The 143,321-nt window shown below is 51.2% G+C and overlaps 1 protein-coding gene across 1 annotated transcript; it reads right to left on the bottom strand.

Annotated features, from left to right (window-relative positions):
• Positions 1 to 28,804: 28,804 nt before the first annotated feature.
• GLIS1 (GLIS family zinc finger 1) lies at positions 28,805 to 117,493 on the bottom strand. Its single transcript, XM_027108481.1, has 9 exons — positions 117,318 to 117,493; positions 112,170 to 113,052; positions 51,588 to 51,749; positions 46,613 to 46,723; positions 42,387 to 42,519; positions 37,414 to 37,570; positions 32,425 to 32,603; positions 31,763 to 31,930; positions 28,805 to 29,331 (listed from the first exon to the last, which is right to left on the bottom strand). Exons 2-9 carry the CDS (start codon positions 112,962 to 112,964, stop codon positions 29,174 to 29,176), a joined length of 1,863 nt encoding a protein of 620 aa, XP_026964282.1. The 5' UTR covers positions 112,965 to 113,052; positions 117,318 to 117,493; the 3' UTR covers positions 28,805 to 29,173.
• Positions 117,494 to 143,321: the final 25,828 nt, after the last annotated feature.

The raw sequence follows: 143,321 nt of genomic DNA, 5'->3' as shown, positions 1-143,321 counted from the left end.
GGTGGTGACACACATGCACCCCCATTTGTACATCAGGCTCCTAGTGGCTTCTCCTCTGCTAACGGGTCACAGGGAATTCCCCAGAGGAGCTGGCAGAGTCCAGCAGCAGGTTCCATGGGCGTGGAAGCCCCGTGTCCGCATGATTCCCTTATGCCTTTGGACCTGCTGCAGCCCCGTGTTGTGCACACGTTTGCTTCTCACACTCAGCCTTATGGTTTGGAGGAGCGGATAAAATCCAGTGTGTCTGCTTTCCATGACTGCATCACGAATCACTACAAACTTAGTGGCTTGAAACAACACCTATCGATTGTCTCGTAGTTCCCGTAAGTCAGAAGCTGGGTAACTGCATAACTGGGTTCTCTGCTCAGTCTCGTCAGGCTGAAATCAAGGTGTCGGCCGGGGTGGCGACGTCATCTGAGGCTCAGGGTCCTCTTCCAAGCCCATCCAGGCAGAATTCGCTTCCTTGCAGGTGTGGGACTGGGGTCTTCTTGCAGGCTGTTGGTGGTGAATCACTCTCAGTTCCTAAAGGCCACCTTCAGCCCCAGGCATGTGGGCCTCTCACAACATGGCAGCCTACTTCTTCCAAGCCAGCGGGAGAACCTTTCTCCAGTCTGCTGTGATAGGGTCTTATATAACGTAGTCACAGGAGTGAATATCCCATCATATTTAGACTCATGGGGAGGGGTTTCTACAGGACATGTACACCAGGGGGCAGACTCCTGGGCTCGTTTTAGAATTCTGCCTACACACCTATCATACGGGGTCCCCATAGGAAACAGCATGCTCAAATTAAGATAATTTAAGGGGGCCCAATAAAGGAATGAATAAAAAAGCTTGGTGAGGAGTAAGAAACCACAAGCGTACTGCAGTACCTAGAGAGGCCGGTTAGCATCCCTGGGGTGGCTGAGGGGCGAGGGGACAGAGCAGCTAGTGGGACATGGAAGGAGTCATGTAGAGAAGTCTGCTATGACAGAGCAAGGACCTCTCCCAGGGACACTCCACTCTGACCCCTCTCCCCTCCCCCCTCCAATCTCCTGCTGGGACTCCTCAATGCTGAGCTCAGCCAGAAGCCAGAGGACAGAGGAGCCCCTTGATACAGTCCACACAGGTCAGGCTCCGGGGCACAGAGCAGGGGAGAAGACAGGGGCAGCGGAGGGTAGGCAGCAGGAGGACATCCAGCCAACAGCTCGTCACCCAGCCCTTCAGTGTCCCGTGGCCACGGGGTCCAGTCTCTCCCAGAGCCTGAAGGGCTGTCAGTGGAGGAGAGCAAGCTGGGCTCCCAAACCTCAGCGGTCTGTGCTGCGATTCTGTGGGGGCCATGCCAGGGACACCACCCAACGCCATTCGGCCCCCGTCACCCCAAGTCCCGTTGGATCTCTTGGGTCATAAGGCCCGTGTGGCAGGACAGCTTGCACTATAGTCTGGACCAAATGCAGAGCCCGCTCTTACTTTGGACCCGTTCAAAACTGGCAGGCGTACCAGTTCCCCGTCAATAGGTCAGAGCTGCACCCCCAGGTGTGGCGTATGCAAGCTCCAAACCCAGAGGCCCCTTTAGCGCCACGCCTCTTATTTGGTGGTAGTTGGTCCCACACGGAGCCACGTACCTTTCATTGTAGAGGAGATATCCCAAGTTCGATCTCCTCCCATCCTCTGGTCTCCTACTGGAAGCCAGAGAGCAAAGGAGCCCAGGAGGTGCTGTCCACAGGGGTCGGCCCTTCTGGACACAGGGTGGAGAAGGGATCTGTGTGTGAGATGCAAAGGGAGAGTAGCCGGCTCCACATCTCAAACTGGACATGGCAAAACAGAGCTCTCAGCTTTACCAGCCACCACTGACCCCTGTCCCCAGCCTTACCTCCTGCCTGGTGGATGGCAGTGGCCTTCCAACTGGACACCCTGCCTCCCCTCCCCACTCCACTCTCCGTAAGCAACTGAGTGATCCTGATAAAATATGAATCATATCAGGTCACTCCCGGCCCCAGACCCTGCAGTGGCTCCCCTTGTTCTTCCAGGAAAACCCCAACTCCTTGGCCTGGTTTCTGAGGTTCTGAATCAAACGGTCACCACCCAGGCTGGTACATGAGATAAATTCATCATTGGTCCACGCACTGCCTACTTCCATCTGCTTGTTTGTTTTTAATCATGTGATTAGCACCCATCACTCCATTTCTCCAGACAAAAGCCAGGCCCTTGACAGTATCCATCCAGCCATCTGGTCCCCAATTCTACCCTCACCTCCCCCACTCACTGTAGCCAGCACCCTGAATCCTGGTGTCTCATTCACTAGCTTTCCTTTTTTTATTTCATCACATCCATATGTTTTCCTAAATGTTTTTTTAAAGTTATTTTAGGCTGTAGTCTTTGGGGCGAACTTTTTTCACCGAATATTACAATATATCGTTCACACTTATCCACACCATTGTGGGCTGATGTGGCCCTTTTGTTTTACCTGCTATGTGATGTTCTTGTGTGGTGTCCCAGGTTTCTCACATTGTCCCTCTTGCTGGCATTCGGTGTGCAGGTTTGGCTGTGGGGGGCAGTGCTGCTATGAACCTCACTGCCCAGGGCCCTGCTGGCCCACCTTCTAGCACTCTTCCCCTCACTCACCTCATGCCAGCCACTCTGGCCCCTTAGTACATACTCCCAGCTCATCCCTGCCCCAGGGCCTTTGCACCTGCTGTTTCCTCTCCTCAGAATGCTTTTGCTGGTCTGGCTCTTCTTCATCATTCTTTTGGTGCAATGTCACTGTCTCACATATCTGCCCTAGCCCACCTGGGTCTGCAGCTCTCCCCTCCCAGGATCTATCCCCATGAGACCAAAGTCTTCTTAGGTGGCTCAGGGAGGGGCTGCTGTGGGTGTGGCTGGAGCATGGAGTCAGTGGTGCCCTGAAAGAGGCCTAGTGCAGCCAGGGTGCTCCGCCAGGCCTCTGGGGAGGGTCAGCTACAGTACATGATGAAATATGAGGTATTCCCTCAAATCCATCCTCCGAAAAGAGAGGTTGCCTCATATTTGAATCTTTACACAGTGTCACATTTTATGGGGCACTTGTCCAATTACTTTATTTTGAAAAACCAAGTTCTGGTTGGAGAATGCTTGTGAGACTAAAACAAATCTCTGTTGTTTTGGACACTTCTGAGGGTTACCTGTAAATTTGATAGAAAAGAGATAGAGTCTTTTCACTGACAGGGTCAGCATTCAGAGGGGTGGCCCTGATGATTGTGAGGGCTGCCTGAGGCCACACGGCCAAGCTGTCTCCTTGGAAGTGTGGGGGTCTGCAGAGCTCCGTGGGCCCATCCCCCTTGTTCTTCAGAAGGAGAAACTGAGGCCTGAGGAGGTGAATGACTTCCCAAGGTGCAGAGTCAGGCCTAGAGTGCAGCGCCCCTGCTTCCTAGAGCCTCAGGCTTTTCCAGGACATCATGCGTGGAGTACAATGTGCCAGGTACAAGGGGCACAAAACCTTTCAGCTAACCAGCTGTGTGACCTTGGGTAAGGCACCTCCCCTCTCTGAACCTCGGTTTCCTTCCCTGCTGAGTGGAGATGATAGCAGTGTTGTGAGGCTCCGGCTGCTGCAGAGTGGGGTTGGGGGGCATTCCTTGGAGTGTGGGAGCCATGGATGTGAAGGAGATGCTGGCGGGGGGTGGAATCAGGAAGCTGCGGAGATGAAACTGTGGCCTCTCTCTCCAGTGGTCCAAGGGGCTGTAGGTGCTTGAGGGCGTCCACAGCTCTCGGAAGAGTAGGGACAGGAAGAGCAGGGCTAGGTGGCTGGGCTGTCTGTACTCATAGCCCTCTGCCCAGCAGGTCCAATGAGCCTCACCACGGGAACATGTGTTTGCTACCACAGGCCTTGAATGTCTTATAAAACTCACAATTTGTTCAAAAGAATAAACAGCATGAAAGGGGATGCAGAGCCTTCATCCAGGGCTGGTGGGAGGGTGGGGAGCTGCTCAGAGGCTGTTTTCCATTTAAACCAGATTTGGAGGCGTCGGTTCTCAGCTCTAGACCTGGGAAGCTCTGCCTGGTGCAGACTGTGTGCACGGCTCTGGCCTTAATGAAGGACACAGGGCCTTACTTTCTCCACTTGTGAAACAGGGATAGCAATAGGATTATTCTATACAGTATAGGATTAATAGATACAAAGTGCTTCGAACGGTGCCCGGGAATGATGAGCCATTAAGCTTATGGAGGAAGACATATGCATTCCGTGACACCCAGAGGGGTCAGTGCTGTGACAGAGGAAGCCTGGGACCTCAGGAACCCAGGGAGGCCTCTGAAGAGGCAGAGAGGGTTTCCTGGAAGAGGAGACACCAGTTTCCCAGATATAAATCGGGGACAGGGTGGGCAGATATGGGTCCTGGCAGAAAAGTAGCACATGTAAAGGTTCTGAGGTAGGAAAAAGGTTTTCATATTTGAGAAACTGAAAGAAATTCCCTGGGGCCAGGTCACATGAATCACAGGCGGCCTTCAGAGGATGTGCCAGACCAGCCTGGAGCATCAGAGAAGGCTTCCCAAAGGAAGTGACACTCAGGCTTGGCGCTGAAGAATAAGAAGGTATTAGTATTGTAAGGAAGGGAGGGAAGGGTGTTCCAGGCAGAGGGAACAGCATATGCAAAGGCCTGGAGACCTGAGAGGACAGACATAGTGGGTGGACCTGGGTCAGCTGGTTGAGCTGAATGGGCCAAGAGTGGACTAAAGAGTGTCAAATGGATCTCAGAACAATAGGGCTTTGGAGTGATTGTGAAGCAGGAAGGGAGAGATAATGAGTGTAACTGCTCTTTTGAAAACTGGGCTCTGAAGAAGTAGGAAGTAGCTGGTGAGGGAAGGGGGTCTGTGAGTGTGTGTGTTAAGATTAGCTGAGAACTTCTTTAAGTGCTGACGAGGAAAGAGCAAAGAGGCTACAGATGGAGGAGGCAGAGGATGGGGGTAGTTTGTGGGGTTTGGGGCCAGCTGTCACAAGAGGGCCCTCTGATGGTCAAAAAGGCCATCAGCACTCCCGCCTCTGGCGGAGCAGGAGGGGGGCCTGTGGCTGGGGGTCTGGGAGGGAGGAGGGAAGGGAGGTTTGCCTGTCCAGGAGAGTCTGCCGCTAGAACCTGGACAGGACGTGGCCCGTGGGGTCCTCAGTGTGAGCATTGCATGGGTGGAGGGGCATGGAGCCGGGAGGGGGCCCCAGGGGCAAGGCTGGGGCGGCACTGAGGCTGGACGTGAATTCCAGCTTGCCCCCAGCCTGCCCAGCAACCGTCCTGGCAGTGCTGAGGGGCTGGGGCTGGAGGAGCAGCCAGGGTTCAGGCTGTGGGGAGGGAGGACAGTGGAGACAGTGAAGGGGGAGGGGAGTGGCTGACCCGAAGACCCCGGGCCCTGGGCTGGGGGTGAGAGTGGGGAGGGAGCGTTCTCCTGGTTCTGGAAGCCCCCCTCTCCAGAGCCAGCCAGTACATGATGGTGCACCCTCCCCAGCACCCCCGTGTCCACTCCCGTATCACACCTGCCTGGCATCTCTAGGCCCGCTTGCTCCCCTGTAAGGTGAGTCGGGGGAGGTTAGTAGTCTCCGGGGTGCCTTCTGCTCTAATCTCCCCTGACAATTTGGTTGGCTGCGTTCAGGAGCTTGTCCAAGGTTGCACAGTGAATGCAAGAGGCATCCAGGCCTCTGACCCCTTCCTGCACCTGGGATAACCCCCTGCAGCTGGTGGGGACCCCCGGTCTCCTCCCATCAGCAATTCAGGCAGCTGGACTGCCAAGTGCATTTGGGGAAAGCTGAAGGAACGGCCACGAGAGGGCGCCAGGACCCAAGCCAACCGGCTGTTCCAGCAGAGAGGGCTCCACAGTCTCTACTTAACTATATTTCGAAGCGGCTATTAGCTGCAATGAGAATTTGAAAGTTTGTCATGGGGTCGGGCTTCTCCCGTCCTGGGGAGGAGGCAGGAGGCCCAGCTCGGTTCCCAGCTCTGCCAGAGACCTGGGGTAAAGTCCCCGCAAGCACTGTCAGGCCTGTTTCCTGTTGGTCAATGGTGGTGTCTGCTTCACTTGGGTGGGTGTGGGAAGTGCAGGGAGGTGGGCCCAGCAGCGCCTGTGCCTCCCTAGCCCCCCACCCTGCCGTGATTTGTGCCTGGACCCACCTACCCAGTGCCCACCCCGGCCTCCGCTAGCGTTCTCAGCCAGGAGGCTGCCTCCTGGCTCTGAAGGGCTTTGAAGTTTGCCGAGGATGCTTCCACACTGGCCCAATCCCCACACCCCTCTGGGAAGTCGGGGCCCTGACTCTGCTGGTGTGGAAACTGAGGCACAAGGAACTGAATGCTTTCGAGGCCACCTGCCCCCAAATGCCCCCACCAGGGGAGGCTGTGCCAGGGCCTTGGGCTCTGTGAGTAGCCAGGAGGCACAAATCCCTGGGACCAGGGTTGGAGGCTGCGAGTAGACTCCTCAGCCCAGTAGAAGGCTGCCACGGCTGGAGGAAGGGCGCCGAGCCCTGGGGCACGGGCTGCAAAGCTCAGAGGGCCTGAGAGGGAGCCGGGAATCTGCATTTGTACCAGTGGCCCCCAGTGGCTCTGAACCAGGGGACCCGCAGACAACCCTATGAGACACCACTTTGCAGGCGAAGGCAGCTTGTCCGGGGCGCCAGGCTGGATGCACCTCCGAGCCCGGCACTCACACGTTCATTCCTTTCCTCCCTCCGTCAACAGTAACCGGCTTCCAGTCCGGGCGGGGCTCCCTGTGCCCAGGGCGCTCACAGAGCCACCACACCCGGTCCAGCCCTGGCAACCCCAAACCCCACACCCTGTATTTGAGCTGCCCCCATTTGGAATGCAGGTTGAGAGGGGGCTGCATGGAGCTGAGGCTGCAAAAGTAGGCAGTGGGGTGGGGTAGAGGGGGTGGGCACCGGGGAGGGGTAGGCGGGAAACAGCTGATTTGTTTTAGAGCAAGAGGCTCTCGGTTGCTTTCTAAACTGCAGCTTCAAAGGCTGCTTGGAAGCGTGTACAGAATAAGGTGGAATATTATGGAAATTGTCTCCTCTGCTTTGTGGCCCGGGAATTCATGGTCACTGAGAAGAATTTCCCATGGTCCCATAGTTCCCCCTCTTTGAAAGTCAAGCTTTTGGATCAAATAAATACAAATTCTGGTCATACGTTTCTCCTGACCTCAACTGGCTTCACCAGCCATAACATACACGGATTGAACTTTTTTCAAATGGTCCTTCCGGCGTTGGAAGGTTGAGATTCAACAAGGTAACGTTCCCGTTTTCATCTTTCCTGTGACCATGGCTTACAGTCACTGGTACCCGAGAGCCACCTGGCAGTGGGGGACCCAGCTCCTGTCCTAACTGGGTCGCACTGGGGTCTTGGGCCCGCCCCTTACACTCAGTGGGCATCAGGATCTTCACCTACCAAGAGGATTAATTATACCTACTGCTCCTTCATTTAAATTTTTCTCAAAGTAATATAAACACATTGTTTTTTTTAAAAAAATCAAGTAGTGTACTATGGGCTGAGAAGAAAAATCAACAGTCCCCCAATTATCCCAGTCTCAAGAAGCCTCAATTCCAGTTCCACTTCCCAGGGGCAGCTACGGTCAAATCCTGAAGCTTTTTCCTCTATTCACTTTCACACTTCAATACAATACGTTAACTGCTATTTCTTGCCTCTTCACTTTGAGATATTTTCTGTTGGCTTCCTGGGGGACGGTGATGACCTGGTGTTCTTCTGTTGCTCCCACCACTTCCCTCTTCCCCAAACTCCCAGTAGTTATAGCACAAATTTTCATTAAATAGATATTCTGGAGTTTTGTTATCGTGACTCTGTAAATATTTACTAATCCAAGTACTGTACTCTGATTAGTTTCTTTTTCTCATACTTCTACTGTTTTCTGAAATTAATAATTGCCTTGTTTTCCCGTTTGTCTAGTTTTCTATGTTCCTATTGCTCATCCCTCCCAAACCCTCTGATAGCCACGTATGTCACCTCTTCATAGCACTGTCCACACTGCCAAATGCACCAGAGGCTCCAGTTCAGCCCTCTGCTCCTCTAGCTCTGCTGCGCAGCTGTCCACTTAGCCTTGGCTTTGACCTCTCCTGCGCTGGCTTCCTTGTTTGCAAGATCCAATTCCTTCCTCGTTCTTGCTTTATTTCCTTAGTTTAGTGGAACTTGTCCTCTGGTAGCTTTTTGAAAAGTGGTGCATAGAAAGTACTTCTTTCTGTAGTTCACGTCTGAAAATATCTTTATTCCACGCTCACCTTTGATTACTAGTTTAGCTGGGCATAGAATTTTAGGGTGAAAATTGTTTCCATTCAGAATTTTTAAGACTTGTCTCTACAGTTGTCTGTCTTCCAGTGTTACTCTGAGAAATTCGATGACGTTCTGACCCTGTATCTTTGTATGGGGTTTCCTTGCTCCTTTTAGCCTCCACTTCCTCCTCCTCTCTTTAGGACCCCTCCTTCATCCCTGGTCTTCAGACGTTTTCAAATGACGTGTCTCGGTGAGGCTCTTTTGTTCATCCATTGTCCTGGCCTCGCAAGTTGGAGGCTCATATCCTTCCATTATGAAAATTTTTCTTATACTGCTTCTTTCACAGCTTCCCTTCCTTCATTTTCTCTTTTCTCTCTGGAACTTTTATTAGTCAGATATTACTCCCAGGATTGATCTTCAAGCCTTCTTATTTATCTTTTCCTATTCTCTATTTCTATACTTTTTGCCTACTCTCTGAAGGATTTCCTTAATGTTACCTTTCAAACCTGTCCAGGGTTTCATTTCAGTTCTCCTTTGTTTGTTGTTTCAGTTTTGCTCTGCTGCCTCGAATTGTCTGTTTCCTCCGGGGTTTATTTTGTCCCTGTTTGTTCCTGGTGATTCTTACAGGCACTAAAAAAGAAAAAAGAAGCTGTGTACCTGATTTCAGGATGATGGGGAGCACAATTGTTGACTGTGGGCTCCATTGGGGTGATCTGGTAGCAAGTCAGCTTTTCGAGGAGAGGGTTCTAGAGACCAATTACTCCGGAGAGGACTCTCCATCCTCCTGTCCTTCAGGATGCTTCTGGGTCAGGATCCACCCTGGTTCTTTGTCTCTGGAGAATGAACCTTCATCTCCTGGTCTCCTGGGAGTGGGAGGTGAGTGGTAGGGAGAGGACTAGTTGCCTGGCTTTAGGGTTGGGAAAGGGGGTACCAGGAAGTCTAACTCTCCCACACTGACTTTCCACCGCCCCCCTTCTCTTTAATCCACCCCTAGCCCCCACCTTCTTCAATATCTGGTGCCTCTGAGTCCTGAGCGTTTCTGGGGCTCCATGGGAGACCCTGTTCATGTCCAGCAGTGCCCCCTCCTCAGACGTGGAGCTACTCCTGCCCGGCTAGTGCAGTCTCCACTCCCCGTCTTCCACTGGCTCCGCTCCTGTTCCCACGGTCTTTCTTATTTCTGTCCTGTCACCTTAATGGGGTTTTAGGAGGAGATGAGATCAACGCTTATCAAGGCTTCCTCTCTTATTTCACTTAGACTTTCCCTGTGTCAGGCAATCTGGGGAAGCCAGAGAAACATCATCATCCTTGTAACAGCTAATATTTACTCAGTGCTTGCTCCTTCCAAGAACCTTCTTAATCCTGTTACAATGTATTATCTCATGGGATTCTTACTACCACCCTCCGAGGACACTTACAGATGTGCAACTGGGCTCGGAGATGTCGGTGACTTGCCCAAGGTCACCCAGCTAGACCATCTAAACTCGTCAGCGGGCGTCAGAGCCCTGGGTGGTCCTGGTGCACTGCCCTCTCCAGCCTCCCACCCTCCCCACCCCGCCCACTGCATCGGCCTGAACGACCTCAGTGCTCGGCTCACCCCACTGTCTCTCTCCCACTTCTACACCTTTGCACAGGCTGTTCCCCTGGAGAAAGAACAAAAGAAGTTGTGGGAAAACTTGCTTGTAAGAACAAAGACTACCCAGGCTCCCGGCACAGCTGTAAGAGCACCCAACTCACCTCCTATCAGCCCTTGTGTATGTAAGGGCATGTTTTTCCATGGTGCTTCTTTGAGGTTTCTTTAGAAATCAACCCTTGACCTTAATTCTTTTAGTTCATATAAAAGGTTTGCTGCAGAGACTTCCCTGGTGGTCCAGTGGTTAAGAATCTGCCTTCTAATGCAGGGGACGTGGGTTCGATCCCTTCTCGGGAAACTAAGATCCCACATGCCTCAGGACAACTAAGCCCACAGGCTGCAACTACTGAGCCCGCAACGAAGAGTCTGTGTGCTGCAGTGAAAGCCCAGTGCAGCCAAAAATATAAAATAAAAATAAATAAATTAAATAAAATATAAAAATTTTTTAAAAAATAAAATAATTGTTTAAAAATTAAAAAAAAAATAAAGGTTTGCTGCAGTATGTACCTGGGATGCACATGTTTCCCTGTTGTTCCTTTCTTCTGCTCAAGGAGAGTTTTTTTAATAATTAGTACCTGACCTGTTAGTTTTCTGCCTCTGAGGTGAGACAGTTGACCAAGCAAGGGACAGGGCTGCATACAGATGAGAAGTGCAGTGCCAGTGGGAAAAATAACAGATTAGTCATTTGGTGCTGCTGCCAAGACGTCCCTTAATTAGACTGCATGGGTTCTGCCATCATTTCTCTAGGTTTAGAAGAACAAATTCCACACAGAGACTCTCTTTTTCAAAAATAATGGCTTTATTGAGATATAATTTACATACCATACAATTCACCCATTTAAAGTGTACAATTCAATGGTTTTTAGCATATTCACAGAGCTGTGCAACCATCATTATAATCAATTTTAGAACATTTTTACCACCCCCGCTAAGAAACCTTATAACCATTAACAGTTACTTCCCATTCCCCCCAAGCTCTCATTCCTGGATGGACGCTCATCTATTTTCTGTCTTTATGAATTTGCCTATTCTACACACTTCATATAAATGGAATCAGACAATATATGGTCTTTTGTGACTGGCTTTTTTCACTTAGCATGATGTTTTCAAGGTTCGCCCATGTTGTGGCAGTATTAATATTCTATTCCTTTTTAGGGCTGAATAATATTCCATTGTATGTATATACCACATTTTGTTTATCCATTCATCAGTCGGTGGACATTTGGATTGTTTCCATTTTTTTGGTATTATGAATAATGCTGCTGTAAACATTCATGTACAAGATTTTGTGTGAACATGTTTTTAATTTCTCTTGGGTTTTTATTCTATGTAAGAGTAGAGTGGCTAGGTCACATGGTAACACTATGTTTAACTGTTCAAGGACTTGCCAAACTGTTTTCCACAGCAGCTGCCCTATTACATTCCTACCAGCACTGTATGAGGGTTCTGATTTGGTCATATCCTCACCAACACATGTTATTATCTGACTTTTGATGACAGCCATCCTAGTGGGTGTGAAGTGGTATTCCACTGTGGTTTTGATTTGCATTTGTCTGGGGCAAGTGATGTTGAGCATCTTTTCATGTGCTTTTCGGCCATTTGTAAATCTTCTTTGGAGCAATGTTGATTCAGATCTTTAGCCCATTTTAAAATTAGGTTGTCTTGGGGCTTCCCTGGTGGTGCAGTGGTTGGAAGTCCGCCTGCTGATGCAGTGGACACGGGTTCGTGCCCCGGTCCGGGAAGATCCCACATGCCGCGGAGAGGCTGGGCCCGTGAGCCATGGCTGCTGAGCCTGTGCGTCCGGAGCCTGTGGTCTGCAACGGGAGAGGCCACAACAGTGAGAGGCCCGCGTACCACAAAAAAAAAAAAAAAAAAAAAATTAGGTTGTCTTTTTATTATTGAGTTGTAAAAGTTCTTTATGTATTCTAGATACAAGTCTCTTATCAGATATATGATTTGAAAATATTTTCTCCCATTCTGTAGATTGTCTTTTCCCCTTCTTTTTTTTTTTTTACATCTTTATTGGAGTATAAATGCTTTACAATGTTGTGTTAGTTTCCACTGTACAACAAAGTGAATCAGCTATATGTATACATATACCCCCATGTCCCCTCCCTCTTGAGCCTCCCTCCCAGCCTCCCTATCCCATCCCTCTAGGTCGTCACAAAGCATTGAGTTGATCTCCTTGTGCTATGCAGCAGCTTCCCACTAGCTATCCATTTTACATTTGGTAGTGTATATATGTCAGTGCTACTCTCTCACTTCAACCCAGCTTCCACTTCCCCACTGTGCCCTCAAGTCCATTCTCTACGTCTGTGTATTTTTTCCTGCCCTGACACTAGGTTCATCAGTACTGCTTTTTAAAATTCCATATGTATGTGTTAGCATATGGCATTTGTTTTTCTCTTTCTGACTTACTTCACTCTGTATGACAGATTCTAGGTCCATCCACCTCACTACAAATAACTCAATTTCATTCCTTTTTATGGCTGAGTAATATTCCATTGTATATATGTGCCACATCTTCTTTATCCATTCATCTGTTGTTGGACATTTAGGTTGGTTCCATGTCCTGACTATTGTAAATAATGCTGCAATGAACATTGTGGTACATGACTCTTTTTGAATTATGGTTTTCTCAGGGTATATGCCCAGTGGTGGGATTGCTGGGTCATATGGTAGTTCTATTTTTAGTTTTTTAAGGGACCTCCATACTGTTCTCCATAGTGGCTATATCAATTTACATTCCCACTAACAGTGCAGGAGGGTTCCCTTTTCTCCACACACTTTCCAGCATTTATTGTTTCTAGATTTTTTGATGATGGCCATTCTGACTGGTGTGAGGTGATACCTCATTGTGGTTTTGATTTGCACTTCTCTAATGATTAGTGATGTTGAGCATCTTTTCATGTATTTGTTGGCCATCTGTATGTCTTCTTCAGAGAAATGTCTGTTTAGGTCTTCTGCCCACTTTTTGGATTGGGTTGTTTGTTTTTGTGATATTGAGCTGCATGAGTTGCTTGTATATTTTGGAGATTAATCCTTTGTCAGTTGCTTCATTTGCAAATACTTTCTCCCATTCTGAGGGTTGTCTTTTCATCTTGTTTATGGTTTCCTTTGCTGTGCAAAAACTTTTAAGTTTCATTAGGTCCCATTTGTTTATTTTTGTTTTTATTCCCTTACTCTAGGAGGTGGGTCAAAAAAGATCTTGCTGTGATTTATGTAAAAGAGTGTTCTGCCCATGTTTTCCTCTAAGAATTTTATAGTGTCTGGCCTTACATTTAGGTCATTAATCCATTTGGAGTTTATTTTTGTGTATGGTGTTAGGGTGTGTTCTAATTTCATTCTTTTACATGTAGCTGTTCAGTTTTCCCAGCACCACATATTGAAGAGGCTACCTTTTCTCCATTGCATGTTCTTGCCTCCTTTGTCATAAATTAGGTGCCCATATGTGTGTGGGTTTATCTCTGAGCATTCTATCCTTAATCTATAACATTGATATATATTTCTGTTTTTGTGCCAGTACCATACTGTCTTGATTACTGTAGCTTTGTGGTATAGTTTGAAGTCAGGGAACCTGATTCCTCCAACTCCGTTTTTCTTTCTTAAGATTGCTTTGGCTGTTCCGGGTCTTTTAAGTTTCCATATGAATTGTAAAATTTTTTGTTCTAATTCTGTGAAGAATGCCATTGGTAGCTTGATAGGGATTGCATTGAATCTGCAGATTGCTTTGTGTAGTATAGTCATTTTCACATTCTAATCCATGAGCATGGTATATCTCCACATCTGTTTACATTATCTTTGATTTCTTTCTTCAGTGTTTTATAGTTTTCTGAGTACAGGTCTTTTGCCTCCTTAGGTTTATTCCTAGGTATTTTATTCTTTTTGTCGCAATGGTAAATGGGATTGTTTACTTAATTTCACTTTCTGACCTTTCATTGTTACTGTATAGAAATGCAAGAGATTTCTGTGCATTAATTTTGTATCCTGCAACTTTACCAAATTCATTGATCAGTTCTAGTAGTTTTCTGGTGACATCTTTAGGATTTTCTATGTATAGTACCATGTCATTGGCAAACAGTGACAGTTTTACTTCTTATCCAATTTGTATTCCTTTTATTTATTTTTTCTTCTCTGATTGCCATAGCTAGGACTTCCAATATTATGTTGAATAATAGTGATGAGAGTGGACATCCTTGTCTTGTTCCTGAACTTAGAGGAAATGCTTTCAGTTTTTCACCATTGAGAATGATGTTTGCTATGGGTTTGTTGTATATGGCTTTTATTATGTTGAGGTAGTTTCCCTCTATGCCCACTTTCTGGAGAGTTTTTATCATAAATCGGTGTTGAATTTTGTCAAAAGGTTTTTCTGCATCTATTGAGATTATCATATGGTTTTTATTCTTTAATTTGTTAATATGGTGTATCATATTGATTGTTTTGCTTATATTGAAGAATCCTTGCATCCCTAGGATAAATCCCTCTTGATCATGGTGTATGATCCTTTGAATGTGCTGTTGGATTCTGTTTGCTAGTATTTTGTTGAGGATTTTTCATCTATGTTCATCAGTGATACTGGTCTATAATTTTTTTTTTTTTGATATTTTTGTCTGGTTTTTGTATCAGGGTGATTATGGCCTTGTAGAACGAGTTTGGGAGTGTTCCTCCCTCTGCAATTTTTTGGAAGAGTTTGAGAAGGATAGGAATTAAGTCTTCTCTAAATGTCTGATAGAATTCACCTGTGAAGCCAGCTGGCCCTGGACTTTTGTTTGGTGGAAGATTTTAAATTCCTGTTTCAATTTAATTACCTGCGATTGGTTTGTTTATATTTTCTAATTCTTCCTGGATCAACCTTGGAAGGTTGTACTTTTCCAAGAATTTTTCCATTTCTTCCAGGTTGTCCATTTTATTGGCATATAGTTGCTTGTAGTAGTCTCTTATGATCTTTTGTATTTCTGCAGTGTTATTTGTAATCTCTCCTTTTTCATTTCTAATTTTATTGACTTGAGTCCTCTCCTGTTTTTTCTTGATGAGTCTGGCTAAGGGATTATCAATTTTGTTTATCTTCTCAAAGAACCAGCTTTTAGTTTTATTGATCTTTGCTATTGTTTCCTTCATTTCTTTTTCATTTATTTCTGCTCTGATCTTTATGATTTCTTTCCTTCTACTAACTTTGGGTTTTGTTTGTTCTTCTTTTTCTCGTTACTTTAGGTGTAAGGTTAGATTGTTTATTTGAGATGTTTCTTGTTTCCTGAGGTGAGATTGAATTGTTATGAATTTCCCTCTTAGAACAGCCTTTACTGCATCCCATAGGATTGTCATTTGTTTCTAGGTATTTTTAAAAATTTCTTCTTTGACTTCTTCAGTGATCTCTTGGTTATTTAGTAGTGCACTGTTTAGCCTCCATGTGTTTGTGTTTTTTACTGTTTTTTTTTTTCCTGTAATTGATTTCTAATCTCATAGCATTGTGGTTGGAAAACATGCTTGATATGATTTCAATTTTCTTAAATTTTCCAAAGCTTGATTTGTGACACAAGATGTGATTTATTCTGGAGGACGTTCTGTGTGCACTTGAGAAGAAAGTGTATTCTTCCACTTTGGGGTGGAATGTCCTAAAAATTTAAAAATAAATTAAGTCTATCTGGTCTATTGTTTCATTTAAAGCCTTATTTATCTGCTGTCTGTATGATCTGTCTATTGGTATGAGTGGGGTGTTAAAGTCCCGCACTATCATTGTGTTACTGTCAATTTCTCCTTTTATGGCTGTTAGCATTTGCCTTATGTATTAAGGTGCTCCTATGTTGGGTACATAAAAATTTATAATTGTTATGTTTTCTTCTTGGATTGATCCCTTGATCATTATGTAGTGCCCTTACTTATCTCTTGTAATTGTCTTTATTTTAAAGTCTATTTTATCTGATATGAGTATTGCTACTCCAGCTTTCTTGTGATTTCTGTTTTCATGGAATATCTTTTTCCATCCCCTCACTTTCAGTCTGTATGTGTCCCTACATCTGAAGTGGGTTTCTTGTAGACAGCATATATAAGTGCCTTGTTTTTGTATTCATTCAGCCAGTCTGTGTCTTTTGGTTGGAGCATTTAATCCATTTACATTCAAGGTGATTATTGATATTTATGTTCCTATTACCATTTTCTTAATTGAATTGGGTTTGTTTTGTGGGTCTTTTTCTTCTCTTGTGTTTCCTAGAGAAGTTCTTTTAGCATTTGTTGTAAAGCTGGTTTGGTGGTGCTGAATTCTCGTAGCTGTTGCTTGTCTGTAAAGCTATTGATTTCTCTGTCGAATCTGACTGAGATCCTTGCCAGGTAGAGTAATCTTGGTTGTAAGTTTTTCTCTTTCATCATTTTAAATATGTCCTGCCACTCCCTTACAGCATGCAGAGTTTCTGCTGAAAGATCAGCTGTTAACCTTATGGGGATTCCCTTGTATGTTATTTGTTTCTTTTCCCTTGCTGCTTTTAATATTTTTTCTTTGTATTTAATTTTTGATAGTTTGATTAATATGTGTCTCTGTGTGTTTCTCTTTGGGTTTATCCTGTATGGGACTCTCTGTGCTTCCTGGACTTGGGTGACAATTTCCTTTCCCATGTTAGGGAAGTCTTCAACTATAATCTCCTCAAATATTTTCTCAGACCCTTCCTTTTTCTCTTCTTCTGGGACCCTTATAATTCGAATGTTGGCACATTTAATGTTGTCCCAGAGGTCTCTGAGACTGTCCTCAATTCTTTTCATTCTTTTTTTTAATTCTGCTCTGCAGCAGTTATTTCCACCATTTTATCTTCCAGCTCACTTATCTGTTCTTCTGTCTCAGTTATTCTCTTATTGATTCCTTCTAGAGTATTTTTCATTTCAGTTATTGTGTTATTCATCACTGTTCATTTGCTCTTTAGTTCTTCTAGATCCTTGTTAAACGTTTCTTGTATTTTCTCCATTCTGTTTCCAAGATTTTGGAGTATCTTCACTATCAGTACTCTGAATTCTTTTTCAGTTATGTTGCCTATTTCATCTTCATTTATTTGATCTTGTAGGTTTTTACCTTGCTCCTTTGTCTACAACATATTATTTTGTCGTTTCACTTTTTTTTTGATGAGTGGGGCTGTATTCCTGTCTTACTAATTGTTTGGCCTGAGGCATCCAGCGCTGGAGTTTGCAGGCAGTTGGGTAGAGCCAGGTCTTGGTGCTGAGATGAGGCCCTCTCGGATGCCTCACTTCAATTAATATTCCCTGGGGTCTGAGGTTCTCCATTAGTACAGCGGTTTGGACTCAGTGCTCGCACAACAGGAGCTCGGGCCCGACCTCTGGTTTGGGAACCAAGATCCTGCAAGCTGCATGGCATGGCAAAAAACCCACAAAATAACCAAAACCAAAAACAAACAAACAGAAAGAAGAAAAGGCGCAGTACAACACCAAAGAATAAAAAATAAAATAAAATTTGAATGATAAAAAATATAATAGGAAAAACAAAAATATAATTGAATCAACTGCAACAAGGTAAAACAAAACCACAACAGAAAAAGAAAAAAAAAAGGGGAACAAGCCAAAATGAGCAGAACAATAACAAGTGTAAAGAATAAAATAAAATTAGAAAAATAAAAGATTTATTAGAAAAATAAAAATATAAATGAATCAACAACAACAAGGTAAAACAGAACTCCAACCTAAAAGAAGAAAGAAGAAAAAGAAAAAAAAAAAAGGCCTTGGCTATGGGGGTGGAGTTTAGGCAGGTGGTAGAACTAAACTACCTTTAGGCAGGTGTTGGGTTTAGGGTGGGGCGGGGCCTAGGCTCAGGACCCACGCAGCCGAAAAGGCCTTGGGGGCGGGGCCTAGGCAGGGCAACACTGAAGCGTGGAGCGGAGCCTCTGCTTAAGACCTGTATGGAAGGAGAGAGGCAGCACATCCGAAGCGGGGGGTCTCTGGAGTGTGGAGTTCTGGAGTTTGGAGGTAAGGCCCTGTGTGAGGGTGTGTGGGTGGGGTTTAGGCCAAGCCTGGTTGGAGAGGGTCTCAGAGGGTCTTTTCCCTTTCCTTTTTTTTTTTTTTTTTTGCGGTACGTGGGCCTCTCACTGTTGTGGCCTCTCCCGTTGCGGAGCACAGGCTCCGGACACGCAGGCTCAGCGGCCATGGCTCACGGGCCTAGCTGCTCCACGGCATGTGGGATCTTCCTGGACCGGGGCACGAACCCGCGTCCCCTGCATCGGCAGGCAGACTCTCAACCACTGCGCCACCAGGGAAGCCCTTCCCTTTCTTAATGGTATCCTTTGAAGCACAAAAAATGTTCATTTTAGTGGAGTTCAGTTTATCTTTGTTGTTTTTGCTGCTTGTGCTTTCAATGTCATATTGAAGGAAATATTGCCTAATTCAAGGTTGTGAAGATTTACTCCTATTTTTTTCTAGGTTTTATAGTTTTAACTCTTTCCTTTAGGTCTTTGATCCATTTTAAGTTAATTTTTGTATATGATGTGAGGTAGGGGTCTAACTTCATTCTTTTGCATGTTGTCCCAGCACCATTTGTTGAAGAGACTATTCTTTCCGCATTTAATAAATGATACCTATTGTAAATACTAGTTACAGAATGCTAGAACCCAAAAAAGGCTAAAGAAAACCTTAGCAACTATAAATCCCAATCCTCTCATTTTACAGGTAGGGAAACAGAGTCTTGGAACTGTTGCCTGGGGGAGAAGGGAAAAAGGAGAGTGACCAGTTGACAAAGCCTGAGACGTGGCTCCTGTTTTCCTTTCCTGGGTTCTCCACTCAGTGGCAAGTCCCTGCCCTTCCCTATCTGTAAAATGGGGGTTCAACTGATTTCCCTTCAAGCCCTTCTGAGAAGGCCTGGGTGAAACTCTGGGTCTTGTTGACAGACCTGGAGGCCTTGGGATTCGAGAGTTGGGGCCATCTCCCTGAGTGGAGCCTGACAGCCACATGGGGATCTCCAGCCAAACTGTGGGCATCCATGCTGTGTGACATACTGAGCATTCGTTGTGTGAAAGGAAGACTTGAATGACCTGGCCTCGAGGAACGCCCATCATTAGGAGATGAGATGCCCTGAGAAAAAGGTCATGGAAAGACTGACCAGCTTGGAGGGGCTGTGTGTATCCCAGAGCCCTGGCTGGGAGTTAGCAAGCCTGTGCATCCAGCCTCTGCCACTCTCCCACTTGCAGAGTGACCTGTGCAGGCCCCACTTCCCTTTGTCTCTCCTGGCTCTGAGCCCATGACCCCTTGAGCTCATCTAGAGCCTTTGCATGCTGTCATGTGGGCTGTTGAGCATTCACTCTGCTCTGGTGCTGGAAGCTGCATTGTGAACAAAACACAAAGGCCAACGTGAGGGGCTTCCCTCGTGGCCCAGTGGTTGAGAGTCCACCTGCCGATGCAGGGGACGTGGGTTCGTGCCCCGGTCCGGGAGGATCCCACATGCCACGGAGCGGCTGGGCCCGTGGGCCATGGCCGCTGGGCCTGTGCGTCTGGAGCCTGTGTTCCGCAACAGGATAGGACACAATAGTGAGAGGCCCGCGTACCGCAAAAAAAAAAAAAAAAAAAAAAGGCCAACTTGAAGGAAGTGGGACTCAGAGGAAGAGGAGCGATCTTAGGGTCCAACAACCCCGGTCTGGTGCTCTGAGCTTGGATTGTTTCTCTCTAGGTTGTTTGAAGAGTGAATGAGTTAACATATGTCATGTGGTTGACACACAGAGGGGGCTCAAAAAACTCCTGTTGTCATACGCAAGGTCTGGAAGTTGGGGAGACTAAGGCAGGCTCTTTTTTGGCCAGTGGGAGGGAGTAAGCAGTCTGGATTGTAGAAGATGTCTTGACCTTGGAGTGATGGCCTTGCCTTTGGACAGCCCAGGCCCATTGGCTGGCAGGGTTGCATTCTATCTCTGTTTCTGGCAACAGCAAGATTTTCCCTCCTTAATTATCAACCTATTCAGGGAGATGCTAAAAGCAGTGCCTGTTCCTGTGCATATGTCCAGTGGCCATCAAGAGGGCTCCATGGAGGAAAGTCTATTTCAAGAGCACATTAAGTGCACAGAGAGAAATTGAGAGGAGAGACTTATAAGCAATGGGAGGGTAGGTCACGTTGGGGGTGCTTCCGGGTGAGGGTCCCTGAACCACCTTTACAGAAGCCCACCTTGCTGGCTGAGTGTAGGAATATTTGGAGCGTCTTCACATTCTTTTTAGAAACAAGTCATGTATAGGGAATTACTCAGTTGCTGAATTGATAGATGGAGGCTGACTCCTTCTCATCCCTCACCACCACTGTGGCTTTCCACAGTCACCAAATACTGCCGTCTCTGATCTTATGTCTTCCTCAGCACAACCTTATGTGTAATCATGGTTTTCATTTCTCAGCTGAGGACACTAAGGCTCAGGAGAGCATGTGACTTGTCTAAGGCTGCCTCCCAGAATCTGAATAGAGGTCCCAAGCCCTGGGTAGAGAGACTGGCGTGTTCTGGCCAGCGAGGTTTCTGCCCAGGACAACATGGGGTGATGAGAGTGCTGCCCTGGAGTCCTGAAACCAGATCCACCACCAAGGTACCACGTGTCCCCAGCCAAGTCAGAGCAATTCCTGGGCCTCAGTTTCCCACTTGTATCATGACCCTGAGTTTAGAGTTATGAGGAGAATGCTCAGGGCACTTATCTAGATGGGCAGCCCTCAAATGGAAGAAAATAGTTACATTTCTTAAGATCCTACTATGTGACAATATCACCCCATTTAATCTGCCTAGTAGGGGAGGGCCATCGTCCCATTTTACAGAATAGAAGCCCAGACTCAGTGAGGAGACCTGCCCAGGGCCCCAGTCTGAGCAGATCTGAGGACACTAGAACCCCTGCTGTCAGTGCTCCGGGCCTCACCACCTTTTGGGAGCCACAGACTTCCTAAGCCTCAGTTTCTCCATCACTACAAGTAGAGCAGCGGTGCCAGTCGCATTCCAGGCCTCTCTGGGGCATGCAGGCACCTTGTAAAGCCAGGCTCCATGGAGACAGCTGCACAACACGCAGCGCCTGCTGGGGAGGGACCACGAGCCTGTGCTCCCAGCAGCCCGCCCCGCGCAGAGCTTATGACTTCAACTTGGGGCCGCCCCCCACCTCCCCCTTTGCTTTGTAGCAGGAGACACCCACCACCTCCCCACCCGTCCCCTGGGCCCTGTCTCAGGTGGAGGCACAACTGACCCGGAGGAAAGCTTGGGTGAGGGCAAAGTGCCAAACTTCTGTGAACGCGCCAGCTCGCCCCGGCACAGGCCTTCCCAGTTGGCCAGGCAAGTCTCCTGTTCCATTAGAGCTCTTGATTCTCCAGGAGCCAGGAGGGCTGTGAGTATCATTCCCATTCTACAGATGAGGAAACAGACGCCCCAAGGGTGAAACAAGTCAGCGGCAGAGGCAGGTGATACACTGGGGTTGACTCCCAACCTTGGGATTTCATCTCAACTTGGCATGTGCCATTCACCCCAGGAGTCTGGGGAGAGCAAAGTACTGGGGCTCGGAGGTTGACCAAGGGTGAGGGCTTTGCAGTCAGAAGGACATGAGTCCAAAATCTGGCTTGGCCGTGTGTGATCCTGGGCAACGGACTTCATCTCTCCAGCTTTTCGATTTCTTATCTATAAAATGGGGATGAGATTAGACCTTCGCTGCAGGGCTGTGTGGAGATTAAACAGAGTGCACACGTAAAGCACTGACGGTGCGGCCCCTGCTGAGGGACGGCCGTTAGTGTAATCTCAGGACCAGCATCCCAGCCCTCCCTCCCTGGGCATTGAGGCTGTTGGAGGCGCTCGGATGGTCTGGCCGTGCAGTCGGCGGAGGAGGCTGCGCGGCATCAGGTAGGTGGGTGAGCTGGTCTCCGAGCAGCGTGGTGACCCACAGGCCGTCTGGGCTCCTGTCCCTGCTGCTCCAGGACTCGGCTGCCCTCAGGTGGCTCGTTCCTGAGGGAGCTGCTGGGTGCCCAGGCGGGGGAGGCTCTGACCTCACTGCCAGGGACTTGCTGAGCTGCTTCAGGCACAGCCTTTCCTTCTCTGGGACTTGATTTTCCTCTTGTCAATAATACCTATCCCTCACCTCCCCACCTCAGGGCCAGTCTGACCCCTCGGAGCCTCGGTTTCCCCATCTGGGAAGTTAGGGCGTTGGGAGATGCTGCCCGACCGCGGTCTGGCTGCCCCCAAGGCTCCAAAGGCCAACAGACGCTCGTGTGCTCGGTGTGCAGCCCCTGGGTCAACACTGCTCTCCCCTGCAGCCTCCAGACCAGGTGTAGTCTCCTGATGCCTGGCTGCCTGTGGGGGAACGAGAGGCGGCTGAGAGCAGAGGCCCCATCCTGGTCTCCCCTTGCTGCTGTCCTGGGCTTGAGGCCTGACAGCCCTGAACCTCTGAGAAATATTGAGGCAGTAACCCAAGCCTCGGCCACCTGCTTTCCCTGCAGGTGTGCAGTTAATCACCTGGACACGCGCTTCCCTCTGTCCAGCCTCAGGGACAGCGATGCTGGGAGGCTGGCCCTGCTGCAGCCTGTGTGGGTGTGAGACAGCGGCTGCCTCCGAGTCCTGAGTGAGCCTGAGAGGCCTTTCGAGATTGTGCAGGCCAGTCTTTGACCGAGTGACAGGACTGCTTCATGGCTTCCTGCACACTCTTGCTTGTACACCCCCAGGGATGGGGAGTTCACTTCATCCCAAAGCAGTTCGTTCTGCTTTCAAGGGCTTTGCCTTTTAGAAATCTGAGGTCTGCCCCCAGCCCCACTCCCTGGCATCCCAGTCTTGCTTGCTTGAGGGTCTCCAGCTCCCTCTCTCCAGGGCTCCCCGCAGAGCTTTGGGGTTGGGGCTAAGCTCTCCTGAGCATGCCTGCAGCACGTGCAGCCACTGTCAGGTAGGTGAGCAGACCTCTCCCTGTCCTGGCCCAAGTTCTGCACACACATGTATGTCACTGGCATATTAACCCAAACAAAGAAGCGTTCATTAAATCCCAACCGTGGGCCAGGTCCTGCACTGGGCACTGGGGACACAGGGCCCCAACACGGTCCCTGCAGTGACAAGACAGTCATACAGGGAAGGTGAACTGAGGCTCCAGCCCCTCCCCCAGCAGGGCCCTAGCCTGGACTTGCCTCCTGGACCCATCCAGGCTGCCAGGCCAGCGAGAAAAATCCCAGCCTGGCCACACCAGGACCACATCAGTTCTCTTCTGGAAAATTTCAAGCATGCCCAAAAGTACAGAGAAATAAAACGAACCCCCAGAGAAGAGTGGAGTGGACCCTCCTCCAGCTTCAGTGCTTTCAACTCAAGGTGAAGCCTGTTTCTATCCCCTCTGTACCTCCCCGCTCCCCACATTATGTTGAAACCTGGCTGCTCCAGTTCTTCCTAGGCCCTAAAATCACCCACCAGACCCCAGTCCAAGCCCTGGCCCCGTGGGAGCTCAGGCAGACCCCAGGCTCCTGCACAGATAGGACGCATGTCCTTGGAGGAAGCCTGGCACGGGGGCTGTTTCGTTGGCCTCTTGGTGGCCCTTCTGCAGGGTCCGGCTGCACCACAGCCCCCAGGACCCCTGGGAATAAATCAAAGAAGAGCTCTGGCTCCACAGCCCTGGGGCAGATGAGGGCTGGCAACTCCTGCCCTGTTCACTTTCCATTTGCATTTTCCCCCAGAGACGCGATCACTTAGAAACTTATAAATCCCTGGCAGGGCTGACGACCCAGCAAAGTATACAAACTGGCACTTGTAAAAGCATAATGGTCCCCTGTGGATGGCGCAGAGGGGCACGTGCCAGAGCTCCTCTTGTTGCCCCCCAGGACCCGCACTGGGATCCCAGCTCTGTCTGCCCTCTCTTGGCAGCCTCAGGCAAGCCACCTCTCTGAGCCTCAGTTCTTCCCTCTGTAAAATGGGGCCATCGCACTCACCTTGCAGCATGTCGCAGCAACATCATGCAAGTGCCGTAGGAGCCGTAAAACATGGGCTGCAGCAGCCTTTTTGGTGGGCCGGCAGGGTATGTGGACAGAGCACAGGCTGGGTCCAGGAGGCCAGGGTTCTCCCCTGATGGTCACTGACCTGCTCTGTCACTTTGGACACATCACATCCCCTCTGGGCCTGTCTCCTCATTTTGAAAATGAGGGGTTGGTCAGGCAGTTGAATTAACAAGTATTGGTCGTGGCCATACTGTGCACGAGGTTCTGTGTAGACGGGCCCTTGTTTTCTTGCTCCCATCTCTCTGCTCCATCGATGTATGTAACAAATAGGTGTTGAGCACCTCTGTGTGCCCAGCGCTGTCCTAGAAGCTGGGCAGTCAGCAGTGAGGAGGACAGGTCAGGACCTACCCTCACAGGGCAAACGTTCTAGTGGGAGCTTCCCCAATCCGTTCCTCCATGGGCACGGGCGGGAGGTGGCATCTCGGGTATAAACCTGGCGCATCCCTCCTGACTGCTCCCTTGCCTGGAGCCCCATTCTCCACGCCCTTTAGGCTGGATTAGGGAGTGTGGGTGGAGGCTGGAAGCGGTTGCAGAAATGGAGTCTCTCTGGGTCTTTCCCCATCTGTGAAGTGAGGAGGGTGGAGCAGGTGGCCTCAGCAGGCGCTCTCAGCCCTGATGGTCTGGGTCACGGGGGACCACAAAGACCACCAGGAACAGAGGATGGGGAGGCAGGCGAGTCCCTGGAGGGCAGATCCAGGTATGTGTCCAGCATCAATATGAACCCTGGGCCTGGCTATGAAGGCAAAAGGGGAGGTCCTAAAACCCATTCACCCCAGAGACCCCTGGCAGGTGGAATTCAGGCTGAGGAGGGCATCAATGTCATGGGCTCCGGTCCCGGCGGCAGAAATAGGGCAGCTGGGGGCAGCAGTGGCACAGCAGGGGTCAGCGGTGGCTCAGGGAGCCAGAGGTGAAACAGCCTAGAAGCGCCGGGGGCCCGGGGACAGCCAGAGGGTCCAGCCAAGGGATGCGGGCCGGGTTGCCGCCACCACCGGGGGGGGTGGTCCTTCCTGTCCACCCGAGTCCTGCTGCCTCCTACTCAACCAAACGGGCTGCAACTCACACTGCTCTGGGCCTGCTGCCAGCGGCGCCGGGATGGATGGACCAGGAATCATGGGCAGAGGCCTGAATGTGGGTGTGGGGGACTTGCAGGCAGAGGAATCCAGAAGCTTTTTTTTTTTTGCGGTACGTGGGCCTCTCACTGCTGTGGCCTCTCCCGTTGCGGAGCACAGGCTCCGGACGCGCAGGCTCAGCAGCCACGGCTCACGGGCCCAGCCGCTCCGCGGCATGTGGGATCTTCCCGGACCGGGGCACGAACCCGTGTCCCCTACATCGGCAGGCGGACTCTCAACCACTGCGCCACCAGGGAAGCCCCGGGGGGCTGTTTTTTAACCACAGAAGAAAACAAGTATCGAAGCACAGGGCTGGGAGATTCCACTTCCGACAGAGGATGATCTGAGTTGACACCACGCTCCTCTACCATCCCCACTCCAAACACATATAAATGCTGCATAAAATATTACTGGGGAAAAACCCAACTGGCCGCTGCCCCAAAAACCTCTCCCACCAACCTCCTCTAGGCTTGCCTCTCAGCCCTCCTCTGCCCCTTGGCCATCAAGGCTCGATGGGACCTTGGGCAAGACGCCCTCGGCCCCTGGACCACAGAGACTCAGACAGGAGTGAGGAAGAAGGAAGCACACACGGGAGGGTCGGGTCGGGAGAGAGAGAAGGAAGCCTCCTTATCTGGGATCAGACCTCGCAATTTAAAGAGAAAGGGCAAGAGAAACTGGAGGAAAAAGAGAAACAAAGGAATGGGCTGGGAGGAGCTGAGAAAGGGAGGAAGGAGAGAATTGGAGGAGGAGGGAGGGAAAAAGGGCGCTGCAAAGAAATGGTGAGACGGGGAGAGGGAAATGGGAGGGAGGAGAGCCAGAGAGAGCCAGAGAACAGAGGGCGGGGGAGACAGCAGACAGACAGGGAGACGGAGGACAGAGGGACAGGGAGATGGAAGACAGAGAGACAGGAGATGGAGGACAGACAGGGAGACGGAGGACAGAGGGACAGGGTGATGGAGGACAGATGGACAGGGAGACAGTGGACAGACAGGGAGACGGAGGACAGAGAGACAGGGAGATGGAGGACAGACAGGGAGACGGAGGACAGACAGGGAGATGGAGGACAGAGGGACAGGGAGACGGAGGACAGAGTGACAGGGAGACAGAAGACAGACAGGGAGATGGAGGACAGACAGGGAGATGGAGGACAGAGAGACAGGGAGATGGAGGACAGAGGGCCCCGATGGAGACAGAGACCAGGCATAAGGGAGGCAGGCAGTCTCAGCCTGGCCTGAACAAAGGCTAGGGACGTGGGGCTGTCTGGAGAGGCTGCGCTGGAAGGGGAGCGTGGTCACTGTCTCTGCAGGCCTGTGTGTCGGCACTCTAGGTCCTCCTTGAGGACCCCCGGGCTGATTCAGCTCCACTGTCCTACAGACACCACAGGGCCCCCAGCCTTGGCCACCCTGGACGGGCTCCCCAAGTGAGAAACACCACGCCCTCCACCTGACCCGGGTCCTCCCTTGGGAGGGTGGGCAGCAGGCACGCCTCCTCATTAGGGGCGGTAACCCCCATGCCCCCTGTGATGGCGTGACTCCTGAGGCGGAGTCCCTGGCACAGGGTCAGAGCTCAGGAGGGGCCACGGTTCTCCGTGTTTTCTAAATAAGGGATGCAAAGAGCACTGGCTGGGAAGGCGCTCAGGTCCAGTCTCCCAGAGGGCCCTGCCTGCTGCTGTGCTCCCCTAGACTTGGAGGGACCCTGCAGGCTTGGGGCATCAGGGCAGAGGAGCCCCTGAGGATGCCAGGAGGAGGCGCGGAGGCTCTGAGGAGATCCCAGCAGGGGAGGGGAGCCATCACATTTCTAGCTCATGGTCGCTCATGAAAGCTATGACCCACTGAGCCCTACTGCGTGCCGGCTCTCAGCACCCGCCCGGCCCCCAGCTCACTTGTCTTTTTCCTTTCTTTGTCCTGTGCTTCTCCTGCCTTTGTCTCCTTGTCTCCCTTTCTCTGGCTCTCTGAAATTAAATAGGATCCAACTGCTAGCTCCCTGTGTGTTCTCCTGCTCACGACTCAGCCCTTTTCATTATTAATAGAAGTATGTCCTCATTGTACAGCTTAATTCTGCTTATCTGGACTGGATTAAGCGCTCACAGTGACATGCAGTATTGATTCCTGAGCATCCCTGTTAAAGGAATTTCACCACGACCTAATTAGTTCCATAAAACCAGTGGGGGACGGGGCCAGGGGACGAGGGGAGCCTGGGTGGGAGTCAAGAGCCCTGGATCCCCATCCCATAATGCCAGCGTGCTGAGTGACATCGTGCCCGTTCCTCCCTATGTCACTGGGGAGGAACTGGCCTGCTCCGGGAGGCTGGGGCTGGGAGAGGATGTGGGAGCCAGGTCACCATGAGTCTTCAAGCAGTCAGAGGTGCACTGGGTGAGAGCATACGCTCTGGAGCCCGAGGCCTAGGTTTGGATCCCAGCTCACCATCTGCTGGCTGTGCTGTGAGGGCAAGTGACTTAACTTCACCGTCCCTCCGTTTCTGCGTCTGTAAAATGGGAGGAACTGTCAGTCCAGCTCTGGCAGGAAGCGGATGGCCCTCTCAGTCTTGGGCAGCTGAGGAAGGTTCAATGAAGGGACTACACGCAAGGCTGTGAGCCGGGTGTCAGGCAAGCAAGAGACAGCGCAGTGTGCTGACTTCCCTAAGAGTGGGAGCAATTCCAGTGCCAGCCCCTGCCTGAACACGTAGGCTGGGGGCCATGTGAGAGGGCCCCTGACCTTCAGTGGAAGATATAGCCTGCCGGGCACCCTCCCTCTTGCCCTCCCTGCCATTCTGGGCTCCTCACTGGCTGCCGGGAGCCAGCACGACGGGAGCCCCAAAGATAGGTTGGCCCTGGACGCAGGGCAGGCAGAGAGTCTACCTGGGGTGAACGGGCGTCGGCGAGCTGACCCAGGAAGCACACGCAGGCTAGCGCAGAGCGGCACTCCCAGACCCCCGGAGATCATGGCGGGGGGAAGCCAGGCACGCGTCATGGGTTCTGTCGCCACTTGAATCCTAGTTTCCCCTCTTTGTAAAGAAGGGGTTGCTGGATCTTTCCATCTTGCTTTGCCTAATGCAGCCATGCAGTACGAAGAGGTGTCCCTTTGACCCGGGTTTGAATCTTGGTTGCTCCCCTCACCTAAATGGGGAAAGACCCTCCACAGGGCTGTTTCCCAGAGCCGGGGCGGGGCGGGCGGGGTGGGAGGAGGGCCCTGCACAGCGCAGGTGCTCAGTAAACATGCCCTCCCTTGCTTTATTTCACCTCAGCAGTAACGAGGCAGGAACTTTCCCTGAGGATTTGTTTTTAACAAGCTGACCTTCAGGATGACACGGTGAGACACAGGACACTGTTCAGGGCACCTGCATAGGCCTGGGCTGTGGGGAGGGCAGCCGCCTTGTGGGAGCCTTGGTGTCCTCCGAACCGGCCTCCTCTTCCCTCCTTGCTGGGACACTCAGGGTGGGTGGGGCTCTATGTAAAAAGGATGTTCTCTCTGCCCCCGCCCGCCTGTAGGGGCCCTGCCTCTGCCCCTTGCCCTCTGGAGGCTGTTCGGGCTCTGTCCCTGGAAGGCCTGCTCTGCCCTCCCTTGGCTTCCCCTGTTTACCCAAAGCCAGTGCCAGAATTGAAGCACTTTTTTCCACCAGCTGAGGAGTCAGTGCAGAGAGCAAAGGTCTGGGTCACACAGGGATTCCAATTTCAGTCCCAGCCTTGGTCTGCCTGTTTGCCAACGGGGATAAGCCTGCCTTTCATTGATGTCCTGGGACCAGTGCTGGTGTCTGTAAGACTCACAGCACGTGGCGGCGGCCCTGATGCGGGCCCCCGTCCCTGCCGAGGGAACCCAGGGACCGAGCTGGGCTCCGCACCTCGGCTCTGTTGCACACTCCTCCACTGCTCTCCTGGTCTCGGCCTCTAGGCTGAATCACAAAGCAGAAACGGGCCCCCAAGTCTCGTTTCCAGTTTTTAATGTTTTTCTTGTAAAACCAAAAATATAAAACTGGCAGGGGAATGGACAACAAGTTCTGTACATTTTATATACACGAGGTCTGTGATTTCGAAACCATTGGGGAAACGAAAGGAAGACAGTCAAGGGATGCCACAGGTCACGGATCCTGAAGGGCACCTCTGAGCACCTGGCTCAGGCTCAGAGGCTCACTCCCGGCCAGCGCTGTGCAGCTGCCGCAGACCAGGCACCCTGCGTTCTGCGGAGCAGTGGCCTGGCTGCTCGGGCTGGATGCCCCTAAGGTGGGAACAGACGACGGGGGTGGGCAAGGGAGCGTCTGCGGTGGAGGTCAGGCAGGTGTGGGAGGCATTCCTTCAGGTGTCTGTGTAGATGGAGGGGATGTGACTCAGGCAGTGGTCAAAGGCCCCGTTGGGGAAGAAGCCGCAGTCCTCGGGGCCGCTGGACACGACGTCTTCCGACGGCTGTGGTGGCAGCACTGTGGGGCATGGGGCCTCGGCCAGGGCCTCGTAGCCTGTGGGTGTAGGGGAACAGGGTCCAGACTGGAGAACTCAAGGGCCATGCCTTGTCATCTTTTCCCAGCTCCCAGACCCCACCCTCCTGCCCAGGGTCCCTCGTCACGGTTTCCCCTCAGCAGGGTGCTCTGAGACCTCTGCTCTTCCAGATGGGGGAGCTGGTGGGCGGGGCGGGGGCTTGGGAGGAGGCTCCCTAGGCCTTGTACCCCCAAGGGGCCCAGGGCAGTTGGGGAGAGAGGCAAGGGCTGGCGTGGGGCAGTCCATCACCCAGTGCTGGACTGTGGTGCAGAATGTGGGGAGGAAGGGGAGGTCGAGGTGGGAACATCACAGCTCTAGCCCTCAAGGGCTGGTTTTCTCCTGGCAGAAGGACCCCAGCCCACCGTCACCCTTTCAGGTTCCTCTGCCCCAGCAGACACAAGAAACCCAAAGAAGGGGGCCAGCACTCATTGGGCGTTTACCAAAAGCTCATTTAAATCTTGTCTCACTTAAGCTTCACAACCACCCTATGAGGTGGGATTCATTATCCCATTTTACAGGTGAGAAGACAGGCTCAGAGAAGGCAAGCTCCTTGCCCCAGGTCATAGTAAGCAGGGGAGCTGGGATTTGAACCCAGGTCCACCTGGCCCCGAGACACCTGGCTCTTCCATTGGACACACTGTCTCTGGGGTGGGGGCCTGAAACCTAGAAGGGGCCTAGAGAGGTCATCTTATCCACTCCCTGCCCTAAGGACTCTGTCCCTGAGCTGCTGTCATGAATTTGTATAACCTGAGACAGATGGGTCTCAGTCTTCCTGTCTGTGCAATGGGATCAGATCAAACTAATCCTGAGGCCCCATGGCCCTACCTTGTTGGTCCAGATTCAATCCTGTGAGTCTGCTCTCGCCTGGCAGAGGAGGTGTGGGCAAAGGCACTGGAGGCTGGGCTGCCACCCAGACAGCAAGGGAGGCGGGAGGCCAAAAGAACCCCCTACCCAGATGTGGGGGCACGGAAGCTGCCTCTCGCCCCCCCTCAGAGCTATTTATTTCAGGTCTTGCTGCTGAACCAAGAAAATCCCGCCTAGAGTTGGATGGGGCCGGGGCAGGCTGGGGTGGCGAGAGCTGGCGGCGCTGGAGACGGCGGCGGCAGGCGCCTAATCACACACCAACCCGTATGCAAGCAAACACGGAACACGCCCCCCGCCCCCCACGGACCTGTGGTCAGGCTCACATCTGCCTCTCACGCATGCGTGTGACACATGTCCACTCACAGAGATATGTGCACTGTGCCCGAGCACACAGGCACACACCTGCACACAAGCACGCTCATATGAAATGGCCCAAACATGCTAATACACAATCACGCACACACACGTGTACACACAGGAGGAGGACACACGTGTGCACGGACACGGCATGAACATCAGCACAGGCACGATGTGGAGCACATGTTTGCAGATGCAACACACGTGCCACCGAACTCCTTACACACATGGGGGGCTCACACTACCGGGAACCCACCGTGCTGGCCCTGCATGCACACGCATGCACATGGCCACAAAGACGTGCCCCACAAACACGTGTAGAAGGAAGACATGCGCAGACCTGGAGCGTGTGTGTGAGCAGGAACACACGGGTCCACACGCAGGTGACCCACAGGTGTGTGTGTGCTTGGCTGTGGCCTTGGTGCTTGTCCCTGGTCCTTATCCCTCCCCCTGCAGCTGCACACACCCAGAGCTGCCCAACGGGCCTCCAGGAAGGGTCTCAGGCTCCCCTTTGTCCGGGGCCCCACCATCCTGCCCAGGCCTTGCAGCTTCCAGCTAGAGCTGAGCCCCGAGGCTGATCTGGGGTGGGCTTGGCTTGGGGACTTCCAGTACCACCCATCTGATGCCCCCACTCTGACCGGGCCTGGCCCTGGGGTCTGAGACCTCCACTCGGGCGGTGCGCAGCCCTCCCCTCTCACTGGGTTCTCCACCCCAGCTGGGGGCATTACTCGAGGAAGGCCCAGGGCCCTGAGGGGGACACAGATGCAGCATAAGGAACAAGCACAACCTCTAGGCTCTGTCTCTTCCTACAGTGTGGCCTCTGTGGACCTCGGTTCCCTCATCTGTTAAATAGGGATCAGTATTTGTCTCATTCCCTGCTGTATTCTCAGGGTTTACAACTGTGCCTGGCACACAGTAGGTGCTCAATAAATATTTAAAGGGAAGCATCAGCTAGACGGGGAGATCCTAGTCTGATTCTTCTCTGTGTGAGAGTGTGGAAGGAACACGGAGGCTGGGGTCAGGCAGTGTGCACATCCCCACTCTGTGGGGTCCTGGGACCTCCCTGCGCCTTTAGCTCCGCCTCTGTAAAGTGGGGATGACCCTAACTCACAGGGCCGTCCCAAGGCTGTGGGACGATACGCACGAAGCGCGCGGCACGGGAACGGAAAGGAGGCACGCAGGTGGGCTTACCTGTGGCAGGTAAAGGTGCACTGAGGCCATGGTAGCCGTTGGGCCGCAGGGGGTTGAAACCGTGGGCCTCCCCGGCCAGTCCGTCCCCACTGGTGGCCTGCTCGGCTGACCGGTAGCAGTCGCCATAAGGGAAGCAATTCTGGATGGAGTGGAAACTGCCTTGGTAGCCTGCAGGGGGAGGCAGCGGGGCTGCATTCAGAGGGAAGATGCCCAGGGAGGGAGGGGACGGTCCCCCACTGCAGTGCTCAGCCCCCCACACTCCTGTGGGCATGGGGGGTGTGAACGAGTGAAGAGAGCCCCAGGGTGGAGGAGGCGCGGGGGGTCCTGGCCCGCATGGGGTTGGGGAGGTGGTCTGCTTGGGGGGAAGGGACTGTGGGCCCTCCCCCGACTTCCGCTCCGAGATACCCCATCTCTCACGGTTCCTCCAAGCAGCAGGCCAGTCCCACCCCCAGCCATCAAAGGGAACGCTGTTCCATTTGATGCCTGGTCGATGGAACAAACTTCCTCAGCCCTGCCTCCCGGCTTTTCCCAGTGTGGCCCTCAGTGCCCGCCATCATTCCGAGTACCCACCTGCCACCCCCAGGCCAGTGTCTCCTGCCTCTCGGGCAGCCTGAGTGGAATCGGTGGGTACATATGGAGAGGACCCCCTGGCCAGAGCTTACCTTGCGGGCTGGGCAGAGGCTGGGGCGGAGGGCTCTGGAAGGGTGGGTAGGGTGGCTTGCTGGGGAGTGTGGGGAAGGACTGGCCCCCTGGAGAATGGCTCTGGGAGGACGGTGGCAGCGGCGGTGGCACAAGCCCCTTCAGTGGGCTGACCATGGGCGAGAGGAGGCCGGGTCCCAACCTGGAGAGAAGAGACAGCCCTTAGCAGGATGGGCTCTGGGGGATGTGGGGGCCACAGGTGTGCCTGCCACTTCTTGTTCCCCTCCAGCAACGGTGAGCTCACTCACTGACCTGTTCTAACTTACAACAGTGCAGTTAGAAGAGGAAGCTTTTATTTCTGATTATGTTCAAACCGGAATTAAAATTTAAAATCCTGTAAGCTTTAGAGTCCAAAGGAACCAGTAAAGAAAAGCTTCTATTTGGTATTTAGGACTGATAGTCAAGACCATTGGTTATAACCACAACCTCTGGAGTCAACAAAACTGTTTAAAACTCCATCTGCTCTCAGTGCCCACGTGACTTTGGGCAAAATGCTTAATGTCTCTGAGCCTTGGTTTCCTCACAGGGTTGCTGTGTTCTCCACCTTGCAACTCCACTGAAACTCTTTACCCAGGGCTAAATCCCAGCCACCCCTGCTGGATCCCCATACCCTAACTCTGTGCAAGCCGCTCTGGCCACCAGCAGGATGAGTCCAGGAACAGCCCCACTGAAAGCCGGGGCAGTTTCTCAGCAGGAGAACATTCCAAGGCACTAACAGTCACCATTCACTCATTGAACCTCTGCCTCGCTCCAGACCTTGTGAGAGATGTTCACAGATCAGAAAACCAAGGCTCAGAGAGGTTGCCCAGGTTAGTCCCAGCCACACAGCACTGACCCCATAGGTTCTGGTGAGGATAAAATTAAGTAAAGCAATGTGGACAAAGCACCCAGTGTGACGTCAGATACATTCTTAGCCACACTGTGACAGCAGCATTACCATCAAGGGGAAAGGAAGGAACACTAGCACTGAGATCTGGTGTCCAAATTGGCCTTTCGTCCTCTGCATGGTGTACTTTTAGGGACCTTCTGTCTCCATCTCTGGCCATCTCTCCTCCACTTGCACACGTCCTGTGATGGGGGACTCACCACCTCCCTTCGTACACAGCCTGAAGGGGTGTAGGCCTCAGCCTGTTCTCTCTGGAAGCTCACGTTCTGAAACGAGCCTGCAGCGGCTGAGAGCTGCGCAGCCGTCCTGAACCCAGCTGAGCCCCAGTGGGCTGTCTAACTAGGCTTCCTGTCACTGTACGCCAGGTTCCTTCCTCTTGCCGCCCTCTTAAGCCTCTGAGGTCTGCTCACAGGAACCCAAATGACCCTGGGGTCAGGGGGACTGGGCTGAAGGCTCAGAGCCTGTGAAGCATTTATGTGCACTGCAGAAAGAGGACGAGCGTGAGGGCTCAGAGTCTTTACTTTCTTGTTTGCATTAATGGTTATGTGGGACCATTCACGTTAGAATAGCCTATGAACTCAATGTCACAGCTCCAGGTGAAGCTCCAGATGACCTTTTCGGGCTAGGCATGTTACGCCCGCCCACCCTCCAACATGAAGAGGTGTGAACAGACAGATCAGTGCCTCTCTCTGAGGGGAGCAGGACTGTCTCAAAACAAGGAGAGATTTGGGGAGAGGCTGGTGGGCTTCATGTCTGTAGCTCTGCACGGTCCCCACATGCTCTAACTTGGGCATCCTGCTGTCACTGCCCCTGTGATGACACGGCACTGTCATCATTCCCATGTCCGGGACCCCCACCACTGTGTGAGTATGCTGAAGACAGCAGAAAGGGGCTTCCACGCCGGGTCCCTGGTCCCCAGGCCCAGCATCTAAGGCCCCGGAGGTACGCGTCAGCCTCCGTAAGTTGATGAACTGACGCTCATCAAGACTCCACGAATTAATTGTCATTATCATCAACGTGTGTATTTTTAGACCTGTCTCACAGGGCCACCAAGTGGGTCTACAGTTGTGCTCTATAGACTGTGTAGGGCTGTGCACAGGCCATGGGTCCTCGTGACCAGTTCTCTCCGCTGAGGCTGGGTCCAGGTGTGGCCAGGAGGGTGGGCCTTCCTCCTTCCAGCCTGCTGGGTGGTACCCTCCTGTCTTATGCCCACCCCATCCTGGCACCCACAGCCCAGTTCTTCCCCGACTTCCTGTCAGTCCCCTCCCCTGGGAGCCCCTGCGGGGAGGGCCAGGCCTGGTCCTCTCCGTTACTCCCTGCTCAGCACCGGGCCTGGCACATAGCAAACAGCTGATAAATACTAACAAACGGGCTTCTGAATCACTCAGCTACAAAATCCAGAGATTAACAGCACTGCAGACTTAAGGAGAACCAGATCCGAAGGGGAAAAAACATGCATTTTCAAAGTTTGTTTCTCCTGTCTCAAACCTGCCGTAAATTCCCATGTGCCACCTTCACAGCCAGTGAAATTAAACAGAACACGACTCTCCCCTCAGCAGACGTGAAGGTTGAGGTTCTACTGCTCTACCTGAACCCTTTAAAAGGAAGAAAGATCATCTGGAGCTCCTCTTCTGAGCCATGCAAATGATCCCTAAATCAAATATTTTTGCTTCAATTGGAACCTATAAAAATTAATATAAAACCTCACTGGCCTGGCAGACGAGGGCTTCATACCTCGTACAGGGCCGGGGAGAAAAAACCACCCTATTGAGCGTCTTCTCTGAGCCAGGGTAAACAAATCTGGTCATGAAGTCAGGCCCTCTTAGCATATTTTTGAGTGAATCAGATAATTCTGTCAAGCTATTTAACGTCCCAGCAAACCACCAGGGAGCTGCGAGTGGCCTCCCATGTTGACTTTGGCAGGAAGGGGAGGCTGAAGGCCTTCCCCCCTTCCTCGCCTCTTCTCAGGGGCTGAAAAAAGAAACCCATTCAAGCTGGGCCTGGGCCTGGTGTCAGGCGTGAGGGCCTTTCTCTCGGGCAGCCCAGGGGAGCCTGGGCACCTGGCTGGTGGGGATGGCTTGCCCGTTGCTCCTGCAGGTACGGGTGACCGAGCGGGCCTGGGGTCCTGTCTCCGTCCTGTCATCACTCTGCCTCTCACTGCAGGAATTCTTGATGGGCACTTATGCAGGCGGCAGGGAGGTGACGAATGAGGTGGAGCAGAGTGCACAGGCCTGAGAGGGGAAAGGACTCTGGTTTATTTTTCTTTGGTTGGCGATGTTTTGGGGCTGGCTGTGGGTGAACAGGTGGACTGAGCCAGTGGGTGGGGGACAGGGGGGTAGTGTCCAAGGAACCTGTACCGGGTGACACATACAATGTCAGGCATGTGTAGCTGATCCTCACCACCTTCCTAGAGGAGAGTATTTTAATGCCCATTTTACAGAAGAAGAAACTGAGGCTCGGGGAGGGCTTGGTTTTCTGGGTCCCCCTTTGCACTCCATCATGCTGCCTCTTTGTGGCTCTTCCCCTACTCATAGCCAGTCTTCCCTGCTCACCCAGGGGTTCATCTCTGACCAGCCCTCCTCTCCGCACCCAGCCAGAGTGTCCTCAAGTCCTGCTCATTCCATGGCACTCATGTCTTCCGAGCGTTCCTCCTCTCTCCCACAGGTGCTGGCTCAGGTTGCCATCCACCCACCTTGGACGATGCAGTCCAGCCCCACATTGCAGGCTGTGTCTTCTCATCCCCAAACCTGACCTGCTCACTGCTCAACACCCTTCAGACAGAGTCCTGTCACAGGCCCCGTGATCTGGCCTGGTGACCGCTCTCCTGAACCTATCACCCCACACGAAGGTTCAGGCTTCTCAGAACACACCGAGCTCTCACCACACCTGCCCACGCTCTGGCTGCTCCTTCCTCCCAATCTGTCCACTCGGCCAGCTCCTACTTAACCTTGGAGGCCCGGCTTAACACCACCTCCAGGAAGCCTTCCCTGACATCCTCCCCCACCACACTGGGTTCTTCTCTGGGCTTCCACAGCCCATTCTGCTTTCTTCCCTGAAGGCACTTGCCCCACGTCCTCAATCCCTGTAGGTCTATCACAGGGAGCTTCACCAGGGCTGGCTGGGGGCATCAGTGGCCCCAGCACCAGGCCCAGGGCCCTGCCCTCATCAGGGGCTCAATAACTGGACACTGAATGAACGGATGAGGGAGTAGCAAGAGGAGCCCTGGACAGCGAATTTGGTAATGAACTCAGGCTGGTGGCCCCATGCACAGGCAGGCCACGGCTGCAGCCTTGAGAAGGAAGGGCAGGGGAGGAGGAAGGTGATGGGAACAGGCCTTGGGGGACGAGTTTGATCAAGTCAAACTTGGGGGACAAGTTTTGATCAAGCAAAAGTGGCAGGGAGGGTAGGCGGTAGGGCTGTGAGGCTTCCCTCTGCCCACTTGCAAGGAAAACAGATTTCTGAAGCATTAGGGGCCAGCAATTAGCACATTCCTCGTTTCCAGCCAATTAAATGGCCACAGTGGGAACCACCCTGAATGCAGAAAGAGGCCCCCTCCCTGCAGTGATCCTGCAGAAAGGGCTTCTGAACAGCCCTGGCGGGCCGGCCAACGGTCACAGTTGCATCGGCCAGGAGTGGGGACGAGACCAGGCGGGCCTCTCTGGAGTGGGCAGTGGGCAGTCTGCTCACCAAATACATGGTGCAAGCCAAAGAGAAGTCAGGGTGAGGCTCCCAAGGAGGCCTGGCTGTGGAAGCCCAGAATGCAGGGTCGGGTGGGGATGCAGCATCTTCCCAGGGCCGCCCCCCCAGGGAGTGGAAGGGGCACGAGGTGAGGCACCGAGAAGCCCCGTACCGATATCATCCACCTGGTAGGGTTACTGTGAGGCACTGATGAAATCATGCACGGCGAGTATTTGGTACAGAGCGCAGTACCTGTAGGTGCTGCATAAATGCTGGCTATTTTCATTATTAGTAACGACCACTGAGTGTGCAGGACGCCTGCCCTCACCTGCTGCCCGTGCAGGTGCCCACCTGCTGTCCCGGAGGAGGACTGGCTTGCTGTACATACCCATCCCTGGTGCTCTCAGCCGTGGGCAGAGGGGACAGATGGTGGTGGGAACTGGTGGTGGCGTCCAGTGGGTGGTGCCTGGAAGGGACATCGTGCATAGGGGGCAGGATGCTTGATGCGAGCCCGTTATGGGGGGTGATGGAGCCAGGATACACGCCTGCAGGGAAGCAAACAAATATCACTGGGCTTCGGCCACTCCCTAGAGATGGCTGTGGATGCCCCAGAAGCTGTGTGCCTGCGGAGAGAGAAAGACAAGAAGGGAAACCAGCGAGGTTGTATTCATAGAAGGTTAGGGGCCCAAATGGGGGAGATGCTCTGTTCACGCTGTAGCTGAAGGGCTGTGTGCGGGGCTGAGGTCCGTGCTGAGAGCAGAGGTGGACTGACAGGGGCTGTCAGAGGCAGGGGGTGGTCGGGCTGTGTGTGTGCACATGTGTGTTTACTGGGGCAGAGGGGTGTTGAATGGAGCAGGCTGCCTCAAACCTCTGGGGCTGTTCTGGGAAAGAAGGGGCTTGCTCTGTGTAGCCCCAGTAGACAGAGACCCTGGAATGAAGAGACGTTTGAGAGAAGCAGACTCTAGCTCCACGCCTGGCCGTTCCTTCTAATAGGCAGAGCTGCTGTAGGGTCACAGGCTGCCTTTGGAGAGAATTAACTACCCAACCCCAGAGATGTGCAAGCAGTGCCGGGATGTCTGCTGTGAGGGGTTCTAGAGAGAGGATGACTGTGCTAGCTGGGTGGCAGGCTGGCCTGGGAGACTTGGGAGAAGGGATGCCACAGATGGCTGTGTAGGCTGTACACTGCACGAGGGTCCTGACCGAGGAGAGGTGTCAGCCACGCTCTAGGCTCAGATTCTAAACCTCTAGAGACACCTGCAGGGTGGTACCACCTTTTATCACCTTTTACTCTCAAGGGTCTCACCCTTATTAAGAAGACAGGTGGGCTAGTGAATCAAATGGGGGACACCAGTCAGTCCAGGGTCCCAACTGAGGGTCTGAGAGTAGTTCCCAAATGCCTTCAGCAAGGAACCCCAACTCTGGGACTAGAGCCTGAGAAGGTCACAGCAAAGGCTGCAAGTTTTGACATTCCCTATTTCATCTGAAAAAAAAAATGAGGCCAATTTTGCAGCCCTTCTTTAATCTGGCCATGTTTATTCGAATATTAATAGAAATTGACATCGTTTTCCCAGAAATCAGTTCATCAAGTTGATGCCCTGGGAGGACTCTGTGGACCTGGGGGCTGTGCCCCAAGCTGCACTGATGCAGCGTCCACTCTGACTGTCAGCTGCTACATGTCGAATATCACTCTGGTCATCGTGGATCCAGACCCAATGTTCTTAGCACCGCATGAGGACCATCTGAGAACACACCACACACTTTTCATGGATGCAGTAAAGGAGGAAATTTAACCTTCTTAGGTGGTTCTAAGGCTAGCCCATCCCAGGCCTGCAAGTCAGGGAACTACTACCAGGAACTGAGCAGGGCTGCGGCAGGGATTGCAAGCTCAGTGCCTTAGGTGGCACGGCAGGGAGCAGAGTAAGTGAACCGGCAGGGTTGACGGTAGGGGACTGTGGCACCGCACAGGTCGTGGACCAAACGGTTTGCAACCCCCGGCCAGGAGTTAGAGCAACAGACGTCCTGTGGAAGGGTCACATTAGGTGAAATTCTAATCTATTATTAACAACAGTTAATTAAGAATATACTATACGTCAAGCTCTTTTTCCACAGTATCAAGTTCAAGCATCTCAGCAACTGTCAATCGGGCAGATAATATGATCTCATTTTAAGATGAAGAAACTCAGTCTTAAGAACTTCAGTGATTTGTCCCAAGTCATGCAATGGGCAGCTAATCAGGCCTCCCAAGTGATACCAAGAGAAAGTCCATTTAGAGCCAGGCCCAGGAAATAGCCTGGGGCTCCAGCTCAGGCTGCAGCCTGGATGTCTGGCTAGGGGGCTCTGGTCCAGGCTTCACTGTGGGCCGGCTGTGAGACCCAGGCTCTGAATGGGCTCTCGGGAGCCTCTGCCTCTCAGCCCCAGTCCCTCCCGCTCCGTCTCGGGGACCTCTGTTCCCACGGGCAACATCCATCAGCCGTCTCCTTCAGCCACACACCCCTCCCAGCTCGGTCAGGAAGGCACAGGAGCGGGGTTCTGCGGCTGGGGCCTGGCTCAGCGCTGCTCACGGCCTGCTCCGCTCACCGCTCTCTACGGCACCTCTGCACCTGTCTTCTTGAACCCATTTGGGAGTCTGACAGCTGGGAAGGCCTAGGATCCTGATAAATCCTGTTCCCTCTCCCTCAGCCGTGCTGACCTCATGCTTCTCATGTCCTACTGCCCATCACGTTACCAGGGTCAGCTGAGGGAGGCCTGCCAGGGGTTCCCTGTAAAGAGAGCTGGTCCTCCCTGGTGAGAGACAAGCTAGAGGGAGCTTCCTATAGTCAGACAAATGAAGATTTGAGGCTGCCCTCACCAGCCCCTCCCTCATCTCACCCCTCTGTTCTGGACTCTTCTGTCTATACTCATCGAATCTGTGCCATTCCCCCTGCCTTTGCCCCGCCTGGGCCAGGTCCCTCTCTGTACAGCCCCCCGAGGATGAACACACGGTAGGCGGCTGAGTATGTGGACATGGGGCCCGCCCGTTCTCTCCCCAGAACATACCACTTCAGCCTGTAAAGCATTGTCATCAATCACCAGCCGTGAGCACTTAACCTCTGGCCCCAACATCTGTTCCCAACTGTGCCTCAGGCATCTATCTGCTGTAGGGTCTGCAGAAGAACCTGACGGCCGAATCCCAGGGGGACCCAGGACTCCTGGGTTTGCCTGGCTGGTCCTTTTCTCCCCACTGTGCCGGAAGCAGCTCAAGGACAGGGACTAGAACAGAGCCTGGCACACAGTAGGTGCTCAGTATGGCGAGGTGTAGCACTGGCAGCAGGGAGGCAGCAGACGGTTTGGTTAAGGGCACAGGCTGCAGCCAGATGGCCTGGGTTGAAATTGGCCTCTGCCATTTACTGGTTGTGGAACCTCAGCAGAAAGTTACTTAAGCTCTCAAGGCCTCAGTTTCCTCACCTGGAAAAGAAAGAGCACACGAGCGTGTACTTTCTGAGGCTGACGTGAGGATTATGTTAGTTCACACACATATGTATAGGCTCTAGAACGGCTCCTGGCAGCACATATTCAATAAATGTTGGCTGTTGCATTATTAGGAGATGGATGAGTAAATAGTTACTCTTCTCCTTCACCATGAGACACAAAAATAAGGATAAAATTCTCAGTCACATGGGTTCATATAAGGGATCACATCCACAGTCCCATCTGTTGCCACAGCAGGTGTGGGACGGGGCAGGGAGACACCCCTCACGCATTGTCGGAGCAGCCCTGGGCAGGCTTGGTATTACCCCAGTGCCTTCCCGTCCACGATGCTGCCTCAGTGACCTCACTTCTCATCTGCAGCATGGGCTCACTGGTGACTGGATGAGATGATGTTTGTAAAGTGACCGGCCCAAGCAGGTGCTCAAGGGATGGTTGTTGCTGGTTCCGACTGTTGTCCCTGGGACAAGCCCTGGGATAGCCTCTGGGAGAACAGGCTTCCAGATTGGATCTGCTGACTTTTCTGGAGGACCTTGGGTCAGTCCTTTTCCTGCCCAGACCTGAGTCTTCCCAGGGTAAAAATGATGCAGCTGCAGGACCTCGACCCCAGAGTAGCCATTATTAATCAGTCCCAGCCCTCTTTCCTGCTGAGCCTCAGAATCCTTCTCAACACACAGCTCCAGCCACAGGCAGCTGGCACTTGAGATACAAACCTTTATCCCTAGACTAGGTCATCCCTAGGGTCTCTTCTCTACTAGGGTCCCTATTTTAGCAACTCTGAGCCTATGAGAAGCAGCCATGGCAGATGGGCCCCCTAGCTGGAGGGAGATGGGTGTGGTCCCTCCTCCATGGACCCATCCTCCTGGGGTGTCCTCACCTTTGTGGACCTGTATGAGCACAGACCCTGTGAAGGGCTACCTAGAGAAAGGGGAAACACCTTCTCTTCCCAAGGTTGTTTGGTAAAGTGCTTTGACACAGTTTTAAATTTGCTGCAACTCTAAGGCTGTGGGGGGAGAATTTTAAAAAACTAGAAAATAAAAAATGTTTAAAATGGTTGGGGTAATTCAAGAAATCCCGAAGGGTGGGAAAAGCTTTCTGCTCTGATACTGTGGTTTCTTTGGGGGTTGGGGAGCGGGTAGAGCACAAGTATTATCAGCTGGAATCCACAGGCCACACTGCCCTTTTCTGGGCTGGATTCCCAAGCATCTAGGAATCCCTGCCAGGGCCTGAGACCTGCTCCATGGCCCGCGGCAGCTGGGAGGGACACACAGGCTGCCTCGGCTGGACCAGAGAGGCTCTGGGTGTCCGGATGGATAGGCTGCAGGGTTCCAGGGGTTTGGCGGGCCCTATCTTATGATGAGCTGGAACTGATTATGGCCAAGCTGCCCACCCTCTCAGAGCCTCGGTTTTCTCCTCTGAAGCAAGGAGTCGTGGTGGGGAGTACATGGGACTTTAAGTTGGGGTCCAGGCCTGAGCCCTGAGGCAGGTCCTGAAGGAAGTGCAGGAGCTGCCTTCGTGAAGGGGAGGGGAGTGGAGGCTGGCACGGTGTGTACAGTGGTTCAGAGGCAGAGGTGTTCGGGAACTGCGTCCAACGTGCCAAGGTTGGGGCAGGAGGCCGCCAGGAGTGCCTAGGCCCCGTGAGGCCTGGGAGGCCCAGCTGGGAGGAGCCTGGGCTTCATCCCAAGGGCAATGGGGAGCCACAGAGGAGTGTGAAGGAACATACACCTGGTCAGATAAGCTGCAGAGTCAGTAAGCCCCAAGGAGTGGGTGCCCTCCAGCAGGTCATGCCCACATGGCCCCCGCTGCCCAGAGAGCCTGGCCATCCTCCTGGAGGGCTGGGTACAGGAAGGGGCCCCTCCAGGCTGTGCGCCTAGCCCCGCCTCCCTGTTTGCGTACCTGGGAGCAGCTCCTGGCTCAGGGTGCGGCCACCCTTCCCATTGCTGGCAGCCAGCTGTGTGGATGCGTGGAGCTGCTGTAGGGCCAGACACTCGGTCAGGACATCGGCCTCAGCATCAGGGCACATGTGCAGCTGGGGAGTGAGCAGAGAGAGAGAGTGTTAGCGCGAGACCACCTGCCCACCGGCAACCCTTGCTTTAGGGGACAGGGCAGGAAGGACAGTGGTCCCAGGGCACGACCCCTCCCTCACTGTACCTCAGTTTCCTCAACTGTCAAATGGAGCTAATTATGTACACAGCTAAGGTTGTGTTAGTTCAGGGCTGAGAAGCAGATGCTAAGGGAAGATTGAACATGCAAGGGTTTTAATAGGGAGAGTGCCTGTGTGAGAGAAAACAGGGAGAGCTGGGCAGGCTGGGAGAGCCGTCAGGCCAAGGGAAGGAGGGAGGGAGAGGAAGCTTCCTCGACTGGGAGCCTAGGTACCAGGGAGTCCTGAGGGAACCAAAGTCTGCTGGGAGTCAGGGGGGTCCAAGTCTCCCAGGAAGGGGTCTGGTCTCACATCCCCGCAGGGCCTGCCGGGCTCGGTCTCTGGCTGGGAGCGCCCGCAGGAGGGGTGGCCTCGGCACAGACGCCGAGAAGGCATCAAATTGCAGCAGCTGGGGCCTTCCAGGTAGCTGGAGCTCTGTGAGGCCCATCTTCGGGGCTGCTGCCGGGGTGACTGATGCCATGGAGTAAGATACAGGGGGCACGTGCAGTTAAGTGTCTCCTCTCTGGCTCTCCCCTCCCCGCCCGTAATAAGCAACAATACCCCTCAGGCCAGGCTGCTGTGAGAAGTGATGAGAGGATGGGCATGAACGCTTGTTGAAGGTGCTGTGTCAAGGGCTGGCTGGCTCCACTGGCGGAGTCCCCCAGGCTCACATGACAGTGGGCTCGCTGGGTCGATACCTGGTCTTGAGGGTGTTGGCTAAGAGTATGCTTGGGTGGGCAAGTCTTTGGCTAACCGCCCTCAGCTGTCCCTAAAGACAGACTTGAGCTCGACACCTCAGACCATCTTCACGTCTCCAGATGGGGCCAGATGGGCACAGGGAGGGGCTGGTTGGGGCCCTCGGGCAATGGGGGAGGGTGGCATGCACCAGGATGGGAGGGTCCCTTCTCCCAGGGAAATCCCAAAGCTGACCACCATCAGAGTCCAGAAGATTGACTTGTCCAAACCCTCATTTTATCTGGGACAAAACCGACTCAGAGAAGGCAAGAGCCTTGTCGCATGTCACACAGCAGCTGGGAGTCAGCCCTGAGGGTTTTTCTACCCGCCCAGGCCAGCTAGGCCAGCACCCAGGCTTGGGGAAGGCATGCCCAGCCTCCCGATGGGCTCTCGGCTCCCTGACCCAGCAGCTGTTTTCCATGTAAGTTAAGTTTCTGGCAAAAGAGGGCCAAGGCATGTTCTTACAGACCGCAATGTCGATCGGATTAGGAGCAGCGGGAGAGGAGAATTAAGGAAGAAAAGCATTTCTAATTCTCTCTGAAACGCAGCAGGGCTGCCAAAGAGCTGTCATAATACAAGGGTCGCTTTACCCAGAAAGATACATCATCCCCGATGGCTTTTAATGGATGCTTATTGTTGGGAAGTTTGCAGATCTGCGGCCCCAGGTCCCTGGGGCTCAATGCAAGCCAAGCACAGGGCCTGGGAAAACCAGGGCAGGATTCTGGCCCTTGGGCACCAGTCCGCTTGGGACAGAAGCCCCCCCTGGCGTGGAGCCTGGGCCATTCCCTGTCCCTGACCAAGCCCCTCAAGCTGAGAGCGCTGGAGAGAGCTTGGCCCTGGAAGCAGATGGGTCTGGCACTGTCACTCCCACACTGAACAACTCTGGGGAGATCTGTTACCTCTCTGAGCCTCAGTTTCCACATCTCTAAAATGGGGGGAAAATTGCCCACTTCCTAGTTATACTGAGGGTTATAGTGAGGACTAGATGAGATACGGTCTGTGAAGCACCAGGCTCGTCTCTCCTTTCTCAGGGTGAGCGTGTGTTCATGGTGAGCTCGTGGCCCATGCTGCGAACATGTCCCTTCTCTGCTCTACTGCTTCCAGGGGCTCCCAAGCCTGTCTGTCCCCTCCTCATTGTCTTTGCCACTGAGGCCTGCTTGCTTCCAGCACCTCATCTCTGTATGCACCCATCCCACAGGCTACAACAGTCTATCTCTCCAGCCTCTAGGCCTTTCTCTGCTTTATTCACGCCGTATCCACAGTTCTGAGAACAGTGCCTGGAGGACAGGAGCTGCTCCGTAAATCCTGCCGAACAAATCAATGGGCTCTTCCCCCCTCTGTCCTCCTCTGTCATGCTCATGTCCCCAGATTGGCCCCTGGTGTTTCTCTTCCCCCCACACCCTCCCTGGCACTCAAGCGCCCGTGGCCCCGGTGGTCCTCAGGAGATGTGGGTTAAACCCAGCGGCTCACACACCGCCTGTCCAAAACAGAACCTGCTGCTTTCTTCTGCAAACCTGCTTCTCTCTTAGATTCTCTCTCCGGGTGAAGGGGACCACCATCCGTCTGTCCATCTTGCCCCCAAACGTCTGACACTGATGCTCCTTCTGCCAGTCCCCCCACTGCCCAGCCAAGCAGTCGCCAAAGCCAATCCCCTCCCACCTTGCCCCAGGTCAGCCCCCACTGTCTCCCCTGCTCCCCAGCAGTGGCCTCCCTGCCTTGAATGTCCCTCCAACCATCTCGACCCATTCATTCTCCACTAGGCCCCAGAGCCATCTTTCAGGGTGACGTGTCCCTTTTCTGCTTATAACCCCTCGATGGTACCCCCTGTCCTCAGGACAGCCCAGACTCCTCTGCAGGGCTTTGGGCTGTCCTGCCCCCCCCCCCACCGCCACCCGCCTCCCCTTCGTGTGGCTTGCTGCTCAGCTCCGAGACAGGTAGGGGGCCCACTGGTCCCCGCACAGTGATTTAAGCTTCAGTTCCTCTCTAGCGCACCGTCTTCACCGGCCCAACGCTTACTCCTTCTTCAAGACTCAATGACAACACCCCCCGACTTCTGCTCTGAACTTTTACTTTGGCCAAGTACTGTTCAAAACCCTTCACATAGATTTACTCATTTAATCCTTTAAAGGACATGACATGACATGACAACCCTTTAAACCAAGTCCTCTTTGCCCCATCTGACAGCTGAGGATATGAGGAACAAAGGCACTAAGACACGTTCCCAAGGCCACGGGGCTAGTTAGCGGTGAGCCTGCAGGCTGGCCAGAGCACACACCACTGCCCCCACCCCCGGCCCCATGTCACTTCTTCCACGACCCTCCCATTCCCACCCTGACGGGCTAGAGCCCCTTCTCTGTGCCCTGACTGTTCTCTGCACACGTCTACTGCAGTCTTTGTCATATCTCTTTATGCCTGTCTCTCACTGCCAGGTCCCCACTGAAGGTGGGGACCATGGTTTTGTATTTTTGCATCCTTGACGCTTAACATCAAATATTTATAAACAAGCCATGGCCAGTGGGCAGATGGATGAGAGAGGAGCTGGTGGACAGTCTGTGGGTGGATAAATGTCCGCTGGCTGAGGGTGAGGAAGTACAGATCTTCCTCAGCTTATAATGGGACCACGTCCCCAATAACCCATTGTAAGTTGAAAATATCACAAGTCAAAAATGCATTTAATACACCTAACCTACCAAACACCATAGCTTAGCCTCACCTACCTTAAGTGTGCTCAGAACAATTACACGAACACAAAGCCTATCTTATAATAAAGTGTTGAATAGCTCATGTAACATATTGGATACTGTCCTGAAAGTGAAAAACAGAACGGAGGTCTGGGAACAGAATGGCTGTTAGCATATCAGCTGTTCACCCTCGTGATTGTGCAGCTGACTGGGAGCTGTGGCCACTGCCGCTGCCCAGCATCACGAGAGAGGATCTACTGCACGTCGCAGGCCTGGAAAACGATCAAAATTCAAAGTATGCTTTTACTGAATTTGTAAAAATACCATCGTAAAGTTGAACAACTGTAAGTTGAACCATCATAAGTCAAACCATCGTAAGTCAGGGACTGTCCGGACACTTGGGCTGGTGGGAGGCAGATGGAGGGCAAGGGACAGTGGCACCCTTGGATGTGGAAGACTGAATGCACGCAAGCAGTGTGGCTTGTACCTGCCTTGATGCTGGACGGGCGGCCGGGAGGCCGGGTGGGGGCATCTGCAGAGACGGGCCTGGAACGGAGCCCTCTTACCTTCTTACGCACCTGCTGCTCTTTGGCTGAATGGGCCTTCACGTGCTTGCGGAGGGAGCTGGGGTCTGTGTAGCGCTTGGAGCAGCCAGGGATCTGGCAGGCGTATGGCTTCTGTAACATCAGAGGGCAGAGGTGGGGTGAGTGAGGGTCCACCTGCCAGGCCCGAGGTACCGCTGCATGGCCTGCAGTGGGGGGGGGGACAACTGGGCAAGGGGCGGCTGCAGGCTCACACCCTGTCCCTCCCTCCGTGTCCTGGGCCAGGAGGGGTCTGACTCAGCCAGGCCTGCCGATGGGTGCGGGGAAGGTGCCTGGCCTGGCAGTGAAGGAGGGGGTTTGTGTCTCCATTCTACCCTCATGCTGGGACCTCGGGTAAGTCGCCTCCCCTCTCTGAGTCTCACTTTTCTCCTCTGCATAAATGGGGCCAACTGAGTCCTAAGGATTCTTTCTTTCAGCTCTAATACTAGTTTGGAGAAAATATACCCTTTGGGGCTCATGGCTGCAGAGAAGCGGCAAGTGGAGAATGAGTAAAGTGAGGTTGTTGCCTTGGAGGAGGGGGAGGGGCGCAGGGAGAGGGGGAGAGGGGGAGAGGGGGAAAGGGCGACAGCGCAGGGCAAGGCGGGCGCAAACATGGAGCCAACCTGCACAGTGGCAGGGCCCGGGCTGGGAGCAACTGACCAAAACTTGCCATGGGTCCAGAATCACAGGTCCTTGACCCAACAGTCACAGGAGACCAGAGGGAACTGGATCTCAGACACAGCCCTGGGAGGCTGTGCCTTCATCTGTGCCCTTTGCGTCCCTTCCCCTCAGAGCCCCATCCCTCCTCTAGAACGAATGCATGCCCACCGCCTCCCCTGGTTCCTGTCCAGACCCCACCCTGCTCTCTGTGCCTCCAACCTCCCCTCACACTCACAGCCAGAGGGCCTTTCTCACAGGCCTGGCCACGCTCTCACCTTCTAACCCCCTTGGCTCCCTGGTGCCCTTGGATACAGCCCACGTCCGGGCACGGAAGGCCCTTTGTGACTTGGGCCCTGCTCGAGTCCTCACCCCTCCCCCTGCCCCTGCACACCCACCGCCCAGCCCGCGTCACCTCCTCTCCAGCCTTTCCTCGAGTCTTCTTCCCACTGCCACCTCCCGAGCTTCCACGGGCAGTGCTGTCCACCTGCACTGCTGGGTCTGTTCAGTGGTGAGATTTCCTCAGGGGAGGCTCCCTTCTGATTCATCTCAGGCCTCAGGGTCTGACCCAGGGCAGGGACCCTGTGGCTCTAACAGAATTCTGAGCTCTCTGTAGCGGCCTCCACAAGACCTTGCTTGTGGACTCCAGCTGCTACTTGAAGTCCCTAAGACGCCCTTTTTGAACACATCTAGTGGTTCCGATTTCTCGGGGCCTTCTGGCCTCCAGCGACTGCAGGGGATGTCATGGGGAGGGGACGTTTGGAGGTGATGCCTATGTCCCCGTCAGACACGCCCACTGGAACTGCCCCCCGAACCTCAAGGCGAGTCAGCCCTGCTGGACCTCGTGGGGAGGGGGAAGCAGAAAGAGACGGCCATACCTTGGTGCTGCCACGGAGAGTTGCCAGGTTAAAGAAACGGAGGAGAGCAAAAAGAGAGAGACAGAGCAGTGAGAGGCTTGCCTTGCTGAAAGGAAGGTATGGGCGGGAGGGTGGAAGGCAGGCCTCAGACCTGTCCCCACACAACCACACAGAGACACAGACACAGACCCACACGCTACAGGGTCCCTCTCACACAGGCCTGCTCCCTGCCCCAACATATGCACGCGTGTGTGCATGTGCACACACACACACACACACACACACACACACATACACACACACTTTCTCTCATGGGCCCTACCCTGCCCTACCCCAGGCCCGGTGCCCTGGGGACGCTGATACAAATCCACACGCTTTTGTCAAAAAGCAAACAAACAGAGCTCCGTGTGTGCAGGCACCCTCGCCTGGAAAGAGGGCACAAGGCCCATCTCTGTGTTTGTTTTTCCAGGGCCTGACGTGTGTAGAACATTCCTCTGGCCCAGCTCCCTCATGAGCCCTCAGGAAACCCTGTGGCTGTCCCAAGCAGAAGCCAAGCCCCGGGCCTGGAGTCACCACACCGGCTCCAAAGCCTCGTTAACAGCAGGACGTTCACGGCCGTGCTGTGAGCGTGGAGCACCTCACAGAGCCCTCCTGATCTGTGCTCAAGACAGCTCCTCACCTACTGAGCCCCCACAGTGCGGCCTGTGCTCGGGGCTGGCCACCCACGGTCTCCCTTCAGTCTCACACCCGCCCCGTGAGAAGCATCCGCACTTTGCCGATGAGGATATCGAGGCTGATGCTTTGCCCAAGATCTCACAGTGAGTGGAGTGCCCATGACACTCTGCTAGGGTGCCCCCTCTCTTCTGCAGCCCTGAAGGGTCCAGGGAAGTGGGCAAAGGAGAGATTATCACCCCCTTCTTCCCTATAAGGAAATGGAGGCCAGGGCAGGATGGTCTGTGGCAGTCGGGACATGAACCCCACATGGAGTGCCTGGGACATGGCAGGATGTAGTCAGCATTCAGTCAGTGAGTCATAGGTCAAGAAAGGAGGGACTCAAGTTTGCTGTGCAGATCCTGTGTCTGGGCTCCACATTTGTCACCTCAGTTGATCCCCTATCCCTCTCATGTGAGGTAGATGTTTGAGGAAACTGAGGCCAGAGAGGATGGGTGGCGGTCCTGGGACCTCTGGGACCAGGTGGAGGGCCAGGGTTAGAACCCAGGCTGGTTCTCTCCAGTCTGTCCCACTGCTTTCCTGCCCACGGAGAGAATCCCATGTTCTCTGGTGCCAGAGGGGAGCTGGGGACACGACTGGGTCCTCTCTGGAAAACAAGGCCCAGCCTACATGGGGCTGACCCAATGGGCCTGAGCCTCGGGCACTGGGAAAGCAAACTAGCCGCGGGGGGGTCCGCCTACATGTCTCCATGGGGCTGGAGTACGCGGGGGCTGCACCTCCCGGGCTTGACCAGGACCTTCTGAGGAGATGCAGGCCTGAGACAACCCTGTGGGCTCATTCTGGGCCTGACCCGACCCAGCCCTTGGAGCTCTGTTCACACACCAAGCTGGGGCCAGAGGCATGTTGCTTTGGGGCTGGGTCCAGGAAGTGCAGTAAGGGGAAGGGAGGAAGGGGGTGAGTCAGGGTAGGTGACCCCGAGATGCTGGAGGGACGTCGCCCGGGGGGAGCGGGGTACAGAGAGGCCTGGTGCTGTTGAGGCTGCCTTGTGGCCTCTGGGAGATGTAACCAGGGTGCTGGGGCACAAGCCATGCCTCTCAGGGTTGGGACAGGTGCCAAGGGCCCCAAGGGCTGGGCATGTGAGAAGGTAACAGAGACAGAGGGATTTGGGAAGAAGATACCTCTTCACTTCATGTCCCCAACACCCGTGACAGTGAGCCTGAGAGGGGCGGGGTGGGGACAGCGGTCGGGCTCAGGTTGGCGGGAGGGCTCTCCCTTCCCACCCTCTCCCCTCGGCTCTTCTCCCCTTTTCCAGCAAGGGGCAGCAGACTTGGGGGCAGGCAGACTGGGTGGCATCCCAGCTCCGCCACTTACCAGCTGTGTCACAGTCAATGACTTCATCTCTGACTTTCAGTTTCTTTGTTTGCAAGATGGGGATAGGCCCCTACACCTTGTGGTCTGTCACTAGGATTAAACTGAGGGACAATGTGTGTGATATTAGGGGACAGGGGAGATGTGTAGAACATTCTGCCCGGGGCCTGGGCCTGGCCCCAAAACCTAACTTCCTGCTATTTTCTGCTACCTACTTCCCCCATCTTTTCTGGGTCTTGGTTTTCCCAGCTATAAAACCCCAGAGGGCCTCTAGCTCTGACCTCTATTGTTATGTGGCTTCCAACTTACCCTGGAGGGGTCAGTCGCCCTCCTGGGCCTCTGTTTCTTCATCTGTATGTCTGTATACTGGATGGGCTGGGCTGGACGGCCACTCAGGTCTCCCAGTCCCCGACCAGCAGAGTTCCCCAAACATTTGCACAAAATGCAGAGACACAGGCCAGTGGCCCAGACGTGGAATCTGGCTACGGACCCGTCTCCTGCTGCACATGCGGGCTGGGGGCCTCCCAGGCTGGGTGCATCCCATCACATAGGCCCTATGAGACTGGGGTGAGGCCCAGTTCTGAGTCAGCTCTGCCACCTTCCAGCTGAGTAGTGAAGTGGCCAGAGCCCCGCTTCCCTCATCTGTCAAATGGGCCAGTGACCCCCCGACTGGCAGGGTCATTGTGAGATCGTGGGAGACGATGTTCTAGGAAGTGCTCTGCTAACCGCTGAGGTCTGTATGCACAGGAAAGAATGCTTGGACCGATGCCATGATGGAGCTGCCGGTTATCACACTGGCACAAACAAGGGAAAGGAGGTGGACACACGGGCATCTGGGGCCCAGGCCACTATTCCAGGGGCCTGGAGTCTTAGGCCCTGCTCACCTCAACTCCTCACCCACCGTGCCCGGGAGATACAGAATGGCCCTGGAGAGCCTCTGGCCTGTCTCCATGGAGGGAGTGGGTGGGAAGAGCAGGGAGGACCTGCTCTGGGGGTGACTGACAGGCCTGGGGATAGGATGCAGGATGGGAGCCCACCCTCTCAGTGGGGCCCACACTAGTGCCTGGGCCGGTACCCTTGGGCTAAAGCAGTGGTTCTCAACTAGGGGTGAGTTTAATTCCTCCTCCCCAGGGTTTTTGGCAACGTTGAAGGACATTTTTGGTTGTCATAACTGGGAAGTAGGAAATCGCTCCTGTCTAATGGATAGAGGCCAGGGATACTGCTAAACATCCTATACTGACAGTACTTCCCTCTCCCCACAAAGAATCGTCCCGCTCAAAATGTCAACAGGGCTCAAGGATGCAGGCAGGGTTTCTGCCTGGAGCCACCTGCTGCCCTGCGTTAGGCAAGTGGGGGCAGAGTGCGCGTCCTCCAACCCCACCCTCGGCCTCTGCCCTCGGGCCTACCGTGTCAAGGTGGGTGCGCTGGTGCTTGGCGCGGTCGCTGGAGTTGCTGAAGGCCTTCTGGCAGCCCGGGTGCTGGCACAGGTATGGCTTCTCGCCCGTGTGGCTCCGCAGGTGGATCTTGAGGTTCTCCAGCCTCGAGAAGGCCTTGCTGCAGCCCTCAAACTGCAGGAAAGGCTGGTGAGGGGTGCTCTGCAGCCCCCGGAAGGCCCACCGCCCAGCCTGGAAGTGGGCCCCAGCATCCTCTCCCCCCCAACCCCCTGACCCTGCCCGAGGCCTCCAGCTGCCCCAGTTCAGCTTCCCATGAAGTGCTCAGGACCCAAACTCTATCTGGGAAGCCCTGGTAGGTCCAGAAAAAAATACACCCCTGACTTACAAGTGGCCACGAGGGCTTGAGAAAAAAGTGGTCTTTCCAACTCTGGATCTCGACAGGTTTGCCCTCCATCGGCATCTGGAAGTGATGTGCTGCTCTAATGGCAACACTGCCCTGAATGGACAGGATGTAGGTATACATCTATTGCAGACAGCCCTGGATTTGGAACCCAAGGCCTGGCTATGAGTCGGGCTCTGTCCCAGTGAGGCTTTGGGTACTGCCCTTGACCTCCCCGTGCCTTATTTCCTTGCCTACAAACTTAAGACTGTGTGGCCACCACTCAGCGCTGATATGAAGGTCCCAAGGGGTAGGACGCTGACTGTCAAAGGGCTTTGCCCGCCTGGAACACAGCATCAATGCTGATCGCTGTCAGAACAATGACCACATTTGTAACCGCAGCGTCTCTGATTTATCATTTGGCTGTTTAACATCCATCAAGTATGCACTAGGCCCCATGCCAGGCAGTGGGCATTCAGTAGGTACAGCACAGACATGTGATGCCCCTGGTCAGGGTGGAGATGAGCAGAGAGCAACAAATACAGTGCTGATCCCAGCAGCCTCGGCCCAGCTCCCATCTCTTTCCCCAGAATCCTCTAACTTCCAACTCCTCCCTCCCTACTCTCTACACAGCTACCCCAGGAGCCTCTGGTGTAGGAAAGGGACCCTGTTGCTTCCGCCTGAAGTCCTGCGGGCCTGGCATTCAAACACTCAGCCCGCCACACGTTCCAGCCCCTCTTGACTTCCCACCAGAGGCTTGAAACAGCAGGGGTCCTCCAGGCAATCTCAAGCCTTTGTACTAGAAATGCACTCAGCAAAGAATGTCCTATCTCGTAACAGTGCATCCAACCCCCTTCAGCCTTCAAAATCCTTCAAACACTGCCCGCCGAGCACGCCCTAGTCCTGGTGTGACTGGCCGCCATTCCCGCGGCGCTCGCTGTGGGCAGGAGGAGGAGCTACATCGGCTCCATCCATCCAGCTGTGGCGCTGGCTGTTTAACCACATGACAACCAGGAAGTGTGCGGCCTCAGTGTCCCCACCTCAGAGACAGAGGCTTCCAGGGGCGATCACAGTGTTGGGACAAGATGCAGGCCACATCTGGGGCCAAAGCCCAGGTGGCTACTCTGTGCCTGCTGCCTTCCCACGGCAGTGGGGCAGGGGGAGGTGACCCTTGAGGAAGAAGAGATCAGAGGAGGCTGGGTTTCCTCTCATGAGCCATTGGTTCCAGCCCTCAGGCCAGGGCAGACGTCAGAACAAGGACTCAGAGACAACGGTCTGGGGCGGGCTCTCCTGGAGCCTCTCCCTTGAAGACCCGGCCACAACTGTGGGCCGTGCTCTGCTGGGGCTGGTCCAAGGCAAGCTGTCCGCAGCTGGGTTTTAGAAGCTGTTCCGCTTCCTATTTCCAGATGTTATGCCTCTTCCGTGCATCAAAACCAGAAGGAAATCCTGTCTGGGGAATAAACAGGCCACAAGCCACGCCCCCCCCCTTGCTCTCCTGCAAGGCCGGTGCCAGGTTCACCCACAGTGAGGTGGGGCAGCGGCTGAAGAGCAGGCTGCCTCTTGGCTCTCAACCGGTCCCTTCGTTCCTCTCTGGCCCGAGCCGGGAGGGTGGACATCTGAGGCGGAGGGGCAATAACCCCTCAGGTGCCGCGTGCCATTCCTGACTTTGGAGGGTCCATCCGACTCTGGAGATCCGTATATCATCTCCCCACCCGGTCTGTGCGCCTACCTGGCCAGCCGTCCGTCTCAGCACCGTTGCCCCCACCCCCATGCCTTTGTTCGGGCTGTGCCCCTCCTGGGACACCTTCCCTTCCAATTCGCTGACAATTCAATTCAGACAATTTTCACGATCTGCAGCTTGGTGTTCGCGGTCTTCCAGCACGGTTGGACGCCTCTCTCATCTGCATACACCCCACACGTTATGCTGTAGCCACACGGGAGTGATCAGACCCCGAATGTGTCGGGAACTTGAATGCCCCCAGGCCTGCTGGAGCTGTTCCCTTGGAATGGAACGCCTTTCCTTCCTTCACTCACTTGGCAGACATCTACTCATGGTGCCCAAGCACTACCTCCTTGGAGAAGCCTCTCCCAACCTCCTGCTCCTCCTTGGTCACACCCTGAGGTTTTCACTGCACATCCTTTGCCCTTTCTCCATGCCTCCAGGCTAAGGGTTTGGGAGTTCCTTGTGGGCAGAGCTAGCAGCTCACTTATGGGGCAAAGGGTGAGTTAGAAATGTGATCCAATGGTGGTTAAGAATAGGGGTTCTGGGGACTTCCCTGGTGGCACAGTGGTTAAGAATCCGCCTGCCAATGCAGTGGACACGGGTTCAATCCCTGGTCTGGGAAGATCCCACATGCCATGGAGCAACTAAGCCCATGCGCCACAACTACTGAGCCTGTGTGCCACAACTACTGAAGCCTGCGCGCCTAGAGCCTACGCTTCGCAACGAGAAGCCACCGCAATGAGAAGCCCGCGCACCGCAATGAAGAGTAGCCCCCGCTCGCCAAAACTAAAGAAAAGCCCGTGCGCAGCAACAAAGACCCAACACAGCCAAAAATAAATAAATTAATAATTTATAAAAAAAAAAAAGAATAGGGGTTCTGGAGCCTAGGGGTGCACACGCCTCCCTCGTGTTCATCAAGGCACCCCACACCTGCGCATGTGCGCTGTGCCCATGCCATGCCTGTGTATATCGGCCCAGCTCGTCCTGCCCACCCCTACCCCACTGGAACTTAACAGAGCTGAGTCCCAGGCTGGGGTACAACAAGCAGCTGGCCAGAGCACCATGATGGGGGACCCAACCCTCAAGGTAGAACCAGAGGTAGCAGCAGGTGGGGTAGCAACTGCCCCATCAGGACAGGTCTGGGACGAGGATGTTACAGGTACACCTGGCAGAGCAACACCCGCAGCAGAGCCAGCATCCCAGGCATGCCAGGGCCTTGAGGGGAGATGGGCTCTGCCTGCAGCCGCTTGCCAAGGTCCCCGCGATCCTCCCCCTTTAACAACCCCAGAGATGGGCTAACAGAGGCAGAGAGAAGAGGACGGGAATGCTCGTGGGTTCAGCACCTGTGCGCTCACTCTGCTAGGCCTGGTCATGTCTCTAGCATGATCGAGTATCCTCTCCACAGCCCTCGGGGCAAGTGTCTCTCCCACTGTCAGGAGCTGAGGCTCGGGGGAATCAGCACAACGGTTACAGACACGGACCCTGGTGTGGGACGACCAGGGCTTGTGTCTTGGCTGCTCCACTTGTGAGTGATCCGAAGTGAGTCCCTTCAATTCTTCGAGCTGGTTTCCTCATCTTCAAACTGGGTGAGTTCTACCAACCTCAGAGGGTGGCTGCACAGTAAGTGCTTCGCTTGGTACCAGGTGCTTGCTCAATACCGTCACCGTAGCTACTACTTAGGATCACAGAGCAGGTAAGTAGTGGAGTGGCATTCTGCCTGGGGTGGCAGCTCCCGGGCCTGCTGGCCCTCTGCGGAGTTGGAAGGGTGTGTGTGTATGCGTGTGTGTGTAATGTCGCGCTGGGCATGGTGGGCTCTCAAGTCCCCCAAAGGTCTTGTTCCTACTTCTCACTCCTTAACCCCTCACCTCACTCCCCATCTTCCTCCTCCAGCCTGACATCCAGACTAACCTTCTCAACACCCCCTGGGCTCAGGCCTATCAAAGGGGTGTCAGCCTGCTCCTGGGGCCTGGAGCAGGCTGGGGACTGGGGAACAGTCTGGAGGGGCAGGTGCCCCAGCACCTCCTCTGATGGGGAGTTATCTCAGTGCTGTCCTGGCTCCACCTCCAAGGAACAGGTGCCCTGGACAGGTGTGCTCCCCCACCAAGCCCCTCATCTGTACCCTGGGGAGCCAGGACCTGGCAGGGCTCACACAGTGGTGGAAGGGCCTGGTCTGGAATCCTAGAGCTGGGGCACCTGAGTTTCTCATGAGTCCTTCTCTGCTGCCTTACAGCGGTAGCTTCACCAGACAGCCCCCAAGACCTCTCGAGCTCTAATGCTTTATGAGTCCATTTTTAAATTGTAAATCTAACCAGGTCACCCCTGCTCAGGACCCTCCAGGGCTCGTTGTGCCTTCTGACATTCGGTCAACCCCCTTAGCCTGGCATTCAATGCCCTCCACGGTCTGGTGTGTCAGAGGCTGGGGTGAAGTGTTCAAACTTGGAAAGCAGATGGCTCTGTAACCTTGGCAAGTCAGTGCCCTCTCTGTGGCTCAGTTTCTTTCTCTGTAAAATGAAGATGCGAGGAAGCAGCTCACAGAGTTGTGGCAGTGGGGCAACGTGCATATCTGCATGTCACGCAAGACGTCAATGTTGTCACTGTTATCGTGGTGGTGGTGGTGTCTTGCCCTGAGGGAGGACACCCCTGTGGGGCAGGTTTTACTGACCCCAGAAGTAAAGAACAGGAGGCCCTGGTTGATGTGCTTGCCATTGATTGGTGTGGCCCTAAAACTCTTTCTACGCCAAGCCCGTGGAGTACCCTTTGGGCACCTCCAAAGAGAGTGAGGCTGCCTTTTGGGATGGGAACGGCTTGAAGGGGTCCCATGCACTGACTGTGTGGGGTCTGGGGGGACAGCAGGGAGAGGTGCCCCACAACTGCTGTGTCATGGGGTACAGATGCTGCCAGAATGGAAACATGGGTCTTATTGGAACAGAAATGGAGTCAACGGGCACATCCGGGCTTTGGGTCTCCGTTTGCTTGAGGCGGGTGGAGGATGGGCCTTAAGGCAATGCTATGGTGACCCAAGGGTGTAATGATGCTTCCGCAGGGTCTGCACCCCACCGGGTACATGCTAGGGTGGGGCCTTCCTGACATTCCTCCCCCAACACTCCAGTCTTCTGAGGTTCTAGGGCAGATTTTGCCCTGTTGTCCATGTCCAGGTGTATAACCTGCAGAGCACACCCCCTGGAACACCCCTGCTCCCACTGCAAGGGGGCAAGGAGGTGTAATTGCCCCCACTGTGCCAGAGGGCACCAAGCCCGGGCTCGGCTGCAGTCAGAACTGCCGTCTCTTCTAGAAAGAAGTGACCTCCCACTTCTCCTTCTAGATCTCCTTCTCTTCCTCCCCTTCATTCTGGCTCAGCAGATGCTTAGCTGTTTCCAGAATATACACCACCCCTCCAAGTCTGCCTATGATCTCCGCTCTGTTTGTCCACAGAAACTGCCCTGTGCAACCATTCACATGGCCCAGCCAACGGTGCAACACAGGGCTATTCACTTGGGGAACTCTGGTGCCACTTCTGCTGGTTGGACTCCCTGGCCACTGACCTCCCACCTTCCACCTGGATGCTTGAGCCAGAAACCTGTTCCCTCCTCCCTGGCCCCTGCATCCAACCATCTGCTAAGCCAGGGAAATGCCACCTCTTAAACATCTTTCACATCCGCCCACTACTCTGGTCCACACCCCAGCACTGCTCACCCAGGTGACTGTACCAGCCATCCTGCCTCCGCCCTCCCTTCCCAATTCATTCCCACATGATATCCAGTATCTAGAACAAAGACGGAAGCCTATAGGTGTGTCTGAGCTCCCTTTCCCCGCCACCCCAGCTCACACCCTGCATGGCTCCCCAGTGCCTGGGCAAGTACAAACCCTCACCCCAGCATTCTGGCTGGTGCGACCTGGCCCTGGTAAGAGCTTGGTGATGTCTGCCCCCTCCACCCCCACGCCCCCCACCACTGTGTTTCAGCATCAAATTGGCCTGGGTTCAAATCCACTCTTCCGAACTGGATGACCTGGGCAAGTTCATTTCACTTGTCAGAGCTCAGGTGCTTTATCTGTAAATGGGGGCATCCACTTGGGCACACCTGGGCACATGGTGGGTGGGTGCTCTCTGTGAACCACAGGGTATATGCAGCGTCCTGTGGCCAGAGCCCTGATGCCAACTGTGTGCACCCAGAGGATTACCAGGCACCTCTTATTCGGGATGAATTTGCAACACACCAGTTCACATAACCAAACACAACAGATCTATCTGGCCAGAAGCAAAGGCTCACATGCCATGGGCAACAGAGACGGCCGCTACTGTGGGTAAGGCGTACCCGGAGAGGGGAGAAGGAAGAGAAGAGCTATCTGACAGTCTAGAAAAATGTAAGAGTGAGTGCTGGGTTTTTCTTATTTACTTAGAAGGCATAAACATTAAAATATGTACTAAGATGAAACTGGGGTGAATTCAGAATGACCTTAGTGACTGGGTGACACCCTCTCAGTCACCTATCAGGAGCCGGGAGCCATTGTGTGTTTTGTGTGGTACTTCATTTAATTGTGACAACATGCTCTTCTGGTGAGGCTCCTTTCTAGTGCCACGCTGCAGATGAGGAAACTGAGGCTCAGAAAAGTGACATCACTGGCCCTAAGTGATGTCACATGGCCAGTAAGTGGCAGAGCTGGGGCTGGATCTCAGGTCTGGCTGATGTGCAAGTCTGTATATGTGTGTCCCTAAGTGCTCTGGCTACCGCCTCAGGGACCCCTACAGAAAGCACCCAAAACAGGCTGGTACTCGGGAACTATGACCATGATTTCCAACTGGGCTCACATCCTGGGTTCCTTTCCCAGGCAAAATCAGGCCCAGCCCTGGATGCAGAGCTGATGCTGGGCAAAGGGGACACCCTCCTTCCTCCCGGGGCCTCCGAGAGGAGATGCCACCACACAAAAAGGAAAGCCGCAGCAACACAGCAGAGAACAGCGAGCCCGGCTGAGGCACTGAGTCTTGAAAGGCCCAGTTCCCACATGTGGGGCATGTTACTAAAGAAGATTCAAATAACGGGGGAAAATACCCCTGGAACCATGAAGCCCTAGACCATCTGGAGTTTTATAGTAACAGGCAGGGGAAAATCAGAACCTAATTGAAAAAAGTCCACTGCAATCCATTACCGCTGCATGCAGCTCACAGAACCAAGGGCAGGAGATGAAAGCCTGAGAGGAGCCGTCCCGGGAGCTGGGGAGGGGGCACCCTCTTCCCTTCCAGACCAAGCCCAAGGACCCTTCAAACTCTGGCTGGGGGAAGGAGAGGGCACTGGGTCTGGCATCAGAATCTGCAGGGCTGGGCTCACCCCACTCAGCGAGCTGCCGTCTCTGAGCCTTTCTCGCACCTGTGAAAGGGCAGAGCGAGTTCATTCAGGGCAGCCCCGGCACAGAGCCAGCTGGTGCCGGGCACGCCTGTTCTCTCCCTCTGGGCCTTGGGGGATGATCAAGGGCCGTGTGTCACATGTGAGGTGTGGGACATTGTGCCACAGGCCGAAGGCCACGAGGTCTCGCAGACAGAAGTTTGTGCCGGGGACTCACCACCGACCGCCACGAGCTTGGGCAGGTCATGTCCCACCTCTGCCCTCATTTTTCTCCTCTCTAAAATGGGCCACCACAAACGGCTGCTAGAAGTAAATAAAAGGACATGCCCAGCACGGGACCTGGCACACAGCGGTCCCTGAGGAATGTCAAGTTTCCTCCCTGTGGCTGACATGGGCCAAGGAGGAGGGAGGCCCTTTTCTCATGCTCTGGCTAAGGATCTGGACACAAAGGGCAAGGAGGAGGTTTGGGGGAACGGGGCACATGGGTGGGGGCAGGAGAGGAAATGCCTCCAGTTTTGGCCTTTGCCAATGACTTGCTTCTAAACAAACACATTTCTGGTTTAAGGGTAAAATATATTGGGTTTCAACAGTCTGGCAGGCCATTCAGGGATCAACTTTTCATTTTCGTACAAACTTTTAACCTACTTTACAACAGTGATTTGGATGGGAGAGCTGCACGGTGCCAGAACCTTCTCCAAGATGTCAAATAATTCTGTTTGGCCAGCTTGAAAGGCCAGCCAGCCGGGAGCTGCGGTCCACGCCTCACCCTGCTCCCCGGGAGAGGGATGCTGCTCTGCAGTTACTGTCCTCTGAACCTCATGGGTTTTCCACGAGGCTCTTCTCAGGGCCTTGTGCTGCGAGGGTCCTCAGAGGTAGGTGGAGGCAATAAGGGGAGGGACAAAAGTGGAGAGTCCTGGGAGGTGAGGCTGGATGGCACTGGCCTGGACTGTGCCCTGTGAAGGCTGTGAGGGTCTGGTCCAGCCTTGGGTACCTAGTGCCGTCTGAGTGAATGAATGGACGGGCAGATGGGGGCAGGGGGGAGACCATGACTGTAACAGCAGCTATCACATTTACTAGGTGGGGGACTGGGCCAAACTCTCCCTAAACACGTCTCCTTAGTCCCATTAACCAGCACGACAGGTCCCCTTGTTACAGAGGTGGAAACTGAGGCCCAGGGAGTTTATGTGAGAGAGACCCCGAGCTCATGAGGGATGGAGCCAGGGTTTGCCTCCCGTGCCCTTCTGTGCCTGGGCCCACTCTTGTCCTAGGCAGCCAGGACCGAGGGGCGCCATGAGATCCAAGGCGAGCATCTCTCAGCTCTCTAGGCCTTCATGACCACCTAGAGAAGCTGGAGGCACACAAAAGGCAGAGAGAGACTGGGCTAGGGGGCCACAGGCCTCCTTTCCAGAGCCGGTCGGACTGGGCCTGCCCTTGGGAGGAGATTGCTCAAGCTAGCAAGGTGCGGGCTGGAGATTCCCCATCTCTTCCTCACCAGGACTGCGCTGGAGGCTCTGGGCTGGGCCCTTTTCCAGCAGAAAGTCCCTCTCTGGGCAAGAAACAGGTTCCTGTTCCCAGCCAGAGAGAGCCAAGAGGGCTAGGCCACCTTTCCAGGGTATGCAGAGCTCCCCAGAGTAGGAGGTGCACGGGGAGGTTGAGTCTGCTCACCCAGTAGACAGGTGGGATCCAGGGGCTCCCCGTGCTGACACATGGCTTGAGGTGTGGAGAGAGGCTCGGCTAGGGGCCAGGGCTCAGAGGCTGCACAGAATGGCTGACACACGCACACACACATAGCAAGCCACCAGCCGCAGACCCAGAAATGCAGACACGCACACACTGACACCTCTTCTGCCAACCAAGCCACACATCAAAGACACAGAACCCCAGGACACCAACACACAGTGCATGCGCACACACACACACACACACACATCATGACTCATGTCACACACACACACACACACACACACACACACACACACACACTCATACATATACCCAAGGACACCCAAGCCCAGACCCCACCACAGGCACAAACATACAAACTCCGCAGACTCTAGATGCACTGACACACAGCCCCACGTACGGCACAGCAGAAACTGGCTCACATATCAGAACACAGATGGCCTCATGGTGCTCTGTGTGTGCACAGGGAGAGACACCCAGAGACAAAGTCCAGCAAAGGCTTCCTCCAAGAGGCCAGTGGATAAAGACAAGTCCTCACACCAACATCTCCACACCCAGCACAGCCAGACCCATGGACAGTCACGCTCCCACACGCCTCTCCATGGCTCCAGGCTGCCCAGGAGAGGAGGCTGCAGGTGGGAAGAGCCAGCTGAGCCCACTCTACCTCCTGATTTTCCCACGGCAGCTGGACAGGCTTGGCTTTGGGGAGGGAACATGTGGCCATAGAGAACTCCAAGACAGGGCCGCAGGCCACCCTTTGGTCCCACTGACCTCTAGCCCAGTGCCCACTGCCCCTTCCTAAGCTCCAGCCGCAGGCCTTTGACCATGCAGTGTCCTCCACCTGTCCGGTCCTCCCTGCCCTTCTGGTCTTGGCTCAAGCCTCAGCCCTCCCCTCCTCCTGTGCCAGGCCTTCCCTAATCGCCCCTGTTCCCACCCTGCCCTGAGCGCCCGGACACCACCCTGATGCACTGAGGCCAGGACGGCCTGTCTCTCACTGCTCGTCCTCTCTGCGGATGCCGCATACCCCCTGGGCCTTGACAGATGCTGCCCGGCCTCTAGAGCTCACCCCCAAGAGGGGAGGCAGGCACAGGTGGGAAAGCGACATGGCAGCCCATTCCATCTCCACAGCCAACTGAGAAGCAGAAGCACCTGGCCCATTTGCTGAGGAGACACCTGTCCAGGTGCATCGACATCTGATCCTAAGAGCTGGGGGTAAGGCAGGTGAGCGCTGCTCCAGGAGGAGGAGGGGAGGGACTGTAATGAATGAAAGGGTTCTCTCCAGCCTGAACCCTCCCCGAAATAAGCCTACGCCCACAGCCTGGGTCTCAGGTCCAATTCCTCCTCTTCCTGGCCCCTGTGAACCTCAGTGTGCTCCCTGCAAAGGGGATGACACTCCTGGCCTCAGGGGCCTATTATGGACAGCAGGGTGTGGCCTTGGTACTGGGCACAGGGCAGGTGCTCAGTCCTCTTTTCGGCTCCTCTCCCGGATTCCAAGAAGAAACAACAGAGGATGGGTCCATGGTGTGAAAAACATTAGGGTCTGAAGACCTGATTCCAGCCCTGGCTCTGTCACAGGTTACTGTGTGAACTTAAACCAGTCACCTGCTTCCCTTGAGCTTAATTACCCACCGCCTGCCGAGTGCACAGGTGGCGGCTGCATGAATTAAGCCCTGTACAACACGCAGCACCCTGGGGCTGCCCGGGGAGAAGGGAGATCCAAGACATCCCACCCATCACCTGAAATAAAACCTCACGTCGGGTCAGTGCGAATCATGACAAATGTACACGTGCAAAGTTCCCTTCTGAGGTCATGGGTGGGAGCAACCTGCCCCATGTGCACCTGGGGCTCAGTTCCCACCAGGAATGTCCCGTGAGGCTCTGGGCCCCTTGGGAGGGGGGAGGGGCACGGCTGGGCCAGACTGCTGGTGTGTGTAGCTCTGGGGTAGCAGGGGCCTGTGGAGGCCGTAGTGAGGGTGTGGGGAGCCACAGAGGGCTGTGCTCAGTCTGGGGGAGCCCTACTGGAGAGGACACGAGTGACCCATTCCCAGGTGCTCAGGAACAGAGTCGGGTGACTGCATGTTCACCAGGGCTGCTTGGAGGGTGCAAGATGGTTCGTAAGTTACCTTCGGGGATATCCAATGGCTCTAAATTGGGTTGGATCCGACACCTGGGGCCCAGTGGGATAAACAGGCCAAGCTGACCTGCCTCAGCATTGCCACCACTCTCCCACCTGCCACAGATCCTCTGGGAGGCCCTGTGATGGCAACTTAGGGCCACACGCTGAAGAGGGTCACGTGGCTCCACAATGCTCGTTGCTGCCACTGACTGAACCCAGCGCCTGGACTCACTCACCAGTGCCTGGACTCACTCACCAGCGCCTGGACTCACTCACCAGTGCCTGGACTCACTTTGCTGCAAGCACTATTAATGGTGGATGGAAGGAACGACGACAGCCCAGCTTTCAATCGAGCTAATGAAGGAAGGTCAATTGCCATTAGGAACCAAGTACACCAACAACAACAACAACAACAAAACAAATGAAATCCAACCTACGGAAGGACGAGAAGACAGGAAGAGACAGGGCAGAACTCTCCAGTGACCAAGTGCCTCAGTCTGCAGGACACCTCTCTTCCCTGGTCTAACCAGTATCACAGCAACCCCGCCAGAGGCAGGACTGAGGCTCACAGGCTCACTCTGGGGCTTCTCGAGCCACTGCTCATGCCTCCCAACTGGCCCACTGTGCAAGAGACATCCAGCTGTGAGCTGTGCACTTGGCTGGCTCAGCCACAGAGGACTCCCCTGGGCCAGGTGTCCTGGGAACGTCCCTTTCCCTGCTAGGCCTCAGTTCTCATCTGTCAAATGGGTATGTAGTAATAGCGTTGTGCCTCCACCCAAGTGCTTCTGGAGGAGATAAGTTGGCAGAAAGCAGAGCAGACAGGAGTGAACTCCTGGCTTTTGGGTTTCAAAATCTCAGGTCTCGGGGCCAAATGGAAAGAACTCTGGAGACAGAGATGAGTCACACACAGTAAATATTTCAAATGATTTTCTGCCCCAAGCCATCTGAGAGTGCCCAGCACAGGCCTGGCACACAGTGGGCTTGTGTGAGAATATCTGTTAATGAATGAAAGAAGAAAGCAACAAACATACGAACCTTGAGGGAAGTATGGAGCAGGGCAGGGAGCCCCCAAAATTAGTGGAGCCCAGGAGAAGCCTAGGCGGGAGGAAGAGCAAAGATTCCTGTGTTCCCACCCCTGGAAAATGTCTGGCTGGGAAGGGGACGCTGGAGGGAAAGCAAGACACAGGGAGACGGCAGGGCTCCCTCAAAGTGGGGAGGCTCAGAGCTCTGCCCTTTCACCCTAGGGCCAGGCTCTGGTGTGCTGATAGCACCCCCAGTTAGGCTTGTGGGACCTGAAGCAGGGCTCCTCCCAGGCGGGCAGGACTCTGGATCTCTCAGGAGGTCCCACACCTGGATGTTGAGTCCAAGCTGGCCCCAGGGCAGCCTTTCAGATGGATGGGAGACTGCTGGGCTCTGGGCAAAGACGAGGTGGGGTGCAGGACGGCTCAGAAGATGCCAGTGTAAGAAATGACTCTGAGGACCCCTCGGTTCAGTGCAAGCCCCTCCCACCCACAGAACTGGCGCAGGGCTTTGTGAACTGCCTGAGATTTGCTCCTCAGCTCCGGAGACTCAGAACAGGATGGCAGTTCAAGGAAGACTTTCAAGTTACACTCTCTCACACTCAAGTCTGTGGACTTCAGGTTCAGATCTGACATGAATAAAATAGAGACCATTGTCTGCCCTGTTACGAGGTTGTGGAAAAGGCAGAAGGGAGGAAAACTGCTCCTGAGGTGTGCACCTCTGAGTCGGCCTGTGCAGCCCCCTTTCTGTGCACCGCCGTCTGTGCTCTTCAGGGCACCCTGGACAGAAGGTGCTCTATCACCCTGTTTCCCAGAGAGCCTGTGCTCAGGGCGCCCAGGGGCTAAGAGCAGCAGCCGGACTGAACCCAAGGCTGTCTGATGCCAAAGCCCTGTCCCTGTTCTCACATCTCATTCAACAAAAAGCAGACGGGTCTGAAGATTTAGGAAACATCAGGCCACGGGCAAGAAATGACTAGAAACAAAGAAGTAAATGTTTCACGTCACCAGAAAATAACAATACTAGCGATAATAGCCACCACACTGTTTTTCAGATCCCCTGAGAGTGTTTATTTCCCTTAACACACAAATTCTCCAGATGTTCAGTCCAACACAGGTTGGAAAGCGCTAGAAAGGGTCTGGGGGAGGCATCCCACCCCTCACCTGCGCCTGGTGCCTCAGGGGTCTGAAAGGGAAGCGTGCCTTCTGCTGGGCCAGGCAAGCTGTCCGACTCTCGTGGGAACCTTCCGTCCCTCGAGCAAGGGAGAATCACCCTGTGGTCACCACACAAAAGAACGACCAAGTAAACTGAAAAAAATTACAACCATATGATAAAGCAGGAAGGGGTCCTTAAGGAGGAACACACTGCGAGGCACTTCTCTGAGAACCGAGAGGGTGGCAGGAGGGGCGTCCTGGGGAGCAGGGCCCCGCCCAGATGGCTGGCTGCACAGCCTGACTCAGGGGGACACCTGGAACTCATTAGCATTATGTCAGGAATAATGTAAAATTAAAACATTTAGCTTTGGATTCTAAAATTAAGGAGGACAAAAAGAGAAGGATGCCATTGTGCTGAGCCACTCAGCTATGACTTGGGCACCAATAATTTACAGAAAAAAAAAATCACTGCCTTACACTGGGGCCCAGCCGGGGCGCCCTGCTAGCGGGGGCTGAGGACAGAGAGAGGAGTCTCCAGCTCCGTCCTGGGGGAATCAAGTTGGGAGCCTGAGTGGGGCCCAGGTGAGGTCTTCCAACCACTCACTCCCTCTGGCAGTGCCAGTTATATGCCAATCCTGCCACTCTCCTCACTGTCTCCACCCTGGTCACTGCCCCCAAATCCACCATCTGTCCTACAGCCAGAGACTCCTAAATGGCAACCTGCCCCCAACATTGCTCAGACCCTTCGATGGCTGCCTACTGCATTCAGGATACAACCCCAGGCCCTCAGCCTGGCATTTCCAGCTTCCCACCATCTGCATCTGCAGGCCTTCCAGCGGTGGTTGGCTCCCAAGCTCCCTCCTCCCTCTCTAGTCTCCACTTAGACTGACTACTTGGGCTCTTGGAACTTTACACCTCTGTGCTCTTGCCTACGCTGTTCCCTCAGCCTGGAATTCCCTCAGACACCAGGGCTCAGTGCCAATGGTGGCTCCTCTGCAGAGGCTCTGGGCTCTGGGGGCAGGTCCTGGGCCAGACTCCTCTCTGGGTCCTCCTAGGCTCAGGGGTAATAGCAAGGTGGCTGGGCTGGGCTGCGTGGGGACCTGAGACTCACACAATGTCAGGGCTGGCTGGCCCTCGGAGGCCTCTGTGTTATAGGTGGGGACACCACGACAGCCCAGAGAGGGCATGGCTGCCCCTGCCCCCAGCTTTGGACCCCTGGATTCTCAGGGCATGCTCATTCTGGGTTAAAGAGTGCTCTGAAGTCATCCAGGCTGAAGTTCAAATCCCAAATCCCTTCCACTCTATGAGCGGCACAAATCACCTAATCTCTCTGGAGTTCAACATCTTTGTTGGCATTGCAAGGATGGCAATGATGGTATAGTGTTACCCACTCCCAGGGCTGTGGAGAATCGGCACCAGGCTCTGCTCTATCACCACGGGTCACCACCAGTGACCCCCTGTGAAGACAGAGAAACCGAGGTCCAAGGCTACAGAGGACAGGGAATCAATGACAGGATGGAGACGAAGGCTCCCGGCTCTGGAAAGGTAGTCTGGGCAGAGTTCACAAAGCCTGACTTGTCCAGTGGCACAAGAGAGCAGACAAGTCATTCATTCATTTCCTCACTCATTCATTCACTCAGCTAAGTGCACACGGCTAGGTGTCCAAAATACACTGCAGTGAAGAAAGCAAATTACCAAACAACATATCTGGTATGATTCCCTTCCTGTAAAGAGTATAATTATCATATACACAGAGAAGTCTGATAAAATACTCCAAAATGTTAAACAGTGGTTATTTCTGAGTACTATAGTTAGAGGTAACTTTTCCTTTTTTCTTCATACTTTACTCTCTACTTTCTACCTCTTGATACATTATACTTTTGCTTTATACTTTATACTACTCTGTTTTGTTGAAGTTTAAAAAAAAATTCACAGTGGCCAGTGTGATACTTTCATAGATAGATCTAGGCTGCAGAAGAACTAGACTTCCTTCTTAATTCTGCACATGGCTTTGGGTGAGTTGTCCTGCATAACACGACCTGGGGATGTTCCCACCCTCGATGTGGAGCCTGAAAGGTCTGAGTCAGGTCTGGATCCGACACTTGCCCCTGTCCTATGTGATGTGGGCGAAGGACTTCCCTCTGATCTCAGTTTCCACACAAATACATGGCAACAACATGATGACCTCCAGAGGGGATCTGAGGATCAAGGAAGACATGGATGGTGACCCACTTTCATGGATGGTGACACAGCCCATGACGATGACAGCTGTGTGGCTGCCTCAGGGAACCCAGGCCCACCCCATGGGATGCACTGAGGGACGCCTCCTCACAGAGTGACATCGCCAAGCTGTTTCCCACGTGGTGACCAGTGATGACTGAGGAGTCTCAGGAGACAGAGTGGCCAACTTAAGTAAACAGTGGACACAAACAAGCTCACTCCTAGGGCAGAGGACACACAGGCAGGTCCGAGCCACAAGACTGCATGGGGGCGGGCAAGGCTGCATTTCACACCGCAGCAGCAGCCGTGAGCCACAGAGTGCCGTGGGGAGCAAATGCTCCTTCAACATCCTTCTCTGCAGCCTCAGCTGAATGTCTGGGGACACGTCTCTGAGCCAGCTGGATGGGCTGCGGGCTTTAGAGCAGGCAGAGCTGGGTTCAAGTCCCAGCCCCGCTGCTGACTGGCCCCTGCCCTCAGGCGTGGTACTTAGCCGCTCTGGTCCAGAGCTGTCTTCTGGAAAACAGTTAACACTCCTTCCTTGTAGGTTTATTGTAAGGGCCAAATGAGATAAGAGACTGCATGGGATCTACCATTTCTTACTCCTACAAGTGAATCAGTAATAATAAGTTTAATTTTTCAAATCATTAAATCAAATCATATAGAAAAAACCCCAAATACCCATCAAGTAATGAACAGATAAACAAAAATAGTATATCAATACAATTGAATATTATTTGGCCATAAAAAGAAGTAAAACACTGATACATTCTACAATATGGGTAAACTTTGAAAACATGATGGCGAGTGAAAGAAGCCAGATACAAAACACCACATACTGTATGATTCCATCTACGTGAAATGCCAGAATAGGCAAATCCACAGAGACAGAAAGCAGATTGGTGGTTGCCAGAGGCTGGGTGGAGGGGAGAATGGGAGTGACTGCTAACAGGTACAGGGTTTCTTTTGGGGATGATGAAAATGTTCTGGAATTAAGATAGTAATAATGGTTTCACAACTTTGTGAATATACTCAAAACACTGTATACTTTAGAAAGATGAATCTTGTGAGTTATATTTCAACAATACTTTAAAATATTAAAAAGAGAGAGGGAGACGGCAGGGCCTTCCACCTCTGGGCGTGGACAGGCCCCCACCCCAGCACTACTGCATGCCAGGCATGGGTGTCATTCTCCATGCAGCCTGCACTGATGTACCTCTGCTCCCATCACTTGCTACTCAGGGTGCCCTTCTCCTGCCACTTCACCTGGCAAAATCCTGCTCATCCTCCAAGTTTCAGATCATATGCCACCTCTTCCAGGGAGCCTTCCTTGATTCCCCTACTGTTAGGGCAAGACTCCCCTGGGGTCCCACAGCCCTGACCTTCCCTCATCACAGACCCTAGGACTCAGGATCCTAACTGTCTGCCTCTGGGTCCCTTGCTCCCACCACCAGGGCTGTGACTCAGACACGGAATAGTGCTGGTCCCACCAGCTGGCCTCTCACCCAGGGCCCAGCAGTAGACTGTACTCACAGCAGGGGCTCAAGGGCATGTTTGCTTACTGAAACAATCGGCTCAATTGGGGTTAGCCACCCATGTCCCATCCCACCCTGGGTAAGGAGAAAAAGACTCTTTTTAAAATCACAGGTCTGACTGGAACAGGTGTTAGAATAAGTCTGCCCGTTTTATACCGGGGAGACTGAGGCTGGGGAAGGAGAAGAGACCGGTTCAAGGCTGCCCAGCAAGTCAATGGTGACACCAAGACAGGGAGCCCAGACTCCAGGCTCCCAGCCCAGTGCTCCCTGACCTTTGGCCTCGGGGCACTCTCCTTCTCACACCCAGAAAAAAGGCAGCAGCTCCAGTTTCAACATGGGCTGAAGATGGTAACAACAGTGGGTCCTCATCTGTGGCCCCTCCCTCTCCTCCTGCATCTGCAGAGAACTAGCTCTTGACTCCTGGGTCCCGAGCTCTTCTCCACCTTTCACGCTCCTGCCTTTAATGGATGGAAGGTGTTGCTTATCTCTGTAAGGTCCCATTTCTCAGGCCCTAACCCAGGCAGTCCCGCCGACACAGGTAGCTCCCAGAACTTCACCACCAGCGAGCCCTCCAGTGGACCCCGCGGGCCCAGTCTAACGTATTTGCTAACTGCATGCAACACAATGGGTTTTCATTGACTTTTGAATGACTGTGCATTTTGGAACACAAACTCGGTGAACCGGGCTCAGACTGGGTCTGGCAAATCCTATTTGTGGCCTCTCCCTTTGTGCGAGCCAAGCCGGGCTGCCGGGGATCACCAGAGAAGAATGACGGTAATTTCTCATTCGAAATATGTTTCATAAAGTGCATTTCCATTTTCCTCAAGGAGCCAGGAACAGCCCAAAGAGGTCCAACTTGAGAGTCTCTTTGTGTGGGAGCCGCAGAGAGGACTTTTGTTTTCTTATAAATCTATGCTTATTGTGTTTTCCATGTTTCCTGCAACAAGCATATAAAAACTTTTACAAATATTTATTTTTAAAAACTCAAGGATAGAATCCTCCTGCTTCTCCGACTTCTCCCTGCTGGTCTGGTCTCTCATTGCTCCCTTATACGGGGTTGGTTTCTGCTGAACACGGGCTGAATCTCTCCCCTCCAGCTGCCAAGCTCTAACTGGACCTTGTGTCTGCTGGCTTTACCTTCTTAGCAACTCCACCTTTTAAAGATGACTCCTGTCCAGGGCCGCCACAGGAGTCCCTGGCTGACCGGGACCTGAATGCAAAAATGCACTTCCTCTTTCCCACTGTACCACCTCACTTCTCTGGGCCTCAGTTAACCATCTATAAAATAAAGGGGGACTTCCCCGGCACTTCCACTGCAAGGGGCACAGTTTGGGTCCTGGGTTGGGGAACTAAGATCCTGCATGATGCATGTTGTGGCCAAAAAATAAAATAAAATAAAGGGGAAGGGACTGAAGATGGTCTCACAGACCCCTTCTGGCTCTGGCATGCCACACCTCGTGTGCACCGCCAGGCACCTGAAGGCAGGGCTCAGGGGTGAGTTCTGAGGGCCTCCGTACTCACACCAACATTGGACTTTGCCCTTTCCAGCAAAAGGCCCAATTTGTGCACGTCTCTAATTGGAGAACTGGGGTCTCTGTGCAGCACTGAGTAGGTGTTTATCTGCCAGACCTGTAGCATGCAGCCATTGGCAGTGCCATGTCCACCATGGATGGGAGTGTGGGGGGGCACTCGCATGGCAGTAAGGGGCAGGGGAGGAGGGCCACACATGATATGTGGACCCTGCTCTGGGCCACATGCTTACGCCTATGACTTCTGCTAATCCTATGACAATGGTGTCACGCTAACGTAATCCCAGCTCAGGGTCCTACCACTTGACCACACTGTCTTTCACTGCGACCACAACTCTGGGCCTGGCTTTTGGGGACAAGCCTGCATGAGTTCAGAAGTTGCTGACCTGCTATGGCAAGATGAGGATTAGATGGCCTCTGCCCTATGAAAGCAGACCAGGAGGAATGCTGAGGGTGGGCCAGGTTTTTTGGGCGATGTCATTCTGTGTCTGCTCCCCTGTGGTCTTCCATGAGCCCTTCATAAAGTCTTTTTTTTTTTCCTTTTCTTTTTGTTTTACAGCTCTGTTAAGATGTAATTCACATAACCATAAAATTGATCCATTTGAAGTACACAGTTCAGTGTTTTGAAGTATATTCACAGAGTTGTGCAACTATTACCATAATCAATTTTAGAACATTTCCATCATCCCTAAAAGGAACCCCATACCCATTAGCAGTCATTCCTCCCTCTCTGTAACCCCTGACGACCACTAATCTACTCTCTATTTCTATAGATTCGCCTATTTGGGAAATTTCATGTAACTAGAATCATCCAATATGTGGTCTTTTGTGACTGGCTTCCTTTGTTTAGCATAATGTTTTCAAGGTTCATCCATGTTGTTGCGTGTATCAGTGCTTCATGTTTTTGTGGCTAAATAATATTCCATTCTATGGATGCACCACATTTTATTCATCAGTTGATGGATATTCAGGTTGCTTCCACTTTTTAGTTATCGTGAATAATGCTGCTGTGAACATTCATGTACAAAATTTTGTGAAGACCCATGTTTTCATTTATTTTGGGTATATATCCAGGAGCAGAATTGCTAGATCACATGGTAATTCTATGTTTAATTGTTTGAGGAACTGCCAGACTGTTTTCCAAAGCAGCTGCACTGTTCTACCTTCCCATCCTCACTGTATGAGGGTTCCAATTTGTCCATGTCCTTGTCAACACCTGTTACTGCCCATCTTTTTCATTACAGCCATTCTAGTGGGTGTGAAGTAGTATCTCATTATGGTTTGGATTTGCATTGCCCTGACATCTAATGATGTCGAGCATCTCTTCATATGGCCATCTGTACATCTTCTTTGGAGAAATGTCTCTTCAAGTCCTTTGCCCATTTTTTACTTAGGTTATTTATCTTTTTCATTATTGAATTGTAAGAGTTCTTAATATATGCTGGGTACAAGTCCCTTATCAGAAAAGTGACTGCAAAAGTAAAGTCATTTTTGAGCTAAAACAACAACAGCTAACATTTACTGAGTGCTTACCATGTGCTGGGCCCTGTTTCAAGTGCTTTACATGCAAAAGTGTTTTAATCCCTACAACAACTCCACAAGGTAGGTTTTATTGTTGTTATCATCCCCATATTACAGATGAGTAAAGAGAGTCACAGAGCAGCACCCTTTTCAAGTCACCCACCTAGGAAGGGGCAAAGCGGAAATTCTGGGGTACTAAGGGAAGGTCATGGCAAACCCTTGAGCCATGGGACAAACTGGGAAGTGACGCCTCCTTGGACTGATATGGGGCAGAGCAGCCAGGGACCCGTAAAAGGGGACTCAACTCTGGGACAGGAGACAGGGCCACAAGACTGAGCCCACCTCACAAGGTTTTCTTGTGGTCTCCTCTGCCAGCCTCAGGGACTCTGGGTTCAATTTTATTCAGGAAGGATTCAGTTTCCTTCAGCCATGCATGCTCACATTGGGTGGAGATTGCAGACTGACCCACTGCAAATCATGGGTGATGTTTTCAGCCATTAGCACCAGAGGGAGCCCAGCCCATTAACACATTAGCAAGCGAGCTTCCCTGGCCTTTCTCTGCAGTAGGCCTGGGCAGGAAGGAGGTGGTGCCGGTGGAACATAGGACGAAGAGGGGGAAAGCCTTGCCCCAGGGGTTGGAGGGTTAGATGTGACGGTGGACAGAACGAACACTGGCTCACACAGAGCCAGCTTCCATTGCTGTTTGACATCTGGGTTCTGGGCGCCCCCCCAGGCTTAAGATCAGACAAACTTTGTGCAAGAAGGTGGTTAATGAAACATCCTTGTTACCAAATATGAATAGTGGAAAATTAGGAACAACCTAATATCCAACAGTGGGAGAAAAGCTGAGTAGACTGCACCACAGTCCTCATGATGGACTACAAGACGGCTATGGAAAACGATTGCGATGACGCACCTGGAATCATGGGAAATTTCTTAGCCCCAGTGCTAAACTCATCAACGCTCATTATTGTTAATAATCTTCTCAACAACCCCATTGAGAACCTGAGGCACAGAGAAGTGAAGCACCTCATCTGAGATGAGGCCTGGACTGGTTCATAGCTTGGACCCTTCTCACTCTAAAATCCTGGCAATGAATCTGAAATCACCCCTGTTGAGCACTTACCACGCGCCAGACATTGTGCTAAGCACCACGTCATACGTGGATGGGCTCATGACCAAAGAAAACATTCCACTGTGGTGGTTTGAGTCATCTGTTCTTTTCGGTTTTGCAAAATTTCTAGCAAGTGATTATGTCACACTCAGAGAAATTCAGAACACCCGAAACACCCACCTCTTGGGGATGCAAGGAAGCCCTTGGGACGTCACGACGTAGCACTTTGGAAACTGTGGCAGCCCACCTACACTCAGCACCCAAACCCCAGGTCCCCGGGATGGAGGCCTCTCACAGCTAGTGGGAGATGCTCAGGTGGGGAGGGAGGAGCCTCAGGCCGCTTCCTCCTCCCCTCTGGTCCACCTGCCAAACGGGATAACAACCTCTGCGCTATTGCTTCCCTGCATGCTGGGAGGAGGCCAGGTCAAACAGTGATCTGCTGCAGGCAGCTCAGAGCCCTGGGGGACCAAGGTGAAGCCTCAGGAAGGGGCTGCTTTTCTCAGGGACCCCATGAGTACCCAAGAGAGTGCTGTTGGCACTACCGCCCCTACTAGGGCCTCTTCCATTTGTAAGCTCTGCAATCATGCCTGCTCCATCTTTTCCATCCTCTGCCCACAGGATCAAGTCTCCACTCCCGGGCTTGACATTCAGACTCACCATGCCATGGCCCAAGCCTCACTTCCTTCTGCCCCCCCTCCCCCTACACTCCACTCCTTTCCTGGATGCACTGGCTGACCTGCCTCCTGGTCCCTCTGCCTTGAAAGTCCTTGGACACCGTGCTCTTTTCACCACTCCAGGCCCTGCTCAATCTCATTCCCTCCAAGATTCTCCCAGATGCCCCCTCCAGCACCTCACATGGTCCTCAACTTGAGGAGGAAGTGGGGGCTACAGGCTCATGGGTTCAAATCACAGCCTGGGCTGGGCAGGAGACTCATCTCTCCCAGTCAGTGTAAGCCCTACTCCCTCACCCTACATCAGACACACACGCCCCCCCAACGCACATCCAACATCCTACCACACACCGAAATACACACACACGAACCCAAGGCCAACATACATGCCCATACCCAATATATACACACGTACAGCAAACAGATTTTCAAATACACTCCTCCAAACACACGTGTGCCTTGACCACGTGCACACCCAAAATAGTCAACGCCCAATACAACACCATACACCTCACACACACACACTGAATGTACAACACTCACCCAAACACTCAAACTACTCCCCGCACACAAGCACAGACCATGAACACCCACCCCCAAACTTAAACTCAAACTCATACCCCACACACACATATGCACACTCACACTCACTTCACCTAACCACACACACACACGCACATCTACCAGAGGAAGGCGTTGGAGAGTGTGCTCTGGGAGTGTGCTGGATGTGTGCATGGGTGTGGCATTGGGAGTGTCTGCGTATGCTGTGGGTGCTGACATACAGGGATACACGGGGTGTGCAGTGGGTATATGTCTATCTCTGCCACATGCTCCCCAACCATAACCCCAGTACGTATGTACTTAACTGCACGGACACCCCCATCCCACACCAAACCTCCCCCACACCCCATGCCCAATCCCCCCAGTGCTTAACACACACCCGGGTACAGGCAATCACGCGCAGACACACACACGCTCACAGACCCCCTGCCCACACCCAAAGATGGAACCCCCTGGACTCTCCCCTACCTGCTCTCCGGGCCTCAACATACACCCCAACCCTAAACTTCTATGGGTGGAGGGCAGACCCCATGGGAGTGGAAGCAGGCAGGGACCCCATGAGCCTGCACACAAGCCCCCTGCGTGGGCTGGCTCTGTGCAGAGGGACCCAGGTGGCAGGGGGATGGGCAGCCCCACGGGGGATGGGCAGCCCCACGGGGCCTGCCTCCTCAGGTCCCCTGGCCACATTCCTGCCTGCTCCAGGGGTTTACTCTTCCCTTGTTCATTGATGATTAAAATACTTTTAAACAGACCGCAAAGATTGCTGTCTTCGTCTTTTTTTTTTTTTTTTTTTTTTTATAAAAACCAAAACCAACAGATGCGTATGGGGACCCTCTGATTTTCCTCCAGGGTGATTTACATGACCACAACCAGTTCTTGGAGAAAAAAAGAAAACATTCCAAAAGCCTAATAGAAACATTCCCCCTCTGCTCACCATCCCCTCAGCCTGCTCAGCTCATTCGCAAGGACGGTTCCTCTGGTCCCCTCCCTGCCGCCTGGAGGCCAAGGGGCGGAGGGAGGACCTGACTGGACCCTGGGCCGCAGTCCTACGTGAGACTCTCTCTATGAGAGTTTTCTGTTTTTATTTTTATCATCAACCCTAGAGGAGGGAGTTGGGCAGGCAGAGACAAACTTCCTCAGCAACAGAACCGAAGACTCCTGTTGGCTTCATCGGTCCTCTTAAACAGTTAACAACCTGGGGGCCGGGAGGTACTAGTGTTATTTCCATTTTACATATGAACAAACTGAGCTTGGAGGTAATAAGTAACTTGTTCCAGTCCCCAACTGGTGTCAGGCCCCAACCAAGGCAGCACAAAGCTGGTATGCGAGCTGACTCCACAGCCCGAGCAAGGAGACCACCAACCTTCTCTGCCATTCTTTTTTTTTTTTTTTTAACATCTTTATTGGAGTATAATTGCTTTACAACGGTGTGTTACTTTCTGCTTTATAACAAAGTGAACCAGTTATACATATACACATGTTCCCATATCTCTTCCCTCCTGCGTCTCCCTCCCTCCCACCCTCCCTATCCCACCCCTCTAGGCGGTCACAAAGCACCGAGCTGATCTCTCTGTGCTACGCGGCTGCTTCCCACTAGCTATCTATTTTACGTTTGCTAGTGTATATATGTCCATGCCACTCTCTCACCTCGTCACAGCCTCCTCCTCCCCATATCCTCAAGTCCATGCTCTAGTAGGTCTGCCTTTCTTAAGACATTTCCCCCACTGGCTGGTCTGGCAGCTGCAGCCAACCCCACCCCTGGAAGTCTTGGTGAATACAGGTTGTCCTTCAGATCTGGGGTACACCAGGAAAGCACAGCCAAGGCTGGAGGCACTTGTGGGGTTACTTCATCCACTTTCCCCAAGAACAGGAATCCATTCCATGGCCCCCTGCCAGGGACCATTCCCCTTCTCTTACACACCTGCTGAGATGGTACCCTGGATCTGAGGCAGCCTTTCCCTATCCATCCACCACCTCTCCATCCAACCGTGATCCATCTATCCCCACACTCACCCATCTAATCTAATGTTAAGTGCCTACAAGGTGCTGGGCACCATTCCAGCTGATGGTGACACAGCGGTGAACAAGACACACATGACCTCTGCCCTTGTGCAGGTAACACGCTATTGGGGTGACACAGACGCTAGCCAAGTAAGTAAATAAGATAATGTCAGACCACGTGAGTGCTATGGGAAAAAGCACTTGGCCTTGTGATGGGACAGAAGTAGTGTGAAGAGGTGGCATTTGACTTGAGACCTCAAGAATGAGAAGGAGCGAGGCGCACTAAGCTTTAGGGACAGAGAATGCCAGGTAGGACGAAACACCAGTGCAAAGGCCCTGAGGTAGGAAAAGAGATAGAGCAAGGAGGCCAGTGTGAGTGGAGTAGGGAGGGCAAGGGGGAGGATGGCCAGAAGGGTCTAGAGAGGTGGAGGGGCCTGCCTTATTGGCCAGACGAGAGTTTGGCCAGTGTTCCAGCAGATGGAGCAGCAGCCCCTCCCTGGATGTCCCTAAAGAGAAACCAGTACACTGGGCCTCCCCCAAAGTCTGGCTCAAGGACTCCTGTCAGTGCAGAGAATGCCATCGGGCACCCACAAGGCCAGAAGACCCTACCTTGAGTTCCTGGACATAACATCTCACCTTGCATTACCTGCCCTTGTGGGACTTTCACATTTGCAGTCCCATCTGAGCACCCTCAAAACAAGGAAGGGAGGGACAGTCATGACAACTTCTTTTTGACAGATGAGGAAACTGAAGCACAAAGAAGGCAGAACTATCACCAGAGGTCAGACAGTGAGTGGGATTTGAATCCAAGCCCTTTTCTGGGGTATCCAGAGGATTCCACCAACCCAACCACAGCCCTCTGGGGTAACGTTTGGATAACTGAGGTAGGGGCAGGCAGTAGGCACCAGGCAAAGTGCCAGGTTATTTCTATGTATTAGCTTATAAAACTAGAGAACCAAAGCTCAGGGAGGGTAAATGACTGCCTAAGGTCACACAGCAAATCGGAGAAGGAGCCAGGACTTGACTCAGGTCTGGCACCACGGGACTAATCGAGCAGCTCATTAGTTCGGGCAAGTTTCCTCTTCTGCTGTCGATCTGGACTCAGGTGTGAGTCTATTGCAATAGGGACACTGGGGAAGGGTGTAGGTGGGGATGGGTCACATCAGGGAGGCAGTGACACAGGCCCCACCAGTCCTGACCTGTTACCAGGCCCTACTGGCCAGCTCTGAGAAGCTGGGGGACAATCCCAAGAGCCACTGTCTCACGGGGCTCAGGAGGGCTTCCCCACCCCTGACATCCCCTCTGACCCTGCTGAAGCCACCAGTGAAGGACACTCTGTTATCCTCCCAGGCTCCGTCAGGGCCTGTGAGGCTTGAAGGAGACATGCTCTGGGGTGCAGAATGGATAAGGCCTCACAAGGAGGGCAGGGGACCTGGGGATCTGAGAGGGACTGGCAGCTGTCTCTCTGGGCAGACTTGAGTGCCGTGCAGGGGTAGCTTCTCTAGGCTCAAATAGGAAAGGCTGGCATGTTCCAGAAAGTTCCACGGGGACTCTCAGGTCTAAAGATTGGCCACCCCTGCCCTTGCCTCAGGTCACTGTCTTCCCTGCAAAGCAGGGAAGGTCACTGTCTTCCCTGCAAAGCAGTGTGTCAGCGGCCTCTTGGGCCACCCTCATTCTGAAAATCCCCTGCCTCAGACCTCATTTGTGGCTTGGCCTTGGCACAGAGCAGGACTGAAGGGGACCTGAAGAGGGTGTGCGGGTGAGTGCGTGCTTGCGTGAGGGCACCGGGTTACCCTGCCCCAGTGGGCTTGGGGCTGTGCTGTCCTGCTTTGGGAGAGCCTGAGCAACAAAAGCCCCTCAACTCTGAAACAGGGCACCTTGGGAAGGTGCAATCAGTCAAAACAAGAAGCATTTACTCCTGGGTGTGGGAGGAGGGCACTACACTGCAGACCACGTTCATCCAGCACTCACAGCCAGCCTGGAGCTCAGCGTGGTTTGTGCCCAGACCCGCTCACCTCCCTAAACCCCAGGCTGGGACTGGAAACAAAATGTACCTGTTCCGTCATGCTTGTGCCACCCTGGACGCTGTACATTATATCATCAAGTCCCCAGAATGGCCCCAATGGTAGGTGGTATCATCATGGTCCCTACTTTACAGATGGAGGAACTGGAGCACACAGCATTACGGAACTTGCCGCTGTTCCCTCAGATGGAAAATACACTCTGCTTCTGCACCCACCAGTTCGCACCTGTGGATTCAACCAACTTCGTATCCATGGTACCCACGGATACAGAAGGTCGACTGTACTAGCTCATTTTACATAAGGAACTTAAGCATCCGCAGATTTTGGTATCTGTGTGGGTCGGCTGGGGAGTCCCTACTACAGGGATGACTATAGTAGCAGGTAGGATTTGACTCAGGCGGTCTGGCTGGACAGAGAGGTTTAGGAGTCCGAGTCATCAGCACTTGGTAACCAGCGAAACAGAGGGAGGTGAGAAAGCATCCAGAAAGCCTCTTGGGGTTGTGGAGGAAGGGGGTGGGGGCAGCAGCAGGTATCCAGATGCAGGGCAACCACATCCCACGGCTGAGGCCGGCTGGGGAGGAACCGACCCTCTGAGCCCATCAGGTCTGCCTTGAAACACACACGTGGCAGAGCACATGCTCTCACGGTGCTGTCCAGCAGCTTCCATGAAATATCTTGTCACTCCAATAACATTTCTGAATACCTCTCCTAATTCACTTCCTGTATAATCAGACAGACGAGGTAAATATATACCTTTTTTTAAGTGAAGCACATTATAGTACCTAAATGGTTTTTATCAAGTTCTTTCCAGTCTCCTGCAAATTTCTGATTTCTAAATAATCCCTTATCCATTCCATATGCCCTTCTGAAGTCATTGTTAACAGAACAGCAGAAAACACATAAATAACCTGCCCTTTTGCATGAGCTTATGGTTGACTCCAGTTACTGCCAATCAAATGTCCTTAGGAGAGCCCCAAATCAAAGCAGGATGGAGCCGCCGATTAGATGGGGAATGGGGCTCTGGATGATATGGGATGAGGCCAGCAGGGGCTGGCAGCACCAGGCCTGCAGTGGGCACTGCTTGTCAGGCTGTAAGGGCTCACTGTCAAACGCACAAGGTGTGTAAGCAATGTGATGGGAGCCTGGGCTTGGGAAGTGCGACAGCATGCAGGTGGGGCGGAAAGGCAGAGGGACACATTCAAAGGGTCCAGTTTAGCGGGGTAGCTTAGTGACCCCTGGAGGCGGGCCCAGGGTCATACTGAGCGCCATCCCCTGGGGTTCAGTCCCTCACCTGTCATTATCAAAGTGATCTTTCGAAAGCAGCCGCTGATGATAGCGGCCCTCAGCGGATCTCCAGGATAACGTCCCAGTTCCTCTGCATGCATGGCTCTATGTGATCCAGCCCCAGTCAACCTTCCCATCTGCTGCTCTCCACCCCAGGCCTTCTACTCCAGCCCCAGCAAACTCCCAGGCATTCCCACAACATGACTGTCCTCCACCTCTCCTCCTAATAAACTCCACCCTGCCTTGGGCCAACGCTTATGTCCACTCCCCTTGCTCCAGTGTTTGGCTCCCCCCAAGACTTGGGACAAGGGTTGAGAAGGGTGGCCCATTCGTGTCATGGTGCCCAGCACCAGCCCAGGGCCTGGTCCAGAGGAGCTCTTGGTAAAGGCTGAGTCAATGAGTGAAGGACCACCCACTTCCCCTTGGTGAGCCATTTACCTCGCTTGGTTCAGGACCCTGTATGTGCAGGACACCCTTAGTGTGTACTTCTTTGCTCTTCTGGGACACCTAGAACCTGTCATAGTGCCTTACGGCCTGAAGGTAAACGGAGCGTGGTCTTGGACTTGTCTGTGCCATCCTGGAAACTGAACAGCAGGAACAATGCAAAGCCCAAACTGATGAGGGTTTGCTGTAGCAGAGAGAAGAATCAGACCCAGAGGTAGAAGGGCCTGAAAACTTTTCTAGGTCTTAGAAACCTGGGGCTTCTTAGTAACAGTAACACACAATGCAGTGGGCTTTGCTGGCCTCGGCCATTTCGTACAAACCTTGTCTTTTCAGACTTTGGCTTCTCTGAAGGCAGGGACCGAGTCTTTCTTGGCTGTGCCCACTCCCCTCAGAGACTGAACTGGCACCGAGTGGACAGGCACTGGGGCCTGCTGACTGGAGAGAGGACCTCAAGACCCCAGAGCCCACCAGGACACAGCCCTACCTTGTCGTGTGTTCAATCTCAGAACCGGCCCAGGACTTTAGACTTCCCAAGGTAGAAGGGCTCTGTCCTCTCCCTTGACTGCCTGTCGACACCTCAGTCCTGGTAACTGCCCTTCTAAACATCCCTCCATCTGCTTGGCCCCTGTCCTGATCCTCCTGCCACTGAAGGTTGGGATGATGTCCAGCAGGCTTCTACTGGTATGCAGCTGCCAGGCCTACTCCTCCCAACCCATTCTCACCCCACGGCTCCCCTTGTCCTCAGCGTCAAGCCCGATCGCCTTCATGTGGCATAAGGGCCTGGTCCTCAGCCCTGTGTCAGTCCCTCCTTTTGCTAATCTTCCCCGTGACTGAATCCCCTCACAGCACTCAGCCTACCCAGGATGAGAGCTCACTCCCTGCTTGAAGGGCAGGGTTTCTACCTGTGGACAGTTTTTATCAGGAGAAACTTGTCCACATGCTGACCTGACATCAGCTTCCCTCCAACATCCATCAGACAGCCCTCCCCCTCCCCATGAGGGCAGAAGCTGCAGTGAGGAGGATGGGGTGGGGCGCAGGGGAGACTGGAGACAGCATATAGCTGGCCTAAGGGCACGTCAGCATACCTGGCTTTACCATGCCTTCGGCTGTGAGTCCAGCATAGGGCTAGGCACTGGAGCAGTAGTGCACGTAGCAAGTGCTTTAAGAAGGCCTCAGCCACAGCTGCTCAGTAGACTGCTCAAATGCAGCCTGTGATGCTGATGAGTCTTTGGACTCACTCCAGGGTGGACCACCCACCCTGCCCTCAGGACTCCAGGCCTCGCTGCCTGAAGGACCACAGGCAATAGATAACACTCTGCCACCTGTCCCCCACTCCTGCCCCCGCCCCTGCCAGGCAGCTAGGCAGAGTACCAGAGAAGAGGCCCGTCCCATCTTGGATTGTTGTCCCTTTTAGGATCTCTAACGTACACGCCATCACTGAGCACCTACTATGTGCCAGAAACTGTGATGGGTTCTCTACAGCTGTCACCCAGTTTGTTTGATCCCCACAAAGCAAAGTGTCTACTACTCTTCCCAAGTCCATCCTGCCACACTAGTCAAGTTATAGATGAAGAAATTCAGGATCAGAGAGACTAAACTACTTTCCAAGGTCACGCAGCAAGGAATAGAGAGCCAGGATTGAAACCAGGTCCCACTTTCCAATAATCTCCTAGGGTCACTTTCACAAGCAGCTAGGCCACGAGGGCCCAGACCTTGCAGGTAAGCTGAGCAGCAGGGCAGTTAAGAATATACTGCCTTTATAAATGGCGCATGAACTTACAAGCCTCCAGCTATAATTTCATCATAGGCCAGGCCCTGGAAAGTCTGCATAATCCTGAAAGGTGCTAGGTTTTGGCTAAAAGACAGCTATGACTGCTAATTGGAGCCTTGGTCTATGCTGTAAATCAGACTAAAGTGTGGGCACCTAAATGCAATCTTTTGCAGACAGACACTGTATATCTTTACATTACTGTTGGCCAACCAGGGCCTTAAATCGTTTCTGTGCGACCAACTTCATAAATCTGCCCTCGCTCCATGGCTGGCAAATGCTGCCACAGAGGACACCATGTTCCGAAGGTAAACAGTTGGCTGACAGCTGCCTCCCGGCCAGCCAAGAACTAGAGCAATGGGCCTGGGGTTGGGGCCCAGACAGCTCTCAGGAAGCCACAGAACATGCTGGGCTTGGCAGAGGCCGAAGGGAGCCAGTGGGCCCAGCAGTTCATGGAGTCGTCATCCTAAGGTGTGGAGTAAAAGGGGCTTTAGGCCCATGGGAGCCACAGTGCTCTGGTTGTGTGGAACACGCCAGCAAACAGAGCAGGTCCAGAGGCCGGCCAGGGAAACCGGAGGGAACTCACCCTTACCACGAGCCCACAGCACGCGAATGTCTCCCCACCCCTGGGAGGCTGGCTTCCCCCTCCCCATTTTAGAGGTAGGGAGACTGAAGCTCACGGGGTTACACTATTTGTCCACAGAGCCAGCAAGTGGAGAAGCCAGTTTGGATCCAGGGCTGCCGAGTTCCAAAGGCTTTTTCCATGTCACACACGAGGAGACGACTTGGAGCAGACAGGTAACAGAGATCATATTTGCCAAACCAAAAATCTGTCCCCCAGGAATGACAAATAACGAGTGTGGTTATGAGGGCAACGCAACAGAGCATGTTCATGTGGGATGATGCCAGAACGCAATACTGGGGAAAGGAGTGAGCGTCCCAGAGATGAATGAACAGAGGCTTACAAAGATTCTGCAGATGGGGTCTGTGCACAATGCGGTAGAGAAGAGCCATTGTGAATTCCTGTCATCATCGTTTGCTGAACACCTGCGACGTGCCAGGCCTCTGCCAGGTCACAAAGAGCCGAGTAGAATCAGTGCCTGCCTTCAAGGAGTTCAGCCACTCAAGGAACTAAGTGGTGAACAGAAAACAGGGCACCAAGGATTCTACGGCACACAGAGATGAAACACAGAAGAAACCTGGGGACATCAGAGAAGTATAATCCTACCTGGGAAACAACTGGGGTTGCACCTCCATGGTGACTCACAGTGTATGGAAACCCTCCTGCACCCACAACGCACCCTTCTGCTCCCAAGAGACGAGCAGGCTGGGATTCTGCAGCCAGCTCCCCAGACCATGAGCTGAGCTGGCTCAAGATCACCCAGCAAGAACCCACCCTTTCTCCTGAGTCCCAGCCCAGCACTCCCCATTGCACCACACGGCCCTTCAACCAATAGGCAGGCACCCCGCCCCACTCCCTTGGACCCGCTCTGCCCACAGGTATTCTCATTTCCCTCTCTTCCAACAACGTAACAATCATGATAATAGCAATGGTGAGGCACATGACCCTTCACCCCTTGAAACCAATGTCCTCACGGGGGTGATGACAGAACCAGATCTGTTGGAGGATTAAATAAAATAATGCATGTAAAGCACTCAGCACTGTAAAAGACCAACAACATATCAATAGCCGATTCTTAAAATTTATGGTGCATTTATGGTGCTTTGCCATATCTGAGTTCCTATGATTCTCGTAACAACTCACGGGGGAGTTGTTGTTACTATTATTGTTATTATGACTGGTGACCATTTTACAGATGAGGAAACTGAGGTTTTGTTTCTGGGCCTTTCTGCTGCAAAATAACCAGATTATATACAAAACATGGTTTTTGTTGGGTTGCTTGTACCCTAGAAGGTAAGGAAAATCTCAGCGTCTAGGGGAGACAAAAGGAGGAAATCATGAGCTAAAAATAGACTAGTGCAGCATGGGGTTGCCCTGAAGCAGGTGTTGACACCAGACTGCAGCCAAGTGGGGGGGCTAGACCTTCAGCTCCTACACCGAGCTTGGGGACCTGGCCGGGGTTTGGGGCAACCTGGTTCTGAGGGTTCCCGGCTTCTGGATTTCCTCTAGGGAGACAAGCATGTTCATCTCAGGCTTCCGGGGTACCCAGAGATAAAGATCACCCACACATCCTCACACTTAAAACTACCCGGCACACAAGGGGACAAGCAGAGGAAGAACCCGAAGAGACAAAGGATCACAAAAGTAGCCATCCACCGCCCCAAGGATTTCAAATTTAAAACTATCAGATCTAGAATATAAACTACTATGGGTGAAATGTTTAAAGAAATAAAGGATGGAATCAAAAAATATGAGCAAGTAGTGAGAGACTATCAGAAATAACCAGTGGGGCTTCCCTGGGGGTGCAGTGGTTGAGAGTCCTCCTGCCGATGCAGGGGACGCGGGTTCATGCCCCGGTCCGGGAGGATCCCACATGCCGCGGAGCGGCTGGGCCCGTAAGCTATGGCCACTGAGCCTGCGCATCCGGAGCCTGTGCTCTGCAACGGGAGAGGCCACAGCAGTGAGAGGCCCGCGTACCGCAAAAAAAAAAACAAAAAACAAACAAAAAAAAACCAGTGACCTTTGAAAAAGATAAAACAGAATTTCTAGAAATTAAAAATGTAATTGCTAAAATAAATTTTTAAAAACCAAAATGGATAAAACAGCAAGTTAGACACAGCTGAACTGGAAAAGCTGAAGAAATTTCACAGAATTCAGATCAGAGAGATAAGTAGCTGGAAAATAAGAGATTTGGAGGCCAGAGTAAAAAAGGCATAATATACCTTTAATCAAAGTTTCAAAAGCAAAGAAAAAAAATGGAAAAGAAGCAATATTTGAAGAGCTAATGGCTGAGAACTGTCAAGCGCTACAAGGAAGAAAAAGAAAAATTAAAGAAATCCCCTTCTACTTACCGGGTAGTGAAAATTCAGAACACCAAAGTAGAAGATCTTTATATAGAAAATAACAGAGAGAAAACCTGTGTTGTGAGAAAACTCACAAAAAAATGCCAATTATATCAACAGGTTTTCTACAACAAAATGGAAACAAGGGGCAATGAACTAGTATTTTCAAAGTGCTGACAGAAAATAACTGTCGTGAGACAGAGATGTAGAGAACAAACATATGGACACCAAGTGGGGGAAAGTGGCAGGGTTGGGGTGGTTGGTGGTGGGATGAACTGGGCAATTGGGATTGACATATATACACTAATATGTATAAAATGGATACCTAATAAGAACCTGCTGTATAAGAAAATAAATAAAATAAAGAAAAAAAATAATTTTTTTTCAACATAGAATGGGTACTCCAAAAACTATCTTTCAAAATGAAGGTGAAAGAAAAGATATTTTCAGATAAACAAACGAGACAGACAAACTTACTCCAGGAACTTCTAAAGGATAAATTTCAGAAGAAGGAAAATGATCCCAGAAGGAAGGTATAAAATGTGCAGGAATTGATGAAGGGCAAATAAATTTGTAAATATGTAAACATGGAGGTAGAGCTAAAAAAACATTGTTTTATAAAATAACAATGTTCTCTAATTTGTGGAGTTGAAACAAGGACAGAAATAGAATACTGTCCAACAATAGGAACAAGTTTGGATGGGGGAATTAGAGGTAGTGTTCTACCTCTGTCTTGTTCTACCTCTGTCTTGTACTGCTGGGGAAAGGCTTAAGGTATTAACATTAGACTTCTAGAGTGTATAACTTCCACACCAGCAGAGAGAGGGAAAAGTAATACGGAGAAAAAAAAAAACAAAAACAAAAAAACCCCACCTCTCGTAATCAATCAAAAAAGCAAAATAAAATGAACAACAAAAAAACTAAGGCAAAACAAACAAAAAAGCACAGAAAAAGCAGAAGTAGAAAGCAAAATGTAAGATATCAGAAACATGTCCAAATACGTTGGTAATCATAACTGAAAATGGACTAAACTTGAGAGCACATCAGAATGAACTAAAGAAACAAAACAAATCACACCTCCCACTATGTGCTAATTATTATTTTTTTTTGCGGTACGCGGGCCTCTCACTGCTGTGGCCTCTCCCGCTGCGGAGCACAGGCTCCGGACACGCAGGCCCAGTGGCCGTGGCTCACGAGCCCAGCCACTCCACAGCATGTAGGATCCTCCCTGACCAGGGCGCGAACCCGTGTCCCCTGCAGCGGCGGCAGGCGGATTCTCAACCCCTGCACCACCAGGGAAGCCCTATGGGCTAATTATAATAAACACACCTAAAGCATAAGGACATGAAAAAGTTGAAAGTTAAAGGATAGAAAAAGACATATCATGTAAATGCTATCCAAAAGAAAGATGCTATAGCCTATTAATATTAGATAAAGTAGAATTTAAACCAAAAAATTATTAGGTATGGAGTTATCTAATGATAAAAGTTTTAAACTTCTAGGAATCTAATGATGTTGCAAATAATGATAGAAATGCAAAGCCTACCATCTTGGTGGGAGATTTCAACACTTTTCTCTCAATTATTAATAGGTCAAACAGAGAAAAAATTAGTAAAGTTATAGAAATTTTGAATAATACAAGACTTTTGACCTATTGAACATAAAACAAACACATTCTCTTCAAGCACATGGAACATTTACAGAAAACTGTCATAATTACAGTCATAATGGGTGATATCATATAAATAAATGTTCTCCAATAACCGTAAAATTAAATTACAAGTTAATAACCAAAAGGGAAACATATTTTCCTATGTTTGGAAAATTAAAGACTTACTGAGTCAATCAAAGCATCATAATGGATATTTAAAATATTTACTTAGAACTGAACAATAATGCCAATACTACATATAAGAAATTCTGAGATGCAGTAAAAGTAGCATTAAAAAATTATTTTGCAAATGATTATACTAGAAAAAGAGAAAGTCTGAAAATTAATGTGCTAGGCAATCCATTTTAGAAATTATAAAAGGGACAGTGAAATAAAATAAAAAATATAAAAAGAAGATAATAAATATAAAAGCAGAAGTGAATAAAGTTGAAAACAAAGATACAATAGAGAGAACCAACAAAGCCAGGAATTAGTTCTTGGAACAACTAATAACAGAGACAAACCTCTGGTGAAATGAATTAAGAAAACAAGCGAAAAGGCATACAAGAAGAGTAATATTAGGATTAAAAAAAGGGAGACATAAAAAAAAAAAAAGGGAGACATAACTAGAGATCCACCAAAGATTTAAAAATTAAAGGGAACACTATAACCAATTTTAAGACAATAAATTTGAAAACATCAGATAAACCCAAAATGAGGCGCATCTTATAAAACAGCGGGCCTGTAATCTTCCAATGTATCAAGGCCATGACAGTCAAGGAAAGTCTGAGGGATGGGTGAAACAAAACAGATGAGACAAAAAAGAACAATGAATGATTCTGACCTGGATCCTTTTTTAATAAAGAACATTACTGGGACAGTTGGTGACATTTGAATGGGGCCTGAGGATTAGATGGTAGCAGTGTATCAGTATTAATTTCCTGATTTTGATGGTTAACTTTTATCCTTTTTTGTAAGAAACACATACTAAAATTCAAGACTGATAGGATATCATTTGGCAACTTATTATCAAATTATTCAGAAAAAAATTTTTATACTGTACTTTTCTGCAAGTTTTTATTGTTTTAAATTTTTTAAAAGAATGAGGGATAGGGGTAGGGGAACTGACTTCAGATGAAAAAAAAAGCCTTAATAGTTCTATGCCAATTAAGATAATTGAAAGAGTAGTTTTAAATCTTCCCACAAAGATAATACCAGACTCAATTTTACAGGCAAGTTTTACCAAATAGTCAAAGAACATATCATTCCAATCTTATACAAACTCGTCAAGGGATAGAAAAAAGAGAACTACTCCTCAACACATTCTATGAGGCCAATAAAACCCTGATACCAAAATCAAATGACAGAAGTATGTGAAAGGAGAACTACAGGCAAATATCACTCATTAACAAAGATGTAAAAATCCTGAGTTAAGTGATATAAAGAAAAGATAACACACCATAACCAAGTTGGTGAATTCTAAGAATGTAAGAACAATTTAACATCAGAAAAATCTATAAATTTAACTTACCATATTTACAAATTGAAGTAAACTATATATGGTAACCTCAACAGATTTTAAAAGACCATTTGATTAAAATTCAATGCTCATATATTCTAAAATTCTTAGCAAATTAGGAATAAAAAGGAATGTCTTAAAACAAAACAAGGATGTCCCCTATCACCACTCCTTTTCAACATCATACTGGAAATCCTAGCTAGTGCAATAAGAAAAGGAAATAAAAGGAATACAGATGAGGAAGGAAGAAATAAAACTGTCTTTTTTTGCAGACGACATGATTGTCTATGTAGAAAATACAAAAGAATCAATTAACTACCAAAATTAATAAGTGATTATAGCAGTATACAAGGTTAACATACAAAAGTCAACCACTTTCTTATATGTCAGCAATGAAAAATAGAATTGAAATTAAAAACACAATAGAATTTAGATTAGCACACCCCCGCAAAATAAAATACCTAGTATAAATCTAACAAAATATGTACAAGATCTATATGAGGAAAACTATAAAACTGTGATGAAAGAAATCAAAGAAAAGCTAAATTAATGGAGAGATATTCCATGTTTATGGATAAGAAGACTCAATATTGTCAAGAAGCCAGTTCTTCCCAATTTAGTTAATAGATTCAATACAATCTCAATCCAAATCCCAGCAAGTTATTTTGTGGATATTGATAAACTTATTTGAAAGTTTACATAAGAGAGGCAAAATACTCATAATAGCCAACACAATATTAAAGGAGAATAGCAAAGTTGGAGAACTGACGCTACCTGACTTCAAGACTTGCTCTAAGGATATGGTAATCAAGACAGTGTGGTATTGGTGAAAGAACAGACAAATGGAACAGTGGAACAGGACAGTCCAGAAAGAGACCCCCATAAATACAATCACCTGATCTTTGACAAAGGGGGAGATGGTAATACAATGGCAAAAAGACAGTCTTTTTAAGAAATGGTGTTGGAACAACTAGATATCCACATGCAAAAAAAAAAAAGTCTAGACACAGACCTTACACACTTCACAAAAATTCACTCTAAATGGGTCACAGATCTAAATAAAAAATGTAAAACCATAGAACTCCCAGAATATAACATAGGAGAAAATCTTGGTGAACTTGGGTTTGGCAATGACTTTTAAGATATAATACCAAAGGCATGATCCATGAAAGAAATAATTTATTCTAATTGGAATAAATTGGACTTCATTAAAATTAAAAACTCCTGCTCTGCAAAAGACATTGTCAAGAGAATGAGAAGACAAGCCACAGACTGGGAGAAAATATTTGCAAAAGACATATCTGAAAAAGGAATATTATCCTTATTAAAAAATGGGCAATGGTTGCAGTGGTTGGGAATCCGCCTGCCAATGCAGGAGACACAGGTTCGATCCCTGGTCCAGGAAGATCTCACATGCCACGGAGCAACTAAGCCCGTGCACCACAACTGCTGAGCCTGAACTCTAGAGCCCGTGAGCCACACTACTGAAGCCCCTGTGCCTAGAGCCCATGCTCTGCAACAAGAGAAGCCACTGCAATGAGAAGCCCTTGCACCGCAATGAAGATTAGCCCCCGCTTGCTGCAACTAGAGAAAGCCCACACACAGCGACAAAAACCCAACGCAGCCAAAAATAAATAAATAAAAAATAAAATTTTTAAAAATGGGTAAAATATCTGAACAGAAACCTCACCAAAGAAGATATACAGATGGCAAATAAGCATATGAAAAGATGCTCCACATCCTATGTCATTAGGGAATTGCAAATTAAAACAATAATGGATACCACTACGTATCTATTAGAATGGCTAAAATCCAAAACACTAACAACACCAAATGCTGGAGAGAATGTGGAGCAACAGGACCTCTCATTCATTGCTGATGGGAATGCAAAATGGTACAGTCAATTTGGAAGACAGTTTGACAGCTTCTTACAAAACTAATAAATATACTCTTACTGTGTGATCCAGAAATTGTACTCCTGGTATTTATCCAAATGAGTTGAAAAGTTATGTCCACACAAAAACTTGCACATGGATGTTTTTGGAAACCTTATTAATGATTCCCAAAACTTGGAAGCAACCAAGATGTCTTTCAGTAGATGAATGGATAGACTGTGGTACATCCAGACAATGGAATATTATTCAATTCCAAAAAGAAATGAGCTATCAAGCCATGAAAAGACATGGAAGAAACTTAAATGCATATTACTAAATGAAAGATACCAATCTGAGAAGGATACATATTGTATGATTTCCAACCGGAAAAAGGAAAATTATGAAGATCAGTGGTTGCCTGGGGTTAGGGGGAAGGGAGGGATGACTAGACACAGCAGAGAATTTTTAGGCCAGTGAAACTATTCTGTATGATACTACAATGGCGGATACATGTCATTATGCATTTGTCAAACTCATAAATGTACAACACCAAGCGTAAACCCTAATATAAACTATGGACTTTGAGTGATAATGATGTGTCAGTGTAGGTTCACTGATTGTAAGAAATGTACCACTCTAGTCCAGGATGTTGACAGTAGGGGAAACTGGGGCGGGGGGAGGGTGGTGCAGAAGATAGATGGAAACTCTCTGTACTTTCCACTTAATGTTTTTGTGAACCTAAAACTTCCCTCAAAAATAAAATCTATTTTTTAAAAAAGTAATGCCTTTTATCTGATACAAGATAGGAAGTTTTATACTTAATGGTAAAATGTTAGAAGTATTTTAAGTAAGAGCAAGATAACAATATCCACTATCATTGTTTCTTTTCAAAGAGATGAAAGTATAAAGATCAAAAAGGAAGAAGTAAAATCATCATTATTCACATATATGAGAGTCTGTATAGAAATCCCCAAAGAATCTATTACATAAAAATTAATAGAAATAATAAGAGAATTTGTCAAGGTAGCTGGGTATAAGATACATATAGTGAAAGCAATTGTATTTTTATACACCAGGAACAAACAATAAAGATAATTTAAAAGAGATATAATTCACACTAGCAGCAAAAATCAAAAGAAGCCTATGAATAAATACTTAAAAGAAATACATGCAATACATGTATGGAGAAACATAAAATCTTGCAGAAAATCATTAACAAAGACCATGTTTATAGACAGAGAGAATAAATATCATAAAGAGGTCCATTTCCCCCAGTTGATCTGTAAGCAGAATTGCAATAAAGAATGTTAAGTTTTTGAAATTTTAAAGTTGATTCTAAAATATATATGGAAGAGTAAAGTCCTAAGAATAGCCAAGGAATACCTAAAGAAGACTGGAGTGAGAGTAGGGGGATAGATTTTCCTAGTAGATGTTAGCAAAGACTTCTTACAAAACTATGGTAATTAAGATAGTGTAATACTGGTACAGGGTTAAAAAAAAATTGACTAATGGAACAGAAGCACCTAGAAACAGACTAATAAATACATAAAAACATATACGACAGGGCAGTATTGCAGATCTCTGGACAAAGGATGGGTAATTCAGTGAATGGCTACCCAGATGGAAAAAAATTAAATTGAGTTCCTACCTCACACCATACCCTCTAACTCCAATGGATTAAAACCTTAAATGAAAGTAAGACTTTAAAAACTTAAAAATAAATCCTCTCATTATGATACAAGAGAATTTACTTGTGACATCAAGGTAGAGAAGGATTTCTTTTAAGAAAGAGAAGATTTAAGCAATTAAAGGAAAGACTGATAGACTCACTCATTAAAACTAAGACCTTCTGGGCTTCCCTGGTGGCGCAGCGGTTGAGAGTTCTCCTGCCGATGCAGGGGACACGGGTTTGTGCCCCGGTCTGGGAAGATCCCACATGCCGCGGAGCGGCTGGGCCCGTGAGCCATGGCCGCTGAGCCTGTGTGTCCGGAGCCTGTGCTCCGCAACGGGAGAGGCCACAACAGTGAGAGGCCCACGTACCGCAAAAAAACAAACAAAACCAACAACAACAACAACAAAACTAAGACCTTCTGTTCAAGAAAAACACCATCAAGAAAGAAAATATGAGTCACCAACTGGTAGAAAATACCAAGAATTCCTATCAATCAATAAGAAAAAGACAAACCAATAGAAAAATGGGCAGAGGACATTAAAGGCATTTCACAGAAGAGGAAACATGAATGGCCTACAAATTATGACAAGGCACACAATCTCATTAGTACTCATCTATATGAGACTTAAAACCACCACCAGATACCATTTCACACCCGCCAGACTGACAGAGTTACGTAATGCTTTTGAGGCTGTGGAACAACAGAACTTCTACACACCATGTGGGTGGGAGTGTAAACTGGTAGAACCACTTTTGAAAACAATATGGCATCATCTTACATTCTCTGAGCCAGCAATTCCATTTCTAGGCTCACACTCTAGTGAAACTCTTCCACTCGTCCAAAAAGACACATGAAGAGGAGTGTTCACAGCAGCATTGTGAGTTAGCACAAAACAGAAACAACCCAAATGTCCATCAACAAGAAAATGATTAAAGTTTACTCACACGATGTAATATTGCACAGTCGTAGGAGTGAATGAATTATAGCTACACACAGTAATATGGATATAATCAATATAACATTAAGTGAAAATATGGCAAAGACCACATACAGTATACTATTTTTGTAAAGTTTTAAACCAAGCAAAACTAAACAATACGTTGTTTATAGATATATACGTGTGATCCTAAACAGAAAATAAACAGTGGTTCCAGAAATTCATGGATGTTCATTTTGCTATGCCTTATTATTTACACATATTTGCATGTATTATTTTCAATGTATCAAATAGGATATAATTTTTTAAAATGTAGTCTAAATCTTGGTTGTCTCTACTTCCTCATGTGTGACCCTGGCAAATAAATCCTTCCCTTTCCAAAGCTTCTGTTTCCTCGTCTGTAAAATGGCGTTAGCGACACCCCTCTCCTGGGGTGTTGAGAGCCAATCCTAATTTAGCACAGTATTTAGCACTAAGTAAGGGTTTGCTATTTTTATTATTACTATTAATAGGGATAAACATAGGCAGTGGCCGGGCAGGGACCCAGGCCACCCCCAACTCCCAATTTACTGCTTTTACTATGCTGTCCTTTCTGCCTGGTGCCCCCAGACCCCTGTGGGCTGCAGCAGGGTGACTCTTTCCTGCCTTGTCAGAGGGGCAACTGATTCAGGCAGCACCATGGCCAACAGCCCCATGCAATCAGGGGACGTTTACATTCCTGCTGGATTGAAATCCTTAGCCAGCACTGCGGTGGCCTCTGGGCCTTCTTGATTAATAACCTGGCCTAGCACTAAGAGCTCTCAGAGCATGGCTGGCAGGGAACAGGCAGGATGGCACAGGCACCTCCTGGATGCACATGAGCTCTGGGGGCAGAAACCAGCCTCTTCTAGGCCCTGGCCAGCACCATCGCCTAGAGCTGGGGCAAGGGAGGGGGGCCAGCAGCTCAAGTCCTCCTGACTCAGGGATGCAGGTTCCAATCCTAGCTGTGCCTCTGCTTGCTGCAGGGACCCCAGGCAAGCTGCCTCATCACTCGGGCTTCCGTCTCTCATTTGTAAAACAGCACCTGGCCCAAATGTGTTAGCGAGCTTAGAGCGGTGCCCAGCAGTGTAAGAGGTCCATCACTTTAACTGCTATTATGCCTTTTGGGACCCAGTCTCAAGGGTTAATATCATTAGCCTGTGGGTCCTGGAACTCAACCTGAATTCCGTCTGTCCCAGGGCCCAGAGCAAGGCCTGATAAAGAATAAGACGCTTCAGGGAATGTTTGCTGAATGAAATTGCCAAGTGGCAGGCCAGCCTCTGCTCCCACACTTCCCTCCACTGGGGAAAGTCCTGCGTGCTATAAAGTCCTTCCTGGTACTGGGCTCAACGTGCTTCCTGGCAGCTGCCTCCCTCCAAGTTTTGAGAACAGGGGAAGAACAGTGGGGAGGAGAAGCGCCTGCACACCCCATTTGTACACGCTCGCCAGGGTCCAAATCCAGTCTGCACTTCTCAGTGGTGCTTCCCCTGACCACCCTGACCAGGAGGAATGACACCTTCCTCAGGCTTGTAGGACCCACATTCACAGACATATGCTGCATGGACACACAGAGATGTGCAGACACACCCCCCAGATACACACTTACAAACCAACCCACTCAGAGGAACACACAAAACACCCTGGCCCTTGGGGACACATTCAACAACACAAACATGCATACAGACACTAACACACAGGCCTGTGAGGGTGCACGCACGCACGCGCGTGCACACACACACCCCACAAGCACATAGAGACCTGGTGACAGGCACCCAGAGACAGGCAAACACACATAAGCGTGGGCTCTCAGAACTCCAGAAGCTGGGGAGCCAGGGTCAGAGCCCCTTGTGGGGGAGGGCTCTGTGCTTTCCTAGAAATGGACTTGATTTACCCTGGACACGTCCCTGGGGGGCAGCTCAGGCTGATGCCGGAGACCACAGGTCGCCCATTGGTTGTTCAGCAAGCCTGGCATCTGAGGGGTATTTTCAGAGATGACATAAACAGACATTCAGGGCATAATCTCTGCTCCCTTCCATACCGTACAAATTGTCGCACAAATTGCAGTACAATGACAGTTAGAGCAGCAACTGCCGCAGGCTGGTTAGCTTGTGCAAACAGAGACCCCGCTGCTCCCCACACCGCCCCTGCAGTCCACTCCAGGCGCTCCAGACAGCAGGACGCTGCGACCCCAGCAGGGCCTCACCCAGCGAGCAAGACCGTCTGCACTTCTGACATCCACTTCTGTGGTCCTGGCTCTGAGCTGCTCCAAGGTCACGCTGGGTGAGGCCCTACTGGAGCGCAACTCTGAGCCTCAGTTTTCCCAGATGTCACCGGGCCTTTGGTCAGCTTCCCCTGCAGCTTCTCCACCCAGCCTGCCTTTCTCCCAGGTCCCATTCACCTCTGTCCCCAGCACTTCACTCAATGCCGGGCATATTTCAAAGACTAAATAAGAGTGTGGAATGAATGAATGACCCCCCTTCCCACCCTGGAAGACAGGCATCGTTACCCCACTTGTGGCAGACCCTCACCCCCGGCCTCCCCTGGGAGATCACTTGTACACAAATCTTCCTCTCAGGGTCTGCTTCTGGGACATCCACCTAAATGCCATTTTACAGATGAGGAAATGGAAGTTTCAGAAAGGTAAAGTAATTCTCCCAATGACACACAGCACAGCTGCCCTTGGGGGTTCGCTCTGGGAGGCAGCCCCCCACTCTCCTCTGGTTGGGAGGCTGGTGAGGTCCCAATGTCTGGTGGTCCCTAATACGGGTAAAGGAAGCAGACCTACTTTGCCCTTGTGTCCAAGCCGCATTCGTGCTTCCAGCCGTACCATTAACAAGGGGCGCTGTGATCCCCACCTAGCCATGGGGCCTAAATGTGAATATGTCTAAGAAGAGGAGGACCGAGCTCAGCCAGGGTTTGACCACAGGCCCACTGGAGGGGGTACGTTCAACCGGCCCAAACCCTGGGCTCCCTGAGAGGGAGCCTCTCCATAAACAGTGTGATCAGTCCAGGGGCAGAGTGGTGGCCCCCCTCGGGACCTGATATCTTGTCAGGGGCCCTCACTGGACACCCTGGCCCAGCACAGAGGATTCTTGGGCCAAGTTGGAAAACTACTTGCAAGTACAGTGCTCTCCAGCAGCCTATATAAATCTGGAGGAAAGGGGTCATTGAGACCTGGGAAACTGCAACCAAAGGCACTAACTCCGTTCTTAGAAAAGCCTCTAGAATTAAGTCATTACCTGTTAATTAACACGAGCTGGGCAGAGATTTTAGTTGATGGCATGACTGTGTGCATGCTGGCCTTTGAGGGGCAAAGGAAGCACACACACATTTATGTTCACATGCACCTCAGGCCCCTCCTGCTCTAACTCACCCTCGGGTCTCTGCAGCCCTGTGGATAGAGCCCGAGCTCCTCCATCGGACACACAAGGTCCTCTGTCACCACCCCTGTTCACCTCTCCATCACTCTCCCCATCACTCCATCACTGAGCCATTCGAAACTCTCACCTCCAGGCTTTTCTTATGCTGTTCCTCTCCTTGGGATACCCTTCCCCTCCTTTTGCACCTGGATAACTCTTACCTACCTTCTCCCTGGAGGCCTCCCCACCCGGTATTAAATCCTCTCCTCTAAGTTCCCATTTATTTTCCTCCAGGGGATTCATCATGGCATTTTGTAACTCGGGTTCAAAGACCGGCCCCCCTCTAGATGGCGAGCTTCTCCAGGGCAGGACGAGGCAGAGCACAGAGCAGGCGCGTGGTGGTAAATGAATGAACACACACAAGCACAGCTGCACGCGCTCAGAGGCTGCTCTGAGCTGGCCCTTGTGCCAGCCTGGGCCCCTGGAGATGGTGCAGGAGCCACCGCACAGGAGGACTTCGTCAGGGCCCTCTGTTATCCCAGCAGGAGGAGGCATCCCAGCCTGCTGGCCTGCTATCTCTTCTTGGAGACACGGGCAAGCGCAGTCAGGAGGGTGATGGCTCTCTCCAGTCCCCGCCCCCCACCCATCTCCCTGACCAGATCCTCCAGCCCCTTATGCTCTCAGGTCCACCTCTAGGCTGATGATCCCCATCTCCAGAGCCCCAGACTCCCACATCTCTAGCCCCCTGGGGCCCTCTGGCAGGCACCTCCCTACTCAGCACACCTGAAACCAACTCACGCCTTCCTCCCTCGTGCTGCCAGGGCTTGTACTCATGTCCACACAATGAACGCAGGCGGGAGAGTGGAGCACCAACCTGAGCTCCTCCTCTAACCCCACATGTAACAGGCTTCCCATCCCTTTCTGTCGACTGTCTCTCCTGAATACCTCTCAGATCCAATCATTTCTGTAGCTGCAGATGTGCCAGTTTGATTGGTTGCCCAGTTTCCCCATGTTAAAGAATCCTTCAGTGTGGGAAGTGAAGGTGTGAATAGGGAGGACATTTATGCCTCCCACAAAGGAGGGGGGGCAACCCCCGTCAACCTGGGTGGGGGGAACCCAAGACAGGCCTGGTCAGTGGGATGCCCTGCTACAGCTTTGGCCCTGGAGCGAGAGCACAGAGGCTGAGGACCCCAGTGTGGTGTCTGGATAGTCTGCTGTCTGGAGAAGCAGGTCTAGGTTCCCTGCTTCTAGGCCCCTGGGGTCCTGGGATCCTGCCTGTCCTCAAAGCCTGCTCCTCTTTCCTTAGACAAATGGTCTGTGGTCACAGGGCCTGCCAATAAATTCTAGGGGGTGGGGAGGGAGGGGATGCAGGGCTCATTATGGCCAGAGCTGGTTTCTGCTGCTTATAAGTTAGAAACTTAGCAGGCAGCTGCTTCTCTCCCTTCTGCCGCCACCCAGATCCAGGCTTCATTGCCCACGCTAGTGCCCTTTCTCACCTCCTCCATGAGGTCATTCTGGTCCCCTCCTCCACCCTAGGTCCTGGCTGACAGATGCTCCCTCTACTAGGCCCCATCACCCCTGAGCACCCCTCAAGGCACGTATCACGGTGTTGCCCTCTTCTTTTTAAGATCTGCAGAGTCCACTAGGCTATGAGCTCCTTGGGCAAGGGGCCGAGTCTGCCCCAAGTAACAGACTGACCCGTGAAGTCTGTAGAGAGAGGCCACTTGCTATAGAAGTCAGCTCCCACTGAGTGATCAGGGTCAAGTCACTTAACTTCTCTGAGCCTCAGTTTCCTCATCTTTAAAGTGAGAATAATGACAGCTACCTCAGAGGGCTGCTGTACGGACAGACTAAGAATATAACACAGACTATAAGACACAGGTGAGGTTCCTTCATTGCCAGTATTTACTTGGCCCTGGCTTTTCTCAAAGAACATTAGCAAAGTTATTTGTGAAAACAAGGTCTATGGCTTTGTTCAGTGACTCTGTATCATCATCAATCATTCGTACAGCCTTCCTCCAGCAATCAACTTGTGTGACTCTCATCAGGCCTCATAAAGATTTGCTATCCAGACACAACTGGCCCCAACACACAAGCTGGCTGCTCTTCTTCCTTTCCCAGACAATAAGAATTCTACAATTCAACAACTTGCCTTCTTTGCCTTGGCTTCCAGGAAGCTCCAGTAAATATAGGGTTCAATCGCAGTAACTAAGTGAGCTTAGGTTTTTCACATATTTATGTCCTTTTCTCTATGTCAGTTTAACTGCATATAGATCTTTTGTAGTAAATACCCGTGAATTCTTAATGAAAGACAAGAACTCAATGATCAGGAATAAAATGGACTAGAACAGAATGGGACATAGTAGAACATCACAGCAGGATTTTCCAGTGTTTCCTCCACTCATTCCTCTTCACAGAGGATGAAACTGAAGTCTAGAGAAGGGGAGGGGGAGGCAAGGCCTGGACTGCACCTCAAGTGCTCCCAGCCTCTGCAGGCCTTGCTTTTGGGCTGCCTTGTCCACCAGGCACAGCATACACAGTACATAGAGTCCACAATACTTTTAGGAGCCCTTGAAAATGTTTGAATTTAATTTATAATTAGAAGAAAAAAGGAAGTTTTAGGTCAAAGAAAATGTTTTAATACATAAAATTAATATGTTGTCTTTAAACCAATGCTGTCATAAAATGTAATTTTTAGTATTTTTTATGGAGGAAGAGGCTGAAGCCAAAAGCGCCGGGGTCAGCAAATGTCATGATGAGGCCCTGCTCGCTTTACCCATCTCACCAATGAGTCCCGGAAGCTTCTACTTTCCACCTGCTGGCTTCCAGGGAACCCAGGCCTCCTCCACACTTCCCTCTCTGACAGGATCCAAAGGGAGCGTTTTCATGAAGATTCTAGTGGGAAGTGGGGCCTTGCCAGGTGAATCTAATTTATACCCAGTAGTAAGCATCTCAGAGAGCTCCTGAAAGGCCGAAACCACCTCCTGGCTGTGGGGTGGAGGCGTTTCCCCTGGCTGAGTTTGCCAACCAGTTGTCAGGACAAACCTTCCTGGGTTCACAGCGTGGAGACAATGAAAGGGCTGGCACTTGGAAGGCACGAGCCACGAACTTCCTGACAGAGGTGTTGACTGCGGGCCGCAGACCCTCTGTTCTGCTTGGCTCAGGACCACACCTCGTCTTCCCCAGCTCACGAGCTGGGCTCACTGCGGGGGCCACAGCGGGAGCAGAGCTGGTCTGACAAATACCACCATCCCACCTGGGGTACAAGCAGCAATGGAACACAGAGGAGAGGGGCGGCAGGGGGATAGCCTGCCCTGGGCAACACCGCTGACACGCCATGTGACCCCGGGCATTACCGCGGATGCACCGCGTGGCCCTGGGCACCCTTCACTGGTCACCCTGCCTCACCAGGTCCCAGTGTCCTCACTGAGAAGATGGGGCAATGGTTGTGAGGATGACATGGGATGACGGGCAGAAAACAACCTCCAGCAGATGAAGCAGGATTATCATTCCCACTAAACAGAAGGAAATTGAGACCAGAACAAGGAAATAGTTTGCCTAGCCAGCATCATGGTGAATAAGGGATCAGAACTGGATTCCAGAAGCCTTGTAGGTAGGGTTCAGTTCTTCCTGAGGAGCGGTTATGCCTTCAGGCTTCCCTGGATTCGAATCCCAACTCCAACTCTTACTGGCTGTGGTACCTCCCCACATTCTCTCTCCTGCCCCGTGTACATAGGCATGGGCCGCAGAGGCCTCCATCCCGACCTGGTTCTCTCACCCGGTCTCAGGGATGGAGCCCCAGGTAGCTGCCCCCGAACCCCTCCCTTCCTCTGACCCCTGCACGCCTCCCCTAACCTGTGAGGTCACTGTCTCCCTGCACAAGAAGCCAGGGAAGTGGGGCAAAGGATGCCTTGGGCTCGTGGTGTTAATTCTGGATAAAGCAAACCCCACCCCCGAACAGTGTAGGTTAAGTGCAAGGATCCGTGCAAAGTCCAGATTACATGGGATTGTTTTCCAGGAGTCACAGGAACTAATTATGATGTCTTGACAGGCGTTCTCTGGGCTGAGCTCAATGAAAACAGGGAGTGATCAGCTCATGATCAATTACAGAAAAACATGCTGACACAGAGGACATCCTGGAACAGTGGGTGGCCGGGGATTGGAACCCCAGCACTTAACTTCTCTGAGCCTCAGTCTCCTCATCTATAAAATGGGACAGTAATGCCAACATCGAAAGATTCACTGAGAAAACAAAGGGCTTAATCTGCTATCTGGAGAAGAGCACATACCTAAAAAAATGCCACTTTCCCTCCTTCCTCACACTTTAAAGTAGCTGCTTTGGGGTAGTTTAATCATTTCCTCTGCTGCATTCTTGGCTATAATAGTCCTTTTGTTGTCAATTAATGCAAAATTGTACTCTTACTCTATCTCTGTGCCCATGGTCATAAAAACAGGATCTGTGGAGACTGAATTAATGATAAACAGCTGCAGCAGCAGCAGCAGCTAATTACAGAGCTTCTACTCTGTGGAGGGCTTGATTGTAAATTTCTCTCCAAGCGTGGGAATGTGGACAAGAACTCCTCCTCTCTAGGCCTCAGTTTCCAAATCCACAAACAGGATTGAGCCAGATGGTTTCCAAGCTGATAGTTCCTAAGCTCTTGTCTGGGTCTGACATTCCATGAGCTGGAGGACTTGGGGTGCAGACTCTCCTTTACCCTCATATTGCAGATTAAGGAGGGAGGGAAATCAAGGCGGGGATGGGGTAGGAGGAGTGAACTAACACTGTACACCGGGTGCTTGGCTGGGCCCCCTGGGCACACTACTCATCTAGCCTATCCCAGAAATGCCCCTCAGACAGCAACCCATGCAGTCCTTACCACGGCCCTGTGAGTTTGCTGCAAAAACCTTCATTTTACAAGACAAGACTCCTGATTCTCAGCCTGGGCCCTTCCCAGCACACTCCATCACTTCTGCCCATCACTGAGTCCGGCTCTCCCCCTTTTCACTCAATCACATTCATTCAGGAAACAGTTGTCAATCACATACTGTTCAAGACCCTGGAAATGTAACAGGGAACAAAACATAAAAGGATCTAGACTTTATGGAGCTTACGGTTGAGTGGAGGGAACAGATAAGAGACAAACACACAGTGTTGGGTAGTATGAGGGGCAGAGAGTGGATGAAGATATTACATTGGACAGGTGGTCAGGGAAGGCCTCCTGGAGGAGGTGACATGGACCTCCATGAAAGCTCTCCATGGGCCTGAGTGAAGGGAGGTGGGGCTGGAGCAAGAGAATTCTGGATGGAGGGAAGAGCTATGCAGAGCCTGAGGTGGGAATGAAGCTGGCATGTGTGAGGAACAGCCAGGAGCCAGTGTGGCTGGAGCAGAGCAAGAGAGGAGTATGGAAGGAACTGAGGTCAGAGAGCTCAGCAGAGGCCCACACCTGCCCCTTCCTTGTCTTTCACCTCTTTCCTCCTCCCCTAGGGCCCTGCCAGGAATGTGGAAAGGTAACTGTCTGAGTTCAAAGGATCTTAGGGATTCTGGAGTCCTTTCATTTTATGGATGAGAAAACGGAGGCCCCATAGGGTCTGGTGACTCTCCCAGAGCCATAAGGCAGTCTGATGCAGAGCTGGGGAGGGAACCGAGCGCTGAGCCCTGGCCCACGCTGTCTCTACCCAGACTGTGGGAGTCAGGGTCAGGAAACCTAAGGGCTTGGGACTGATCAAAGTCCTTGTCACACACATGAAGAAACTGAGGCCCAAGTCCAGGTGGCTGCGTGTGCATGAAGAAGGGGTGGGGGTGGGTAGAGGAGCTGCAGACTCTTCTTGGTGCACACCCGTGTGGGCCTTTGCACAAGCCAGGCTTCCTCTGGGCCTAACACCCACGGCAATCAATCATCGTGCTTTTCTAATGCACGTAAGGAGCTGTGATGTCTGAAACCCACCGCTGATTACAGCCTCCCTGGAGCCTGCTGGACAGTGCTGCCTGAACCCGATCCTGCTGGGAGGGAAGGTGATTCTGACACGTGTGGACTGCACAAGCTGCCAGCCATCTCCTCTGCGTGACCTCCAGGGGGGTTGCCTCCCTACCCTGGGCCTCGAGTCCCCATTTGTCAAAAGGTGCTGCAGGGCTTAGGAGCAGCATCAGATGAGATTCCCTGGAAGTTTCTTCCCCAGTGTGAACACAACACAAGCCAGCATTCTCCAGAATTTGGGAGGCAGTGATGGTACAGGTGGAGGCAATGCAAGTCAGCTCTCAACACGGGGCCTGGCACATAGTAGGTACTCAGCAGACTTTGCGGCTCTGCACAGCAGGACGAGCACTGCACTGGAAGGCAAGGGACCTGAGCTTTGGTTCTTTTGCTCCGTGATCTCAATAAGCCAAACCCTCTCTACGTGCCTCAGTTCCCACAGCAGCAAACAGCAAAAGTGCAAACACAGGCATTCGGACTTGTGGCCTCCACGAGGCCACCTCCTCTGGTCCTGGATGCCTGGGGAGAAGCAATGGGAGCAGTCAGTGGGGGGTGGGATCTTGGGGAAGTATTGGAGGCACAGCAGACTCATTTTTCTTCCTGGGGCCAAACTCTCTTGACTTCCTATTGCTATCATGTTCCTTGGCAACTAAACCTGGTCAGAAATGACCCCATAGGCCAAACTGACTCCCCAAATGAGGGATTCATCAGCAGATTCTGGGGAGCACAGACTTGTTAAATAGAGGAGCAGAAGGCAGCTGTGGGCAGTGGGAAGATGACTGAGCATGGAGCCAGGGACAGGAGGTGGAGTTCCAGATGTGACACCCAGCCAGGTAGCTTCCCCTCCGTGGATTTCAGCGAGCCCATTATAAAACAGGGATCCTGCCACTGCCCTGTGCATTCCCTGAGCGAAGGAACTACACCCATCAAAACTGCACCCCAGGGCCTGGTCATGCCCTGGGAAGCTACAAATGTTACTTTCAGCTCGAAAACCCTACACTTTCTGGCTCAGTACAACAAAGAGGCTGGCTCATGGAACATCAGCTGAACGCTCACAGGGCACTTGCCTTCCCCCATGCCCAGCAGAGACCGATATCCCCAAGAAACACACAGCCCAGGAGTACCACTCTCTCTGCTCTCCAAGGCTCATGCTCCCAACGTGGCAGACTTATCAAGGGAGGCTTGGGGGGTACGTGCAGGAGGCAAGAGCAGGCTGCCCTCCATCAGGCGGCCACCTCCCAGCTGTTTGGAAATGGCCACTTGCAAGGCCATGAGTCTCAGTGATGGACTCTCATTTTATCATTACCCACGTCAGAAGAATGCATCTTGAGGGGGCAGCACTGCACAAGTCAGCGCTGTAATCACTTACAGACCACGGAGGCCCCAGTCCTGGCAGTGGAGGAAGATTTATTGTGGGGATGGACGGAAAACAAAGAACAGTTGTGCAAACTTTACGGAGCCACATTATGGGAAATGCCTTTCCCATTTCCCACTGGTAAATGTGCTGGATGCTGTTTCCAAAGGGGGACTGAGCCCCGGTACCCAATCAGGTACAGACACTGCGCTCAGCATGGCTTGCTGGGCTGAGCTGGCCTGGCCCGTGGTGCCCAGGCCTTGGCTGGCAGCCAGGTGCTGCTGTCTGCTCTGGTGGACCCGGGAAGAAGGCTCCTTCCTGGGCCTCTGCGTCCTCATCTGCCTACTGCTGCTCCCCCTTGCACGCACCCACCACAGGACCAACATTCTAAATGTTAATGCTGATCGTGTCACTCTCCTGCTCAGAACGCTTCCACCATTCTCTCCCTTGCCCTCAGAACAGAGTCCAAGCTCTTCATACTGGACTTCAAGGCCCTATAAGGTTCAATTCCAACTGCCATTTCTACTCCCAGCCCCCATGCACGGAACACACTCCAAGCACAAGAGGCTTCCTATGCTCCCCTCAAGGGCCAAGACTGTCTCATCTTTTATATGCTGTTCCCTTTCCTTGAAATGCCTTTCCTCATGGTCTGCACCTGGAAAGCTCCTACCCTCCCTTCAAAGCCCAGCTCTCATGACATCCTGGGGGAAGCCTTCTCCCTCCTCTGTGCCTCTGCAGCATTTGGTTAATTCCTTCGGCACCAGACCATTCCTCATTTGATGCTGCACCTCCTGCTTCTAGCATCAAACCTGGCACAGTATGGGTGTCGATAAAGCTGTGTTGAAAAGGTGGCAGAAGTGAGGGGGGAGACAGCACAGCTGAGCCCAAGGCACTCTCCCGAGGGAGGGGAGCAGGTAAGCTGAGTGTCCCGGGTCTTGGAGGTGACTGAGGCCATAGCGCTGGTGTGGCCCATCACCCCTTTAACGGATGAGGTCAGCCACTGCAGCAGGCCAAGTGAGGTGCATGAAGTTGGCTCAGATAACCCATCTGCCATCCTGTGGAGACAGAGCCTATTAACGCTCAATCATGAAGTTTACCATTTCCAGGATGTTCCTCTTAGAAAACATGTTCTGGACACTTTCTTCAAGTCACTGTTGATTTTATCTGACTTTCTCAGTCCAATAAGAGAATCATTTCAATTCCATTTACATTAAATTCAAAAGCTTTCTCTCCTTTTATTATTTTAAATTCAATTCAGAGGGCTGTGTTTTTTTTATCCTTAATTTTTTTCATATTCCATAAAGCAGTGTGGAGTTCACAAAACTTGGCCAGTGTTCCTGTACCCTCAAGTTTGGTGCTCCCAGGAATTCTCATCTCTATGAGAGCTCGGGTTTGATGACTCAAAAAAAAAAAAAAGGAACAAGGGCTCCTGTTTTCAAACATGGAGTATTTTGCCAGGTGTGAGGTAAGTGCTCCACATACATGATCTCATTTAATTCTCACAACACTCTCCCTTCTACACAGACAGGAAACTGAGGCTCAAAGAGACCATGTGACTTGTTTGAGGTCTCACGGCTGGTTAAGGGTCAGAGCAGAGATTTGAACCCCAACAGTTATCCTATACCTTTAGCCATTGGCCCACCCTGGCTCACCAAACTCTGGCTCAGAATTCAAATAAGATGGAGGGCGGGGAGCCAGGGATGGAGATGAGGTAGGGATGGGGAAGTGAATGGGAGTAGGAGGGATGGGGGATAGAGGTGGAAGGGCGAGGGGGGACGTATGGGGGCACTGTGAAGCAGAGAAGGAGGAAGCTAGAAGAGCTGCAGACAGAGGCCTAAAGGCCAAGCACTGCATTTGGGGAGCATGTGGCTAAAAGGTTCTGTGCCCGATGGGAAACCCATCTGGGAGGGACACGCCTATGAGGGTGATTGTGTACTCTGGGGCCGGGTTACAGGCTGGAGCACTGGACTGGGAGATGGGGACTCAACTTGATCCCCTCTGCAGAGCTCTCTGCAGTTTGTGGACCACAGGTATCCACCCCTCACAGAGACTCTTCTGGGGTGAGCATCAGAAGCCCTATTTTATAGATACATTAACGGAGGCTCAGGAGTGAAATGACTTGTCCAAGGTGGCACAGTCAGTGAGCAGCAGAGCTGGGATGAGTCTCCAGCTCCACCTGTCTCCTTCCTCTCCTCTTTCCCAGGCAAGCCTTTTCCATCTGTGGCCTCAGTTTCCCCCTCTGTACAGTGGTGAGAGGGGGCCCTCAGGGCTCTGAGTTGAATGCAAAGCTGGAGTTCCCAGAAAGCCTCTCCTTATGAAGGTCCCTGAGTTTGATTTTTTAAAACTGGGGGAGATAGGAAGGCATCCAGTGTAAGCCAAGATCTGTAGAGCTGGAACCTCGGCTTCAAGAGGGGAAAGGGCATTAGCATCTGCTGAGCACCCAAGGAACACAGAGTGCTAGGCATTAATCCCATTTCACAGTTCAGGAAACTGAGGCTCAGCATAGCCAAGTGACCCATCCAAGGTCACATCCATGGCAGAGCTGGGACTTACAACAGCCTTTTCTGTTCCTTTGGGGATGCTCATGACTGCATGGCCCCTATGCTTTTTAGACCCTCCCTCTTCTCCTTTCCTAATGCAAACTGCCCAGAGCAGTCAGACCATTTGTTGTGCACTCACTGTGTGCCAGGCAGTACGCAACATCTCATGTATAGTACCTCATCGAAGCCTCACAACAGTTCTATTCCCTCCACTTTACAGGTAAGAAAACAGAGGCTTACAGAAATCAAGTTACTTGCACACCAATCATAGGCTGCTAGGTAGAAAAGCCAGGTTTCGAATTAAGGCTTTCTTGCAGGAAAACTTCAAGCACCAGATGAGGGATGGATGTGACCATCTTTAATGTCCCTCCATTCTTGTAACTTTATGGGAAATTGCTCTGGAGGGCAGTGTCTGGGCAACATCACACAGTGTTGGAGCAGAGAGAGTAGATGGCCACTAGGGCAGAGCCTCTGTACTAGGGAGCAGACTCAACTCCTCTGCCTCCAAGGCCAGGCCAGGTGCCAAAGAGTATGTGGTCCCCAAGACACTCAGCCATACCAGGAGCACTGTTATAAATGGGGCGACATGTGCTGGGAGAGCAGGACACACGGAGAAAAGGGGTGCCGAGGAGGGGACACTGGACTGGGTTGTGCGGGATGGTTAGGAGTTTGCTGGGTTGGGAAAGGCATTCCAGGCAGAGGTATCAGCAAAAGCCAAAGCCCAGAGGAGGGACTTCAGTAAGGGTTGTTAACGAGGGCATATCTGGATGCAAACTAGATGGCTGCCTTTGCTCAAAAAGGTTTTCCTCCCGACTCCCACCCCTAGAACGAGATGAGGCTCAGGCCCCTGTTTCCAAAGTGGGTGGGCTTGACCTGGTTGGAGCAGCTTGGCCTCTATGGGCTCATGCACAGCAGGCTCCTCCAGGGCAAGGGGTTTAAAACCATATTCAGTTTTGCAGCCTTTTAATCTTACCAGAAACCCCAGCCTCCAGAAACGGAGACTGTTTTCAGGTGACTTATTTATTTTTAAAAAGGTAAAATGTCTTATTCTTCATCCCATGAGTGTTCTCTCCTCTCATATAGGACAAAAGACCCATCATGTCAGCAGGGCAGGAACCTGCAGGCTCTCAAGATGATGGGGCGCTGGCTTGGGAAAAGTAGTTAAATGCAGACGTCTATCTGCTTCCCTGCTCCATCAGGGCTCCACAGGGCCAGGCTGGCTTTGATTCCCTTCTGTGACCCCACGGCCCACCAGGGCCTGGCACACAGGAGGCGCTCGGTGTCAGCTTGCCCAATAAGTTTCAGATCTGGGTATTCTCTCGACATTTGCAAGCAGACTGGCTAGCACACAGTCCTTGGAGTCAGGCTGAGACCTGGGTTCAAATTTGACCCCATGATGCACTTGGGGCCTGAACTTGGGCATGAACTGGACTATCCTTTCCCCATCTGTAAAATGGAGATAATTTCAGTCCCCAGGAATGTTCTGAGTGCTGAGATCACACATGTGTGGAAGCCCTCAATACTGAAAAACACCCAATGAGTATTTCAATAACGTTCCTGTCCCCCTTGACTGACTCAAGGCTCAAATCCTCAGCTCCTGGCTTCCCTCCCTCCCTCCATCATCCAGCAATAAGATGGCAAGATTTAAGGGCAGAATCCTTCCCATGGCGCTAGAAGTCTCACATCACATCATCTTTGTCTCCGGACCCCCGACTCCTGGCACACAGGAGAGGCTGCTGCCCCTCCAGTGAGGCAAGTGTCTCAAGGGGAGGATGAGGGTCACTTTCCCACAGTCTAACTTCCCCAACTTTTGGCTACCGGCCCCTTCAGGAACCCCCCGCCCACTGAAGCTGCCCCATTTGCTGTGCCATCCTAGACCCCCATCCTCTCAGGACTTGTCTTCCCCATGCCCTCTCCCTACGTGATGAGGATGGACTGGTAAAGCCACCAGCTCAGACATCTCAAACTCCCAGATAATTCCCTGGGATGAGCCTGAGATGTTGAGATGAGTCAGGGGTGTCAGCTAGCCTGGGAATGTGCCCAACCCACCAGGCTGGTCTCAGGACATGGGGGCCGGAAGGAGCAGATGCCCTGGGACCCCACACACTGTGATGTGAGACGCACAGAGGACTCTACTCTGCTGAATAGAGAAGCTGGGCAAAGGCGGGTGGTAGAGGGCAGTGTGGCCTGTGGAATGGTCCAGGCAGCTGTGCCTGGTGATACAGGGCAGGCCATTGCGTCTCTGAATGTCAGTTTCTTCTTCTGTAAAATGGGCATGGTAATCCCTGGCTGGAGAGAGACTGTCTCAGAATATATTAGGTCTCTTCTCCCTCAGGACTTCCCATAAGATGCTATCCCGGACCCCCTGTCAAGCCTCTCTCTGAGGTATATCCCTGGTCCCAGGTCCAGTGGCACCTAGGAAAGACTGGGCAGGGTGAGGGATGGGGACCAATGGTCAGTGCGGCTGCAGCTGCCAGAGGGACCCGGGCGGGATGTTAGGTCCAGCCTCAAGGCTCCAGCTGTGCATCAGAACTTGGAGGGCAGGGACTAGAGCCTCCTCCCTGTGCCTCTGCCCTGGCTCTCCCTTCTTACCCCGAACAGCCACTGTCTGGCACCGAGCAGGGACTCTGCATCGCTGGCAGACACCTGACCACAAGGCCACCAGCACATGTGACAGCTCTGCCCACCTCACCAACAGCAGAGGCTGCAGCAGTTAGCTGACCTCAAGTCCAGGTTCCACTCCTGACAGGTTCTTTTGAGCCTCAGGTTCCTCATTTGTAAACTAGCTGTCAAAGATCCTGTCCTAACTCCTAGGGCTAATGTATGAATCTCCTAAGACCATCAGTGTGAAGAGTGTGATTGGGGAAGATGAGAATTAACTAAGCAGTTCCCTATGTCATCTCTTTTAATCCTAATAACGACAGTCCTAAAAGGTAGGTACTATTATCACCCCGTTTTACAGTTGAGTATGCTATGGTTCAGAAAGGTTAAGTCACCTGCCTGAGGTCACACAGCTGGTAAGTGGCAGGGCCCGAGGTCGGTGTGACTCCAGACTTGGGCTTTCACCTGCCTTTTACACCTTCATGCTGAGCTCACAGCTTTGGTCAAGCTCTTCACAAAAGTCAGGGGTTGTTGTCATGATTATTTCATAAAACCCAAGGTTATAAGAAGTTTTCCTCTTTCTCCTCTGCCTGTCTTTTTCTCAATGTGGACAAATGCAAACTCAGAGTCTGCTAATTTCTGCAGTCTCAGACAATCAGAATTCCAACCGTCTGAGAGAGCCAACCTAAGAAAGCAAGAAAGTAATCTTTTCAAAGTTAACGTCTTCGAGGCGTCGCGTCAGTATTTGGGTTGGACGTAACCTTGCTATCGTAACACAGATGAAACCCCAAATATAATAAGGCTAAGACAACTCCGACAACGTAAGAAACATAACAGGATATTGCAAAGAGATTAGGGAGCTTCCGCTGGACGGCGTGGAAGGGCTGTGGAAAGGGCAGGGTGGGGGGCGGGCGGTGCACCCTGCGGGCCAGTGAGGCGAGTCCTGGGTCCCCGGCTGAGCCTGAGGATGAACGGCCTGGACAGAGGGGAGCTGGGCTCCTCCAGGCACCTCTAGGCCCGCCGGGTGCGGAAGCAGAGGCTCCACAGGCTAAATGTGAACCAGCTGCGAGGATGGGAGTGTTACAGTTGGACGGGGCGGGGAAGGCTTACCTCATGAAAGAACTGTGGAAACGGCTGCTGGAAAGATAATAAAAGGATTAACTGCTATTTTAGTGGGCCATTTACTCTGCAATCAAAGTGTCTCATCTATTTCCTGTTCTCCAGAGGCTCCGGGTCCAAAATTCCTTTGTCTATTACAGCACATGGTAGCAGAGGCCTGTCATGAGAAATTAATAATTTTACAGGGAAGGGAGATTGTATTTATCTGGGGTGCGGGTTAGGGCCCGCCCCTTCCCCTGGGTTACCTACTGCACCAGCCTTGCAGGAAGGGGGCGCACCCCCACTGCGGACAAGGCGGAGCTCAGAGCTCTCTGCTACCATCTCCAGAGGATGGCACCCGGCAGGGCTGGTACCTGGACCCCAGAGAATAATCAGTTTAACAGGAGAAGATATACACAAACAAGAGCATCACGGCTTAGAAAGATGTGAGTTCAACTTCCACTCCAACGGTTACTAGCTGTGTAACCCTGGGCAAGCTATTTTTATTGTTGTTATCAATACTATTATTACTATCATGATTATTAGCCCCTATTATTGTTGTTATGGTTTGTCTCTAACTAGCTGTGTGGCCTGGGGTAAATTATGCCGTCTCTCTGAGCCTCAGTTTCCTCATCTGTAAAATGGGGACTAATAGTATCTGCCCCATAGGGTTGTTGTGAAGACCACATGGAGTATGAGGACAATGGGCTTAGAATAGCCCCCGCATACGGTCAGCACTCAGGAGCTGCTTGCTGGTGTTATTACCATAATCCTAACCCCCCTAAGAGGCAAGATGAAGTGTTCTCACAGCAGCAGGTGGAAGGCCAGCTGGACCCTACTGACCCCCAATGTGGGGTCTGTTTCTTCGTCTATAAAAACCCTTGGTTTTACAGGACTCTTGTAAAGATTAAACGCAGCCATGGGTAAGTACAGACATGGCTTGAACATCACCTCCTGTATGAAGCCCTTTTAGATCTCTCCTCCCTGGGCCAATGCAAACTCCATCCCAGACCCTGTCACTCATCTCCACACCCATCTCCCACGCATCTCTGACTGTGAGTGCCCTCAGGCAAAGATCTTGGCAGGTCCAGGTCTGTCTCCAGAGCCAGGTGTGAGCCAGTGTTCTGTGGAATCTGCTGAACCAAAAGAGATTCTGGCAGGCTGGCCCCGGAGAAGAAACCCTGCAGAGAGGTCCTGAGACTGCTCTGAGTGATCTGAGCCTCTGTGACCCGCTCACTGGGCATCAATTTCCCAACGTGGAAAATGGACAGGGAAGGCCTAGATCATCTCCAAGGTCCCTCGTGTCTAACACAGAAACTCCTGGATGCCGCGATGCTACACGGGAGCCTGAGTGCAAGAAGGCCACTGACCACGCCACACCAGGGTTCAGGCCAGGCAGCCTCTTCGAGGACCCTGCGTACACCACTGGGCTCACCCCAGGAGAGAAGACATGAAGGAGAACTGTAGCCCGGCAGCTGTCAACTGCAGGATTTCAGAGAGAGACAGGACTGTCTGTGGTCCAGGAGCCTTACCCTGCGATGTCCGCTGGGCATCTCCTTCCAGGCAGGGGCGTGCCCTCCCACAAGGCACATGTCACAACACCCCAAAGGAATGGGGGTGTCGCCAGGAATCGGCCCAGCCACCAGTTCTGCCTCCAGCACACTCTCGGTCCAAAGACACACGATACAGTCAGCTTCTCAGCCTGCTCACTCCAGCCCCTCCCCACAACCTCAGCATGCCAACCCTGACCCTCCCTTGTCTGCAAAGTGAATTCCTTCTCATCCTCAAGACCCAGCCTCCTCAAAGCTGAATAAGCTGGTTCAGTGGGTACCCAGCTCACAGCTCCACAAGGAGATGCGCCCCAAGGGCGAACATCTGGTCCCAGGAGGATGGAGTTTATGCCGCTGGTTGCCCCTCCCTGGTCCTGCAAATGCTGCCCTGCACTTTGAGCAGGGACAGAGGTGCACCTCTCCCCAAGCTGCACCCATTCCCAGACTGAGTTCTCCATGAGGCAGGGCCCAGTGACAGCACACAAGTGTTGGAAGAACTCAACTTTGGCTACGACACTGGCCCTGAAGACCAGACACACTGCTTCCTTCCTCTGCCGTACCCAAGCCCCAGCAGCTGGGAAGACGGAGCTGGGCCTTCGTGGCTCCATCAGCCCTTCCAACCCCAGGCAGGCGCCTGTCCCGGTGGGCTGGCTGGGCCCTGTGGGTAGGCACAGTGGCCTGGCTAAAGATATCAGGGACTAAGACTAAATTTCTAACCTCTGATACGGATTTCCACCACAGTGAGAGCAGAACATGCAAATGACCACTTAGAAGGGCTGGAGGCCTGGGTGCCTATATTGTGTGTGTGTGTGTGTGTGTGTGTGTGTGTGTGTGTGTGTCTCCCTGGAAAGCTTAGTTTCAACCTCAGCCAGAACACTGCAGGTGCTATCCAGGCCCTTATCTGCTAATCCTTGGCCTTACCCCAAAGCCTACCCTGGGTACCCACAGCTCTCAAGCCAAATGCCTGTGAGCACCCGGTGCTCCCTGGAGGAAACCAAGCCTGTGGCTGCTCCAGGAGGCCCCAGAGTCTCCCTGGGAAGGACGCCAGGTGAAGAGCCAGTGCTGGGGGAGAGCGTACTCTCCATGACTCACCTGGCCATCGGCAGGTGTGACACTGAGCCTTTGTATGTAAGAGAGAAGGCTGGCCGAGCTGCTTTGACCTCAGAGCACGTGTGTCACCACCTGAACGAGTGTGTGTGACACCAGGCCATGGAGGGTGGAGGATGGGGTACCTGGCCCTCTGCCAAGGTTCCCAGTGACAGGGCACTGACCACTGTGACCTGTGGCCACATCCCAGCCAGCCCCCAGGGTGACGAGCCTAGGCAGGGCTCTCCCAGGGCAGTGAGGTGGGTGCTGCTCTGCTAGGGGTGGCGGGGGCACAGCCCGGCGGCCGCGGGAACTCACCATGCACTTGTTGGGCTTCTCGCCCGAGTGCACCCTCATGTGGATGAGCAGCTTGTAGCGGGCATTGAAGGGCTTGTAGCGGCGCACGCACCCTGCCCAGAAGCAGGTGAAGTCCTCGCCCTTGCGCTGGTCGATGTGGCTCTTCTCAATGTGCCGCACCAGCTCCTCCTGCTGCTCGTAGGCTGCACAGCAGTCCACCCAACGGCACGCCTGCCGCCCAGCCACGCCCCTGCCCGCCAGGCCCAGCCCCAGGCCTCCAAGGCCCGGGCCAGGCGGCAGCTGAGACAGGGGGTAGGGGGGTGGCAGGCCCTGCTGGTGAGGCCCGAAGAGCTCTGAGAACTCGTCCGCGGGCTCCTGCTTCAGGAAGCCGGCCTTCCGGCAGGCTTCAAGTTGCAAACTGCCCTCGTGGCTCTCGGTGGACGCAGGGCTGGGCCGGGCCCTCTTGGAAGGGCCCCCCGGGTCTCCCGGCAGAGGGGGGCTCCGGAGTCCATTTACGCAGGTGACCAGAGCTGTCTGGGAGGAGCGGATGATGGAGGTGATGTCGGAGGAGGCGCAGGGCGAGGCGGAGGCTGAGGATGCGGGGGGCAGGCCCAAGAGGCAGCAGCGCTTCAGGCCACCCTCGGGCAGGTGGGCCTCAGGTGGGGGGCCCAGGCTAGAGCTGGGTTCACTGCCCAGAAGGTAGCAGGAAGGTGCGGGGTTGGCGAGGCCTCGGCCCGAGAGGTCCAGGTCTGTGTGCAGGCCCGTGGCTGGCGGGGCCCGGCAGTGGGCAGACAGGGGTGCGCGAGCTTCCGTCATGGCCCGGTAGTCAGGCAGGGACTCCTGCTTGATGTGCTGTGTGGCCGGGAGGCCTCCGTTCACATAGGTGGCCTGGGGCCTGGGCGACCTGGAAGACAGTGCACAGGGGTCATGAGAGGGTGGGCACTCCACAGTGGGGAGGTCCAGGCAGGGGACGGTGGGGAGCCTGAGGACCGAGGGGCGGAGAAGCCAAGAGCAAGAGAGGGAGGCTGAGGGCTGGCAGCAGAAAGACCAGGACTGGTTGCCCGGTCAGCAGGGAAGAATGTGGAGGGAGAAGGGGAGAGAGAAGAAGAGGAGGGGGCTGGGAAGAGGTTCAAGAGACATGAATGTGCCCAGGAGGATGCCAGAAAGGAGCGCATTTCATCCTTTTATTAACTCCAGCCCAGCCCAAGTGCTATCCGTCCTGCCACTGAGGCCTCCCCGGGTCTGCCCTGTCCCCCTCCCGTGACCTTCTAGTGACTTCTGGAGGAAGAAGGCTGAGGATGGCTCTTTGAGAGACACCAGGTCCAGTTTGTTTTAAATTCTGCTTACTTGTCCCTTAAATCTCTCTTAATTCTTGTAATCTTTCTTAATTTCTAAAAATGTGATGTTTTGCCCCAAGCAATCTGTTCTTTCCACTGTGAACGTCAGCGGGTGGGGTTTGAATCACAATCACAGTGAGGGGTCATCCTAGGAAAAACTGAGGAAAAGTTTCTTGGGGGGAATGTGCAGAATTTCAAGGTCATGAATGTACAAAATGAAGCTGGAGGCAGGCAGGCCAGGTGGGGCAGCAAGAGACCTGGGTTAACATCTCTTAACCCTCAGGTCTCAGCCACTCGCAGCTCAGTGAACCTTACTTAGCAACGTGGTCTGGGCCTCTCCCTGTAGCCCAGCTCCAGGAAAATGGTTCTCCTGAGGGTGAGGACGGTGATGGGCAGGACCCAGCTGGCCAAGATGCTATCATCATCACACATGTGGTACATGCATTCCTAGAAGGGGCCTCTCCCAAATGTGGGACAAATAAGTGCAGGAAGAGATATCAGGGCCTGCCGGTCATCAGAGGACTCTGGGAAGGGAAGAGACCAGCAAGGTGACAGTGGGCTCAGGGTCCGAGAAGCCCCAGGAGCTGGCTGGGCAGAACAGGAGGCCTGCTTATGTGCCCAAAGTCTGACTAGGATACCCCACGTGCCCTCATACCTGTCCCCATCCGAGCCTCAGTCTTCTCACTTGTGAAATAAGGACTAACCCTCCCTACCTCAGAGGGAGGCTGCCAGGATCAAGGGAGGAAACAGATGCCGTGACAGCCCTCTGGGAAGAGGACAGCAGGGTGAATGGTGCAATCAGCACTGCCATCATGAACACTGCCGTCCTGGGGCTCTTTGCAGCCGGGGGTTGTGGCACCATCACCTGTCCCTCTGCTTCCCAGCATGGCCCTGTAGCCCCAGCCCCTCCCTCTCGGGCTCCCTGCAGCTGTGGCATCCTCCGCTCCAGCCCTGAGGTGGAAGGGAGGGGACAGGACAGGGGAGAAGGAAAGTCAGAGCCCAGAGCCCTCCCAGAGCACCGGCTCCAACCCCATCGCTACCAAGAGGGCACAGGGCTCACCACAGTCACAAGCAGCAAACCAGCAGCAGGGCTGGGACCAGAACCCAGGCTCCCCTTCTCCCTCCCAGGTGTAGAGTTCTCCTGTGTAGACCTAACCTGAAGTGCTCCCTGGATAGGAGGTTGGGGGAGGGGCTCTTCTTCTGTTTGGGTCTCAACTACACTTGAACAATTCTCTGCCTCACTCACCAGAGACCTCTCTTCCCTCCCAGGAACTCTGCTGTCCAGAGCATGGTCACCAGGTGGAATCAGAAGGAGCAAATACATACCCCCCCCATCTCCAGGGCTGGGGATCCTGGGCCCACCACTGCCAGCAGAAAGCTCCGAGGGGCTTAAAGATTGGATTTGAAGCTGTGACTTCGTGAAACTTAAAAAAAAATAAGTGCACAGCTGTTCCTTGTGTGGTCATGATCCTGGGCCCGGCAGAGGTGGGCACGGATGGGGAAGGGCAGCCAGGCAAGCATCTGTTTGAAGCTGCTTTAAAAACAGCGCCAGCTTAAAGCAACCAACACCAGAAGAGAACAGCTGTGGTGTTCTGTGACTGAAGTTACCCGAATAATCAACAGCAAAACCTCGAATGGCATCCGGCAGGGACGGGGCAGCTCAGGCCTTAGGGTTTCCGGGCTCCGAATGCCAGCTAAGGCAGCCCCTCCCCTTGCCCTCAGTGTCCCTGTGGGGCCGGGCAGTGGTCCTGGTCCTGCTCTGCCACTGAGCCCTGTACACCCCAGGCAAATCCCATCACATCTCTAGAAATTGAGAGTGTGGTCCCTAGAAAAAGTGGACAACTCCAGGCGCTTTCCCAGGGGCCGTCTCATGAATCCTAACAGTGTAACGGTGCATGGTAGCTGAAGGCATGGCCAAGTTCTTCAAGGGAGAGACTACTATCTGTTTGACACTTTTGAAAACTAAAGCAACTTGCCCAAGCCCTCAGAGGCAGGCAGTGATAGAGCAGGAATGTGAACCTGGATCTGTTTGAATCAGAGGGAGCCGCATGAACGGAGAGACCCCAAACACAAGGCAATCTGGCGGGAGGGAGAAGGCATAGAATCCAACTGGGTATGGGATAGGGGCTGGGGCCCTCTTTTTCCTTAGGAAAATGAGGGAGTTTGGGAGAGCCAGATCAGCAGCAGAGGTGGCAGCAACTCAGACTGATGCTGGCGTAGGGTTCTGGGTACAGACTCTCCTGTGCCCTGTCAAATGACATTCAAAACGACAAATGATGTTTCTGATCGTCTCTACCAAAAGAGAAAAGAAAACAAAAATCCACTTCCTTAGCTTTCACTAGGTTACTGTAGCTTCTGCCATGAGATCGAATTTCCCTGGAGAAACTGGATGCTGCCAGGGGGGCCTCAGTGAACAATCAAGCAGATAAATGCACTTGACTGTCACCAAACAATGTGCAGCTCCAAGTCTAAAAGATGCTTGCTGAGCTCCTCATCGTGTGCTTAATTGTGTCCCCCTAAAATCCACAGGTTGAAGTCCTAAACCCCTTGGTGACTGGATTGAGAGGTAGGGCCTTCAGGGAGGTAATTAAGGTTAAATGAGGTCATAGGGTGGGCCCTGATCCAACCAGACTGGAGTCCTTGTAAGAAGAAAAGACACCAGGGGTGTGCACACCGAGAAAAGACCATGTGAGGACACAGCAAGTGAGAAGGTGGCCATCTGCAAGCCAAGGAGAGAGCTCTCAGGAGAAACCAAACCTGCAGACACCTTGATCTTGGACTTCCAACTTCCCTAACTGTGAGGAAATACATGTCTGTTGTTTAAACCACCCAACCTGAGGTGTTTTGTTATGGCAAAGCATACTAACAAGCAGACGAACACACTCCTGTAAATCAGAAGTCTCACTAAGACCAAAGAAAGCCACAGGGAATCTACATCCTCAAAGAAAAACGGTTCCATGTAGGAAGAATAAGCATCCTGCTAACTAGTAATATCTCCCACCATGGAGCTCCCACTGGAAAGTAAACTCTGTTGGGGAGATCTCTGCTTCCTTCACCAAGGCACCCACCCCTGATGAATGACTGGTGAAGGAACCAATTGCAAACAGGCAACTGGGCCAGTTTTTAGACTCTGTGATCTGTGAGACAGGCCCCAGGCCAGCAGCCCCAGGCACTGGCTCAGGGCCCTAGGGCTGAGCAGGTGGATGCAGAGGCTTGTCTGTGGTTGGCCTCTGCCTGTCCGCAAACCAGAGGGCACAGAGGCATGGCTTGGATCCTGGGAGAAGCCGCAGGAGGCAGAGTTCAGCCCCATATGCAATCTGGCAGAACATCTGTCCAGAGGTGAACATGCACCAGCACTGAATGATGGTTACCTGGCAGAGTTCTATGGGGTGATGGCTTCCTGGGGCAGGAGACGCCTGGGTGGAGGAAACCCTCTCAGCTCCCGGAGCAGTCCAGGGTTCATCACTAAAGCATGCGTGAACCCTGAGCTGGGTCTTCCCTCCCCAACCTCTCCCCTCATCCTCTGAATCTTTTTCTTCTTCTGAAATGACTGATTCTCTGTAAAGTCAGCTCAGCTTCTGCAACAGGGAAACACACCTCAATAAAGCCACTCCTGTCTCTCATGGGTCCTTGCAATGCTGAGGTCCAGAGCCTAGACCAGGCGGCCATCCATGTGCTACTGGGCTCCGGCTGGTCTCTGGCCCTCCTGTGCCTCAGTTTCCCTGTGTGTCCCACGAGCCAGGCAGACCAGGTGAGGTCTGGAGGCCCTAGATCTGCGGCTTCCAGCTACCGTCCACAGAAGGCAGCTGATGCATGGGGTCGGAGCACATACCTGCTGGGGTGGGGGAAATGCAGCAGCCTCTCACAGGCTGAGGGGTGGCCCCGGGGTGGTGGGCTTCCTGCAGGGAGAAACAGGCCCTGGCGGCAGGGGGGGCCAGGGCCTTCAGCAAGGTCCAGGTCCAGTAGACTCTTCTCCGAGCCCGGAGTGCAGTGGCCGTAGCTCCCGTTCACTATGCAGAGAGAGACAGGAAAAGGAGACAAAGTGAGTGGGGATGGCCTGCAGAGGGCAGTCACTGGGGTACCAGGTGGGACAGAGTGCCCTTGAGAAACACTAACTGAACCCTTGCTGCATTCCAGGCACTGGGAACACCTATTAATTCCCATAATCACCAGCAGGATCAATAATAAAATCCCCAGTTCTCAGATGCAGATGCTGAGCTCCAGTGGGTAATTGATCTTTACACAAACACAGAGCACTTACAACATACCAGACACTCTCCGGGTGCAGGAAACATGGTGAGCTAGACACACACTCCTGCCTCTTGGAGCTTACAAGCTATGATCCTGGCGCTCATTTGACAAGATGCAAGGCCATGGCTGGGGCTGGCTGCCCAGCAGGCCAGGCAAGCATCACTAACATCTGTAGGTCAAGGAGGAGGTGCTCACTAAACAGAATGTGTTCTTCTTATCACTGAAGCTGAATCCACATTGTTTTCCAAATTGCATTACCCCATAGAAGCACAGTATACAGTTATTCACGCCTCTGTATCCTCCACGGTTCTTTGACAGCCTAACTATCATATGCCCTGCCGTGCCCCACTCCTGGGAATTTTAGGAAGACAAACTGAGGCAAACATGCCTCAATTAGTCTTGAAATCTATATAAAGCCCTTGAAAGCCCTTAAAAACTATATAAAGTATAACAAAAATGTTAGACATGGTTGTTATAAGCCACTTGCCCTCTCTGGGCCTCAGTTTTCTCGTCTATAGTGTGAGGAGGGTTAATCTGAAGACTATCTTCTCGGGCTTTCTGCCCAGTCACTTGGCAGGGTTATGCTAAGGAGGAAAGGGCTTTGGGGCCTGATGGGCCCAGTGTGAGCCCCTACTGCCCCCAAGCAAGTCTGTGACTCGGACAGGTCCCTTCCAGAGGCTGAGTCCCCCTGTGTCAAATGGGGATAGCCACACCAGTTCTCCAGAGATGCTGTGAGGTGTTGAGAGCTGAGGTGCAGAGCCCTAGCCAAGTGCGGGTCCCTAGTAGGTGGTGCACCTGAAGTGGAAAGTGCTCGTATTGTCAAAGAGCACTTTGAAGAGTATAAAGTGTCTGACAGATGCAATAAAACATTATTAACAGGCCCAAGGACTGTCCAGGGACTGTCAACACTGAGCGAGATAAACCATTAAGATGAGAAAAGAGCTGACACCAGTACACGGTCAGCCCTGAAGCTAAGCAGGATGTGCAGGCCCTGACTCCACTGCCTCACTGGGGCCTCCTGCAGCCCTCATAGGGAGAGATCAGTATTATGCCCATTGTACAGAGGAGACAGCAGAGGCTCAGGAAGGCTAAACTACTCACCCAAGATCACACACAGCTAGTAAGAGTCTGGGCTGGATCTCTGGCTCAGGTCCATCAGACCCAAACCCATGTCTTAATCACTATGTAATAAAAAGTGGCCTCTTAGGAAGACAGAAGTCCAACCTCATCCTCAAGGATCCGGCTCCCCCAACCCTAATTCTAGCTTTACCCCGCCCCCAGGCAGCCCCTTCACAGAAGGTCAGACGCTCAGTGCTTACTCGCCACGTGCCCAAAGCTCCGAACAGGCACTGGGCATTCACCTGCCGAGCACTTTACAGTTTGCAGATGAGAATGCCATGCTCTCAAGGTCCCAGGGCAGGTGACAAGTCTCCAGACATGTACTTCCTCAGAAGTGGACCTCTGGTCCCCTTCCCAGGCCAAGCACTGGGCCAATGTCCTGCTGTGAGGAACGCTCACTCCTGCTGGTTTGGGCTGCTGCTTGGCCAGCCCCTCACAAGCTTATTTTTTAATAACTTGGTTGTTTTTTAATTAAAAAGAAATCCCTGGTAACAAATGTGAATGGCCTGAGTTAATGAGAGCCGGCTGCCGCTCATTTAACTCCTCCTCTGCAAGGCGGTCTCTGCCTTTTCCAAATTGTTTCTGCTTGTGATTTTATTGTCCCATTGAGGCAAACCCTGGGACTGGGCCTGAGAAAACTGTGGATGATTTTATGACTGTTAATAGCATTTGGCGCAAAGAGAGCTTCATCACCACATGGGGCTGTTCTGCCAGGGTCTTTCTTCCAGCGTCTTTGGGTCAGGGACATGGTTCCAAGCTTCTTTCAAGGACCCACGAGGCCTGTTGGGGACCTCTGGCTTACCTACCCCTCCTTCCCACAGGAGGATGTACAGAGAGATGGAAGGCGGGGCCCCAGAAAGGCGCCAGGGAGCCCAGCATGTATCAAGCCCTATTCATCAGCCCTTTCTATTTGATCAACAGGAACATTTGATTCCTTTACGTGTCCATCCCTGTGAGGTGGGCTCATTACAGCCACTTTCCAGATGAGAAAAGTTGAAGTTTGGAGAGATTAGGTGCCTTCCACCAGGCCCTGGAGTCTGTAAGACGCGGGGCCACAATTCAGACTCAGATCTCTCACACTTCAGAGCTCAAGTCCTGTCCTGCTGCCTCTCAGCCAAATGCTGAACGACTGGGGACCCCCAAACAGGCATCCCCAACTTTGACTCCAATAAGATCATGTTGGGGAGCCTTCGGGGAAGTCAACGTGCAACCATTACAATGACTGCTAAACTTCAATCTTTGCAACAACTCTGCCAGGTGGTAAGACCACTCCATCTCAGATGAGCCTACGAAGGCTCAGAGAAATTCAGTGCATTACCCAAGGTCAAACAGGGAGTAAGGGGCTCAGCTGGGATGCAAACTCATCACCTCCGGGGGAAGAAACAGTCATTCCCAGACAAACAGTTGGGGACTATTGGCTTCTTTTCCACTGGATACAGTAAGAAGTTTTCCTACAATATATAAACACACAGCTTTGGGAAGGAGTCCCTCAGGTCACAGTTTGGCACTGCTCGGGGATCCAAGCCCGTTCAAGCCTTTGTCTTATGTGACTCTCACAGCACCCTGATGAAAGCATTGCCCTCCCTGCCTCACAGAGGGAAGGACATGAGCACCAGAGTTGGCAAGTGGCCACCCAAGGTCACATGGCAATTGCTGGCATAGCTGAGTCCAAACCCACGTCTCCCCAAACCCATGCTGGACTCTGCTCCAGGCCACCTGCTTTCTCAAAGCCTGGAAATTAAACCAGAGGCTTTGTCCCAGCGGTGCTGTCACCACTGGAAAGATGTGGCTACAGTCACTCTTCAACCCTGGGCCCTCCCACTGCCTTCCTGCCCATTGACATCTTGCCTCTCTGTCCCCAAGGGTATCACAGGACCCACCCTGGCTTACTCTCTATCTCCAGGGAGCAGGGATGGTGTCTTTCTCTGGGAAGGCAGGGGAATGAGAGGGGCATGTCAGCCCCGCTGCCCTGAGGCAGGCTGGGGGGTGCCCTGAAAAGGGACTGGCACCCAGCAGCCATGCCTCCCTCTGTGCCACAGGGGGCCACGAGCAGACCCTGGACCTGACTCTCCCCACATACATCAAGCTCCTTTGGAGGCTTGGAGGATGAGAAGGTCCTCTGTTCATTTTTACAGATTGATGAGGAAACCTAGAACGTCAGGGCTGGGACTGAGTGACTATTTCATTCATAGATGAAGAAACTGGGGCTCAGAGAGGGAAAGACTCTGCTTTAATCACACAGCAAATCCATAGCAGAACCTGGACTGGCACCCCCAGGGCTAGGTAAGAGTTCGGTTTAGTTTCCTCTTCAAGCCTCAGTTTTCTCATTTGTAAAATGGTGCTAACACCTACCTCACAAGGTTGTGGTGACAATTAAGTGAAATTACAAACACAAGGCATGTGGCACGGTGCTTATCTCACAGCAAGCACTCGAAAAGTTATGATGATCATAATGATAATTACTTCTTCTATTTATCCTTGAATTCAGGATGGGGCTGGGAGGCAGGGCCTGTATGAGAAGTATTCTATCCCCAAGAAGGTCAGGTCTGGATGACCCTGAGGCCAGGCTCAGGAGGACAAGCCCCCAAGTCTCAGGGGTCACCAAATGCAGAACTGGGCAGCCTGAATGAGGTCACAGCCAGCAAATCCAAAGCAAATGGCTCCAGTTACACACCACAGAGCTTTGCAAATTACCGTAATGACCTGGCTATAAAGTGGTACCACATATAAGGTGACTCCCCACAGGAATTTTAATTTACACTGAAAACTGCCAAGTCTGCATGAGAGGGACAATGATGCATTCAGCATCTCGGGCCCAGATGCCGCCTCCTTGCTGTCCCAGAAGCAGCCATTGGCTGGGTCTAGGAAGGCCGACATGATGACTGCTCCTCATTCATGGACAAGCAGACTTTTAGTGCTCGCCAGGTGCCAGGCTGGTGACAGGGTACTGCACTTTACAGTCAAAACATTTCATAGCCATCACCTATAAGCTTTGCTACAACCGTCAGAAATTGGCCAGACAGGCTCAGAGGGGGCAAGCAATTTACCCAAGCTCACATGGCAAGTGTAGGGCTCAGAGAGCAAACTTTCTCTGTAACAGGCAAGATAACACATATTTTAAGCTTTGCAGGCCATATATTCTCTGCCACAACTACTCAGCTCTGTTGTTGTAACATGAAAAGCAGCCATAGACAGCATGTAAACAGAAGATTGGGCTATGTTCTAATAAAACTTTATTGAGAAAAAGAGCTCACTGGCTCTTGGGCTGTAACATGCTGACCCCAATCTAGTGCAGCAGTTAGAGGTGGGCTTTGCAGTTAGAAAGACTTTCCTGCATCTGTAAAACGAGGAGCATTTTATGGGTGTTGATGACATGAAAACCACTGTTGACTCTGACTGCAGGGCCAGCCCCTGGTGGCACCTGATAAATGGAGGTGCTATCAGCCTGGCTCAGGGGTCCCCACAGCCTGGGCTCACCCCCTATCTGGGCATTACCTCCCACTCCCACAGTGCTTTGCTGCTGCACTGTACACACCCCAGCCCTCCAGTCAGGGTGCCTGACACCTCCCAAATCTCTCTGGGCCCTCAGAGCTCAGCAGAAGTGCATCTCCTTCTGGAACGTTCCTTGGTCTCTCCCGCCCTCCCCCAAGCTTCCCCACCTCTGCACACAGCAGCCCCTGCGAATAGCTGCCTGTTAGGGTGCACCTAACCCAGCATCTGACATGTGGTTTCTTTCTTTCTTTCCTTCTTTCTTCCTTTTTTCCTTCCTCCTTCCTTTCTTTCTTCCCTTTCTTCCTTCCTTCCTTCATTTCTTCCTTCCTTTGTTTTCTGTCTCTCTTTCTCTCCCTCCCTCCCCCTCCCTCCCTCCCTCTTTCTTCCTTCCTTTCTTTCTTTCTTCCTTTCTTCCTCCCGTCCTCCCTTTCTTTCCTTTCTCTCTCCCTCCCTCCCTCCCTCTTTCTTCCTTCCTTCCTTCCTTCCTTCCTTCCTTTCTTTCTTTCTTTTTCTTTCTTCCTCCCTTCCTTCCTCTTTCCTTTCTCTCTCTCCCTCCCTCCTTCCCTCTTTCTCTTTCTTTCTTTCTTCCTTTCTTCCTCCCTTCCTTCCTTTCTTTCCTTTCTCTCTCCCTCCCTCCCTCTTTCTTTCTTTCTTTCTTCCTTTCTTCCTCCCTTCCTTCCTTTCTTTCCTTTCTCTCTCTCCCTCCCTCCCTCCCTCTTTCTTTCTCTTTCTTTCTTCCTTTCTTCCTTTCTCCCTCCCTTCCTCCCTTCCTCCCTTCCTTCCTTTCTTTCCTTTCTCTCTCCCTCCCGCCCTCTTTCTTTCTTTCTTTCTTCCTTTCTTCCTCCCTTCCTTCCTTTCTTTCCTTTCTCTCTCCCTCCCTCCCTCCCTCTTTCTTTCTCTTTCTTTCTTTCTTTCCTTCTTTCTTTCTTTCTTGCTTGCTTGCTGTGTTGGGTGTTCGTTGCTGTGCACGGGCTTCCTCTAGCTGTAGTGAGTGGGGGCTACTCTTTGTTGCAGTGCGCAGGCTTCTCGTTGCGGTGGCTTCTCTTGTTATGGAGCACAGGCTCTAGGCACATGGGCTTCAGTAGTTGTGGCACGAAGGCTCAGTAGTTGTGGCTCCTAGGCTCTAGAGCGCAGGCTCAGTAGTTGTGTCGCACGGGCTTAGTTGCTCTGTGGCCTGTGGGATCTTCCCAGAACAGGGATCGAATCCGTGTCCCCTGCCTTGGCAGGCGGAGTCTTAACTTGCCACTGCACCACCAGGGAAGTCCCAAATACTCGACATGTTTGATCTCTAAATCTCCACAACATCACCACAAGGTGGGGACTATAATACTCTGTACGGCCACATTGACGCTTGTGAGTGTGGTTAAAGTCCCGCCTCATCTAGAGTCTGTGAAATCCTTCAGGACAAGGTCTTGGAGCTCCAGAGCGGCTGAATGTCAGTGCATTCTGACACATGATTTTGTTCAACTTACTTCATATACAGAAGAGAAAACAGGGACCCGGATGGGGGAGAGGCTCGTCCTAGTCACACAGCAAGCAGGTTCTCTCAACACCCACTGGGGATATTCCCCTCATTCCTAGCACACGGTTAGAACTACAGTAGGTGCTTGGAAACACTGGGAAGGGGGCAGGGTGGCTGGGAGGATTATCCAAAGTTCACTTTCGTGCTTCCTCTACATCAGGCACCGTGACTTGGGGAAACAGAACAAGGTTTTGCACACACACACCTAGGTTGAAGCCCTAGCTCCACCATTAACTTTCTGGCTGCTTCACCCTAGATGAGCTACCTTACTCTTCTGAGTACTCTTCCTTCATCTGTAAAACAGAGATAAGAATCTCAGCTCCAAGGGGTGGCTGTTAGGGGTAAATGAGATAATACATGTAGCAGTGTGGTGCCTGGTGCAGTCAGCACTTCAGTAAAAGTCCCTCTACTGCCTTCTTGACACGCAGGAGACACATGGTCACAGCACCCTGAGGTGGTGTTTCTCCAGCAACAGTGGCCCACTTCCCCAGGCAGTGAGCCCCAGGAGCGACAGAGGGCAGCCTCAGGCCAACGGGTCTTGAGTATGAGCCTGGGCTCTGCAGGCCCCCTTTCTGAGCCTTAGCGTTCCCCTCCGAGTAGTGGGAGGGCCAGGCCCGAGCAGGAGGGGCACTAGAGACCCCAGGCAGCAGGGGGTATCAGGCTCCATTCTCAGGGCCCGGGAGGTGAGCGCCGGCTCTCTAAGGACGCTCAGAAGATGCCAAGCCTGTGCTGCATCCACACTCCGGGGCCCCTTCCGCCTCCATGCTGCCCCGTCATCCCCTCTCTTCCCTCCTCATCAAACCCAAAGGCCTGACAATCAGCAGCAAGTGGGGGCTTCTGAAAGAGGAGAAGCAGGACAGTGGACGTCTGAGTTTTTTCTCCAGTCTCCACAGTCCAGCGAGATGGGCTGCTCGATGCAGAGCTGTCTTGGGGTGTCCCAGGCCCCATCAGGGGGCCTGTAACCTTGCCAGGGCCTCTGGAGCCATAGAGCCTGATGCTCGAGGCCTCACGCCGGGCTTCTGGCCGCCCGGCGTCTCTTATCCCAGGTCACAAAAAACTCCATAAATTCCCCTTTAAAGCTAAGCTAGATTTACGGGGACTCAGGCCAGTAAAACCTGAGCAGCATGGAGGTGCCACAGAGAAACCAGAGTGAGCCTGCAACTCTGTCCCATCCAGGGCCAGGAAGTGAGCAGCCCAAGGCTGGCTGCACGTGGAGATGCAGGTACGTATATAAACATATATGTGGGCCAAGTCTTCCCTCAGACTCTTTTATTGCTATCAAATTAGCCCACATTTGCTGTAGAAAAAATTAGAAAATGTATTGAGGCAACAATTAGAAAACAGACATCATGTATAAGACCACAAACCAGAGAGCCCCAGCAGACATGATGACACATAAACCTCTATGGTATTTCCCGAAGCATCCATATAATTTTTTGACAAAAAGAAGGATGATATACTTATTTTCTTGTATTCTGCTTTTTTCATTTAGTAATATATCATGAATATGAAAGTTTATAGAGTGCCCATTATGTGCCATGCACAGTACTAGGCTCTTTCCATGCCAGAATTACTAATGCCATTTCCCAGAGGAAGAATAAGTGACTTGCCCAAGGTCATGCATCTGTTGAATGGTGGAATCAAAATGTAAGTCCAGCTCTCTCAGACTTGGAAGGCAGTGGTGACCCAGACATTGTTCCACATCATGAAGAAATTTAGGGTCAATGCAGCTGATTGCTTGTATTCATCTGCTTGGACTGACATTACACAAGGCCACAGACTGGGTGGTTTAAACCACAGAAATGTATTTTCTCACAGATCTGGACACTAGAGGTCCATGATCAAGGTTCCTGATGATTTGGTTTCTGGTGAGGGCTCTCTTCCTGGCTTGCAGACAGCCACCTTCTCACTATGTCCCTCATATGCCCTTTCCCAGTGCATGCATGGAGGTGGTGGGGAGGAGAGGGAGAGCGCACATGTGCTGTATCTCTTCTTATAAGGACATTAATCCTATTGGATCAGGGCTCCACCATTATGACCTCATTTAACCTTCATTACTTCCTTAGAGGCCCCGTCTCCAAATACAGCCACACTATAGGTTAGGGCTTCAACATAGGTTAGGGCTTCAATTTGGGGAGGGACACAAACATCCAGTCCATAACACCTAATATTCATTCCCTCCTTTCCTCGCCTTAATAGGGTCCCGTATTTCCATATCTATCTATGGGGCTTGAGAAGAAGAGATAGTATAGCACAGCAGATAAGAATGCAGATTCTGGGGCATAACTGACTAGGTTTGAATCCTGGTTTTGCCATTTACCAGCTGTGGCCTTGTCTAAGTCAATTGACTTAACTTCTCTGTGCCACAGTTTATGATGTTAAAATGGGTTTATATACCAAATGTAAAGTACATAGAACAGTACACCTGGCACACAGTAGGCACTATATAAATGTCTGCTCTCACTGTTGTTCTTATTCATTTTCCAGGGTAGGTTAGACCATCAGCATGGTCTCATGTCCCCAGCCACAGTGCCACAGTGACAGGCTCAGAGATAGGCATGTAATGCAAGTTGGGTTAATTAGACAGAGGCCTGGAAATTCTCTGACACTAAGGAAAGAGCAGCCTCCACTCCCCTACATGCAAAATTGTCTGTTTTGAAAAATTACTAGCCATCATCACTTCAGACAGTACTTTTGCCCATTATCTATCTTTCTGATGCAACAATGTATGTTAGACCTTTTCACCATGTTCTATATCTCTCTTATGCTCTTTTCTGAATTTTTCATCTTTTTTTTAACTTTCATGCTTCTGTCTAGATATTGTCTACTAACTTATTTTCCAATTTATCAATCTTCTCTTTAACTGTATCTAATCTATTAAGTCCCTATTATAAAAACTCTCTAGGAAGTGGGTATAGAGGGACCCTACCTCAACATAATAAGGGCCATATACAACAAACCCATAGCAAACATCATTCTTGATGGTGGAAAACTGAAAGCATTTCCTCTAAGATCAGGAACAAGACAAGGATGTCCACTCTCACCACTTTTATTCAACATAGCTTTGGAAGTCCTAGCCATGGCAATCGGAGAAGAAAAAGAAATAAAAGGAATACAAATTGGAAAAGAAGAAGTAAAACTGTCACTGTTTGCAGATGACATGATACTATACATAGAAAATCCTAAAGATGCTACCAGAAAACTACTGGAGCTCATCAGTGAATTAGGTAAAGTTGCAGGATACAAAGTTAATACACAGAAATCTCTTGCATTCCTACACACTAGCAACAAAAGATCAGAAAGAGACATTAAGGAAGTAATTCCATTTACCATTGCATCCAAAAGAATAAAATACCTAGGAATAAACCTACCTATGGAGGCAAAACACCTGTACCCAGAAAACTATAAGATGCTGATGAAAAATCAAAGATGACATAAACAGATGGAGAGATATACCATGTTCTTGGAATGGACAAATCAATATTGTGAAAATGACTAAACTACCCAAAGCAATCTACAGATTCAATGCAATCCCTATCAAATTACCAATGGCATTTTTCACAGAATTAGAACAAAAAATTTTACAATTTGTTTGGAAACACAAAAGACCCCGAATAGCCAAAGCAATCTTGAGAAAGAAAAATGGAGCGGGAAGAATCAGGCCCCTTGGCTTCAGACTATACTACAAATCTACAGTAATCCAAACAGTATGGTGCTAGCATAAAAACAGAAATATAGTTCAGGGGAATAGGATGGAAAGTCCAGAGATAAACCCACACATCCATAGTTTAATCTATGACAAAGGAGGCAAGAATACACAATGGAGAAAATACAGTCTCTTCAATAAGTGGTGTGGGGAAAACTGACAGCTACATGTAAAAGAATGAAACTGGAACACTTCCTAATACCATACACAAAAATAAACTCAAAATGGATTAAAGATCTAAATGTAAGGCCAGATACTATTACACTCTTAGAGGAAAACATAGGCATAACACTCTCTGACATAAATAGAAGCAAGATCTTTTATGATCCACCTCTTAGAATAATGAAAATAAAAATAAACAAATAGGGCTTAATTAAATTTAAAAGCTTTTGCACAGCAAAGGAAACCATAAACAAAACAAAAAGACAACCCATAGAATGGGAGAAAATATTTGCAAATGAAGCAACTGACAAGGGATTAATCTCCAAAATACACAAACAGCTAATGCAGCTCAATAACAAAAACAAACAACCCAATCAAAAAAATGGGTAGATCTAAATAAACATTTCTCAGGACTTCCCTGGTGGTGAGGTGGTTAAGAATCCGCCTGCCAATGCAGGGGACACAGGTTTGAGCCCTGATCCAGGAAGATCCCACATGCCGTGGAGCAACTCAGCCCATACACCACAACTACTGAGCTTGCACTCTAGAGCCTGTGAGACACAACTACTGAAGCCTGCGCACCTAGAGCCTGTGCTCCACAACCAGAAAAGCCACCTCAATGAGAAGCCCGTGCACTACAATGAGGAGTAGCCCCCGCTCATCACAACTAGAGAAAGCCTGCATGCAGCAATGAAGACCCAATGTAGCCAAAAATAAATAAATAAATTTATTTTTTAAAAAATAGACATTTCCGGGGGCTTCCCTGGTGGCGCAGTGGTTGAGAGTCCACCTGCCGATGCAGGGGACATGGGTTCGTGCCCCAGTCCGGGAGGATCCCACATGCCACAGAGCGGCTGGGCCCGTGAGCCATGGCCACTGAGCCTGCGCCTCCGGAGCCTGTGCTCTGCAACGGGGGAGGCCAAAAAAGTGAGAGGCCCATGTATGGCAAAAAAAAAAAAAAAAAAAAGACATTTCTGCAAAGAAGACATTTCTGCAAAGAAGACAGGCTAAAAAGCACATGAAAAGATGTTCAACATCACTAATTATTAGAGAAATGCAAATCAAAACTACAATGAGGTATCACCTCACACCAGTCAGAATGGTGATCATCAAAAAACAAATGCTGGAGAGGGTGTGGAGAAAAGGGAACCCTTCTACACTGTTTGCGGGACTATAAATTGGTACAGCCACTATGGAGAACAGTATGGAGGCTCCTTAAAAAATTAAAAATAGAGCCACCATATGATCCAGCAATCCCACCCCTGGGCATGTACGCTGAGAAAACCCTAATTCACAAAGATACATGCACCCCAATGTTCATTGTCGTACTATTTACAATATCCAGGACATGGAAACAACCTAAATGTCCATCAACAGAGGAATTAGTAAAGAAGACATGGTACACATATACAATGGAATATTACTTGGCCATAAAAAGGAATGAGGGCTTCCCTGGTGGCGCAGTGGCTGAGAGTCCACCTGCCAATGCAGGGGACACGGGTTCGTGCCCCGGTCCGGGAAGATCCCACATGCCGCGGAGCGGCTGGGCCCGTGAGCCATGGCCGCTGAGCCTGCGTTTCCGGAGCCTGTGCTCCACAACGGGAGAGGCCACAACAGTGAGAGGCCCGCATACTGCAAAAACAAAACAAAACAAAAAATCTTCTGACAAACAAAAGCCCAGGGCTTCCCTGGTGGCGCAGTGGTCGGGAGTCTGCCTGCCGATGCAGGGGACGCGGGTTTGTGCCCTGGTCCGGGGGGATCCCACATGCCGCGGAGCGGCTGGGCCCGTGGGCCATGGCCGCTGGGCCTGAGCGTCCGGAGCCTGTGCTCCACGACGAGAGAGGCCACAGCAGTGAGAGTCAGATTCATGTCAGTGTATTTCCCTTCTCTTCAGGGTGTTGGTGCCACAAGTCCCGGTTGTCTTGGTAGTTCATGATGCTTTCAAACAGTTGGGTTTTATATTTTATTCAGAGGGAAGGTTAGTCTGATATAAGCTTATTTGCTATAAACAGATACAAAAAACCCCTTCCAACATACAATTTTAATAACTGCATAGTATTCAATAATATGCTTGTACATACTTTATTTAATCCATTCTCCACAGTTAGGATTTATATTGTTTAAAAAGATTAAAACCAGAAACTATCATGTAATGAATGTCCTTACAGACCTGTCTTCATGTCCACCCATATTTATAGCCTTAGAGTAAATTCCTAGATGTGAGATGGATGGCTGAGTCAAAGGACATGCAAAATTTTAAAGAATTTTGCTACCTGCTATTCGAACTGCTCTCCAAAAGGAATATATCAATTTATACCATCAGCAGTGCAGGAAAGCCCCTGTTTCCTTGCACTCTCAACACTCTAGGTATTCTCATTTTTAAAAAAATCTGTTATTTTAACAGTTCAGGGTGACTTATAATAGAAAAGAATAGGAGATAGTCTGTATATCGAATAACAGGAAAATGATTACATAAAGTTACTCAGCAGAAATTTTATGTAGCCATTAAATATAGTAGAATTCCATCATAATGCAATTAACTGTGGTCCAAAATCTTCAATTCCTTTAAAATGGTATTTTGGTGTTTTTTCCAGTTAATATATGGGGAAAAGATGTTTTCATTTATTAGATATGTCAGAAACAGCCCACTTATCACAAAGTACACACTACACAAGGAACTAAGAAAACCTCAAATGGTTATGATGCAGTCACTTCCTAACCCATAATTCCCTGCAACCTCCAGAAAAAAGAAGAACTCTTTTGTGAAGAGGCTGGACAGGGGACAGGAGCTACTGCCATGTTTTATATGAAGACATCTTATCACAAGGTATCTTATCATGAGTTTTATTGGATTTACTAAAGGTTTTAATTACAAGGGAAAATATTTATAAGAATTAAATAAAAAGAAGATTCAAAATTCCACATGCATAAAACTAACTTGAATAGAAAAAAATGGAAAATCAATACATCAAATATTAATCACGGACTTCCCTGGTGGCTCAGTGGTTAAGAATCTGCCTGCCAACGCAGACACGGGTTCGATCCCTGGTCTGGGAAGATCTCACATGCCACGGAGCAACTAAGCCCATGTGCCACAACTACTGAGCCCACGCGCCACAACTACTGAAGCCTGTGTGCCTTAGAGCCTGTGCGCTGCAATTACTGAAGCCCGCGCGCCTAGAACCCATGCTCCGCAACAGGAGTAGTCACTACAATGAGAAGCCCACGCACCACAATAATGAGTAGACCCTGCTCGCCACAACTAGAGAAAGCCTGCACACAGCAACAAAGACCCAACACAGACAAAAATAAAATAAAATAAATTAAAAAAACCATTAATCACTCATTCATTCATTTAACGTATGTCTACTGAATACCTACTTTGTGCAAGGACCAGGCACCAGGCACCAGGCACAGGAATGCAATGATGAACAAGAAAAAAAATCTCTATTCTCATGGTGTTGACATTCTGATCAGAGAGAAGACAATTTCAAAAGTAAACACATAAATATATACTATAATATGAAGTAGGGATAAATGTGAATTAAATTAAAGGTAAGAAGCTAGAAAGTGCAGAGAGATGGGGACAGTCGGGTCAGGTCTCTCCGAGGGGTGGACATCTACACAAATGCCCTAGTGAAGGGAAGAAGGGAGCCATGTGGACACCTGGCGAAAGAGCTTTCACACAGAGGGAGCAGCAAGTACAAAGACCCCGAGGTAGGAGTGTTCTCCAGGGTAGGAACACAAGAAGGCCAGGGGTGGCTGGAGCCTAGTGAGCAAGGATGAGAGAGGCAGGTGATGAGACCCAGCTGGGTCTGACCAGCAGGGTCTTGAGAGTCCTGTTGAGGCTTCAGGTTTTTCTTTTTTACTATGCTTTTTGTTGTTGTTGTTTTTTGTTTTGTTTTGTTTTTGTTTGTTTGGCCGTGCCACGCGCGGCACGCGGGATCTTAGTTCCCCAACCAGGGATCAAACCTGTGTCCCCTGCATGGAAGCACAGAGTCCTAACCATTGGACCGCCAGGGAATTCCCGAAGCTCTGGGTTTTGTACCAACGTAGCAGAAAGCCGTGGAAGGGTGAGAGACCAGACTTGACTTATGGTGTGGAAGGGTGTCTGAGTTTGTGTTGAAAAAAGAAGAAAAACAGTAGCTGTGGGAAGAGTGGTGGCTTTATTATCAGAATGCTTCCTAAAACCTCCATTCCTTTTGGATTGAGTGCATTATTCTGATTCCTGATTGTAATGGTGATAACATGACTGCATTTATCAAAACTCACAGAACTGTTCATACACACGCTGTTTTAGTGATTTTTACTGTACATAAATTTTAAAGGATTTTAAAATCTCTGTATTACATATTTCAAAATATTTCATATTGTTTCAATAATTTAAAAAAATGTGCCCAAATCCGTCCTTGAGAATAGACCAAAGACAGAGCTGGGATAGACTGCTGCCCCTAACTCGGCATGGACCATCGTCCAGCACATGGATCTGTGAACAGGCCCCGTCCTTCCCAGCCCATCACCAGCAATTCCAGGCAGGGGGAGCGTGGGTACTCCCCACACTGGACCAGAGGACCCCTGGGTACCCTTCCTCTTGAAGGCTCACAGAAGAGGACAGCCCTAAGGAGACAGGCACCTTCACATGAGATAAGATGGTGAACAGGAGAGATGCACAGCCCAGTGAGTCTTCAGGACCCAGGGCTTCCCCTCCTCAGGCTGTTCTGCCAGAGCCTCTGTCCTCTCTCTGTTCCTACTGCAATCTCACAGCCTCCCTCCTCCCCCCGCTCCTCCCCCTCCTCTCAGATCCTTCCCTGGAAAGGCTGTACCTACACTAGGTGTAAATGACTGCTGGAGTGCCCAGGAAGATACACACACACACACACACACACACACACACACACACACACGATTCCAGGTTGAGTGAGTGAGTGAGGAGGGAGCAACACAAAGCAGGGGCCCCAGGGCTGCCAGAACAAAGCACTGCACATATTCAGCATATTTATGTATTTCCCAGGGGTAAGGGAAGCGGGGTCTAGTAAATAAACTCTGATAGCCCTTAAAATTCTCAGATTCTACATTTCATCATACTGAGCCATCACGGTTCCAAAATTTAAGATTAGAGATTTCCATGCATCTGGGATTCTAAAATTCCATGACTCTCTCATTCTGAGATGATGTAACTTTATAAAGCTAAGCATGTAAATTACTATGGTTCTAAGAGTCTACGATGTTATGGATCAGACATAAGGAAATTCTCTGATTCCAAGGGTGTAAAAACCCATGATTCTCGGATCGGAAAGCCTGCTACTTCCTAGGGTGCCCTGAGCCCCACATTAGTCCCTGCCTGGCCTAAATCATCAGGGGGCAATAGTTATGGTCACCAAAACCCCTTTGTTTTTGTCCAAGATGAAAACAAGAGAGTAATGGGATGACAAGAAATCCAGAGGAAATGGCTGTTAAAATCTATAAAAACTTCTCAAAGACAAACATATTCCATCTGTGTTTTTTCAGTAAATACAGGACCATAAATATTTATGCCAGGCATATATTTAACATTTCATGTTTGGCCTTTTTTTTAACTCCCTCCCCTTAAATCAAGCTAATTAGTTAACTCCTATGCCCATGTCAGTTTTTTTCCCCCTAACTGATGAAACATCCCCTCAAACTGCTAAAAATATCTATAAAGCAAGAAGGAAGACATACAGACAATGAGGAGAAATGCCCAGCTCCAGGCAGCTGCAGGCAGGTCTGGGCACACAAGATGCCAGCACCTTAAAATCCCCTCCCTCCATCTCGGGTCCTTGGGGAAGGATCAGTTGTTATGACTGAAAAAATACCACCATCCCAAGGAAGATGTTCCAACGTTCAGAAAAGGGTACATCCAGAGATGCAGCATGGAGCAGGCAGTGAGAATGGTTCCTTGTACCTCAGAGAGGCTCAGAGTTTCTTGACTCTTGGAAAAGATCATTTGTTCCACAGTGTGGCCAGAAAGGCTGGCAAAGCTTACTGAGGAAGTCATAGATGTTGATTTGGCTTATGAAAAATCCCCTCTCCTGGGCCCCAGAGCTGAAATCACTCAGCTCCCAGGGCCCCTCCTCCAGGAAGCCCTCCCTGATCAGCCATATCCCATAGGGCTTTCTGCTCTCCTCCTCTGCCCTCCTCGAGGACCCACAGCCAGTGCTCCAGTCTGCACCCTTACTCACCAGGGCACGAGGCGCCCTCCCTCAGCCATCATTGCAATAGGGATTCCCCAGAGTGGAAGTTCCACCCCAGGGGGCACACTGAAAATCCCTGGGGGGATATCTGGCGTCACAATGACTGGGAGTCACTGTCTTTTAGTGGGGAAGAGCCAGGGATGGCCAACTCACTGCCCAGGGTGGGTCAGCCCTACACTAACTTTTTTTTCTGCTGTATGCGGGCCTCTCACTGCTGTGGTCTCTCCCGTTGCGGAGCACAGGCTCCGGACGCGCAGGCCCAGTGGCCATGGCTCACGGGCCCAGCTGCTCCGCGGCATGTGGGATCCTCCCAGACCGGGGCACGAACCCGTGTCTCCTGCGTCGGCAGGCGGACTCTCAACCACCGCGCCACCAGGGAAGCCCTACACTAACTTTTGAATATGTTGCCAGATATTCAAAATATCTGTAAGCAAGCAACCTGGTCATCTAAGTCTAGAACATAGCCCCATTTTACACATAAACACAAAGTATTTTTTTTATGGTTTTAACATACACTGAATTTTCCAGGAATGGAACTACGTACGATGTACATGGAGGAAAAATGGTACTGTGTTTTGTTTGGAACTTGACCAGTTGTTCACCATTTCATAAAATGATGTCACCCTCAGTCCCTCCATTTGTGACGTCTATGCGTCTGTAGCTGGCAGGTTTGGTCAGGGATGCTGGGCACAGGTGTGAGCAACTGGCAACTTCTCTAGGTGCTTATATGGGGAAGCACACATGACTTAAGGGTTTCTTCCCTTTCATTTCTTCTCTATAATACAGTTGAAATATTATATGGAATTTTTAAGAACTATGGTACTGACGGGTTCCATTATCTACCAATTTCATCTCAAGAGTGTAAAGGAGGCAGTACAAGAGGGTCCTGTTGGAAAAAGAAAGTGCTGAGAACCACTGACCAGGCCAACTCCTCGTTTTCCAGATGGGGATGTGTCCTCCAAAGTCACATAGTGAGGTGAGCATGGGGAGATTGGGATTCAGCCAGGTGTGTCTGACTCTGCAGCCCTGAGACACTCCGAGGATAGGCCTGGTATGATGTTTTTGACTCCCAGGACCTGTTTCTGGATTCAGTGACACACAGAGAGCCCTAGGCCCATAAGGACCCCCAGGAAGGCAGGCACACGGTTCCCATGCGGGTGCCCCGGAGAAGGCGAGTGGGCAGCCCAGGCCCCGTGCCAGGGACAGGAGGTGTGGGTGTGCCAGACTGACTCTGGAAGCCCTGGGAGAGGCAAGCCAGACAGAGGGCCTCAGGCGGGTGAGTCTCCCAGGCCAGGGAGCAGAGTCTGAGGCTTGAGACTTCGGGACCAAGCTCACCTCCCCACTCCCTTTCCCCCCACCCTATACCTTCCCTTTTTCCTGCTGTGCCCCCTGACCCAGCTCTCTCCTCACCTTCAGCCCCCATGCCCGCCACTTGCCAGCTCTCAATCCATCCCTCCCTCACCGTCCTCACCATCTTTGCCTCAGTTCAAACCGCCACCACCTTTCACCTAGACGTGACATAGTCACTCCACTGCGGCCAAGGTGATCTTTCCAAAGCACAAAAATCTGTCTGGTTTTCCCCCTGTTCCTAACGTTCCATGGCTCCCACTACCCACAAGATCCCCTCTGAATGCCTAAGCCAGGCAAACAAAACCCTGTACCTTCTATTTTTTCCCACTGTCCAGTCCCCTTCCTGCAGGTTCCCAACACCGCCAGCCTAGAGCTGCACCCGGCTGCTCACAGCCCCCCAGACCTGCCCTGTAAGTACTGCCCTCGCCCTTGCCGTCTCCCTGCGGAGCAGCCTTCACTACTCCCTCTGTGCTACGCCAGCCCCATGTGGCCCCCGTCACAGCTCCCTTTGCACTGTGTGTGTGGCCCATGTATAAGTGCATTAGATGACAGTGAAGGACAAATGCAGAGAAGAATACATCAGGCGAGAGCTGAGCAAGGCCTTGAATGACACTCGAACCTCTGCTACCAGGAAAGAGAGACCTAGAAACACAGACAGACAGAAGCGTTTTCTCAAAGACACAGGCCCCTAGTCGGGGCAGGGAGGGGAAGGGGGTGCCGGTCAGGCTGCAGACTCCACTCCAGCCATTACAGCTTTACTGGCTGAAACTCTCTGATTTCCCTGGAAAGGTAGGGGATGGAAACATAAGGAACATTTCCAAAAACATGATTGAGGGAACTTGAAGCAGCACCTAGAAGTGTTTTCATTCCAAACGGGAGCAGGCCTCGGTGAGGAGCGGGGAGACTGCAGGTCCAGCCCTGGCCCAGCCTGGGCTCTACTCTGGACTGCCCGGCCCACACAGGACCACACTGCCCCGACTTCTGAGACTGCAAGGGAGGGTGTCTAGGAAGATACAGCTGACGGGGCAGCCTATTCAGGCACATACCATCAACATATGTCACAGAGGAGAAAGGTCCACGAGGTCACAATTCACTCCACGAGGAGGGAGCTGGGTTCTCAATCCAAAATAAATGAATCAGTGCTCGTGTGTTTGGTGCAGTAGCCCCCGAGTTCAGTCCCAAGCCCCCTCCCCTTTTTTTTTTTGGTACGTGGGCCTCTCACTGCTATGGCCTCTCCCGTTGCAGAGCACAGGCTCTGGACATGCAGGCTCAGCGGCCATGGCTCACGGGCCCAGCCACTCCACGGCATGTGGGATCCTCCCGGACTGGGGCACGAACCCGCGTCCGCTGCATCGGCAGGTGGACTCTCAACCACTGCGCCACCAGGGAAGCCCCCCAAGCCCCTTTTTCACACTTCAGGTTAAGAGTCCGGGGAAAGGCCCCCTGGACAGGGAAGCTGAGCTCAGTGTTCTGGGCTTCCCAGAGGACTCACTACATGTCTTGGGCAGCCCCCAGCTCCTGGGTCTCAGTTTCCTTTGCTGTAAAACAAGGGGAGTGGACTGGAGGTGTCTCTAAACGTTGCTGTTCCTTTCTCACCCCAAAGAACCATCATGAATGCCCTGTCAAGAGGCCTCATGACCCAGAGTGGGGGCCGGTCTTGAACAAGACCCTGACTTCTCCCTCCCGCCAGCCCTAGCATTCGGGACTCCTTACTACCTGACAGGCCTGCCACTTCCCACGGTTTTCTCTGGAATGGGCTGAAGTCAGCACCCACCCACGCACCGACTCTGAGCTCCTATGTGTGCCAGGCCTGGGCACTGGGACACAGAGGTGAGCCAGACACTGGTGTTTCCCTCAGGAGCCCATAGTCTCGTGAGTGACATGAACCCTTAAACAGAAAAAGACTCTGGGGTGGATCAGTGCCAGAACTGAAGTCCACACTCCTCTTCCCTCTACAAGGATGAAGCAGCATACCTGCCTCCTCTTATCCTTCCTCTAGCATGACCACTGCCTCCATGAAGCCTTTCCTGATTCTGCCACCCTCTCCCCACATGGTTGGCTGCTCCCAGGCACTCTGGGAATCACTCCTCCGCAGCCCTTATCATACAATGTAATTGATGTGTCCATACCTTGGAGGGCAGAGCTAAATGTTTCATCCAAGCCTCTCCACAGTCTTGCTAGATAGATCTATTAGCCCATTTTACAGATGAGGAAACTGAGGCCCAGGAAGGCAAAATGACTTCTCCTGAGTAACACACTTAGAAAGAAACGGACCTAGGATTCAATCACAGGGCTGGTGATTCCAGACTACAGTCCTCAGCCACGGCTGCAGTGATCATCCCACACCCCACCCACAGGGTTGCCCAGAGGCCCAGAGAGGCCATTCCTAGGGAGAAGGAAGTACACACTCCCTGAGGAGCATCCCTCAGTTACTCTATTATAAGATGTCAGGGCTAAAATGGCCCTGAAAGATAATCTAATCTCAGCCTCCTATTTTACAGAAAAGGGATACTCAGACAGACAGAGAGCAAGGGGCTTGTCCACATTTATACAGCCAGTGGCCAAGTCAGGATCAGACCCAGTTCTCCAGAGTCTCCATCAGGCATTCACTCCACGGCACCTCACTGCTACCTCTTCAAGGCAGCTGGAGAGGGTAACACTCTCCCTAGTGTCCTGGCAGAGATGGGACATTCACGGGACAACTTGGTTTACGAGTTTATCTTAAAGCTTCTCCCATAAGCTCTGCCAGGTAGGGATCATCGAGAGATAAGGAAACTGAGTCTGGGAGGTGACGAGAGCCATGCCCGGATTCAACTCAGGTCTGTCTAGGGTAAAGCCCCGGCCATCTCCAGGGTGCTGGGCCGCTGGCCTCCACAACGTGGCACTCCGCGTGTACACAGATGATCTCATCCGTCCTCACCGAGGCCTGTGGCTAGCACTGACCTGCATTCCTGATGCCAGCTCAGTGCCCAGCATCTTTTCTTCAGACCAACCCTGACGTCACAATGTACCATCCTGACGGATGAATCTGGTTAAAGGATGGGGTGAATAGAAAACGGGCCAGAGGGCCTCCTGGGGCTCAGGGTGTGATTTCCCCAAAGCCCTCCTGCATTCTTCTCACCATCGCACTGCAAGGTTTTGCCTGGTGAGCCGCGGCAGCTCACTGCCAAGCACGGGGACCGTGTCAGCGGACAGGCCGTGAATGAGTGCAGTGTTTGGGACCAGTCAACAAGATGGATGTTGTTTCGGTTCGGCTCCGTGCACCGTAAACATTCTGTGGCAGACGCAGCTCCAGGTGGCTCGCTGGCTCGCGCTCGGCAGCTGGGCCAGCCTGCAAAGGCCCATTAACGTGGACATAAACAAGGAGGGCTGGGGGATGGAAGGCAGGAGGCCGCTGGGGTCTGTCCCACTTTCGGAGACAAGAACACAAAGACAGAAATCCAGGAGCCAGGCTGGAGGTGGAGGCAGCCGGGTGGGGAGGAACGAGGCCCCGCCTGGTTCCAATCTTCGCTCTGACGCAGATACCGGGTGACTTTTGTTTTGACAAAACTCACACCTCGTCCAGGCCTCAGCCTCCTCATCTGGAGAAACAGGAAAGGGCTCCACTGTCGGCTGCAAGGAGGCCCTCAGAAATACTTGATGAAGGAGCTGACTGCACCAGCAGCTGCTTGAGGACAAGAACCACATCCAATCCATTTTGGCCCAGTGATTAACAGCATGGGCCTTAGAGACAGACAACTTACCTGGTCTGGAATCCGAACTCTGCCGTTGACCCACTGATGTGTTCTCGGCCAGGTAACCCAACCTCTCTGAACCTCCCTTATCTGTAAGATACAAATGATCATACCTGTTGCACCAGCAGTGGTGAGGGACAAATGAGACAATGCTCACAGGCATTTTATAATGCAGTAATAAAAGGTCACTCTCATTCTGTTAGGACGTGTATGCCCCAAATCTCACAGAGCCTTGCCCAGAGCAGGCTCTCAGGATGAAGCGGGTGGCCAAGGCTGGGGAGTGGCCAGGTCTTCTGGATTCTCCCCTCCCGGTCCAAGATGATCTCTGGATCCCTGACCAAGTGCTCAGCCTGCCAGGCGCCCATGTGGGCCTCACTGCCTGGCCCCAGACATTAAGCCCCAGGCCCGTGTGGGAGGCTGTCCAACTTGACGAACATCAATTCTCAAGTGCCAGCTGGCCGAAAATCAATGTGTCAAATGACCAATTCATCAAAAGCCAATTAGCCACAAATTACTTCGCCAAGTGGCTACATTCCCAAATTACCTCAACAGTTACCCAAAACTTATTTATTTTAGCCATTTATAAAGATGACAACCATTTGTGTTGGAGGAGATGGTTTTAGTTTTAGTTAATAAGTTTTGATTTTGTGCTCAGAGCAGCATTTTAAAGAATATGAAGCTGGTCAAGATCAAGGCTCATGGGTTGATTTAGTCCTCTTATTTATATTTACTATTCGGTGCATTTCATTATCAGTTATCAAATGTCAATGTTTCATACAGGAAATCTTGAAGTTACATTGTGCAGTAGGTTGAATGGTGGCTCCTGGAAAGACAGGTCCATTTCAAATTTCTGGAACCAGGAATGTGATCTTATTTGGAAAAAGGGTCTTTGCAGATGTAATGAAATTAAAGATTTTGAGCTGAAGAGATTATCCCGGTGGGCCCTAAATCCAGTGAGAAGGACCCATATGAGGAGAGACACAGAGAGGAGATGACATGACCACAGGGGCAGAGACGGGAGCAACACAGCCACAAGTCATGGAATGCCAACAGCCACCAGAAGCTGGAAGAGGCAAAGAATGCATGCTCCCCACAAGCCTCCAGAGCCAGTACCTTGATGCCAGAATCTTCCACAGCTGTGAGAATAAACTTCCGTTGTTTTTTAAGCACCAAGTTTGTGGTAATTTGTTACGGCAGCCTCAGGAAACTAATACACATTTCTTTCATCATTATCTAATGTCTTTTTCTGTTTTGCCTATTCTTACTTTTTTTGGAGGGGGGAATTCTTTTGCTAATTTCTCAAGAAACTTGTTAACTTTAGTTTGTCTGTTTCTAGCAATTAACACACAATGGTAATAGGGCTGCATATGCTACTTCTTAGTTTATTTATTACTTTAAGTATCTTTTAGTACTTTTTATGGTTTACAACCAACTTCTTTTACTCTTTACAATTTCACATTTATGGTTAAAGTATCAAATTTGATACCAACTCTTTTAAAAAAACTAATGAATCAAATCCAGCAATATATGAAAAGGATGATTCGTCATGACCAAGTGAGGTTTGTCCTCAGAATGTAAGGTTCTAGATTAATCAGCATAATTCACTAAATCCAAAGAATGAAGGAGAAGAGCCTTATGATCAGCTCAACTGATGCAGCAAAAATTCACGATAAAAATTCTCAGCACACTAGGAATAGAAAATAATTTCCTCGATATAATAAAGTACATCAATGATAAACTACAGCTAACATCAAGCTTAACGGTGAAACACTGAATGCTTTCTCCTAAGATTGGGAACAAAATAAGGATGCCCATACTCACCACTTCTATTCAACATATTAGAGGTCCCACAGCTAGTACAATTAGGGAAGGAAAGAAGATGGCATGAAAATAGAAGAAGAAGCATAACTCTTTACTCTCAGATGACATGATTACTTACATGGAAATTCCTAAGAAATCTCCAAAAAGAAAAACATGGAAAGAATAAATTAATTTAGCAGTGTCACAGGATACAAGGTCAACATGTAAAAACAATTATAATTCTACATACTAGAGGAATTAATGGGGAAATAGAATTTAAAAAGCAATCTCACATATAATAACATCAAAAAAACATAAAATTCTTAGGAACAAAGTTAAAGTTTTGTAAGACCTTTACACTGAAAACTATTAACACTTCTGAGAGAAAGTAATCAACACCTAAATAAACGAGGAGAGATACTATGTTCATGGATGGAAGATTCAATATTGTTAAGATGTCAATTCTATCCAAGTCAATCTCTACATTTAATGTCATCCCAATCAAAGTTCTAGCTAGTTTTTTGGTAAAGCTTGACTAGTTAATTCTAAAATATATATGAAAATATTAAGGACCTAGAATAGCTAAAAAAAAATTGAAAATGAAGTACAAAGTTGGGGGCTCACACTATCTGATTCAAGACATTCTATAAAGCTACGGTCATCAAGACAGCATGGTGTTGTTATAAGAATAGACGAATACACATAGATCAGTGGAAAAAACAGAAAGCCCACAAATAAACCCACACTAATATGGTCAACTGATTTTTCCCTAAAGTGCCAAGACAAACCAATAAGGAAAAGAAGTCTCTTCAACACATGTTGCTAGGATAACTGGATACCGGTATGGAAAAGATGAACCTTGACCCTTATCTCACACTGTACCCAAAAATTAATTCACAATGCATCATCAACCTAAATTTAAAGCTAAAACCATAAAACTTCTAGAATAGAGTATACCTGAAGACAGGCAAAAGTTTATTTAAAAATGCAAGAAACAAAAGAAAAAGTTGATAAACTAGACTGATGCAAAATTTTAAATCTTTGTTCTTTAAGAAACACCATTTAGAAAATGAAAAGGCAAGGCAGATAATGGGAGAAAATATTCCCTACACATATACCTAACAAGACTTGTATCCTGAATATATAAAGAACTCTCACAACTCAATAATAAAAGGATAAATAACCCAATTGAAAAATGGACAAAGGACTTGAATAGATTTCTCAAAAGAAGATATGCACATAGGAAGATCCAAAGATGCTTTGCATCTCTAATCATCAGGGAAATTAAAGTAAAACCAGGGGACAATAGCAACACTGGCTTATTGGAATGTGGGTAACTGGACACTCACTGAAGGGCTAATGATTGCTGCTATAATGAAGGACTTTCTTCCTGCTGGCCAGTTCTGAAGAGAAAACAAAATACAAGTCCAGCTTCCTGCAGCTCTGGGTCTGGATGACACTCCTGGCTTCATTTGTATGGACCTCCTTTTCCTCCGAGCAGGAAAAAGTCAGAAAAACCTCCTAGAGGAGATGACTCAAGCTAAATACTGAAAGATTACTTGCCAGGAAAACAGGGCATGAAGAGCATCAAAAATGCAAGGAGCAGACATGCAAGAGCAGGAGGTATCGGGAGCTTTGAGTATTTCAGAGCTGGGATTAGGAAAAGCCCAGGAATTAGATGAGCAGGGGCTGGAGCAGGTGGGGCCCGGTGGGCCACTTCAGTAACCTTGGACTTTATCCTCTATCATAATGGAGTCACAGATTCTATCACTTGGTCCAGTTCTGGACCAAGTCCCAACATGCAAACTGTATTATCCATTCATTCTTCTTGACTCCAGTATTCATTCAACAAACATTTACTGGGCACCTGCTGTTGACATTCTTGTCTCCCCAGCCTAGAGAGCACACTGCATTCCCAGCCCTGGCTCTTTCTCTGGGATATACAGCCACTATAGAGTGAACTCCTATTAGGTGCCAGGTGCTGGGCCCAATACTATATAAGCAAAATCTTATTTAACTTTCATGTTTTCTCCATTTTGCAGATGAAGAAATGAGAGGCTCAGAGAAGAAACTGATTCAAACCTTGGCCTATCTGATTCCCAAACCCCCATTCAGATTGATCCATCCATCTGTGCAGAAACAATACCCAAGTACAGGCTGCAGGCCAGGCCCTGTAACCAGCACGGGGGCACAGGTGTTCACAGTGCTGCCCTTGAGTGCTCACACCTATCTGCCCGTGACTTGCCTCTCCCATCAGAGGGGGAGCCACCTTCCCTCACAGAGGTCCAGGCCAGCCCCCACATGCCCAGGCTGAGTGACCGTGGAGCTGTAGGGAGGGCACCAGCTTGGTCTTACGGACTCCCCTCTCTAGCCGCTCATGACAACAGATGCTCTGTCCCTTTGCCTCCTGGTGGAAACACCAGGCCCAGAGTGCAAAGGAGGCATGGTGCCAGGGTCCAGCCTCTTCCACGCCAAGCCCACATCTCCC

This window comes from Aethalodelphis obliquidens, unplaced genomic scaffold (assembly GCF_003676395.1).
Source record: "Aethalodelphis obliquidens isolate GAN/ISIS:26980383/991018 unplaced genomic scaffold, ASM367639v1 scaffold9, whole genome shotgun sequence".
Taxonomy (NCBI): domain Eukaryota; kingdom Metazoa; phylum Chordata; class Mammalia; order Artiodactyla; family Delphinidae; genus Aethalodelphis; species Aethalodelphis obliquidens.
The sequence above is the reverse complement of the archived record's forward strand: the minus strand, read 5'-3'. Positions and strand labels throughout refer to the sequence as shown.

What these genes read in the sequence shown, in the direction of transcription:
- GLIS1 (XM_027108481.1), bottom strand. Translation starts at nt 112,964, where the DNA reads ATGACGGAAGCTCGCGCACCCCTGTCTGCCCACTGCCGGGCCCCGCCA. An exon ending in AGCGCACCCACCTTGACACG is followed by an intron (nt 46,724 to 51,587) that starts GTAGGCCCGAGG and finishes CTGATGTTACAG; the next exon opens with AAGCCATACGCCTGCCAGAT. An exon ending in AGCAGCAGGTGCGTAAGAAG is followed by an intron (nt 42,520 to 46,612) that starts GTAAGAGGGCTC and finishes CTCACTCCCCAG; the next exon opens with CTGCACATGTGCCCTGATGC.